This window comes from Simochromis diagramma, unplaced genomic scaffold (genome assembly GCF_900408965.1).
Source record: "Simochromis diagramma unplaced genomic scaffold, fSimDia1.1 OVJJ01000685.1, whole genome shotgun sequence".
Taxonomy (NCBI): domain Eukaryota; kingdom Metazoa; phylum Chordata; class Actinopteri; order Cichliformes; family Cichlidae; genus Simochromis; species Simochromis diagramma.
In genome coordinates this window covers 7,364,983-7,509,161 of record NW_024387477.1, presented here as the reverse complement: position 1 = coordinate 7,509,161, position 144,179 = coordinate 7,364,983, and the positions used below count along the sequence as shown (strand labels likewise).

Below are 144,179 nucleotides of genomic sequence, written 5' to 3'. Positions count from 1 at the left end.
GATGAAAAGAACTGCATAGTTCATCTCTGAATTAATAGGCATTACATTGTTGATCTCCCCAGTGATGCCAGAAGCTCAATATCACTGCAATACCTCTGCTATGACTAATCTTTCTTTTCCATTGTCAACAGCCTGAAGGTTTCAAACACATATTGGTAATTCATGGCAACACTACAGAAAAGAGCAAAAGTGCATAAATGTAGTGTAAGCTTGAGTGATGTGTTAGTAGCACAACCTTGTTTAGCCTATTCAATGAATGAAGAAAAAACAAAGCTTTCTTAAAATACAAATTGAGAAGAAGTTCAGGTAATATTCACTCATATTTACCATCCCACATGGGACACTGTGACACTAGGTATCACCACAGGGAGGTGCTGTTGTAAACCCATGCACATGCCAATAATCAAATCATATGTACATTTGGTGCTGAGAGCAAGCAACCGAATTAGCCTCTTGACCAAAAAAGCAGTTGAAGAATCAGTCGACTTCTGGAATATTTCTGAAAAGGATGGTGAGAAGACAACTTTTATAGAAAAATCTCAGATGTTATGCTCTAATGCTAGCTAACACTGCTACACACAGTAGGCTGAAGGAACCCGCTAACCACGGTAACCATTTTTTTCCCTCTTTTCTAAGCTAGGACGAGATGTGTCAAAAATGTATTGTGTGATAATTTTTTAAAGATAATACGGTTTACTCTGGTCCCCCTTATTTTGCGGGGAGAGACAGAGATACAAAAGTGGTTCATGCACTATGCTCCACCTATGTGCCGATGCTACAATGATCTGCTGGTATCCTCCAGTAGTCAAACAGTTAGCAGTTTGAGAAGGAATTGCAAGTGATGGGCAGTTTGTGGGTGTTATGGCTCAAGCTGCCAGTTCATAAAGGAGAGACCATTTCGAAAAACTTAACATGATTTGTGGAGATACAGAATTCAGTTAAACAGCTGGCAATTAGACCATGATGGCCCATTATAGCAGAGTGGAATTAGGACAGGACAACCTGCAGTCTAGACACTGGTGATGTTGTAGGTGTAGGCTTGGCAGGAGGTCCACTTGACTAGGGTAAAGTGGATATGGGAGGAGGTAGTGTTGCCTGAATGAAAGTCTGAAAGTCAGAATGACAAAACAGCACTAATATTGAAAGTAAAATGTTGGTTGATTGGCTCGGACAAGGCAAGCAAGAAGGTGATTGGAGTAGAGCAATGATGTCAGCATTGAGTTTGACAGCATGAGAAAATGGAAGTGATGTAAAGAATAGTATATCAGCCAAACACCCAGGAAAGCAGACAGATGAGTAATCACAGATCTTTCTTATTGAACTTACACAATAAGCTTTATTTGATGTGCTCAATTGTGTTATTTTGGTATTTATACTTTGGGCCATATCTTTTTGTAGTTTTGCCCCTGTACAACACCACAGGCAAAAAACAAGTTGTTTAAGTTATTGAAGCACAGACTTTCAGCTTTAATTCACTGGTGTTTATTGATGAGCAGCACGATGAGTTCTCAAGTGTACAGATCTATGCTCTTTGCTGAGATTCAGCCAAATGTTGCAAAACTGATCAGCCAGTGCGGAGGCATCATGAACTAAATGACCTAAAAAGCATACTGCTATAGCAACCGAAGAATTTCTTAAGGCAGACAAATGGGATATTCTTCAATGGCCGAGTCAGTCACCTGATCGCAGCCCAAGAGAGTATGCTTTTCACGTACTGAAGACAAAGCTGAATGCAGAAACACTCACAAGCAAACAGCAACTTAAAGCAGCTGCAGTAAATGCCCAGCAGAGCATCTCAGGGGAAGCAGTACAGCATTTGGGGATGTCCATAGGTTCGTGACTTAAGATTATAAGAGCTGGTTCAGTTATTTTTTGAACCACTGAAAATATGGGTATAAAAAAAAAGTCTGCACTTAAATCCCTCATTGACTATTTTGCTGTGATGGTATACAGAGGAAAAACTGCAAAAAATGATGTCTTATGTACAACAAAAAATATAGACCTAATTTAATCAATGAGCCAGTGAGATGACTTGTGTGTGTAACCAGTATGTAACAAACTATATAAACAATGGGCAAATCAGAAGACTTCAGGAACGACAGGAGCCCAGAGGATGGGTAACCACAATGAAAACACAACTGCAAATGATGAAGCAATGGTTCAACTGTATTTGAAATTTGTGCACTGTATTGCATTTACAATAATAACCAAAACTGTGTGTGCGCGCACAGATACCCAAAATAAAAAAATAAGAATGTTAGACCCGGGTCTTTTAAAGTGTCAATAGGATCCAGATCAGGCCTGTTTGGTGATCTAGTGAGTTATTGGTGTGAGTTCAGTCCACGATCGATGTATGGTTTGCACTGTTTTGTCCTACCACACAGTTCAGGCAACCAGACTTCAAGATTCAATTCCAAATGGGCTGTGGCTTGCCATCCATTACAATGGAAAATTATTCCTCTTCTGCGGATTTCCACAAAGTCTGTAATCCAAAGTTCTCCGGGGAGTCTCGGCTCCTTTCTCCAACTCAAAAAACCTGACCTAAGAGTGAGGTCAGAATTACTTCAAATGAACATTGTTCACACTTAACTAACAACACTTCTGTTTAAAGTATAAAGCATGAACAAAATGTGTTTCAATTTCTAATGTTGTACAACTAATCAAATTCTAAACATTTTCATTACATGGCAATGTAGCTATCACCAATCATTAAAGCAATTCACACTGCTCATTAAAAGCAGCAAACTCAATATACTCTGCTCACTGTCAAGTAACGACAGTGAGGAATAAAAGTAACACAATAAAACATTTCAATACAACAGATAGAAATACTGTTTTTTCCTTAACCTAACAACAGCTAATAAGTTCTCAACTAACACTTAACAACGGGAGTGTGCGTTTAGCTAATACCCGCTAGCTACTTGCATAGTACAGTCACCATTAGCGTTTGTTTTTTGAAGCGAACAACGTTAACATTTCAGGATGCCGATCAGTGGCTATAACAGTTTGGTTACTCACCAGTGCAAAGCAATTCGTACTCATAAAACTAGCTTCGGCTATTCAAATCTGGCGGCTAATCAAGCAGACACCAACAGCTTCGCTGTTTCAACAGCTACCACGTTTTCCCCACAGGTACAGCTAGGGTTGCCAACTCCCTGAAAAACAAATAAGGGACACCTCGTGGCCAGGGCCGGGCATCCCAGTTCACCCTTCCCAGTGTGGTGAATTTTGTAGCTCTTTTTTTTGTGTGTGAAATGATTTTTTAACCATTTGACTTGAATTTGATTTAAGCAGATGCATATTCTTTGTGATATGACCATATGGGAAACAAATGATCATTTAGCCATTTATTTTTAGCGCAAAATGACAACATTAACACAGTAAAACAGGTCTCTTTCTTAAACAGAAGCCTGTCATGCTTAACTTTTGAGAATATAAGTAAATCTTTCTTTAAAAGAACTCTGTCCTGCTTAACTTAAAATTATATAAATTAATAGAAAACAATAGAACAAAAACATTCTTGTAACAGTGCACATATAGTGCATTTAGTACAATTGGCTTCAGTTGAGGTATTATTTCAGCTTTTCTAATGCTAATCAGCTGCTCCTGTTTGTAAACCCACTTGTTCCCATGATTACGCATCATAACTCATCATCATTATTAATCTATGTATTACTTTTATGTATTAGTGATCTATTTGTTGTAATCATCTATCCTTGCAGTTGTTTATTACACAAAATAAATTATATTATCACACTTCTGGCCACATAGCGCTGATATTCACTGCACATGCCCATATTAACCTTAACCAGAGGGTTTAAAAAAACAAACCAGTGTTTACATACCATATCTGCTTCTGCCGTGGCCTGGTGGACAAAATATTGGTTAAGGGTTCCCCGAGCTTTCACGCCCCTCATGTTCTTCATGTGCCCACCACTAGAAGCATGCCTATGGAAAAAGTGCGCCGGCACACAGTGCAGTGCGCTTTAAAGGTGTTATCGTGCATTTTCCCAGCCAGGTGTTTTCCTTTTCCCATTCCTCCCTGTAGTTTTGCAGCCTTTTTTTTTTTCTTTCTCTGAGGGGAACAAACATTGCTGCTCTAATGCTGGGCTTACACTGTGCGATTTTTGACCCATTTTTGAGACGATTTTTGAGTCGTGCGACCGATTTGGTGATCGGTCCGATTTTGGCCTTCATCGTGCATCGTGTAGTATACGTGGGGTAACGAGACACGATTAACACCTGACGACCAGCTCCCGATCATCAATCGCTCGTGAGGATGTCACCACAGCCGCTCACACTGCTCACACGCAAACGTCGGTGAAAAAGACGGCTGTGCAGCGTGTGATCTGGACACAAGCGATGGAGGCACAACTTGTAGAACTTGGGAAAGCTCATCCGAGCCTTTTTGATGTGGCATCTCAAAATTATCACGACCACAACAACCGTGAAAATAGTTGCATTTACATTGCTGCTCAATCACAGCTGCCTGATCAATGTTTTTCATTAGCAATTTAGCAAAGTTGATGGTGGTGGTGTGCGTGTCTGTGTGAGTGAAAGACAGAGAGAGGGAGAGAGAGCGACAGATTTTCTGTTATAACCTTCATTTTATGGAGGCACAGTGTGAGCACTCAGGTCGCATCAGAGCATCGGGCGGTATAGTGTGAGACCCTGCATCGTGACCTACCAACTTCTAACCCCTGCGAGTCCACCGTGCAGTTTGAGCAGGAGCTGAATAACGTGACTGAAAAAAATCGCACAGTGTCGCTGGGCAGACACTGTCGCACAAGGTGTACTGTCGTCCGAGACTTGCACCGCAGTGTCGGCATTTGTTTCCCTGTTGGCCATGCTTGTTGTTGTGGTCATCTGTTGTCTTCGGGTATTTTCTACGTAAGCGACCTTTCCTCAACCAATGAGATGAGCGGTAATCTGAATTGTCATACTCGAATTGTCATAAGTGTGCTGTCAGCTCATTGGTCACAAAGCAGGAGAGGGGCTGGGAATTATGTTTTCAAACAAAGTGTTAATTCCATAAACATTTATAGACTACTTTTGATTCTCACTGTATTACGGGACAAAGTGCGTCCTTTATTAGCTCAATACGGGACGTGTACTTTTGTTTCTAAATACGGGACAATTCCGTTTTTTAAGGGACGGTTGGCAACCCTAGGTACAGCTATGGCGCGTGTGGTCTAAGCAGCCTTAGCAGCGCAACCACACATGAAAACACAAGGCGGGACAAACAATCCCATTGATTGGACTGCATTTGTATCCAGGTCAAAAAAATAACCTTTGAGAAACAAAAATAAATAAATAACACAAATAATGCAATTCCATACAAAATAATTTGGATTTTTTCTTTAGAGTCTCTCTCCAATCATGAGTGTTTTTAACTGAACAGAATAAAACACCTTTAATAATAATTACAATAAACAGTCTCTAATTGCATCTGTTTGCCACTGGGCTACATGTGCTTGAGGCATAATCTCATAACTTTGATATTAGGTTTATTCATTTAAATTTGCATTAATGAAGAGCAATATTTGAGAAGTGAAAATTTGCTTATCTGTATAGCAGTGTGTATTACTGTTAAACTGCATACATTTTAAGTACTCTGCAGTGACATGAGAATAGGGCGCAGTATCAGGGCTCTGTATATGTGTTCTTCTAGGTTTTCTCCCACAGTCCAAAGACAACGCTTGTTAGATAACTGATTCTAAATTGGCCACGCGATAGTTGCCTGTCCCTGTGTGCGAGCCCACAATAAACTGGCAACCTATTGGTGGTGAGTGTACCACATCTCTTGGACCATAACAGCAGGGATAGGCTCCAGCCCTCTCGCAAAACTTCATTGGAAAAGCAGCTAAGTGGATAGATGGATGGATGTTAATGTCTCAGTACACTGGAGTAGCAGTTGCCAAAGATTTGGTCCTCTCTGGCACATTCTGATGCCACTGTTCCAATCAACAACAGTAAAACCGTCAGCGTGAACATCTTGTTACGATGCAGCGCTCATGGAAAATTTAGCTGCTGGTAGGAAACAGACCTCTCTCTGGCAAACCAAACAGATTTCTCAGAAACAGCTTCAGGAACTCTCAAAAAGGCCAAACCCATTGGCCTAGCCTCAAACATCCCCATATCTCAGTCCGGTCAATGATTCATAAGATATACAAGCCGAATCCACACAGGTCGTATCCTACAAACAAATAACCCAATCAGAAGGAGTAAACTTGGAAAATCACATTGTGGTGACTTGTGGAAGAAAATGTACTGAAGAAAGGGCCAGTTGGTCAATAGTAGGCATTCCTGGTTGAGTAGATAACACTCTTGTATATTCCCCAATATGTCAGTCAAAAGTGTTTTATGATTCTGTTATTTATTTACTTCAGTGTTGAGATTAGTTTTACATGTATCTACCCTCTTTGTATTCCTAACAGAACTTTCGTATTATCATAACTACAAGCCAGAATTTTTTTAATTTTCTGTTTGTTTTCGGGAGCCTGGGCTACCTTCTGTGATTTCATGGCATCATGGGACATTTTTAAATGACATAGATTTAAGGATTTATCCTGTTAAATTTGTAGTAGACGGTAAACTCAGAGAAGTCCACTGCAGTTATGAAGAGAATCAGAATCTACATATTAAGTGTTCTTCTTACGTATCATCCAAATTTCTGTGTGTAAAAAAGCAAAATTCTTTTAACATTACTTCCGCAGCACTGAATGAAATTAATTTCTTTATATTGTAGTGTTTGGGCATCTAGTTATCCTTCATATGGTTTAGTTTTATTTTAAAGATATGATACACATTTGTAGACTTAACCACATACCTTGCTGAAAAGCTGTATTATGTGCTCTATAAAGTGTATTGATTGTGCTCAGTGTGACTCAGGATTATGCTTCATTTAGTCTTTTTTTTCCATTGCTGCTGTCTGTAGGTGTCAGTTGGCAGTCCATCCACCCATCTATTTTATACTGTTTATCCATGACTGGGTCACAGGGCAGCAGGCTAAACAGAGAAGCCCAGACTGCCCTCTCCCCTGCCACCTCCTCCAGCTTGTCTGGGGGAACACCAAGGCATTACCAGGCCAGCCAAGAGATGTAATCTCTCCAGCATGTCCTGGGTCTGCCACTACTCCTCCCAGAGGGACATGCCCGGAACTCCTCACCCAGGAGGAGTAGCGGCTCTACTCCGATCCCTTCCCAGATGGCCGGATTCCTCACCCTATTTCTAAAGGAGAGGCCGGGCACTCTTCGGCGAAAGCTCATTTCCGCCACTTGTGTCCGCGATCTCGTTCTTTCGGTCACTACCCAAATCTTGTGACCATAGGTGAAATCGAGTGCTTCGCTTTTACACTCAGTTTCCTCTTCACCAAGACGGATTGGTACAGCATCCGCATCCCTGAAGCCACAGCACCAATCCGTCAGCTGATCTCCCGCTCCCCTCACTCGTGAAAAAGACCCAGAGATACCTAAACTCCCCCACTTGGGGCAGTAACTCATCCCTGACCCAGAGTGGGCACTCCGCCCTTTTCCTACTGAGAACCATGGCCTCAGACTTGGAGGTGCTGATGCTCATTCCCATAGCTTCACACTCAACTGTAAACCGCTCCAGTGCGAGCTGGAGGTCGTCACCTGATGATGTCATCAGAACCACATCATCTGCAAAAAGCATAGACGAGATTCTGAGTCAGTGTCAATTTCACCTTTATTAAAACAAACTTACAGGTCACGGCTGAAGACTATTACACTGTAGGAACATAATGTTAGACTCTGACTAGATGGACATTTGAGGCAGTAAAGTCTGAATTCTGAAGTACTGAAACTGATCAATAAATTGACAAACAAAAAGTGAAGCAAAATAAAGTCACCTGCCTTGGTTAAGTTGTGCTTCGATGAGGCAGGCATCTTATGCTATGTCTACTTTCTGCAGTTGTAATTATAGTGGAAGACACTGATGTGTGCCAGTTGAGATGCTTTGTTTGCTGATCTGGCCCCTCATTTCTAATTACAAAATGCCAAACTTTATTCTGTTTCTCACAGGTCGACAGCTAGGCTGTTCATGCTTCATAGCACTTCTCTCTCTCAGGCTATTTCCCCCATACCCTAACCTAATATTGACTGGAATAAGAAATCCAAAGCTGCTGTAAACATTCAAGTGTCTGACAAGCCTACTTCCAATTTCACAGATACAGGCCTTCGAGTTATTATGGCAAAAATAAACCACAGGCTCGCTGTGCGTTAAAGAGAAAAAGACAATATAGTTTTCTGTGCAAGGTCTTCTAATTTTGAACACAAAAGTGTCAAGATTGTGCAGGGAAAGCTACATTGAAATATAGTTGATTGTTGTCAATAGCACACAATTTTACAGGTTAATGTGCTGCATCTACAGGGAGTTTGTTTTAAATGATGTTAATAATTGGCACTGAAGGAGCCAGTGTTTACCTTTAAAGCTAATCCCAGCTAGGGTCAAGCCTGTGCCTTGCTAGAATTTGAGTGATTCTACTCCTTCTGTACTTTCAGGGCTTGAAGGGGTCAGAAAACCATGTCAATGTGTCTCTCAGTTTAATTCTATTAAGCGCAGGTTCAAGCTCCAAATTAAAATGCAAATTACCTCAGTAATAAAAGCGAGCAAGAGTACAGGCAGAGATAAGGTACATCCTTCCCTTTCAATGCCAGCGCTTATGAAGTACAAACCTCCTTTTAATGTAAAACTTAATTTAATTCTAAAGAACAAAGTGTCTCAAAACTCATGGTCTCTCAACAGGTTCTGTCCAACTTCTGTCATGTTTAAAACAAAAACGAGTGATAGCTTCAAAGCATGCACTGTGTCTTTTTCTCATTTTATGACTGGAGATAGTTTCTGTGTTACGTTTACAGCTTTTGTGCAGTTCCTTTTGGTAGCTCTAGGTCCAGCTGCATTGAATTCAAATAACTGTATATCTGTCAACATGATTTATGTATTGGGTAAATATGATTCTTTTTAATCTCATTCTGTCTAAATTGCCTTAAAACTCTAGAGTACCTTGGGTGCCCTGAAGCACCTGAGTTGAGGCCAGCTTTGCTCATATTGACCATGGTCTTGTTAAGCCAGTTTTTCTGCTTTCTTACACCCAAGCCAAAGCTAATAAATATAGTGGCAGCAAGGGTATTATAAAATGGCTAAATTAAAAACATAAATATCTGGAAATGTCTGTTTCAGTAGTTGGATGCGATTCCTCAATTTGTCTTCAATTGTCAATGTGAGCAGTCTTGTTTTGCTGTATTCTGCCTCCTTGGTTTCCCGCAGCTTTCTCAGTGAGAGCTCTGTACCTTTTGGGCACATGTTACCAAGTATATGAGGTGAGTGTCAGCATCAAGGAGATAACAGCTTGACGTCTCGCTGGTCTGTTATCACTGTGCAATGCTCCAAAGCAGCACAGCTGCAGGAACAGAAGTCTTATCAATCCCCGAGCTAAGGTGAGAGAGCAGCAGGAGGATGAGTCTTGAAACCTGACTAGAATTAGCCTTTCAGGCTACCCCCAACAACACCTTTTTACTTCATACATGAAGAAAGTCCAACTAATATTTTGAAAGGCTGACCTTTGCTTGCCTATAAAAAAAAGGAACGAATCAGCGGTCTAATCTGAGCTCTTTAGTCACTCAAGGACAATTAGCATAGTGCCCTACGCCACAGCAGGTGACTCAGACAGCTGATGGCTCAGTGCATAACAATTAGGGCTGCAAAAAAAAAATAAAAAAAATCAGATACTGTGGTAAGCAGTTTGTCTAGCACATAGCAGGCAAACCGTTCACCTCAAATATTAAGTCACTTCTAGGCATAAGATAAAATAATAAAAATAGAAAAACATGCCCAGCACAAGAGAGCACAATTTCAGAAACAGATTTGTAGATGGTGAAACAGACATGCACCGTTTCAGTATATCCCTTCTAAGCCAAATGTATTATATTTGATACATGAGACTTCTACTTGATCAATGTGATCTTTTTCCTTCTTCAAAAATAAATAAGTTGTACAGTACATTGTTAAGTAATAAATTACAACAAATCTGAATGTAACAAATATGATGATATCAATATATGCAAATTGCTATTTGATTGGTTTTGTAACATTCCATCTGAAGGTTAAATAGACACTAAATTTAAAAAAAAAAATATATATATATATATATATATAGTTTTTTTGCAATTACTTCATGGTTCAGGCTTGAGATATGGGATATGAGATTGTTTGTTTGGTTATCGCAAAGATAATTTTCACCTCCTCAGTTATCTTGCACCTAAAATACAAGAAAGAATCTTTCATAAGCACAGTGAATAATTAAAAAGTTCAGCAGGACTGTGCTGAAAGGAGTAGAGCATTTGAAGTGAATATATTTTGTTTTATAAATGAACATCTGGTAAATGCCCGCTAGCTGTTCTTCACCTTTCTTGTGGATGTGGGCTGAGATGTAAACAATACATTATAGATAACTCTTGTACTCTGAAGTGTTTTGGTCTGTATCAAGGCCATGTGCAGTAGCAGTTGTTGCTTGTCATAAACTATGTAGGATGACAGGAACCTACGGTAATGTGCAAAAATCTCGAGCCATCTTTCATTTCTTCACATTTTGCTCCCAAAGAGCCAGATTTTAATTTATTTATTACTTTTAACAATTCAAATGGACTTCAGACGATCCGTTAACTGTTTACTGTAGCCTCATCAGAAATGGCCTCAGAACAAGATCCAAATAAAGCAATATAAATGTATAAAGTACCATAATTAAAAAAACCATCATAAACATTCTAAAATTTACATGCGTGCATGGGGGTGTGGGGTGTCCAGCATTGTTGCACATGAGAAATACTGACAGTTGTAAGCAACAGTACCAGTGACCAATTAAATAATAGTGTTACAGTAAAGTGGCAGTGTAGGTCTGAGACAATATTTCTAGACTGGAGAGTCTAGTTGAGGAGTCTAATGGCTTGATAATAAAAGCTGTTCTTCAATCTAGTAGTCCATGCAGCCATAATCCTGTATCGTTAGCCTGATGGCAACAAGGAGGATAGCTGGTGTGCTGGATAGCTATTGTCTTCAATAATGCTGCGGCCCTTAGATTTACTTAATGAAGGCTCTTGCCAGTGATGTTCTCTGCTTTCTCCACCACTTTTTGTAGCGATCTCTGGCTGTTGGCAGAGGAATATCCATATTAAAATGTCATACAGCCCATCTGCAAGCTCTAGTCTTTGCTTCTGTAGAAGTTTCAGGAGATGTTGGCATTCAACCTAAGTTTCCTTAGGAAGTATAGGCACAATGTCTGTGAGAAGGGTCCAAGATAGCTCTTTAGTAATGTTCACACCTAGAAACTTGAAGCAGCTAACTTTTTTAACCTTAACACCACTGATAGCCCAGTGTTCTCCTCTTTGTTGTTTCCTTTACTCCACTAGCATTTCTTTTGTAGTGCTGATGTTGAGATAGAGTTTGTTTTCCTGGCAACAGTTATTTAGTGCCTTCACTTCCTCTTTTTTATCATTGCGTGTGATTAGGCCCATGATGGTTGCCTGAAAATGTTGGAGCTTAGCAGCAGAATTGTGAGTGAACAAAGAGTACAAAAGGGGACTAAGCACACAGCCCTACAGTGTTCCTGCATTTGTGATGAGTGAGGAGGAAGTGTGATTACCAACTCTCACTACTTGGGTCCTGTTTGTGAGGAAGTCTAAATCATTCCAAGCCCAAAGTCATTGAGTTTGGTGACCAAATCATCAAAGAGATGATGGTGTTGAAGGTTGTGTTTCCTTTTTCTATATGGGTGAGGACAGTGTTTCTTGCTAAGGTGATGATGTTGTCCATGGTTCTGTTCCTTCTGTAAGCAAATTGAAGAGGGTCCTGCACGTCAGTAAGGAGCACATGTGTCTTTTGGCCCACCACTCAAGGCAATTTATGATGACAGATGTTAGGGTGACATCATTTAGACATGAGACCACACAAGACCACTTGTTTCTTGGTGGCAGGAATGGTGGTGGATGCCTTGAAGGATGGTTACAACAGTAATTGTCTACAGCCATCTGTAAAACATGGTGGCGGCTTGGTCATGGTTTTGAGCTGGATTTTAGCCAGCGGTGTTGGAGAGCTTGTCGGAATTGATGCAGAAAAATACAGTTAGAATTTTATCCACCATGCAATTTCATCTGGAAAGCACCTGATTGTCGACAACTTCCTTTTTCAGCATGGTCATGACGCCAAATGCACTGCCAGTGCGGTAAAAGCGTATCTAGATAGAAAACACAGTCATGGACTGTTATCAATCAGTCACTGCAAATATTTCTGATTATTCCAGCATATAAAAATATTTTAAAAATCAAGGCAACTCGAGATTTTTTCACATTGCTGTAGGCAAGCAAATAATTGTTGATGAAGCTGTAATGATTTTTTTTTAAAGTAGTTTGTAATGTATATCAGGGTGCATATTTTTCCAAAATAAAGATGAAATGGCATATGCGAGCACTCGTGAGTGAAGCACAAGGGAGCTCTGGTGGAGATTCCTCAAAATCTTTTCTTTCCTCAATCACACATTAAATGCTGCTTGGATGGGCATGTTAGCAATTTCATCTAACAAAACCCAAGGCTATTCAAGGAAGAGCAGGCAGGGTGCGCAAGGAATTATAAGATTATGGCCCTTAACGACCAAATGAGGCGAGTAGCAGTCTCATTAAAAAGAGCTTGATTGCTGCGATTGTCTCAAAGCATGTTGCTCTTTATTACTAGGTTGAGTCCAAATATTTTAGCTCATGCCAATTCTTTTAACTCTTATATTAATATCAATTTAAATAAATATGGTATATCTAGATAGGTGGGGATAGGTTAATTGGATAATCCAAATTGCCACTAGGTGTGAATGTGTGAGTGAAAGTGAGTGCGAATAGTTGTCTGTCTCTGTGTGTTGGCCCTGCGACAGACTGGCGACCTGTCCAGGGTGTACCCCGCCTCTCGCCCTATGACAGCTGGGATAGGCTCCAGCGCCCCCCGCGACCCTGAAAAGGATAAGCGGAAGCGAATGGATGGATGGATGGTATATCTAGAGTCAAAAGCAAATATTCTTTTCAATAAAATTGGGAACAGACAATTTTAGAGATTTTTTTTCACCATTTCTTTTTAAGACAGGGTACAAGTACGCTGGGCCACAGATACATCTACATATTGAACAGTTAAATTCTGATTTACTGATTTAGTCAGTGTTGTAATCTTTTTTTTTTTTGTCATGCTAATTTAATAATGTTTCTGACAGTATATAGTATATTCCAATATAAGTAGAACAAAACCATGAAATTGAACAAAATTACTTTTTCTCTAAATGAAACCAAGCTCTCTGCTGTGGAGTTAACCTTAGCACCACATGACCTTCTGTTCATATTCTAGCTTCCATAATGAAAGGCGTGGGGAAGTACTTGCTCATAGGGTTCTGGTATTACATAAGTGACTGTGGAGACATTGAGGGCGAGCCAAAAATTAATCGGTGCGATTAATTACAAGAGCCATATGGTCAGCAGCGTCTCAGTGCCATTTCCAGTTAGACTGCTTGGGAGGTGCTTGGAGGCCTGCTGACATTTACACAAAGTCCCTGAATCCAATATTACAGGCTACAGTCTCTCTCTCTCTCTCACACACACACACACACACACACACACACACACACACACACACACACACACACACACACACTCACTCTGTCACAAAAGCATTAAAGAAAACAAGCTTACATTTTATCTAGTAATTAAAAAATATAATTATAATAAAAGACCTCATGATTACAAGTTCAGATCTCACAATTATAGGAAAAGTTATGGTATTGTAACTTGTAATGATCTGGTTAATTAAAACGGACTACATCTTTCCTTTTTTAATGGAAGTGAAAACCCACCACAGACAGTATGAAACGAGGACGTAGCTACAATGATGGCACCCAATTCGCAAACCAATGACATCTCCAAGTTTTGAAACCTGCAATGTTAAGGAAGATTTGACTGGCTTGTCAATCACAAGTCACCAGCCACCCTGTATATTCCTCCTTTCTGACACTTAGAATGACCTTTTTTTTTTTTTTAGGTTTTATTTAGTAAGACCCAAAAAGATTAACTGAGATGATAAACACTGCAGGAAAGTGTTTACAGAAGCCCACATCATCCTTCACTCCTGGATGTACTCTGTGTTATAGGTTTAAATGGGCTGACTATGAAACAGGAAACCATTTGGTCAGTTGTCATTGATGTCAATAGTAGAAGTAATATATGTAGAAGTATTGCTGTTACATGTTGGACTGCATTTAAAAGACACTTTCAGTGAGATGTATTATCGCTGTTACTTTAAATTTAACATTAACTGCATACTTGAAAAACACCATAATAACAAAATGACGAGACAAGCATTGACAGCAGTATCTGAAACACCACCACGTCAGCTGGGTGCATTTCAAATGCAGGACTTTATATCAACGAAGCATTAGTTAAGCAGTTTACGCGGGAAGAGAGTGACGTCCAGCTGGTCAGACTAGAGCATAATGACTCGAGATGGTTCTGTGATAGACTCACGACCTGTTCAGGGTGTATCCTGCCTCTCGCCCACTCACCCCTCATGGCCCTGAGTTAAACAACTGGAAGAAAATTCATGGATGGATGTGAACATACTAGTATTAATGACACCCACATTACGTTACATCACTGTTTCTCAGTGCCTCATACATGGGTATGGAGATTGAATGAGATAATCCCATGATTACCTACAGTCTTTGTCTATTTCAGTTTAAGCTCTCGATTTTATTTATTTCCTTTCTTGCCAAAATTACCCCTTTTCCTGTGTCTCCTATGTTTCCTTGTCTGTGTCTTCCTGTGGTTGAGTATGTACGCTTCTCATCTTTCAGCATTTACAAAAGAACAATACAGTGATTAAAAAACACCCCACCACCAGTTAACAGTTGGTAAAATGCAAATAAACCGCTCAATGTTTGATTGCCTGTTTTTCTCCAGTCGTCCCTCAGTTTACTGAATTTACTTTGTCCTAAGGGGGAAACTTGGGTTTTTCACTCCTAAGTTGTTTTCCCTACCATGGTTTCTTGTATCTGAATACAAATTTGTTGGTTGAATGGCTGAATTAGGCTTGTAGTAAGTAAGGACACTGAGTGCTCAAACTGAGTAGAAAAGCACTATATACAGTAAATGCAGTCCATTTATCTATAGGTAACAACAGTTGATAATTAGAGGCTTAACTTTTCATAATTATGAGATGGAGTGGTTTGAGTGATCAATAAGACTAGGAAAGTGCTACGTAAATGCATTCAGTTAATTACTGACTGATGAGTAATCAGGCAATAGGAATTCATAATGCTGCTATTTGTGTGTGCGTGCGTGTGTGTGCGTGTGTGCGTGCGTGCGTGTGTGTGTATGCTTCCTTAACCATACTCCACTGTTACCAATTTCCATAAATATTTACTTCCACCAGTCATTTATTATTATTAAACCATAAAACTTTTGTTGGCGTTGAATATTTAAAACATTGGTGACTCCCCCCTGAAAGGAACACGTCATTAGTGACTAGACTTCAGCACAGGTCACAGATTTTTTTCACTTCTTTCTAGCGACTATATGTAAGTATGAATGGGAAATTGAAGTTAATAACAGCAGAGAAGATTCAAGAGCTTACTTAATCAAAATGACAGGTGACCGTACAGCGTTAAAAATGACAAAGCAGAGGATAGCACTAACACTCCTCAGAAATTAGATGGATACTGTCCCACCTGCCAAAGGCTGTATGAGTCATGGTAGACACTAGTTACATGGTGAGTGTGCTGTATACACAGCAGTCGTATTAATCATGCATACATTCCCGTAGGGAGTGTAAGGATTTTTCAGCTCCAACTCCACATCTCCCTGCTGATAAACACTTTTCTTGGCCAGAAATGCAACATGTAGGGAACTCTGAATAATTGTGTAAGCAGTGCAGTTAGTATCAAGAATGCTTTTAAATACCTGCAATGTGTTGTAGTGTTGCATTGCACTGATGATGAACAACACCTAAGAATCACTGTAAATATAATGTAAATATAATGAGTATTTCTGTGAGTTTATGTTATACACTGATTGACCATTTTTTAGGTACACCTGTTCAACTACTCACTGATGCAAAAATCCAATCAGCCAATCACAAGGCAGCAACTTAGTGCATTTAGTTATGCAGAAATGGTCAACGTGGTCTGCTTTAAATGAATCTGAGTATTAGAATATGGAAGAAAAGTGATTTACACTAAGTGACTTTGACTGTAGCTGGGTTGCTGGGTTTGAGAATTTCAGACACCACAGCTCTACTGTGATTTTCCCACACAGCCAGCTCTGGGAGGAGAATAGTCTGAGAAAGAGAAAATATCCAGTGCGCAGCAGAGCTCTGGAATAAATGCCTTGTTGGAAGGCAACAATAACTTAAATAACTACTTGTTATAATCAAGGGATGCAACATGTCTGGAAACACAACACGTTGAACACTGAAGCAGCAAAAGAGTATGGGAAATATATTTCCAGGTCTGATGAGTCACAGTTTCTAAAGCTAGATTTGGGTGGGTGGCTGGGTCAGATATGGTGTAAACAGCATAAAAGCATGCATTCATCCAGCCTTGTATAAACAGTTCAGATTACAGAGGTTGAAGGGTGTGGCACACTTTTCTGGGCACACTTGGCACCAACTGAGCATTGTTGGTATTGTTGCTGACGACCTCCATCTCTTAATGACTGGAGTCTACCCATTTCTGATGTTTCCAGGAGAATAATGCCGCCATGTCATCTAGCTCAAATCATGTCAAACGTTTTTCTTGAGCATGCCACTAAAAGTCCACTGCACCCCAGTGGCCTCCACAGTTACCAGATCTCAAGTCAATAAAGCACCGTGCTGGGTGGAATGGCAGATTCACATCATGGATGTGCAGCCTATAAAGTTGCCGCAACTTTGTGATGCTATCATGTTAATATGGACTAAAATCTCTGAGGAACATTTCCAGCACCTTGTTGAATCTATGTCACATCGGATTAAGGCAGGTCTGAAGGTAACGGCAGTAAAACCTTGTATTGATATTGTTCAGTGAGCCTCCAGGAACAAATACATGTTTCTCTTTTGATTAGACATAATAATCACAGACCAGGGTTCAAATCAGCGAGTGCTGACAATGTGCGTTTGTGTTGGCTATGCTCAGTGCTGCTTTTCATGAATGTGAAGCATATTGGTGTTTAAATACACAGCCAGTGTGTTCTTGATGTACATTAAGATTTAGTGAGATTTCCATTCATTAGATAATTTAAATATTTATGCTAGTGTTTAGTACATTTGTTTCATGACACTGAAAGACAATATCAAGGATCTCATAGTGATCAACATTTCTAAAGATGAACTGTCTGAGTTTCAGTAAAGTCTATACAGATTTTTCTTCATATTAAGATTTACACAGTGACAGCCTCCAGAGATGTAGCAGCAGGCAAAGGGTAGCTGTAAAGAAAAGGCTGATTTAAAATCCTCCAACCAATATAAGACAGAATCTGCCTTCCTTTCTCTAATTATTTGTTTATCCTTGTGGGTCAGACCAGCCTAAAGTTTAAAGTAGGTAGCAGTAAAAACTAAGGATGCTTTGTGTAACAGAAATCAAAGGGAAAAAATGTAATATTGCAGAACAGTTCAATAAAAAATGAGTCCAATACACAGTAATTCTGGAAAGCCAGACTGAGCCACAAGTAATGATCATTTCTGACCAATTGTAAAGCTCAATCTTTGGCGGCTCCGTTGAGCCTCATGACTCTAGAGGTTAAAGAGAATCTGAACAAAATTGCTAACTAAATTATCTCTCAGAGGAACCAGTCGTTTGTTATCAAGTCAATTAACCAATGGCACACACCCACAAAACTCACACATGCCTATCAAATTATTTCATCCTCAAATGCATAAAAAAGGAAGAAAAATCCTGCAAATGATTCCACACATTATCTTTAATTGCACTGGTGTACACTGATGTACTCATTGAGTAACTACCAGCCTTCTATCTAGTATGTTATTATAGCTGTGCCTGTAGTTAGACCTGATGAGGACTTGTCAGAGAAGATCCAAATGTACTTGATTTTCCGTGCAGTGATTGACAACAGCTCCGACTGCCCTAGGATATTCTGTCCTCCTACCATTCCAGGATGATAGGATTGAATGACGGCTTTTCTCTCTCTTCAACAGCATTTTACTTATTAATCACATTGAGCGTATGAACCGTGAAATGAAAGCCAACCCGCTAAACTACTCTGGCCTTGACTAAATAAATGATCCTCCAAGGGAAATAACTTTCCACGGGATTGGCTCCAAGACTATGCAAAATACCCAAAATATGTTGTAAATCAAACACTGACATCAACCCCGAGAAGGATCAAACGAGCCTCTTTGGAAACTTTAGATTGCGGGAGATTGTTATAAAAAATACGAAAATTGCAGAAGTCCTTTGTGCACGCTTGTTAATACCAAGTGTACTTTCATCATTATTATTATTTTTATTTATTTATTTTATTTTTACACTCCTTCAGTCCAGGAAATCTTGGCATGCATGTTGTTTTTGGATTTCGAGGCAAAATCTAGCTAGTGTTACTGCTAATTTAAGAGGAATGCGTTCCAGATAGGATTTAATAAGACACATGTATTTCGCCTAAGAGCAGACTTTAAAAACAGGAGACTTGAACATAGTGTAGTATGCCAAGCCAACTCCCAGGGAAACCACAATTTTCTTAACAACATAAATACAGTAGGGCCTAATGCTGCACAGCTTTGCCACATTATATGAAAATGAGTCAGTTGCATCTTTTGATTCATTTAAATGAGCTCAATGAACTGTGAAAAATGTTAATTTACTTCATGGGGGCCTTTTGTGTTCCACATCCCTAAGGAAATGGCAAGAATACATTTGGAAAGTTGGACCAGCTCAAACTTGGTTTCCATTCAAAAATGATGTCACTCTTTGGGCATGGTGAAGGATTTTATTTTAGGTGAGCTTTGCTTCACTGATACGTGATGCTTTTGGTCTAATAAAAACATGAGGAAGAGCTCTTAAGCCCATATTTAAAAAATAATTACGAAATAAAAACTTGCAAGGTGTGACTCCATTTAGAAAATAAGACACTCTGAGTTACAGGACACGGTAGCGTGCATACATGCATTTACATCCTAGTTGCTCTGTATATATCTTAGTTCAGTTCAAGCTTCATATACGAGGCTCTAACTACTGATTTGCATGTTATGTGAATTTAGTTTGATCTTTATGGTAGGCCTTTTTTTCTTCATTTTTTTTGCATCAATTTAGAAAAAGATCAAAGAGTGACACTGATACAAAGCGTATATGCCCCCTGGAATCTGTGGACATTACAATTCAAAATGTTTAATCTGCGATTATAAACTATGGATGTTCATAATCAACCTCAACATTTTATCTGATGGCTCCGTTTGTAAGAGGCTTTAAAGCTATGTAAAGCTTGAATGATAATGACACCGCCTCTCACTTTCTAGACTTTTTTCCTCTCTATTCAGTGCTCAAACTATTGTGCTGTTACAAACTAATAAAATCTACCTCACCAAGCTCAGTCCTGCGCCGAGACATATCAACACAGGCATTTATTTTAACAATAACAAGCATGTGGGATTCATACTGATCATTTAACTGGTGGGGGGGGTCATGTTGGTCTGTGGGAGAAATGCATAGCCTGTGAGTCATGTAGCACTGTTACATTGAACCTTGGCTTATGGAGCTGACGCTTACTTCCTGAAGCAAAGGTGCAGGGTGACCACAATCCCTCCTTTCACTCCTACCAACTCTGCACATAATAGATGTAGAACGGCAGTTCCCAGCTATACAAATAATCCTCAGGGCAAACCTGATCTTGAGCTTGGCTTCAGACGGGGAATGTGTCAAACATATTTTCCATAAATCAAAAACACAGTTATGACTATTGAATAGCACTGAAAATATGATATTTTTCATTTAAATTGAATTCAATTTCATTTATTTAGTACCGCTTCACAACATGAGTCATCTCAGGGCACTTGATGTAGTTAAGGTCTTGACAGCATTATAGACAGGATACCAACAGTTCCTTTTTGGGGGGTTTGTAGTTGACATCATGGGATAGCTCTGTGTTAACAAAAAGAAACCTCCAGCAAACCAAGGCTCAGGAAGGCCAGCTGTCTGCCCCGACTAGTGGGGGTGAGGAGAAAACTGAAGGCAAAGAAAAAAAGTCAACTAAAAAACTAAAACCCAGAAGGTTGTGAGGCTAGCAATGCAGATCAGGACCATGCAGCTGAGACACACAGGAAGAAACAAGGACAGAGAGGACAGATGACAGACAGGACACGGCAAGAAAGAGAAGACACAAAGTTAATGGCATGTAATAGCGGCATATAAATGCATAGGGAGTAGCATGTAAGCATTAAATGTCTGAGGGGCATTTTCCTTGGCAGTGGAATGGGGCATTTGAGGGCAATTGTTGGTAGAAGGCTGTCTGTGAACTGTCATTGTGTGCTACTGTGAGGTTTTTATAGAGTGCGATGCAAAAGTCTTGAGTCACCCCCTCATTTCTTTATAGTTTATCTCCAAGGACCAAAAACCTTCTTGTCATTTGTAAAGTGATCTTGAACAATAGGTCTCCAGACTTTCTGAAGTTTGGACTCATCACTCCATAAGAGCTGTTGACACTGTTTTTAGTGCAGTTCTTGTACAATTTGGCATACCTAAGTCTTTTCTCTCCTTTTCCCTGCCTTAAGACTTAAGACTTCTTGACAACCAGCCCTCCACTGTGAGCATTTCTTTTTCATTTATAGGCCTGTCACTACTTTTTTGTCCTTCACTTGTCCAGTTTCCTCAAACATTTTCAAGGACACACAGCACACCATGCTGAGATCTGCCAAATCTTCAACTAGCTCTTTGTGAAAAATCATGTGTTTTTGCAAAAGGTTGCAGTAACAATGTGTCAAGCTATAATATGTAAAACTGGGTTCGTTTTTTGTTATGTATGGATACAACACTTGGTCATCCCTTGAGCCAGGTTTTTTTTATGCCTGAATAAGTCAGAGGTGTTAATGTTAATGATTTATATGAAAAGAAAACGTAGAAAAACTGGACAACAAAAACGAGTGAAAAAGCATTAAGTGTCCAAACAAAAACATAGAAAGAGCTTCAGAAAACCTGAAGAATTATTGCTCAAGACCGCTTTAAAAAATGAAAAGAAAGTCTGGCTACTTAAAAAATAAAGGGCAGATTAAGACTTTTGCACAGTACTCTAAATATTACATTTTTCATGTGTAGTTACAGAAAATAATGCTTTAAATATTTGCAATCGCAACATACACACCATGTTTAAAAAGGATTGAATTAGGGCTACATCACAACTGTCTCACGCAACTCTGAAGGCAAAAATCCAAACTGTATTCCCACCAAAACCTTTACAAATAAAGCAGCACTATGCATCAGGCCTTTTATTACACCAAAATAGCTTGGAATAATTGTTAGTCTTTTTTTAGGGCAGTTTCTTTTATTAGAAAAAAAAAAAAAGACAAATGACCTTCTTTGTCTATGCGAATGGAGATTAATGGAGATTTATACCTTTAGGTGAATTTGAGTGCAGCAGTCTTGATGACTGTTCATCAGAAGGAAATTCAGGACGCCGCTATAAAGGTCTCAGGTTTGTGCTCTTTCAGGCTTCGGTTGCTGAAGATGAGAGTGGTTTCATGTGGTGCAGCCTGTGACAAGACAAGGCATTGATGAAGGAAACAGCAGGGGCCACACACTGTACGTCCCATCTCCATGGTGCAACATATTAAATTCTCATTTACTGACAAAAGACATTCAGCCCTGCTGTTAGTCACACTAGTTCTACAACAAGTAGTGTCAGAATGAGAGATGGCCTCTCTTTGTCTTAATCACCGTTCAACATATTTGCTCTCTAAGCCTTTTTCAGTAGCTCCAAACATGAAATTTTAAATGCAGTAAAGGACAAAACTTATCACAAAATTCATACTGAAGCACTTGCAGTAACATGTAGGAAGATAGACACTGCTGAGTACTTTGATTGGTTTTTTTTTTCATGTTTCACATCCAGGAAATGTAAATTTTCTCAACACATTTTGGTTCCTATGTTGACAGACTCACTATTTTCCATATCAAACGGGAATTGGAAAGAAAATCCTTTTACCAGAGGCATCAAAATTCCTACAGTACAGTAAGTGGTTTAAAAGCTGTGGACAAGGATAAAAAAACCACGACTGTCTGTTTAATGGTTGGATTTTGACATAGAAATACCCTAATCTGCTGTTTCTTCTGTTGTAAACAGAAGTACTCAAGAGAGCTTTGTCAAAGGCAGCGCCATCATTTTACTCTGCTGTTTCCCTAACTAACCCAAATGCTTTTTGGTAATTTCATTTCTCACTGTGCAGTTGGCTGTGTATTTTAGCAAATTTAAGCCTACGTGTTGAGTTACACAGTTATTAACAGTGAAGGTACACACATGCCTCTAACCATTTTTATTTAATTTCATTTAGAAAAACAACCCCTAGCTGCCTGGCTCGCACCCTTCAATTTTGAATACAGCTTAAACCAACAATGCAAGAATTAGTACAAAGGGCCTCAAACCACCCTTAAGTTTTAAGGAACACAATTATTTACTTTGGCCTTTTTCAAAGCCAGAATTGTTATAAGAGCATCAGTATTATTTCATTGATTTTTGAGTGTTCATAATGTTTTGGCTCGCTGAGTGGTAATAATTAGAGTATTAATGTGTACTAATATAAACTTAGGAGGGATACACACATTTTTTTTCTTGTAGTTCTGTGACTTTGTATCGTACACCCAGCAGCCAATTTGTTAATACAGGCATCCAATCAGATAATCACATGGCAGAATTTACGTGTCGTTAGGAATGAACACATGCTCAAGACCTCCTGGAGGTCACACTGAACATGAGGATGAGGAAGAAAGTAGATTTAAGTGACTTTAAATGTGACATGATTGGTGGTTCTACATGTGCTGGTCTGAGTATTTCAGAAACTGCTGATCTACTGAGATTTTCCCACTCAACCATCACTTTACAGAGAATAGTTTGAAGAAGAGAAACTACCCATTTAGCAGCAGTTCTCTGGGGGAGAATGGCAGAGTTCAGAGAAGAATGGCCTATCTACATTAAGGTAATAAGAAAGAAACAGTAACTCAAATAATCACTCATTACAGCCAAGATATGTGAACATGCAACACATCAAACATTCAGGGAGATGAGCAACAGCAGTACAAAACAACCCTGGGTTTCACTCCTGTCAGCTAAGAACAGGAAACTGAAGCTACAATTTGCACTTGCTCCTCAAAATTAGACAACAGAAGATTGGAAAACAGCGCCCGGTCTGATGAGTCTTGTTTTCGACTGGAACATTCAGAGGTTAGAGTCCAAATTTGGCGCAAACAACATGAAGGCATGGATCCATCCTGCCTCGTATAAACAGTTCAGGCTGATGCTGCTGGTGGTTTAAGGGTGCGGGGGATATTTTCTTGGCACGCTTTAAATGTCATTATTGTTGCTGATCATGTCCATTCCTTTATGATCACACTGTAACTGCTGTATCTTCTGATGGATGCAGGATTAAGCTCCATGTCATGATGGCTTCTTCACCGTGACAACGAGTTTGGTGTACTTAAATGACCTCAATGGTCTCAATCTAATAGAGCACCTTTGGGATGTGGTTGAATGGGAGATTGATATGGATGTTCAGCCAACAAATCTGCAGTGCCCGTGTGATGCTATTACATCTATATGGAACAAAAATCTCAGAGGCAACTTTCCAGCACCTCAGTGAATCTATTTCAAAAAGTAGTAAGGTAGTTCTGAAAGCAGAAAAGGATCTAACCCAGTACTAGCAAGGTGTACTGAAAAGCCTGGGGAATGTATGTCTAATATATTTTATTTCAGTTATTTCAATGGGTGATTGCAAAATCAGCACGGTGGTGCACTGGTTAGCGCTCTCCAGGTATTCCTGCTTCCTCTCACAGTCCAAAGACATGTTGTTGGTGGGGCTGGGTTAATTAGTTATTCTAAATTTCCCAAATGGTGTGAATTGGAGTGCAAATGGTCCTCTGTCTCTCTGCGTCAGGCTGGCAACCTGTCAATGGTGTACCCCGCCTCTCGCTCTATGGTGGTTGGGCTAGGCTCAACACCCCCCACCCCCCAGTGAGGATAAGCAAAAGAGAATGGATGGATGATTGCAAGATTCATTTTCTTGTTTGTTTATTTTTTCTTTAATTATAGCCACATATTTTTTTAATTAATGGAATATAAAACAGGAGTCATCACATTCCCATGATCTCCCATATGTAACCTAATACTGATTTGTTTGCATGATGGAGAAAAAAAAGGTTCTGCTTTAATCAAGACTACTATTGTGGTGCCATTCTGAATAAACTTCATGATTAATGTCTTTCTTACCCCTTAGTGTCTTTTTTGGTTATGTATATACATAATAACAGGTTGTAGCGATCAAGAAAGTTTGGTTGTGTTGACTTTCAGGTTATATTTGAAGCATAAACTTTTCAAAAAATATCCTAAGCAACAAATCAAACAAAACAGCAATAACAAACCACAAAATGCATCTGACAAAGTCTGAATCATTTATGTGAAACCAGTGGAGACTTTGGTCATTCAGAAGTTTATCTTATCGCTCTGCATGCAGGCTTAAGTCTGCAAGGTCTTTAATTCTGCAGACTGGTGCAACACCCGTATGTTAAGAATGCCTTGATTCAACTGAGTGCAATGTTTCTTACAACATGACCAGAAATTTGCATAAAAAAAAATAAATAAAAAAAACCCTTTTCAGAAACATTTGTTTCTGTAAGATAAACAGGAACAATAGAGAAGTTCAGCAATAACTGGCAGTGGTTTCCTCAGTGTGCAAAATGACTGTTTATGCTTAATCAGGAACTTTTAGGACTTATAATGGGAACAGAACAAATAAATAGCAAAAACCCAGACACAGAATGAAGAATCTCCCTAAAAGAGAAAGACATTTAAACACACATTTCTCAGCTGATGGTAATATGAAGGTTTACCCTCACACCTACATAAGATCTGCTGGAAACACTGTATTTACAAAGTGAAGCCTTTTATAATAGAAACCTAATTGGAATAATGACTGCATTCTGTATCGCAAAATATTAAAATATGATTGTTAACATTTCCTTGACACACTGCCCAGTGTACTCTGCATTCACGGCCGGAGTAGGTCTGTGATATTGCCTCGCCTTTACTCATTCACCTTGTTCACAGCAGCTTTGGGTGACAAACCCAAACAGAGCATAACACGCTGAGGAGTGTTGCAGGGAGAGGTATTGGTCCCCAGAGAATGAAAGCTGTTTGCGTTCGACACGCTTATGTCAATGAACTGTGATCTCCTAAAGACACTACAACCCCACTGGACACAGTTTCAACTGTGTGAAGCCTCAGGGGCATGCCAGGCCTGATGATGAGTGTGCTACGCAGCCATTCTCCATTTGAAGGCTCGTGTAAAATTCATGTACCTGAATCTTTTTTCAGGATGATGCATGCATGCATGCATGCAGAGAGAAAAGAAAACACCACAAACTTTTATCCACCTGTTTGCCAAATTGATGATTAGTTAACAGCGAGGGCCAATAAATACAGTTAGTATTGGGTCCAAGCTTATATTGGCTATTTCTTAACAAATTATTATCCCTTCACAATAAAATAGAAAAGAAACAACAGTGTTGCCACTGCATAGTTAGTTTAATGCTAATTAAACTATTTTTAATTGAACTATACTACTACTCCTTATATGCTTTGTGTAAGTGAAGAGTCTTTTGATACGTGTTTCTAGGGCTTCATCATGTACAGAGATTAAAAACACTCTTCTGAATAGAGATGGTTTACTTTTAGGAATAAAGAGGTTTTAGTTTAATTTGTTGCACTTTCCTGTTAACAACAAACAGTGTATCTCTAAGCTTCAAATGAACATTTCTTTCTTTTAAATAAAGACAAAGCTCTACGGAGAGGGGTTATTAATAAGACAACATTCTATCCTACTCCTTTTTTTTAACAAAAAAAAAAAAAAAAGAGGTAACTTGGCACCTACTAATTTAATTGCCTTTAAATCTGGTCATTTAGAATAATTTACTCTTTCGGTTCAGCGCTGTGGGTGGCTTGTTTCATATATTATTCTGTGGAATAACAAAGATGTTAAAATTGGGGCCATTGTAGAAATAAATCATTTCATAGAGCAGTACATCAGTGTTTTGACTCTGTCTTTAGAGCTGAGTGAAAATCCCATTACCAATTATCGCAGCTGCCTGTTACCACATGAGGGTAAAGCCGTTATTATAATGCAGGTTCTCTTTTCTTTTTTTTTTAAGACAAAACATTCAGTAGCAACAACCAGAGGTAAAAGCGACTGTTTGCACAAATCATTTTTCTTCATTACTTGCTCTGCAAAAGCAAGAACCATGTAAATGACAGCTACATTCAAACAGCCAATTTAAATATATTTGTGAGTATTTTTGTCTCCTGGATTTTCTGGGAGTCGTCCTCTAAAACTGAAGCAATCGAAAACATGTTTCCTGTCTCCCCTCTACTGCTGATAGCTGTCATGTGACTCTTCCTCATATTCATCTGTATAGCTCTTTAAAATTTAGTACCATAAAAAAGTAAAAAAAAAATTGACTTCAAAACAAATCACAAGTGGCAGATTATTTTACAGGCCAACGTCAAATATGTTGGAGGCTGTGGACCTGCTCTGCCTCATCGTTTGCTAATTGGAAGGTCGGCGGTTCTATCTCTGGCTCCTCAAGTCTGTATGCCAAAGTGTCCCTGGGCAAGACACTGACCTGAACCAAATTGCCCCCTGATGCATCATCAGTGTGTCAGTGTGTGCGTGATAGGTAAAAGCACTTAAAGTGCACAGAGTGAGGCACAGTGTTAATTAGTGAAAGCGGCTTGTTGTGTAAAAGCTCTGTGTGAGAGAAAGGGGCTATTTAAATAGCAGCTATTTTATCCAAAGCCCTGAAGGTCATTTTGGTACTTAAAATAAGGTTTCTAGATTCAGCGTGCTACAAGTATTTGATTTGAAATGGATCTAAAGACTTGTGTGACAGGAAATAACAATGTGATGTAAATCACTGTGACACTTTATAAACATTGTGCATTTTCATGGACTTTTGAATGTAACATTCATCGCAAATTTGCAGAGCTAACAGTGTAAATTCATATAAAAATGCGAGTTCATTGGTTGAAATATGCCATCATGTCCTAACAGCATTTATATTCCTATTGAATCAGTGACCTGTAGTGTGCTGATCGGAGTCTACAAAAGACCCATCTGAAATATTCTTGCAACAATCATGAGATAATCTTGAAACGCAAAGATAAATTTAATAAAATTCTTCAACACTCATTTCTTCTAACATTAAATGGGCCACATTGACCGAATGGGGAAAATGGCATACAGGATAAGTACAATCTTTAAATAGTGCTCATAGAGCTCATGCATTGCACTAGCGCAAGCTAGTGCTAGCACTATCAGTATTTACAAAGAGAGCACAGTGAAAAGATTGTATGAGATTAGGTTTTGTAAATCACCTGTAAAACTAACCACAGCTACGAGCGCTACCTGGGGTTTGCACTCAAACACTGCTTTGCCCCATTTAGTAAATCTGGCCCCTATGTGTGGGTAGCTTTACTCATGATTTATAAAAGTTTCACTGTTTTCTAGATGATGAGGTCTTTTGTTGTTAAATATCAGTGGAATTGCATGTGTGATGATCCACCCTATGTTATGCCCCTTGAGAAAGGAACTGCCTAAAACACATATGGAACAGGGTCATCAGCAAAAATCTCTTTACCTACACTGCCACCTTCAATGCAATCGTGTCACTGTGCTTTCTTTGTAAATAATGCTTTTTTTATGCTAAAACCCAGTTTGCACTGGTGCAACACGTTAATAAATCTGGCCCTATGTATGTTAAAAGGCTTACCGAATCATTTACAATCTTAAAACATGTAAACATTAGTATCGCAAAATACAGAATGAGATCTTTACTGGATACATATTCTAATGCCTACAAGTGTCTCGACAACATCAAAAGACTGAGCTGAGCGAAAGCTCTCCTCTTTCAGTTTCTGGGTATTTTCTGCAGGCAGGTGCCCACTGTGTAGTTGTAACAGCAGCCTGGATGGTGCTCTGGGCCACTGCAGGGGCAGATTATATAACATCTTAATATTGTACTGCAAAAGAGATGAAGTCTCTCAGTGATAGTGTGTGTTTACCCCCTGATGTAGATATAGGATTATACCTAATAAAGCTAGAACAAACAAGACAACTAAGATTTCCAGAGAAGCAAGATGCCTGCAGTGCATGGAGCAATATTAGATTAAACGCAGGGTTTTTTTCCCGCATGGAGGAATTTTTAGCACTCTACGCCCAAAGAGGCTTTTTGTGAGCCCCAGAAGGACATCCTCCCCCTCCCTTCCAGTGTTACAGTAAAATTATTTTTAAATCAAATTTGTTAACTGGGGTTTAATTTGCTCATGCAAGATGGAACGTTTTGTTTAGCACACAGTCAAAAATTACATTAAAATGCATAGATTTGTGTGATTTCTGTTAAATGAAGTAATAGAGTCATTGCATTTATTCTACACAGAGCTCATGCTTACTGCCAGACAGAATGATTGCCCATAGAGCCATTCTCAGTGTGGTATAAATCCTAAATTGTAGGTATTTTTTGTCTTTTGAATTCATGACCTTTGCATTTTATATCCAGTGTGTATGAAAAAGAATCATCTGATTTCAAAGAGCTTTAGGTCCGCAGCGGTTCACTGGTAACAAATAAAACAGGTACTGCTAAAGCGAGGGGATTTATGAGTTTCACGTGGCAAGCTCCCAGCCCATTACTTTCAGTCAAGATGGCGATCGTGCAGCAGAAAGACTTCTGGGGCCCAACTTTTGGTCACTGGCCACCAATATCTCGCTGTTTGTGATTCTTTGTTGTGGGGGGTTGGAAAAGACTTCCCCTTCCATCAACTGTGGATGAAATGCAAAATCGCAGAACAACAGTATTGGCTGCATTGACTCCAGACATGCTTGCAAAAGCTGGCTATCGTATGGACGTATGCCGCGAGTGGGAGAATTTTCTAAGAGAACATTATAAGTTTTGTATGTAAAACCTTTAACATTTACAGCAAGCTTCTGTGTCCATTGCTTTAAAAACTACCTGGAAACACACACAAGCAAGCATACATCCACCCCTGTGCTCCAAACAGTTAACCAGCAGAAGTCTGCAAGATGATAAATGAATACTGTCACTCAGCTAAACACCCACTTGCACTTTTATTACAGTCGTGTTCTCTAGTAAAGTCTTTTGTTTTGTTGTAATTTTTTTTCATGTGTGCAGTGCTCCAATAGCAGAGCGATGTTTTTCTTCTAAAATTAAAGCACTCGCACGTACCCCAAAAAATCAGGATAAACATCAGAGCTTGTCCCTAACTACACAAAAGAGTAGTTTTATTTTGAATGGACTCTTGTATCTCTGGTAAAGTGCACACTTCAATAATAGAGCAAATTTGACTACACAGAGAAGTGGCTGAAAAAACCCGTAACCCCGTGACCTTCACGCCACCCACTTTTGCACGTCCATCCGTGGGCCATTAGGGGAGTCGCTGAGAGAGTGAGTGTCACTTTGCGTTAGTCCAGCAGTCTTGTCCATTCATTCCATCCTGTCTGATAGAATACAGTCATTAAACATCGCCCGCTGTATCAAACCTGAGTACTATTTTATGCAAAGACTTTGATAATGTCTGGGTGAAATTATTGAGGTGATCTTCATACAGGAGGATTCTGGTAATCCGTACTACTGCAGCTGGCTGCTGTGGCCTACTTCCAAAAAAAGCGTTTAAAAAAAAAAAAAGAAGTGGTGATAAAACATCAATATATTAAAAATGAAAAGCACTTAATTATTCTGCATGTGTGAGTGCAGAAGGTGACGTTTAAACTAATCAGGGGACTTTAATGTGTGTATGTGCAGAGTGCAAAAGGACGTATTTATTTCATGCGATGTGACTTCTTTCAATTTTACCAGTTATGAGCATTATTTAAGGTCTTACAGTTTCTCGAGAGGTTCTTGGATGATCTGCATGGATGATACATCCTGCCCTACGTTGTCAATCATAATAACACATAACTAATTTATAATAGTTACACAGGGATTTACAAATTTATTAAAAAATAAAAACCTTAACAAACAAAATATGCTTACTACTGATTTAGTTGGCAAAATACATACATACATACATACATACATACATACATACATACATACATACATACATACATACATACATACATACACACACACACACACACACACACACACACACACACATACATACATGCTTGATAGCATATGTAATATCGAGGCGCTGCATTTTTATATCAATTCAGAATCCAGTTGGAAGATAAAGAAAGAGTATTTTTCTTATAATGCATAGCAGAACAAGATAATCCGTGAGCTTTTGGTGTGTGTTTATGCTGATAAAAAAAAATGCATGCATTGGCTTAAATAAATAGAACAGGGGTTAGGTTTGTATTTTACTGCCTGTGTTTCTGTAGCTTGTATTCACTTGTACTGTTACAAAGAAAGAGGGCAATAGGATGACAAATAACCAATTTATCTTACCAATACTATCTTGGATAAGAGCTATGGCTGGAGTTCCTGCTTCAGTGAAAAATTTGCTGAATCTGATCGAGATTCGCAACTATTAACTTTGCAATATAATGCTCTGATAAACCTGCATGCAGGAGCCCCTTCCAAAAAAACATTGCAGTATGAAATTCATTGGAAGTTATGTGCATCTTAAAAATGTCCTGATAAATTCTAGATTTAATCTCTGTAGAGGAAACTAACTAAATTCTCATGGATACAGCAGAAGCACCAGCTTCGTATCCCTGGTTGTGGCACACAGGAAAAAAAGAGATTATTTACAATAATAATTTTCAAGTGTAAATCCAGACCAAATGTAACATTTTGAAATAATATTTGAGTCTGAAATTGCAAATGTTTCAGATATATAAATATATATATATATAAATTTAAGCAGCTCTTTTTGAAAAATGTACAAGGGACAACACTATAAACTTGTAGCTCATCCAGACAAAGGGCTAATGATGTCATTCTGTGCTGGGGCATTTGTCCATTATCCTGCCCACAACTCACAAGAATCTCTCATGGTTCTGCTGAATTTAATCAAACTAATGCTACAGTCACACTAGGGAAAACAGTGGTTGGAGACCGTGGCGTGATCAAAATTGAAAGTATTGCACACTCAACTTCTGGACAATTACTTGCAATTGGTCTCAAATGGAAAATAAATACATAAATAAAAAAATCCACTGCAGTCACTGGAAAACCATCAGTTTTTCCTCGTCGCAAGGAGATTGCAGTCCTGCTTTAGTGTGACTGAGTCATTACAAACTATCATCACCTGAAGGGTCTTCACCCAAATTGTTCTCAGCTGTGCTTTAACATCTTCAAGAGCTGAACTACTTATGCCTAAAACCCTGTCTGAAAAACAAGAGAGAATGACTTATTAAATCACTGTCATAATAATTAAAAGCAGAGGTGGCAAACGTACAGACAAGTACAGATATTTGTGTTAACGAGTACTATTTCTGGGCAAAGGAAACCGAATCTGATGTCATATTAATATAATAATGAAATAATATTAATGCAAGGAAAGCCATACTTCAATCTAAATTCTACTTCTAGTGGAAACACTAAAAAATGTTTGTTTTTTGTTTTTTAAAAAAAAATGGGGTAAATTATTAAAAAAAAAAAAAAAAAAGCTCCATATGTTGTTGCCTTCATTGTAGATCATAGCTTTTCCTCCACACCTAAACAGGAAATGAGTATAGACAGGGGTTAATGTTATGTGGGCTTCAACAGATGTGGGAACACTAAGACCAGCCGTAGTGATGCAGTGTGCAGAAGACTAATAATAATTTCTATTGACAGCTCCTGTAGGTTTTCTTTGTGCGCAGGCTGCGGTCAGCTGACATGTTGCTGCTGCTGGTCTGAGCATTACTCCTTGCTGTGGAGTTATGCAATGCAATTCATCAAGATAAAAGCAGATGTTGCACAAGTTCTCATGGCTGATTTCCCACCATTAGACGGCATGAAGCTAGTATGAAGGAAGAATTCAATGAGTGAATCTCATCAGCATCATCAGCTTAAATTCAATGTGATCTCTGCCAACCTTGATGTAACGAAACAGCTGCTCTGCACCAGTTAAACATTTTATGACTGCAACGCAAACTAACCAGCGTAGCATCCACCAAGCTCTCTGTTATTTTCATGCAACCCTAGTAAGTTCACTTCAATTTGTTTTGCACAATTTTTCATAAAACGAAAAAACAACATGATGTACAGCTCCAGTATCCCATTAAAAACTTGAACTGTCTGAGGACATTACATGTAAGTTATAAGTTTCCAGTTTACCACATGTCACCAAGCAGTCCTTAGATTTACAAATAATCCGTCTTCCGCCCGTTTCTCTCCCTGGGAGATACAGCAACTGGACCTTTAGCTTAACTGCACAATATTTGTTGAGCTGTTAGAAATGTTGCATTTAAAATGTACCCTTTAAGACTTATTGGAGCAGCGCGTTATTAACCATTTTTAAATCCCGGCAGAACTGCAACCATATAAGCTAGCGCAATAAATATTTTTGCATAGCAACCCTGAGGAGTTGTACTTACATGTTATGCATTCAGCTTGTCCTAGGTCACGGTTTCCTTCCACATATTGTTTTGCAAAACTTGCATAAAAAGCATTTGCAGCAACAAAAATATAATATTCCAGAAAAAGCTTTACCGATCTGATCAGCTGTTCATAGCACTTCCTACAGAATAGACGTCAGCATGAACTATCGCATGTCCCCCATTACCTGCCCAAACCGGAAGTACCGTCACATTTTGTGGTAAACGTGTTTTTTTTCCCCTCCACGGCCTTTTTAAACATATACTGGTGTTATTCAAATTGCACAGTTTATTTTGATGTATTTTATTTATTTATTTATTTTTCAAATTTGCATTATAATATTTATTTTCATTTTTCCTGCAGTATATAAAAATTGGTGTATCTCAAAAATAAAACTATGAAGACACCCAAAATAAAATTCCTGTGGTTGGAAACTATTTTGTGCAACTTTTTGGCTTTTACAGTTTTGAGGGAAATACATTTGAAATTTCTCTAACTATAAATATGTGTAAAAAATGTATATTTTTCTAGTTTATTGCACTTTTTTGCAATTTATGTAGTTACTATTGACTTAATGCATACATATGATTAAAATTCGGAATATAACAGATGTATTGATGTATAGAAACTTGAAATGCCCCCCAAAATGGCACTACAGCATGTAAACATATAAAGATAAGCTCTGGCGGACTAGGTTCTATGGTAGGTCTTAAAGGGTTAAAAAACACTACCCCCTTTATGCTAGCTCCTCTTTTTGTTTCACTATAGATAGATGCTGAAGCACCCCAACCAAAACTGACAGACACCTGCACAAAAAAAAACCCAACAACAATGTTTCAGATTGTTATGGACCTCTTCAACCCCGGAGCGCTATAAATGATGCATAAATAATGTTTGTTATGTATACCGGAATAGGAGTGTCTCTCAATCGTTACTGGTCCCTTGATTTAGATTAAAATTGGTTTGATGTTTGAAGCCGTGTAATGACGGGAAATAATACCTTCCCACAAAAAAGTGTTAAACTTAACGTAACAAACCTGCTTTGAAAATGTAAGGAGTGTGTTGGTATTTCACAAGAAGATCCATCGGTAAGTAAAATCACTGACAGCGCTCGTCTTCTTCCATTTCAAAGAGACTCAGATATAACCTCGTACATGCTTTTCAGCCAAATAGCTCTAACCATACTAGGCTCCATTTAAAATGGAGTCAGAATCGTACTACTGTATTTCCATAAATATTATGATGTATATGGGCTCAGAAAGTGAATTACCCTTTAGTAAACTTTTTAAGTAAATGGGCCAAACTGCTGTGCATAAACCACATGTTCTTCCACAATCTGAAGAAGGCCACAAGGCTGAAACGCTGGTACATTTTTGCTTTGAAATTTGCACGTTTAATAACTGTGCAGTTTTCTAAAAACGCTTAACTATGCACACAGCTGCTTTTGCAGCTTCATTTATGTTTCTTCAATGTTTGTCAAAATCTGAAGCCCAACAGGCCTCCTGTGCTTAGTTAACTCATAATTAGACAATTGCAGTTTGGGAGAAGGGCTTTGGCAAATTGTGTAGCTTTGAATTCTAGTCATTGTTGAATGGTGCAAACTGATTAACTTAGAGTCTGATGGAATTGAATTGCTTAATATGGCAGTCCCAAAAAAGTGTGCTCAATGTGACACGCTTGTGTGCTTCCTCTAAAGTGCTTCTAAATGATGATCTAATATTTCTGAGATACATCTCCACAGTGATTAGCTGATATTTTTCTCTTTGAGAAGAAATTGTTTAATTAGCTTGGCCTTTCCAGGGAGCTTAACCTTTAAAATGTCAGGTGAAGAGGTTTTAAAATAAGTGTGCCATATTCTCAGAAAATTTCTGTTTTAGTGCGCTCGTGATGACCTATAGAAACGTGGCAAGAACGAAGGTCTGACAGTGATGAATCTTACAGCCCAGGGCAATTTGTTATAGTTTTAGATAAGTTCCTGGAAATCCCTTTTAAAACAGAACTCCCACTCAGGTGCACTGACCCAACTGGGGACTTGCATAACAACCGCTGGTCCAGACTTTTGATGAACTCGGGGAATTTGTCATATTAGCTTTGTGCTCAGGTAGGTGCTTTTGTTTCAACATAACATTAACCAAAAATGTGGGTTTACTAGATAGGCAATAGACGATAAAGTATAGCCATTCCGCTCGCTGACAGGACCATTTGTTTGATCCGAGGCAGATCAATCCAACTCTATCTTCTTCGGGTTTCCTCTGCCTTTGTTGTCACCACTCTAACTGTCTTTAGTAATCATCAGCTTTCATGTCAAATAAATGGGCTGTCTTATTGCCGGTGTTGCCGAGGCTCCACCACCGTTCAAAATAAATGGAAATGAATAAGGGTTATTTCGCAAGGACATACGAACATGCAGAGTAAACGTGGCCGAGCTATAAAGGCTCCTGTCAGAGCGAATTGGATCACTCGGATGACACGACTGGTGCACTTTACCTTTAGAAGAAAGAAAGAAAATATGTGAAAATTTAATGACTCTAAGAGGAATATGATGTTCAGGAAATGCTATGTGATAAACTGCAGCATGCCCCCATACACACGCACATACAAAGGAGGTTAAAAATAAAAGTTACGGGTAAAAAAATAAAAAAGCATTTTTGCATGTTCAGTGTTTTTATATTGATTGTGTTATTTTGTTGAGTATAACAATGCGGTGTATACTCATACCTTTTTTTGGACATCTGTCAGTTCAAAAACAGACACTAGTCTCATGAATACTGCAATACCAAGTATTCTTACTTTGGATATTCAAGACATTTCCTATGCTGGTGTAGCTGCTGTACTTCTGTCCATCTGTTGCCTTCCTTAATGAATTATTCACACAGTGTATGCTGTGTCAGTCACACAAGAGATTTGACGCTACATAAAACCATCACCACAGTTTGCTACTGACTTTTTATTTGATCTTTAAAATACTTCATAGCAAGCTTGTTTTGTGCTTTGTCACTTATTACAGTCAGCCTTGCCCAGCACCTGTAATACCTGATCTTGATCTATCTTGATGTGTCTTTATATAAACTTTAATAGTGAACCACATTAATTTTTTATTTTCTGCTGTTGTTTGGCTTGTTTCTGTCTAGTTTCTTTTATTTGTTTTTTTCTGTTTTCCCCACGTTATTTCATCTTGTATGAATCACCACTCGCAGTAACCTTTCTGAGCTGGATCCAGCTCAGGCTCTGGCTATAGTATTTCACAGAGTCACATTATAGTGCAGAGATTGTTTTGGAGTCCTTGCATCCCTGCAGTTGAAATATATAGCCTGACGGTGGCCTTGCAGATGTTCTAATATAATTATAGCAGTAGTTGTTTGCCAAACTGTACTCTGGAGCCTCACCGTGCTCCAATACCACCCGCTGCTGCCCCTGACAGCACGCTATATTAGAATATAATACACCTCAGAAAAAAATGGGGAATTTACATTGCAGTTCATATTCCAGTGTGCTCTTTCTGGGATAATTTGTGAGTTCAAAAAAAAAAGAGAAGAAAAGAAAATGACTTCATTCTCACGTGCAGACAAGCTGCCCGGCTCTGGCCTCATCAAACACTTGTCGATATCGTGATTGGGAAATATTGCAAGTGAGTTTGGCCGTCTTCGCTCCGACAAAAAGGAGAAAAAGTGGTGTCATTTTATGCTTGCACTGCCACGCCGTTCTGCGAGAGCATTGCATTAGGCTGATTACAGTTTTATCTGTCAAATGAATGCACAGAAATAGCTGACATAACATTATGTTCCAAATCCAATTTCATATTGATTGACAGTGTGCGATTCACCAAGCCCATGCAATGGCTTTCTGCACTATTAGAGCATATTGTGATGTTATTTGCATTGGAAAGAAGGGGCATTTGCTGGGAGTAATTAGTTAAGCTCCCCTGACTTTGGAAATTTAATTGCAGGTACAGTAGAAGCAGCTAACAATGGGATAACTGAAGCATTACAGTCTGTGTGGGACTAACAAACAGCAGGAGTCTCCCTCCTGACAAACAGCAGACACACAAACATGCTAGCATGGACATACAGTGACACACGAACACTTAATAGAGTATATGTTTGCTTCCAGGCCTGTTTTTTTTTAGTATAGGCTGACTAGACAGTTGCCTAGGGCGCCACCAACTGGAAGAATGCCAAAGATGAGAAAGAAAGATATTATAATTGCCCCTGATCTTCTGAAACTGACATCCAGTACGCCCCATACTTGTTAAAACATTGGCATTGGCTCCTGACCGCTTCGTTCTTTGATCCAGTAATGACATGCAATATCAATTTTCCCAGCTACTGAATGTTTCATTCTAACTACAGAGACGCTGAGTGCATTTTTAACAAGTACGGCAGAGCCTCCAGAATGTTTATCACTCATCACGGTCTCGGGTCTTTAGCGTGTTTTCCCGTAAAACCCTCAACCTTTAATTTTTCCCCTTTACTCGCATGCTGGGAACGAGGGAGTACCACTGGTTTAATATCATGCGGTGAACGCGTCTGGGAATGTGTACGCACGCCTGTGATATAAAGATAAACACACTCACACACACACACCGCTTTTCTAACATGCCCGTGGTTGTCGTTATTCACGCACATTTTATGAACAAGTACATTTAGTGCTGCTCATCATATTTACTGCTCAGCCTACACAAAAACCTTATGTAACAGTGTTTGTCAACTCACCTTAAACTCTAGTATTTACTCATGGAGAAAATGTCATTCACACGATAATGTGCAAGACTGCCAACACCCCCCTTTTCCTTTACATTAACAAGTTTATATTAACAGGAGTAACAGCTGAAACATCAATCACCGGATGTGGCAATGTAACAAAACAGGCACTGTTAATCATTTAAAAGGATCACTGACTATTAATGGTATTTCGCCTCACCTTTCCCATTATCTGTAGCAACCAGTTTGTTTTCCTCTCAATTAGGCACGCAGGCACTGAACAACACCCATCTCCTATTACTGGGATATGGCAACTGAGGCCATGGGGGAAGGGAAAATAACAGGCTGCTGTTGTTACTGATGCTGCTGCTGCCACTGAGGGATTGTTTTGAGTATTTCTTGGCTGCATTTTTGTTTCTTTATTCTCTCCAACATAACTTGCTTGGCTCTCAAACCTCTGTCACTCCCTTTTGGAGGTCTTGAAATGACTGCGTCACAGACGTCTGACCCGAGAAATCAGAGTCAGAGACATGTGACGTCCTTTTTTGTCTTTTCATATATGTGCATACAGCTGTGCATAAAGCATATTTGCCAGTATACAGGAGTCCCTAAATGGGTTCTGTTCCACAAATCCAGTATCATTAAATTTTGAAAAAATATATATACTGTAATTTTATTTTGTTTTTTTCACCAGACACACATGTCAAACGGTGCCATCATTAATCGTAAACGCACAGCGATTTGCCCAGTGCACTCACACGTGTGTACATAACCATGTAGGTCCTGTACATATTTGTGTGTCAGTTAGGTGGGGGGAGTAGATACCGTTCTGTGTGCTGACAGCCTAGTCCATGTAGCTCAAGCCTCATGTGGTGAAGATGTCTTCCTGCCACAGTGAAGTGACTGCTGTGGTCGCATAGTTCTGACTGTGCAAAGCCCGAGGCGAGAGACTGAAGTGTGTCAGCCTGTGCAGCTGATAACACCGCCTCTGTCACAGTCAGGCCAAAGAGTGTTTGCTGGGAAGCCAAAGCTCGTGATGGGTTTGTGACGCAGCATACAGTGCCATTCAAACATAGTGGAATTGGGGTGGGCACTCTTTCTTCATGCGCTGAACTGTGTCACGTCATTTATTTTGCACCACTAGATGTGTTTTCATTTTCCTCATGGGGAGTTCACAACGATTATGCCTGAACATCTTTTCCATCAAAAGGTTCTGCCGCTTGACATACAGTGAGTTTTATCCCAGTGGAGATATTTTTACACTTTGTTAACCAAATGCGATTTCCACATCGTACCGTGTTTTTCACAAAATGTTTTTTGTTCAACTAGATTTGTTGCTTCTTTACATCTGTGTGACACTCTACCACAATGGCAAGAGCTTCTCTGTCTCCTTAGGCCATTGCCTTCCCACAATTTCTTTCATGGAAAGAGGTACTGACAGAATAAAGAAGCGCTCCTTGAGAGCAGACTCTCTTATCAGCTCCCAACATCTGGCCAAGACTGATAGGCTCTTGGAAAGGCTCTCCAAATATCTTTGAGTTCAAGCTGCATAATGCTTGTTTAACTGCATCCCTCCTACAATACTAACTCAGCCCCCTCTCATTATGTGTCTTTCACCAGAGGAACTTGCTTTTATGATTACTTAAATTAGTTCCTCAGCAGGGCAGGAGTGATGTGAAGAAGCACAGCAAAGGGTGGAAAAATGAAAGACTGAAAGGTGAGTAAAGCCATAAGTGATAAAAGTCAATGAAATTGGGTTTGAAAAGCCCCTTTCATACATTACAAGTCCTAAAAATGTAGAACTTGCAAACTGTTGAGAAGAAAAGTGGTGCACCTTTTTTTGATTGCAGAAAATTGCCAAATTGAAGCCATCATTGATGATTTAAAACAAATGGTCTCAGTGCCTCGTTATCCGTTAGATTAAAGCTCCAAGGTAATCTGCACCAGATTTAAGAATTTATCCAACCACCTGGTTCAGTAGCTGCGAGTCACGGGTGCCAAGCCTCTGATCGCAGCAAAGGAGGGTGTAGCAAAGCAGATGTGTCACACAGAGCCAGATTTGTTCTTGTCACAACAGTCTGACATGAGCAGGATGGACCAATTAATTATGTTGAGATTTGTTCTCTTCTGTTTGCTGAAGAGTTATCTCCTTGCACAACGAGATTTGTTTTCATGTGATCTTGAAATAATTAAAATGTAATCATCAAAGTGGTGTTCTTTTTGTGACAAAGAGCATTTTCTTTGGAACCCACCTGCGGTGTTTTGTTTTTATTTGGTGGCTTTCTTTTCGCCTTTTTCTCCCCATCTCCACCCCCCCGGCCCCCTTGTTTTTAAAGACCAAATCCCCGCGTATACCCAGACCTGCGGAGCTGACTCCCACTGTTCACCAGAGGAGGCTGTAGGCAGCGAGGCGCTGTCTCCAACACAAATGGAGTTACCAGCTGTTTTTTTTTGACCTGGCAGCGAGGAGCTTCACAGGAAACGCAGAGATTCAGAGAACCTCCTGCAGACCCACACATCTTGGCACAGATGCTCTTATCAACCAGTAGGAGTCACCGGCTCAGGTGAACTCAGCCAAATGAGTTTTGTAGAGTTGGAGAGACACTGTGGCCATGGATTACATCTTCATATGAACCTTTTACACAACCCAGATGTCATCCAATGATACATTTTAGGCTTAAGAATATGAATATAAAAAGATGGGCCATTTGATTCCCAAATGCTTGCAACACTGTAGTTTTTTGCTTAATTAGAGTGAGAGGAAAGCCTAAATTTGGAGCTGCAGAGCTGCGTGTTAAGCCGTACATAGAGAAAAAAAGCCATAAATCACTGCAGTGTTTGGACTTTTGAATTTAAAAAAGGAATTACGCAAATGTTTTGAGGTGCATTCAAATAAAAATAATGATTTATAAAGTATCCAAGTAATGATATACTCAGGAACAGATGGAGAAAGACTAAAATTGTTTCACATTTTGTTGCTTATGGTGATCTTGCATCCTGGGTACCCACCTTTAAACTGTGCATATTGTACATCTTCTGTGCTGCCAGGTTAATAAAAAGTTTGCTATTTGTAGCTTCTTTGCAGCAGCATCTGTATTTGAAGCATCGTCTTCTGTCATGGTTTCAATGTTGTCCTTTATCAGATTAAGATTTATTGTCAGCGCAAAGAAATTCGACTGTTTTTATTCCTCTCACACTAATACAGTAGACACACAAACAGCAAAGCTGAAAGGCAAGTCGAATGCAATGGATTTGCATATCCCTTCATCACATATCAAGAATTTGCCTCAAGGGGCTTCACGTTCTGTAGAGCAAACGACACCCTCTATCCTTAGACCGTCAAGATGGATGAGGAACAGCTCTCAGTAATGGGCAACGCGGAAACAAATATGTGAACTCAAGCTTGGCTGCTTGGCAGAGACACAGCTGCAAGATGGCAAGATCCTCTGCCAAGGCAGGAGCTAAGTTGGAGGTTATGATGCTTTCAGTTTGTCTTTTACAAGCTATAAAGAAAATAGCTAAAAGCTGAATTCTATGAACTCAGATGCAGATTAGAATATTTTCATTTGAAATTGGGGGTCAGGGAGGCTTTTGGCTTTGGTGGATGTTGAACAGGTTGCCTCTATACAACACCACAGTGTGTTTTAATTCAAGTAATCAATATGTGACGAAGGTGCAGCCTTTCAGCTGTAATTCAATGGGTATTACATAAAATTTTCATTAACTATTTAAGAATTAGAGATGTTTTTATACAGACTCTTCCCATTTTCAGAGGGCTCAAAAGTAATTTGGCATTTTGCTGACAAACAGCCTTGTGGCCAGGTAAGGTATGTTCCATTATTTTATGACAAATGAAGCACATTTAATGCCTCAAATTGATTCAAAGCACTTTTTATTGTAATTCTAAACACAAAGAGATGTCACTGCAGGTAAAGGAGTCCATCAGTAGGCTGAAGAAAAAAACAAACAAACAAAATAAATGAAGAGAGAGAGAGGCCGAAACTTTAGGAGTGGTTAAATTAACCATTTAGTACAATTGGAGATAAACCATCTGGATTTCAGGAGCGTTACCACACCTCCAAACATGCCACTTCCAGTTCTTATCTATATATGACACCCCCAGCTTCACAAGCCGTTTATTCTCGCTTTCTTGTCCCTCCCTCGCCTTTTTTCAATTCTTTCACTTCTCATGGGATTTGCCAGGCCTTCCCCAAAACGCATCTCAATTCATGTTTAAGCCATCTGCCTTTATCTACTAAAAATGCTGTCAAACCTAAAATGACGATGTGGGCTCAGATACTGAATCTTAAAAATGATGAATGTCTATGAAAGCTCAGAAACAACAAAAGGCCTGAAAACCCACAGAAGACAACTGGAGTGCATGATGGCAGATTTATTTCCATAGTTAAAAAACAAACAAACAAAAAAAAAACCTTCACTCAACAACTGAGACATGCCATCATTAATGGAAATACAGGTAATCTACAACAATATGGAAACCACTGGTTACACTCGGGAACTGGAAGACCAGATTGAACTTCGCCTAAAAACATCTCAAAGAAAAGAAACCCTTGGACAGATGTGAAGCCAAGGTGAACTTATATCAGAATGATGGGAAGAGAAAAAGTATGGAGGAGAGAAAAAGCTCATTAGCTGAAGCATACCACATCATCTGTCAAGCATGATGGAGGTATTGTTATGGTATAGGTGTGTATGGCTGCCTGTGGCCCCTAGTGTTTATGGATGCTGTGACTGAAGTGTGCAGGGCTGTATTCTCTGCTCAGATTCAGCCACATGCTACTGAACTTCACAGTGAAAATAGATAACGAGCCAAAGAGTTTTTCAAGGCAATGACAGAGATAGTCTTTAAATGACCAGGTCAGTCAGCTGATCTCAGTCCAAAATCAAGCCAGAGAGACCCACAAACAAGCAGCAACTGAATGCAGCAGAGTATGTCAAGTGAGAAAATGCGTCACTTGGTGATGTCCATGACTTCAGTCAAAGGATTTGCAATCAAGGAGTGAAAACCTTTATAACCATTAAAATAAATCCTTATTTTTAATACTACATTAGTTTGTCCAGTTCATGAGCCTCTGAAAATGGGCGACTCTGTATAAAAATGCCACTAATTTTAAAGCTATTCCTAGAAAACGTTTTGTTAAAGCCCTTGAATAAAAGCTAAAACTCTGCACCTCTATCACATCTTGATTGTTTGATTTAAATTCCACTGCGCTGGCGTACAAAACTACAAAAATCATGTCTTTGTCCTACAAAAATATGAGCCTAACTGCATTCAATATGTTCAACGTTTATGCAGCAACAGCAGAAACTTTCCAGCTGGCCAGGAGCCACAAGCTCAAAAAAGTTTGAGAACTACCGACATGAGGCAATCTGTGGCAATAAATAATAGAAACTCCTTCCACCTGCTGATTATAAATGATTACCACATTACACATGTTCGCATGTCGAGATTATTTTCTGATCCTGGAGAAAACATAAGCTTGTTATGTCGGGATGACAAAATAATTACCCAGCAATCACGAGCAAATCAACTCTAAAAATAGCTGCACTTATTGCCTCCAGACCTCCCACAGAGGCACGCTGTCATTTTTAATAAATATTAGAGTTTCTAACTTATTTGCTCACATATCCTCTAATGGGCAAAGACGAAGGTTCCATCCTGTTGTGTTAGGAGGAGGATGCAGGGAACAAATGAATAACTCTTGCTGGTAAGGCTTGCCTTGCTCTGAGCTATTGCCTGTGAATCATCGTCATCATCGTGAGATAAAAAGAAACATCTTTTCATCTGCTTTTTAGTCTCTTCATTACGCCTGCTCGAGTAACACTCCTCTCAAATCCCCCAAAAAGGCCGGATCATATAATTATTTGTTTTCACGTAGATTGTATCTTCACATTTCTACACTCTGTAATTCCTGCAGAGGATAATGCGCCATGGCCAAAATGTCCTAATTGCAAATAATGCAGCACAGTCATCGTCATTTAATATCAATTATACTGAGGTCTTATCTCAATTACTTGGGCTCCCCCTGTAGCGAATAATGCTTTTTCTTTGTAGGTTTTGTTTGAAATGATGCATGATTAGGTTGGTTTACACAGAGAATCAGCATCTACTGTAAATGATCTATTAAACAGCTCCTTTGGTATTCCTCCAAATAACTGTTTTGCATCGCTTGTAACCAAATCAGCAGGTGGCCTCTTATTCCCCCTCAAACCACAGCCCGTTTTACGCTTTGGGAGTGACAACATGTTGCAAACCACCGATGAGATTTTAAACCAGGCTATGGTGTGATGTGAATTTGTGGAAATAGCAGGCAAGAAAAATCTTCAGGTCATGGTTTAACATTGATCATCATGACTTCAGCCTTTAGGGTCAAGTAACCAACATCCTGAACTTTGGACACAGAAGCAATAAAGGGACCAGAGAATCGATGTGATGTCATCGCAGTTTTTCCCCAGAGAGCTGCCCAGTGGGGGAGGGGGGGGGGGGGGGGGGGACAGATGTCATCTGACCCCTGGTGAAAAGGAAGTGTCACTCTCTGATGACGAGGTCATGCAGCATCATTGCTGGGTTGACGCGGGTGACTAACACACACCTTCACGTGCATGATCCTAGTTCCATATTATTTATTTGCTAATGATGCTTGACCAGCTGCCCCATGCTTGATCTCACTGCTGGCTCTTATAAATGCCAATAAGAAATATGACTGCAAGAAATCAGGTTACATCGTGATGCTGCCTTTTAATGCAAAATAAAAAATAATGGTAGAAAGTTTAACACAGAATGCACAGTCTGCCCTGTGTTAAAAGGAACTCAGTACATTGCAATATCAATAGCGGAAGCCCCAGTCATTTGGAATGCAATTAAAAACTCAATTTTCAAGGCGCTTTGGTGAGGGTGATAAATGGGCCAGTAATCCCTTAATTGTTCTCTCTTGAGCAGAATCACAGGGGTGATAGATGTTTCAATAGAGGAGTACAACTTAAAGTAAATAACACGAGTTTGTTGATGGCTGTCTGATATTGGATTATCCCCAAGTCGTCAAAGAAAGCCGAATATGTATTTTGCATGTTTATATTTTCAGGTGAGGTCAATAGAAACACTGCAGTATGCATGTTTTTTGCTTTCTTTTAGACTTGTTTTTTAGACGTTTTCAGGACCACGGACAGTTCTGTTGGCTCTGCGTACCCAGGGCGCTCTGGGTGTCCTACAAGTATTTATCACACGTAGCCTTCAAAGTGTTGTTTTCTCGACAGTGGATCGATACAGTGATAGCGGAATTTCTTGCACACAAACTTTTTAGATATGCCACAAACGTGGAAACAGAAAAAACCCGCAGGTTGAATCATATGGTGCAAATCCAGCGTCTTCATCGAGCCTTGAAATGCAGCAACTACCACAGCTGGAAGCGGCCGGGCTGTACGGAATCATCGGCCACCTGAGATTGCAGTGTTTTTCTTTTTATTATTATTTTATTTTTTCTCCTTTAATTGATTCATCCCACAGCAGGCTAATATCGCAAGTGCTGCTCTCATAACTTGTCGTCGCTTGCTAATCTGACGGGCTGAGGTTTTTTTTCTTAAATTTAACATCAGATCAAGTTTGACCAACATTGGCGGATCCAATCGGAGTCCAGATCAGCTCCTTCTTTCCCCCACCACCCCCACCCCTCCTCTCTCTCTCTCCCTCTCTCTCCTTCTTGCTCACTCGGTTCCCCCTCTCTTTCTTTAGTTGCAAAAAAATGCTCTGCAGCTGGGCAGCACCTCAATGAATGAATTGGTGCACTGTGAGCGACCATCATCTATCCGCTGGATTTTCTTTTGCGCCCGGCTTTCAATCCAGAACATATGAATTTTCTTAGGCAGAGCCTTTTAAGGAGTTGAACAGACAGGTCGGAGAAAATGGCACAGCGCGTGGTTTTCTTTCTACTGTGGCTCTTTGATCGCTCATTCGCTGGATTTCCCAATCAGATCAATATCGGTAAGTGTTTTGTTGTTACACGGCTGAAGATTTGTGATTTTTGTTTTTAACGGACATTTGAACTGCAAGATTGCGTTTTAAAGAGGATACGGCGCGCGGAGCTCTGCGCAATGATAAGAGACCAACTTGATTTCTCATATGTTGCAGGCTGAAATCCACTGAATTTAAAAAATACATTAAAGCCACCACTGACTGTGTCACTGTCATCTTTAGGGTTTTTATCAAACATAAGATATACGTGACACTGGCGGTTCATCTGCGTTGTCCGAAGAGTTACAGAGAAGCGCGCGGGTTAAAAAAAAATAAACATAAAAATTCGTATTATTTTAAATAACAGCGGCGTGTTTTAAATCACTACACGGAGTTCTCCCTCACTCCTTAAAATGCCGGTCAGTGCTGGCGGTCGTGTGTGAGCGCTTTGTCTGATCTCGGGTTTTCATCTCTTCCAGGGGGACTGTTCATGCGTTCCACGGTGCAGGAGCACAGCGCGTTCAGGTTCGCTGTCCAACTCTACAACACCAACCAGAACACCACGGAAAAGCCTTTCCACCTCAACTACAATGTCGACAACCTCGAGTCGTCCAACAGCTTCTCGGTCACCCATGCCTGTAAGTCTGCTTTTTTTCTTTTTCTTTTTTTAATGTGTTTCTGTGCTCGAAAAGTGACCGCGATTATTCACGAGCTTATAGATGTTACAGCATCTGCAGGAGGAAACAAGACAAGTTCTTCTCACTTCACTGTGATTCTTAAAGTCACAGCGGGGAATAAAATTAGGACGTTTTCTCGCACAAATCTTTGTTCTAATAAAATCATGTTTTTTCTTTCTTTCAATATATCCTGAATTTTCTAGAAATTTCTCCAACATTTAAATGTGTCTTTCACATTTTTAACGACATCGGCTACAGTTAGGGAGCACGCAGTGTTAGTACATTTATGGCACTCCTGCATGAGTTTTACGTGAGCTGGTATGAATCCCACATTGTAAAAGAAGTTCCCTTGGCAACATGCAGTAAACATGCTGCCAGTTGCACAAACCAGGGGCTCAGCCCTGGAGGAGTTCACATCTGTAGTCCAATTTCATGGAGTTTATAGATTTTCAGCGTCTTTGTTATAGCAAGTAGTGTGAATGCCTTTAATTTCATCACACAAATGATGTTTTGTCTTATTATTTGGTTATCAGACTTCTCTTGTGCAACTGGTGTAACTTTGCTTAGTTGCTGATGTAGTAAATAACCTGTTTTTGTAATCCTTTTAGCTGCAGTTTCTTGAAATAAGCAGAAACACAGATTCAACACGAACAAAACTGGAAGAAACAGGCTCCGGAGAGCCATTTTGTTATGTCATTTCAGAGGAGGAGTTCAGTTTAGGCTGAATGGCTGACTTTGTGGGCACACAGCTCTGTCTGGATGGTGAGGTTGTGTCCCTGTAACCCCTCTGTGGCACGCTCATAATGGCCCCTCTGACTCTCCCTGTGCCAGAGCGCCTCCGCCTGCTCCGTCCTCTGACTCCCCCCTGTGTTACAGTGCATCTCCCCCAGCATTGCAGAGTCAGCTCATTAGCACTCAGCCCTCATAGCACCTCACCGTGCTGTCATTGGGTGAAAGGGGAAAAAAATCCATAGCTCCCCAACCAACGCCAGCAAATGAGTTGGGCTCAGACCTGCAGAGGAGGTGGGTCTGAGCAGTGAGGGAGATGAAGGAGAGCATCCTATCACAGGCAGCAGAGCTGCAAGTGCCTTAACAAAGGCATCCATAAGAAACAATAAGCAAATGAGAGTGAATAAATAATAGATAGTGCCATGCAATTTCACGCGTGTTGAAGAGGAAGGGAAGCATAAGAGAGGAAGGCTTGATATCAGAATCTAATTAAATTTGGGGGCAGACAGAGTTTTAGCAAAAGGAAGGGGATCCTGTGGGAGACGTGACCCCATTTCCTGCTGCCGTGTCTCTGCGTCTCCATCAAGAGCACTGTCTCAACACTGCCTTAAACTTCAGATGAGAAAACTCTAAACCTTTCATGATGCAAAGAAAAAGATGGGCAATCATCAATGTCACAGTGTGGTGCTTTAAAATGCATGTTTGATAACTCGTTCTCTGGCAGAGTGCTTACCTGCTACATCATATTTTAAAAAAAAAAAAGTTGCGTGCTTAACACACAAAAAGTCTTCTTAATTGCAAAATCAATGCACGATCTGATGCCTTTGTCGAGCGAGTGCCCTGAGTCTCTTGTCAAGCTGAGCTCGGAAACCGCAGACAGCTCATGCTGAGCTCACAACAGTCCACAAGCACCTCCGATTGTCTCTACCGATGTACTGAACAAAATAGAGATGACGGTTATTAAATATCACTTATCTGCTGACTTCTAGGCCTAAGAGATTTTGCCTCTAGTGATTGTGGAGCTCTTGTGCTCTGGGTTTTACTTTTGTCAGCACTGCTGTTTGTTCTGCAAGCTGTCACAATTATTTAGTGGACATTCAGATTCTCCTTTGTCATCAATAGCCCCATGTGAATGACTCAGACCTTTGTCAGCAGCAGCACACATTACTCTATGAACAGACGCGGTTTTACAAAAGTAGGGTTCAGGGAGTGTTTTGAAACAAGCTCCAGTGCTTTGATTAAGATGAGATCTGGCTTCTTTTTGTTTTTCTCTGCAGTTTCACATTTGATATTGCTTTAGTGAGCGTTCCCTCTTTGGTCTGGGACAGCCAGTGCCAAAGCTCTCCACTCTGACTCATCATAAAGATCACGCCCCCTCATTTGCTGCGCATCCTTTAACACATAATGCAATACTGGGAGAGCAACTAGAAGGCGTGCACAAATTCAAATTAAACTTCAGTTTAGCTGCTGAGCCTTTCAGAAACCAAGCACAGAAATCCAAGAAGCCCTGGTCTTGTTTCTTTCAAGCTGGTTTGAAGCTGTTAGCATTTGCTGTTAATTGAATTAGTGGCCATCAGAAAAGAAAAGAAAAAAACAATGCGTGGCTTCAATAATCCTCGAGGCTTTGCTTTGTACTTCAGCGACTCGGTGTGTGCTTTTGTGGCAAGACTGTTGTTGCTTTGAAGTGACATCAGAAATTGCGAAATGTGTAATTACCAGTGGAGGGATCCATAATAGCCATGGAAGCTAGGAGTCAGGAATACCCACAAAGAAGGCAGGAGTAGTTCAAAGCAAAGGGTACCAGTTTGAAGAAAGCACAGCAGACAGCATTAATGCTCCTGATGGTCACGGCTAGCCAACTTAATGGCACCACTATCCTTTTCTCTGCTGTTTACCCTTCTTCTTCTTCCTTTACCTGAGGCGGAGGGGGGAAAAAACATCAAGCCCTCTCTGCCTCTCCTTGCCACGCTACTTATTAGATTACTCGCCTTGATTCCTGTTAAAGGCAAATTTTGCACTGGTTGGCTTTTGAATCTCATCTCACTATTCCTCATTCCTCATTCTGTCATTAAGCTAATGGTGTGTGTCCCCTCTGCCAGCCTTTTTTACATGGTCCTACCCTTCTTTTATTGAATCCTGCAGCTCCTTAAACCTTGTAGCAGATGCTTTTCTGGCACCACCGTTCACCCACCTTCTCCCGCCATTGTCAGCCACAGATAAAACCGTTTCACTCCGAGAGTGTGGAAAAGAACACTGGTAAAATTGGACATTTTGACTGCATTTGTCTTTTTTTCTAGTTACAAGAATAGGAAGAAGGACAAGAGAGTACCTGCAAGGTGCACGGTGTCACTGTAAAGAGAAAGAAGGCGAGAGGAAAGGGATAGTTTGAGATTTCAGGAAAAGCACGTTTGCTATAAATATCTAACAAATATCTTCAACACAGCTCTGCATGTTGCACATTGTGTATGTGTTGCACTCTGACTTGGTGTTAGATTGGATGTAATGCAAGACGATCTCTGGCGATCATACGTGGGAATACTGTAAGCATCGGAACGTGCGAGAAGCCTATTAAGGCACATTTAATTTAATGGCCGCGAGGAAAAACTCCAGCAGATGCTTGTATTTACACCGAGGTGGGAATATCAGCATCACTGATGAGCACCATCATGAGTACTCCAGAAAGCAATGCCTAATATTTGTCTAGACACTTCCTTCGAAAAATCATCTTTACTAACCTTTACCTTTAACCTTTACACCTGCACATGTTGCTGAGAAACACCAACGGTCTCTTTACACCAGCGGCCTGCTCTGTGACCGAGCACATGTGGCAAATGACATATGTTGCGGAGCACACACTGAAAGAGCCCTTACTAAATCTTTTCATATACTTTAGCTTTTGGGGGTTTGTTGTGGAGGTGGTGTTGGTGGTGTGAATGGACGGTAAACAAAGCGACAGGGAGACGTGTTTTTTTGCAGTGCTTGGTCTGAGAGAGACAGGGTATGGCCGAGAGAAGCTCCTCAGGTGATTGTAGAGGTGCCACGGTTCTTGTTCTCGCAGGCTGTAACTCAGTTTGAAAGGTGTGACGAGGGAAACATGGCAGCTGAAAGAGGGAGAGGGAAGCTGAGGGGGGGAGGAGGGATAGAGACAAAAGACTGCAGTGAGAAAAAGCAAGAGGGAAAAAGAATATAAGTAAGGATGTTTTTTAAGGTTGCTAAGTGTGTTTGTGTGTGTGTGAGTGTATAACCAAGGCAGAGAGAGGGAGAGCTCTTTAGGCTATGGAGGGGGGAGGTTGTACCAGGACATGCCATCATAGTCCAGCTGTGTTGAAAGCACAGATGGGGGTTTGTTTGTGGATGTAGGAGCCATGTGCTTATACACGTTTGTGTATGCATATATGTAGAGACGTGCAAACACCCTTAAACACTACAAGTCTGGTCTGGACCTTAATATTTGTTTCTGGTTAAATTTCAGTGTTTTGTGCCGAATGCCTCTTGACACACTTCATCATTCATCAAAAATAAAGGTCAGGGTAAAAATATGGTGGGCTTGCTCCATGCTTTTGGTGCAAAAATAAGAGAATTTGAGAAAAGACATAGTTTTATTATATATGCAGACTACGACCTTTTGCAAAAATAAAAATAATCCCCCAAATTTAGCTAAAACATGTATTTCATAAGCACAGTGACTGTGCAAAATCCTCTGAGGCTAACATAAGCCACGCTACAGTGATGTGAATTTGAGGCCAGCAGGCCGGGGCTGTCTCAGAGGCCTGTTTGGATGGCTTGATATGGGCCTAAGTCAAATGAGTGCTACAGAAATGGCCACGGATGAGGTTACATGCTTGGAGAGCTGCAAAGCCTCTGGGAGGGGAGCAGGATGTCAGCAGAAGAGGGTGACTGACAGCCCTGTTTTCAAATAACACACTTAAAATGTAAATTTAAACAAAAAAAAAAAAAAAAACAGAGTTTAAAGATAGATGACAAGTTATCGAGTTAGGGATGCTCTGATCCGATAGTTATGTCAGCTATTTGTGTGAGACTGACTCAAACAACTGGACAACTGGAACATTGATGGCTGCAGTGTTCAGTTCAGTTCTGTGCTGCATCTTGAGTCAGCAGTGCACTGGGGCGCTCGCATAATTTAGCTACGAGCTCGTGATCTCGTTTAGATTGTGAACAGGGGTCAAGTGAGTGGATGAAAACAGAAAAACACCACTCATATGGCCATTAACATAACAAGCTCTCGTCAACTCGATTAGCAAAATACATTCGGTAACTAAGATGAAGTGATAGAGAAACCTGAAATTTGTTGTCTTGATGCCACTTTGAATCCCATACGGGGCTTAAATTATTTACCAATCCTGCGCTCCTTTATTGAAGATGATATCAACGCTGCCCTCTGATGAACAAGAGGAGCTGGCTGACCAATCCTTGTTGATGGCGACTGTGTCCAATTAGGTCACAATTTGTAACATTTTTTAATGTGTTATTATCATTATTGTCTTTTAGGAGCTACTTTGGAATCATAAGTAATTGTTAACACAAGTGCTACAGAAATAACTGCTAGTTTAGCAGCACACTGCATCTCATGCTTAATGTTACTGCTGATACAATTCTAATGAGTTATCCTGAATTTCTTGCCGTTTTCTTGAAATACTCCTGGCATGATTTCAGCCACTGCTACTGTTTGCCACAGTCATATGAGGCTTCCTGGTAAAGCCAACACAAAAAAAAGAGCTGGAAAAATTCCAAAGGCCAAATCTCCGAAGGGAACATTATTTTGACCTAATTTGCTGGTCATTAGATGCCCTTCGCTGTATTTTATTAAGTCGGGCGCATAGCTGAAACAGTAATGAGATTCAAAATACAAAAACACAGAACACACTCCAAGGCAGTTTCAACACAATGAATTTTTAATCAGAATTTCAAAAGATCTTCTTAAACCCAACCTGAGGAGAAGTGCTGCTGTCGGGGTGTTATTTGTCTTGGAATCAATGTAGCTGGCAGATGTTGTTTGTTAAAACAACAGATTTCCTCCCTTGCCACCGCGGTGGCTTCAAATCTCCATTTATCTTTCACAAACGCCGGGCATTTGGCCACTTTCAGCAGCTGTGAAGTACAAAAACTATAAGTCAGTGTAAGGAAAGAGTTTTTTGATTTTTGAAATCAGCATATCCCATGATTGCATCAAACATTTGTGTTGCTGCTTTTAAAGATTTCTCCAGCTTCTGACAGTCATCAGTCTTTATGGGGTTTTTTTTTTTTTTTCAAAGTACTCAGACCATCTGGCGAGTGTTGGTGTCTTTGAATTGTCTATTGATTTCCTTTATGTATCTGCTCAGTTTTCTTGGGCAAATATCATAAATTGTAAGTGATAAGGGGGAAATGGTTATAGATGAAATGTCATGGCACACTGAAGATATCATTGTCAGCAGATGGCATTTGCTAAGATAGCCAAACAGAATGATTAGAATTTCCATTGTTTTAATGTGATAACTGATGCTTTTATATTGTGAGTGAGTCAGTGATTGTGGGCTTTGAAAAAACCAGCAAGACAGGCCCATCTCTGCTTCACACATCAGTTCACCACAACTCAAATAATGGTGTAGTTTCTGAACTATAAGTCGACAACGACAGGCCAAGTCTGCATTCCTTTATTGAAGATGATATCTACGCTGCCCTCTGATGAACAAGAGGAGCTGGCTGACCACATAAAAGACAGCAATAAACACTGCAGGAACCACACAGGAGGAGACACGCAAAATCTTAGTGGTCCATTAAACAAATTCGCTGCTGTGAAGGAAACACTGTTTCCGACGAGGAATGGCGTCTAAATGCTGTGCATTTTAAGTCAAAACCAACAGGGAGAAAGCTACAGTTTTTTTGTTGTTGCTGTTGTTTTTTCTCTTTCTTTTCTTTTTTTTTTTTTTTTTTACAAACGGCTTATCTCAGGTGCATCGGGGATGTGTGTGCCAGCAGTCTAGCTCCGTGTGACGGCTGTTTTCCATTTTGTTAGCTCAGTGAGCAAAACTTCTCGAGGAGAGTGGGCAATGTTGTTTGTGGCAGAGATTATATTTCATTTCAAAATGTCATTTACCTGCATGGAGCAGATGTGAAAAGCCAAGGGAGGAGTAGATTAAAGAAAAGAAAAGGAGGCGCATTTTCAAACCTTGTCACTTGTAAAGATCAGTAACATTGTAGTCAGCATTTTTCTTTTTTTTAAACTTTTATTCTCCCTCTCTGTCTTTCTCATTTCTATCTCCACGTCTTAATATATATTTAATCTCTTCCACAAAGCCCATTACAGTTACGTTCTTGCAGCTATTGCAGTCGCACTCAGCTAGCTATTGGCTATTCACTAGACTGCCTGACAATACCCGTAATCACTGGATCAGTAATCCCCCTGCTTGAGCTGGAATAGCACATCCGCATCGTGCTTCATTGGAAGTTTCTGCATTGGTTTGGCTTCACCGAGTCTTAAGGGAAAAAAAAGAGAAATCTCTGGTCTTCTTCAGAAGGAGCTGCGGACTGCATTGTCCTAACCAAGGTCAGACAGCATTTGACTAAAATGCTTTTATGATCTTTCAAGAACCTCAAGAACCTCGTTCATTGACACCGTTGGTGCTGTCTAAACATACCAAAACACTTGGATTAAACCATCAGCTGTTTATTGTTTTGTTTATTTGTGTATGTGTGTGCTAAAGACAATCTAAAATGAGGAGGACGTCACTGTTGTGTTGAATTCAAAACACCAACAGGGAGTGTCACGATGTACTCTCCCAATGAGTAAATATTGGATCACAGTGCGATGGGGCTTCCAGCTCTCCGTCTGCCGACTGAGCAGATTGATCCGCACGTTTCTGGCCTGTTTCAAAAGAGGCAGTCGCTAGCAGAGCCCTGCCAAAGCGGCATGTCTGTGCAGAAACAAGGGCTCCATCATAACTGATTGCTTGTGACAGTTCACAGTCGCTGGGCCACTGAAGCATCATAACCTTGTGAAACTAGTGGATGAGCACTCATACATGCTGAAGGAGAGGAGGAGGAGGAGGAGGAAATAAAATTATTAGCATATTCCTTGCAGTGGTAGAAAAAAGAGAGAAAAAATGCGAGTAACACTCACTGTGCCGTGAATGTGGTTAATATTAAACACATCTTACACAGTCAACGACATAATGCAGACCAACACCTTTGCAGATTTACAGCCAATTACGGCAACAGTTGCAGAACAAAACCCCTAGCAGTGTCACAGAGAGAGGGGGGGGTCAGCTGGTGTGATGGAAGTGCTAATGACAATCAAACAAGAAGATCTTCTGGCAGGAGATAAGGAGCAAAATCTGCATGGCTGCGATCGCTTTAGTTGGAGCGAATGCTGCCACCATTACAAAAAAAGCACCGATTTATTTCAGAGTGTTTAAATCTACACAAGCGCTGTGAGGAGAAGAATGAATAACAAAACAAGCGTGGGTACGATTCTTTGAATCTGTCCTGGGTAACTATAAAGCAGAGATTGGTGCTGATGAAGGTGGCTGTCCATCATTTTCTCCATCTTGTGTTGGGAAGACACGCATCAGGCAAAAATGTTTAAAAGCAGCACGGCGGTGTGGTTGTGCTTTACATATTTCCTACTGGTATTCTCCCATCCTTAGAGCTCACTATCCCCATGAGTGAGAATTAACTGAACATGATGTGCTCTTTCAACCATGACCCTCCTCTCTTTCTCTCTCCAACAGTTAATTCGGAGAGTGCTGTTGTGTGGCTCTTGCCATTTCACACATGGATACGTAAAACCTGTGGGCGGTAGCTCCCAGGCCGCTGTCCATGTTAGTGTGTCCATGCATAACTGTGCTGTGAAATATTGAAGTGTTCTATCATTCTACAATCAACTATTCGGTAGCCGTCAGTGCCATTCCTTAATTGTTATTTTTCAACCCCACCCCCTCCCTCCATAAAAAAAAAAAATCTCGGTAGTGTGGCTTTATGTGGCGCAGTGTGGCCTGCAGATCAGGGAAGCAAACTTCATCTGGACCCATGACAGAGCTAATCCATCGCAGCTGCAGAATGAAAAGGCCGTTTGGAGTGAATCTATTCCAGAGGCCTGAATGGAAAGCTTCTCACAGAAGCCGGTGCCCTTTGCAGCCCTGACAGTGTTAGAATGTGATGAAGAAGGACATGAACGAGTTCAGTGGATTAGCCATGTTTGTGAAAGAAGGGAACAGTGGACGAGAGAGGCACAGTAGATGGAAAGATGAAGTGACCAGCAACGGTATAGCGCACGCTGGGTTGTGCACATGCAAGTGGTGTGAACTGGATTCTCAATCGCTGACACAGAAGCTCCCACTTGTACGTTGGAGTTGAGTGTTTGGAATATGCTGTCAGCTGATATGTGAGATTTTATACATCTCTGCGGATGAGCCGCACCCGCTTTCTAGCAGAACTGCGATGGCGGCGATTTGAAGAGGAGCCAAAAGTAGGACTTTTGAAATTAACTTTGTGTAAAGGAATGTACAATATGTTTAAAGGGTGGATGCCGAATAGCACCTTTCTATTTCTGCTGGAAATGGAGAGTAAGACTGAATAACATGTATTTCTCCAGTGTGTCAAAGGCGCGCATTTCTCATCAGGCTTGCTTTATGTGCTTTTGCTTTCTTCTCAGGACTTTGTTCATTCCATTTTCCTTCTGCCCATTGTAGTGCTGCTAGTGCTGCTACTGTACATGCACCATCACTAAGCTGTAAGGGGATAGACTTTGGGTCTTTTATGCGTAAAGAAGCTTAAGTTTGGAAATTGCTCTCATGTGGCCAAAGTTTGTGAAAAGTCAGTGAACATTTCACTCCCAATTTCTGCGGTTTGTCTCTGAGTAAAGCTTTTTAGCCCTAGGACACCATGTAACTGAATGAAATATTTAGGATTAATGAAGCCTCTTGTTGCACGAGGGGTTAACCAAATCCTGCAATGGGGACTCAAATTCTGAATTTAATAAAATGTTATTATGAAATTTAGGTCAGAAAATTGTGGTATCAATCATTGTGTATTTAAAAGAATGATAAAGAGTTTTTAGTTGTAGTTTCAAGCCACCTGTGACATTAGTTATACCTAGAGTAATTTTGTTGATGCTGATATCTTGGTGCTCAGCTGCATTACTAAAAGTTGGTCCACTGGGCCAGTCAGTCAAGTGCCAACAAAACTTCCGAGAAAGCAGAAATGAGCAACATGCAAAAACAGCTATCAAGGCTGTCCTTTGTTTGCAAAGCTGCTATTGCAAAAAAGTAAATGGGTTCTCAGCATCTCAGTAAAAAGGTGCAACCAGCTTTTTGGAGGTATGACCGAAAAGTGATCTGAGAAAAAAGCCTGACTTGAATTTGACTTGTATCCCTTCAAGGTAATCTCCTCAGGCAGTGCTTTCAGCATTCCTGCTAGTTTCACACTGTCCTCTGATTATCTTTCTTGAACTGCTTCCATTTGATTTCATGATGGCATCCAAACATGCATTGAGAGCAAGCATCATTTCTGCTTCAAACTGACCCAAACTTAATGCTGAGGAACATCACTGTTAGGCCGAGTTAGAGCTTTAGGTCTGACGCACAGTGTTGTTTGGCACTGCAGGTTTTTCCTTTTTTTAAATCTATGCAGGGAGTTCATTCACCAGCTTCAGACTGTTCATTCGGAGTATTACTGAACCATCCTAAGATCTCCGTGTGAGTAAAAACCAGCACAAACTGTGGCTCGTGGCATCCTGAGCGCTCTCACAGCAGATGGTTTATTGGTCCACCGGTTTGAGCACCGAAACAACTAAAACCTTTATGCAGGCACGTGTTTATAATTGCGTTGCATCACAACGCCATCGATCGACTGCTGTAGTTTTATCTTGCTTGATATATGATTTCAACCACTTAACTGCACAAGATCTGATTTGTTATGCTATTTGTTTCATGAAGCCTCAGATCTTGTCATTGGGTGACATGTCTGGACAGCTGGAAAGAAGAAATTCTCACTTTGTGGTATTTTCAATTAAATACAGGGTTTAGGTGATTAGCAAACCACTGGATGTTTATATATTTACCATTTCTGCAACATCCTTCTATTATTATTATAATTATTAAAATTTTATTTACAAAACAGGACGGCAATTGATATTGACATATCCAGGACATGGACAAGATACATATAAGAACAACACAAACTGGAAAACAATCTACTATCCACTATGTTCCAACAATCATTGGAATAAGGGGATAGTAGAGATATAAGAAGACGTGTAGTGTGTATAATGTGGAAAGAACTGCTGTATAACTATATTCAGCCAGTGATCAAATAAAAGCAGGGACAAAATAAGCTAACAGTAACAGTAATAACAACAGTCTTTCTACATTCTTGCTTGATATACGATTTCAAATGCTCGGCTGCTCGAGGCTGCGTTTGTTGTAATATTTGTTTTAATGATGTCCCAGATGTTTTCACTGGGTGACAGGCATGGACACCTGTTGTCATCCAATTTGAGAAGAACTCAAAATAACTAATTTGTGGTATTTTCAGTTAAATATAAGATTTAAGAGATTAGCAAACCATTGAGTGTTTATTTATTTTCTGGAGGTTGGCCTGTTTGCGGGGTTTGTACACAGCCCTATATAAGCCTTATCCATTTATCTATGTCTCAAAAAATATAGCGGATAGTATTTTGCTTTCTCCAGTCTCTTAGCCTCATAAAATGAATCTATTACAGAGTGTCTTTGTCGGGATAAAAAGAGATATTTTAATACCTGTGGCTTATTATGACTTGATTACATTGTAGCATGGCGACTATATCAGGCAATATATCAGACTGCTATTAAGTCTTTTAATTGGTATGTGTGCCCAGCACATCCAGACAATGACGAGTCCACTGAGAATAAAAAATAGGAGGTCTTTTCATCAAATGAGAAAAGAGAACCTTCTTGCCCGCTATACGAAGTGGATCTCAAGTGAAGCCACTTACCAAAAATCTTTATTTGTATTTGTGGGGAAATTGGTTTTTTAGAAAAGTGTGCATGCCGAGGCCCCAGAATATAAGGGGATTACAACTTATTCCCTTACATAGCTCTCCGTTTTCCATTTCAGCCTCTCCCCTACTTCCCCCTAGCATTATCATTCAGGGACGGAGCACCATCTCAGGAAGGGCACTAATAAGATGAAAAGTGGTGTTGGACTCTACATACTTAACTATGCTGGCACCAAGGCTGAAAAGGAGAGGGAAGTCTTTAAGTGATGCCTTCAAGGTTAAACAACTGGTCCCATCTCCTGTCCTCATTGACTTATTCTATTATTCTTCATTGAAAGACAAAAGGCTCGGGGAGAATGGGCTCAGAGAGGTGCTGTTTTAAAATTCTCTGTACTCTGTAATCAAGCTTCACAATGGAAATCCTTCATGGCTCGACTTGGATTGTTCCGCCGTCATAGGATATGGATTGCAATATGAAATTTGATTAGTGTCACCAGGGGCAAAGGCTTAGTTTACACGCACGGTAAGCAGACCTCGTGAGATTGGCAGATAGTCATCCCGTCTCAGTTTCCCTAGGCGGCACACTCTTGGCTTTGCAGGTGCATATAACTCTGACTGTACACGAAAAACAGGCATCCGAAATCCCCCTAAAGGATGGAAACAACCAGTCAGAAACATTAAAATCAGACGGTGTTCACTCTAACAGCAGCATGAGACTTTCAAGACTTCTTGCTGTTCAGTCTTGCAGATGAGGAAAAGAGAAAATGACAAACACACACTGGTTTGTGAGGCACAGATGGAACTGAGGTATACGTGAGGTCAGAGGGGGGAAAGGGAGCATTTTGACACTGCTGGAAAACTATGTGTGCCTGCCAGATATCCACGAAGTTTACTCTTATTTTTCTTTTGTTTTTTTAACAATCCATCCAAATGATAGCAGGAACAGGAGAGGTTTGCAGCTGCCAGGTATTTTTCCCGCTGTGGTGAATAGAATTCAAAACAAGTCAGTTGGGTGCAGCACTCTATACCTGAAATATCACCACAAATCTTTACTCAGGCAAGCCCAGCTCTCCTGTAGTCAAGTCGAATAATTTAGAGGCATCTTCTTATCCCATTCCTTTAATCTCTTTGATGGAGCTAAGAGGTTTTTCCTTATGTCTTCTTTTCTTAAAGGCAGTCCTTAGGTGAGCTGTTTCCTGCAATTCAGCAGAGCCAATCTGCCCATTTTATCAGAGACTGCTCTCCCACAAAGAATGACCCTATAGGTCGATTGTGTGAGAAGCTTATTACAACCAGTAGTGTCAAAATTAAGCAAATTCTAGCAGCCGCTAGTCTGGAAATATACATTTTCCAGCATGTTTACTGTTGTGGACGGGTTTATTTCACCGTGTAGCTACTTAAGTTTCTAAAAGGGTCCCACATGTAAATCAAACCCCAGCGTTCTTGTTGAAAGTCAAGTGCTGGCACACCTTTGGCGGCTCTCCATCCCTGTAGTGCAGTCCACACCAGTCTTCTTCTACGATCATCCACCATTCTCTTCCTCCATATTCATTTGCGAGGAAGGGCATGCTTTAGTCCCGCAGTGCTGATTGGGAGGATTAGTGGTATGCGAGGGACTTTGTCACCAGCTTTCTGGGAAATCCAATTACAGAATATCATAAGCCTTACATGTTTCACACTTGGCTGAATCCTCCTTAAAAATGCACACCGGCAGCCTCAAAAGGGTCAGCGTTTAGCAGCTGTCCTCGCTCTGTACAGCGGTGACATCCTTCTGAAGGTGAAAGGAACGATCATCTTTGAAAGGATAAGACAAGTCCTGTAGCACTCCTCTTGCCTCTGCATTGCAGCAAATGGTAGACTACACAAGCCTGAGAGAGAGGGGATTGTTATTTGTTCAATGTAATGGGCCAGTATCTCAGAGCATGGCTGTCAAGGTGAAGCGAGGGCCAAGGGTTTAGTTCTGTTATCTGCTTCCACAGATAGTCCTTAATTGCATGTGTCAAGGAAATGACATGCAGTGGACAGGGCCAGGCAAAGTGAGATTTCTGCATGTATCGCTTGAGTGCTATCAAACTGATTTTCCCAGAGATGCTCGGCAAATTGTCCAATCTTCCAGCTCCGCCACTACAATGTTATCTGAACTTTAGAAATGTCCAGTGCATTAAACATAAGAACAGCATTCTCGTGCAACCTCCTGCTCCCATACTCTGCATCACAATGAGCAGATGGCATCGCCACAATGATAAAGACATCACCGCATGCGCAGGCCAGGTCCTCTGTGTACGCAGTGTATGTCTGTTTGACCCGCACGGTGCTTCTCAGCCCAGTGTGTTGTTCTGTGTTCAAAGAAAAGCATGATGGTAGGACCAGAAAATATCTGTCAGAAGGAGATGGAGTTGAGAGTCATTGAGTCCCTTGAGGTTTGTTCACCGGCCATGCTCACAAGTACAGGACTATATCACCAAGATGGCAGGTGGAGAGGAGAGGGAGCTGATGGGTGAAAGGCTGCAGAGAAAAACGAGGAAATATAGCAATAGTTAATGAACCTTAGTGATGCTACGTGCGTGGACTCCGGATTTAACCTGAGTGACTCCGGTCCCCTGGTCAGTTTCACAGCTCACTGTTTCATTCTGAGTCGCAGCAGTTGAAGCTTTAATGTGTCAGGCGTTATTAACGATGGCACGAAGGCTTCGGATGCAGACCATAAACGGGACCTGAGCTCGACTTAGAAATGACGTTGGCTCAGTTCTTTTTAAAACATTATTTGACAGGGAGAAAACCCGATACCTGCTTTATCTGTGCCCAAATGATAAGCACCACTTTGAGTAAATAAGAATTAATCATTCATATTTTAAATGTATGAGTTTTTTTAGCATGGTTGTTGCAGTAACACCATATTAACATAATCTTGTTTCATATAGTCGTCACAGAGTCCTATTTTTTAATATTAGTACTAGTACATTATAGTACATTATTATTTTTTAGTATTAGTTTTCCTATTTGAAAATGCTTGAAATCAAAGCCATCACTTTTGTATTTAACTAATTACTTTTATTTAATTAGATAAATTAGCCAATATTTGAAACAGTCATGTAAATGAATCCTGTGTCTTCGATAACAACACCGAACAGCTGGCTGTGTCTTGTTTGGACCTACTGTTTTTTAGGTCAGATATCATCCTTCTGTGAGAACGCTGTAATACAATACGAATGTTTTTTGCTAAGAAGTTGCACAACCAAGATTGCAGGCAGCCAGTCAGACATCACTTTGATAGATATAAATGCTTATTTGAACATTAAGGTTACTGGACAGTTGCCTTTTTGTGTGTGGCTGTTATTAATGTCATACAAATAGGAAATCCACAGGGTTTTTACAGTTTACAGTGGTGTACACTTTATAGATACAATAAAACTCACACAGCCATTTTCTGTCAGTAATTTGCCTTACGACGCACTTCGGTGCAGCTTAACGTGACGAAAATGTGATATATGAATCTTTAAATGCCGTTTACAGAACAGTGCATGAACACACAGATTCAGATTAGGTTTGACAGTCAGTTTGTGACAGTGGCTTAAACGCTGTGTATAATTATACAGGAGACACAACACAAGAATGCGACAGGGAGCATCAGTTGGACAGTTTAATATGATTGCTTGAGAACAGCATTTTATTGTAATGTGAGCTCAATCTCAGTTCATTTCAATTCAATTTACAAAGCACAAGCACTTTGTCATGGTGGGAAGGAAAAAAACACTTTTAACAGGAAGGAACCTCTAGTGGAACCAGGCTCAGAGAGGAGCTGCCGTCTGCCGTTGTGTGGCAAGAAAAGAAGAAAGAAAGCTCAGGGAGACAGGACTAAAGTTATTGTCAGTAGTACTCCCTATCACTCTCAAATTAATTTATCATAATGCATCTTTGGCTGAACAACATTCGTTCAGATGAAGCCGTGGGATATGGTGATGACAGTGTTCAAAACAGTTTTCAAAACAATAATGGCAGCCTGTAGCATAAATGGCACTGTGAGATAAGTTACGTTGAGACTATTTTGTTAACTGAGAGCAGTACGATAAACATCTCTGTCAAAAGATGTATTCTAAAACACTTCTTCAGCTGAGAATCAGAGAGGAGAAACACACAGGTTCACTTGCTAGCAAGGGCAGCCACCAGAGCTCTCGTACGAGAGTGAGGGCTCAGGGACTCGCAGCTCTGAGACTGCCCTGGTCTTTATTTTATACATCAGTGGGTGTTTGTTCCTTACATTGGAATGTGGATGTTTATATGTATGTGTGTGTGTGTGCGTGGGTGTAGGTATGGAGTCAGTGTGTGACCCCATAACCGACTTCCCTAAACATGCTGGTCTGGAAGTCCAACAGTTCATCTAAGCACTTAGACTAAAACTTGACATAGCTACATTTATCCTACCATAAAACAATAAGACAAGGTACGACCTCTCCCATGCTCCCAGGATGTGGGTGTGAATGCCAGAGCACTCTGGAATGCACACAAAGCCTTTGCAGACTATTAAGAATCGCACATCCTATCACTACCATATGCAAACTTATATTATTAAAAGATTATACTGACTACTAAGTACAATTTTCTATTGACAATCTCTGAAGTTCTTTTAGCGAAAGGTATTTTTCCCAGTTATACCGACTAGCATGTTCACAGGTGGTAGACACCAAAAATCATTACTAGCAATAAACCAAATGTCACGAAAAAAGAACAAAAGATACAAACTAGAATTGCACCCAGAGAGGCCAGTACTGGGACCTTATACTCATTTATTCACACATAATAAAGAGCACCATGATGTAACACATGCTTACAATATGAAACAGCTAGTGTGCTTTTCAGAAGCCCTCTGTTGCACCACATGAGAGAAACTGTTCATTGGTGGTTTTGGAGTTATTTGTTCAAGTTTGTTATATATATTTATTATACTATAAATATCTATATTTACATTATTTATTATGTCTTTTACCAAGGTGAAGGAAAATACTTTCCATACTGATTTTCATGTATATGTGTGTGTGTTTGCTTGTCTTCAAGACAGATCTCTAGGTGGGTGGGCTCAAGGGTAAGGGTGAAAAAGTATCCGTAGGCTGGGATCTTCATCCCTGTATCATCCATCATGCACTCCACCAGACTAACACTCACATACATGCTTCAGGACACATGTATAGCTGCTTCCTTGCGCTTGTATTTTTTTTTTTCAGCCTACACAGCAGAGGAGGTATATTTAGCAAAGGGGATTCCCAGCGTTCCTCTTTACATTCAGCGTATCCTTGAGAATTAGCAAGCATGCTGACTTAATGTCAGCATGCTTGCTATCTTTTATAACGCCTCGAAGTCCTTTTTTTCCCCTCCCCTGCAAATTGCATATACATTTAAAAAATATGCAAATTACTACCACAGTTTTGTGCAAAAGGATCATACCTTTATGCATAGAATCACTTCTCAGCAGCCAGAAACTCCGTCGGTACTTTTACCGAAGTTATAAAGGCACGGTATCACTGAGGTAAACTGATTGATTCTGTATTCTCTGGTGTTTTCTGTGTTATTATCATGTTGTTGTTTTTTTACTGTTTTCCTGTAGTCGTATTGCCATTTTCTTTAGCTTGTGTTTTCACAGGACTCAGCTCTCGACCACACAGTACAGAGCCTTGTTAAACAGCAGCATGATTGTTTGACATCATTACGAGTCACATATCAGTAATGTAAAAAATATAGCCCTGTTCGAATACCCACTACAGCTGTATTGAAGCGTGTGAGTGTTTATACCGCATACTTTCTTTTTTTCAGTGTGTGCACTGGTGTCATTTAGCCCAGCAGATCATGTGAAGTCTAAATAGATTGGAGACGTTGATTCAGCAGGACTAGTAACAGCTTCCTTTTAACGTTTCGCAGCACCACTGCAGTTGAGTAGTTCTTGAATCCGGCTCTACCATTTGTGTTAACGGTTTGAGGCACTTCACATCTCTATATGACAAGACTCGATGCAATTCCCCAGGGCACTTACAAGCTATCTCCCTGTGACAGCATCCCTTTTTCAGAGCAGGACTGACTGGTCCTGATGTAGGCAGGCGACAGTGGGGGGTGCGAGTGGGGGGACCAGAGGCAGAAGGAGATCCAGACACAGGCAGGAAATGGAGGACAACTGGCTGAGAGAAGAAAGAACGAAGCCAAAGAGAGAAAGTGAGAATGTGGAAAAATGGAAACCAGCTAAAACGATACAATCAGCAATGACATTTACCCTTTGCTGCAACCCTCCGCACCGCACACCGTCCCAAAGCAGTGTAAGACCCTGGCTTGTGGGCCACAAAAGAGAAAAAAGGTTGTTTTTTTTTTCCTTTTTTCTTTTTATGAATTAGCCGTGCGTGCCTACAGGACACCACATATCCCTCTGAACGAGCATTCCAGGCCAGGCATCTCAAGTGATGCATCAGAAATGTAACATCCCTGTAGCACTAGCGACTGTCCTGATTATGGAAGGGAATGAGGCCGGCACACTGTGTGTGTTTGACCAGTGAACTGGAGATGGGATGCATGGTTCCCTGCAGCAGGAAGGGGGAGTGGGTGGGTGATGGGGTGGGGGGTGGAGGCACAGTTAGCTGCAGAGGAAGAAAAAAATGAAAAAAGAGGGACAAATGAGATTGGAGAATGAAGAAAAGAGAGGGAGCAGATGAGAGGGAGTTATCTATGTAGTCTTGTTTACCACACAGTCCTCATACAAGCTCCTATAATGACTCTACATGCACACAGCTGTCTGAGGACTCTTGAGTAAATTAGTATTATTGAAACTCAAGGTGACACAGAACCACTGAATCTTATTATCTGATGTGTTATTTCTTCAGAGTTGGAGACAGGCCGCTTATTTCCAAGCGGAGAAAAACATTTCTATCACGTTTATTTAATTACAGAGACATAAAGCTGAGGGCAGGACATTTCTCCACAGTAACCCTGTCCCCTGACTGTACCATGGTTTTTTTTTCCTTCCTTTCCCCAACACCAATCTTCGGTCCACTGATGGACTGGGGGCAATAATATGGGGAGGGAACAATTCGAGTGTGGAAAGAGGGAGGCGCTCAGGTGGAAAGAGATCCTGCCATGCTTGAAGAAGATGTGTGCTTTGGGGGATGACCAGATGGCTGGGGCGAAAGAAAAAACACAGGCAACAAAAGAAGAGGTCAAATAAGGTGGCGAGGACGGAGGAGAAGAGAGCGGAGTTAGAAAGTGAAGGACGTGGAGAGAAGTGCCGTATGGAGAGGTGTATGACACTACTCGGATTTGAGTTTGTCTCTTCAGAATCACACACGAGGGGCATCTTGATACTAGAAGGTTAAGAAATACTGATGCAACAAGTTCTTTGTGTTGAGACAGCAAGAGATTCCCACAAGTTTGTCCAAATGAATTTCCCTTTCACTGCAAAGAACCAGCCTCAGCTTGATCGGTGTTTCTACTGATTGCTCTCTGGCTGCTGCAAATAAAAATCCCAGTGTGCTGTACGTGCTCTGCTCAGCTGCTCCACTGTCTTGTTATTCACTCTTAAAATATTAGTATTATTAAAAAATGCATTCTAATTAAATTAATTAAAGTTATTGGCAAAGTAGCGATGTAGGAAATTGGTTCCGCTTTCAACAACGAAATGTAAAACAAAAAGAAAGTTACAATATCGCACAAAAGCCGGTGCCTTGATTTAAGAAAAAAAAAAACACTTATTCATCCCTTTTGTGAGTTCCCTGCTGTTGATGATAAGAGCAAACACGACTTTGTTTTTTCATCCTTCTGCACCGAGTTAAAAAGCAAGTTGCTCGTTGCTATTTTCTCACAGTAGTGATGGGATTTCCGGCTCTTTTTAGAGAACCGGCTCTTTCGGCTCGGCTCACTAAAAAGAGTCGGCTCTTTCGGCTCCGAACCGGCTCTTCAGGTTGTTTAGTTGCTTTAATTTATTTATTATTAACAATAATATAAAATTATTCACAAAAGGAATTACTAATGTAAAAAAAAAAGTGGTTTTATTTATATATGTTTATATATAAATATATGCGGTGGCCCCTAGAGACAAAACACGTACAAACTCCAAAACACATTTCTAGCATGAACTGAACTTCCAAAACAGAGCTACCCAGATCACTTAAATTACACAATAGAAAGCATGAAAGCATATGTGTATTGTTTGTGTATTTATACACAAGCATTCATATATAGTCAAATAATTAAAAAAAAAAAACAAAAACCTGTTCATTTACCTGTTATTACCACACACCAAATCCGGTTGTTGGTACTTGCTGGCTTGTGTAGCCACCAAGTAACAAAAGCTCAACACTGCCCCTAGCATCCTGGAGCACTTCTGTTGTCTTTTGTACGTGTTTTGAGTTTTTATGTGCTTCTGTGTTTTTACGTGTTTTGGAGTTTGTACGTGTTTTGAAGTTTGTGTGTGCTTTGTCTGTAGGGGCCACCGTAAATATACTTTTATTTATTCCCTCCACATAAAATGTAATAAATACAAAAATCAACTATTCACATTTCAACTTTTAACTATTTAAATTTTCAGCTTTTTCCTTTTACAAATTTAAAGTGAAACAACACAAAACACTGCAAACCACAACACAATTAAATATAAATTATAATATGAAAACAAAAAGAAGATGCATATTCTCTGTCATATGGACCTGCATGAATAAACTTTCTGAATCCTTTATCATCTACAACTGAAAATAGTTGTGGATGATTACTATACCTTTCTAATGTGATGTTGTTGTCCCTGGTTCTCTTTCTCTGTCTCTCCCTCCCGCTCTGTTCCTGTGCTACTGAGTGTAACTACCGCCCCTCCCCCCTCTTCCCAGCATAAAGCACAAGGCTCGAATGCTGAGTGAAGAGGAAAAAAGTGCGAGAGAGAGGCTGAGAGAAAGAAAAAAAAAAAACACCACGGCTCGCGATAAGGAGCTGACTCGCGTCGTTCACGTCAAAGACCCGGCTCTAAGAGCCATTTCGTTCGCGACCGACCCATCACTATCTCACAGCAGATTGTAAAAATTGGGGGAAAAAAGGGATAATTTTTTGATGAGATGTTTCTTTTCCAGAATCATCCTTTAAGGGGTTGCAGCTCATCTTCAGGCTATGCTACATGAACAATTCAATTTTATTTACACAGTGCTAAATCACAACAACAGTCACCTCAAGGCGCTTTATTGTAAGATAAAGACAGAGAAAATGCCCAACAATGACCCCTATGAGGATCCACTTGGTAAAAGTAGGACGGAAAAACTGTAGCGAGCAGCTGGTAGTGATGGGATGGAGAGAGGACACGCTGTGGACACCTCTAAGCCTTAAGGTGCCATCTTTAGTTGGCCCGTACTGTTTAAGAATGGCAACACAAGTACGATCTGGACAATATAGCCATCGCACAGCTTTGTGATTGGATAGGGCTGCCTTATGAAAGGCAGCCCTATCCAATCACATAGCCAATTTCACATGAAGACGCCTGGTGCATTCCTGAATAAGTTGGAAGTCAGAATTTCCAAGTTCCTAGTCTGAATTTGAATCCCCTCCCCCTCAACTTGAATTCCCTACTCGGAAAGTCGGAGCATTCCCTGAAACCCTGATTTAACAAACCAAGTTGGCTGCAGTGAACGTAAACAGTAGTAAAACTGTAAAACTTTTCATCTGTACTGCCACTGTTGTGTATTTGTAGCTCACTAAATAAACCATAAGCCGAGCACTGACCAGGATCTATCCATGAATGTGCTGCAGCTGTGTTTTTTTTTAACAAGTATTATTGTGTACTGTTAGTAATAATGGCTCCACCATGCTAAAGGCCAAAACAAATCCTGTTCCGACGTCAGACTTCTGAGGTATCTGGAACGCAACATGACTCCGGAGGTGGACAGTACAGAGAGACTGAGGAAAAGAGTGTGGAGCTCTTGAAGCAGAAGAGTTCACTGTGAATTATATCTAAGGGGTGGAGTTTGAGGATGCTGGCAGATCTGTTGCAGTGTGCGTAACTGGTGCATGTCTCCCCCCAAAAAAGCAGTATATCAGTTTTTAGCAGAACCTACCCTCATGGGATCAACGCAACACAGAGCTTTGCACTTCTGTGAGGGGACAAACCGTGGAAGAAGATGAGAGCAAAAAAGACCAGTGTGAGCAGAGCGAGAAGGGATTGCATGGACATACATGTTATTGAAACTTAGGCTTGCTCAAGCTCAACCTAATAAGAAGAGGACAGCTGAGCAGAGAGAAAGAGGCTGCCAGATCTGGTCCCGTAGGATAGGTTCTGTGTCAGTACCGGGCCAAATTAAGAGGGAGTGCAGAGAAAAGTGGGCCTCGACGAGAGCTGGAACTCCTACTGGCTCCCATTCATTGTGGGAGATTGCACCACTTACCCAGCATCACTTACCCACAATACTGCTGTCCATCTGTTGATTCACTTATCAAGGAGCTGCGTCGCGGCTGTGTGCGTATGTGCTTGCGCCTCTGCATCCGTGCGCGTGCCTGCCTGTGGTGTGTGTGAGACTGAGACTGCTTATACCTTGAACGAGGTGTCTGTACCAGGACAGATAGGGGAGGGAACAGAATTAAAGAGGATGAGGAAAATCCCAGCAGATCTCTTATTCACACAGCAATTGTGCTAAAGAGTCAAATACATAAGCGCTGTTGTGTTGTCCTCTGAGCATCAGAAAGGTTTGTGCATGCTGTAGCACAGTTCTTTACAAAGTCAGATGAGTCCTTGCGGGCACAAAAAAAGGAAAACAAGTTATTTTGTGTTTGTGATTGCATCTTCTCCTTGATTAAGATGGACACACAAAATGCCAACTGTCACTTTGGTGATGGATTTCTATTTTGTTTTCAGTTTAAAGAATACTACCAGAGAATATTTAAAGAAGTGAGCAAGAGCCAAAGCGATATCTGATGTTTCCCCATCATATGACTTATATTTTTTGTCCATTAGCCAATCAAAAATAAATTTTTAACATAGCCATTACATAAGATTGGCTAGAGCTTTCCTCCCCGTCCTTTTCCTCCCCGTCATCCTCTGGAATATTCAAAGTGTTTACGGATGTTAAGAATGCTTGATTACCCAGCGGGAACGCTTGAGAGTCAATCAGAATAAGTGAACAGTCATTCATGATAGGGTAGGAAAGCAAAACACACCTGTAGCTCTAAATATTAGTTTACACATTAATGGCTTCTGAGTGAATGGAAGTTGCCCCTGCCTAACAATTTACGCCAATCCCGCCAGAGTGCGCGATGAATACACAAACAAATCAAAACATCTCTCAAGAAATGTTGCTGATCAAAAATGCTACTGGTGCTACTGAGATGTTGGAGTGAAAATGATTGTGTAACTGTTTATTTTCTTTAAGTTCCACCTTTGGTCTCCTTAGATAGCAGTCTTATAAAACAGGGTCTTTTTTGTGCAGCTAGTTAAAGTGGTTGTTTTTTTTCCCTCAGAAGCTGACCTTCTGGGTCAGTCTATTGAAATGTGATCCTCATTTGCACGTCTTAAAACTGTTTTGTCTTTTTGTTTTGACTCTGTTCACATTAGATATGTAACTGAAGCACTGTGACACTAAGAGACAAAAGTACTGGGCCACATCACACCTACTGTACAGGAGTTGACTGGCCATTGAAACGCATACTACCAAGCTCTTGGCGTACGGTTTTTGTGCTGATGTTAATGCCAGAGGAGGTTTGGGACACTATGCACCTCAGCTCTGTAACATTATGTGGTCTCCTACTTTGTGACTGAGATATATCACTTGATCCACCCCATCCATGGCTCGAATTCGGTGACCTCTTTAAAACGACCCATTCTTTCACAAATATTTGTAAAGACAAACCGCATGGCTTGGCGTTCACTTTATACACTGTGGAAATGGGCCTGAAAACACCAAGAGGTGTGACCCAATACTTCTCATCATGCAGCGCACATTGGAGAATAGCAAACACTGTGTGGAGTTGTTGAAACACAAACATGTGTGTAAGGTCACTGAAAATGAAACTAGATTCACTTGGCACTCGAGGCACAAAGAGTTGTCTTTTTCAGCTCTTCCGTGGGAGGCAACAGAAGCGACGACAGGCAGCAGCGGTGCACACAGCTGCTGTGAATGCTGCAGTAAGTCGTTCACCGTGGAAGAGGGAGCAAAGCGATAACCGGTGGGAGCTCCTAGTGGGTGTGGGAGACCTTGAGTGAATGGCGTGATGTTTCTATCACTTGACTGCCACGCAGACACACAGAAATGCTGCAATTCCTGCATTTCTGAACCACTACCACTGGATCTGTTCCCCTTCAGATAGAATGCTGTCTCCATACTTAGTGAACGTCAACCTCTTAAGCCACAGGAAAACATGTAAAGGCTCAATACAGATCAACTGCAGCCTCCGTACATAAGTATTCACAGGAAGATTTTTTTAAGTCCCCTTTTTTGTATCACTACTTCAGGGTGAGACTTGAAATAGACAAATCAGCACTCAAATTAAAAATGCTTTTACCTATCACTGGAACAGGGGCAGTTTGAGGTTCAGCATCTTATCAAAGTATACTTTGACGTACTGACGGGAGAAACTGGAGCTACCAAATCTTTCTCCATCTGCCATTACTGATGGAACAAATATAAAGCACAACAAATGCTCCGTGTGCACACAGTCATAGGTTACTTTCTTAAAAATTGCTTTTAATAACTGTTGCAAGGACCTCAAGGGAGGAACTAGTGGTAAGACAGGGTTGCATACCAGGTTTACAAGAAATGTGAAAGCATTTTGGGGAGGCAACGATAGGAATTGTTTTATATTGATTCCTTTCTAGATTGTTTTCTAAATTAAGGGGTTAATCTAAAGCCGGAGGACTCGCAACAGCTTATAAAATAATGGGTAATAATTTTAGCCACAAAGGCTTTGAGGGTCTTTTATTGGCCGGCTTTTACTGTTCAGAAAATTCAAGTTCCTCAGTTTGTAACTCACAATAGGTACAGAATAGAAAAACTGTAGCGAGCAGCTGGTAGTGATGGGATGGAGAGAGGACACACTGTGGACACCTCTAAGCCTTAAGGTGCCATCTTTAGTTGGCCCGTACTGTTTAAGAATGGCAACACAAGTACGATCTGGACAATATAGCCATCGCACAGCTTTGTGATTGGATAGGGCTGCCTTATGAAAGGCAGCCCTATCCAATCACATAGCTAAATTTCACATGAAGACGCCTGGTGCATTCCTGAATAAGTTGGAAGTCAGAATTTCCAAGTTCCTAGTCTGAATTTGAATCCCCTCCCCCTCAACTTGAATTCCCTACTCGGAAAATCGGAGCATTCCCTGAAACCCTGATTTAACAAACCAAGATGGCTGCAGTGAACGTAAACAGTAGTAAAACTGTAAAACTTTTCATCTGTACTGCCACTGTTGTGTATTTGTAGCTCACTAAATAAACCATAAGCCGAGCACTGACCAGGATCTATCCATGAATGTGCTGCAGCTGTGTTTTTTTTTAACAAGTATTATTGTGTACTGTTAGTAATAATGGCTCCACCATGCTAAAGGCCAAAACAAATCCTGTTCCGACACCAGACTTCTGAGGTATCTGGAATGCAACATGACTCTGGAGGTGGACAGTACGGAGAGACTGAGGAAAAGAGTGTGGAGCTCTTGAAGCAGAAGAGTTCACTGTGAATTATATCTAAGGGGTGGAGTTTGAGGATGCTGGCAGATCTGTTGCAGTGTGCGTAACTGGTGCATGTCTCCCCCCAAAAAAGCAGTATATCAGTAGTTTTTGTATCACTACTTCAGGGTGAGACTTGAAATAGACAAATCAGCATTCAAATTAAAAATGCTTTTACCTATCACTGGAACAGGGGCAGTTTAGGGTTCAGTATCTTATCAAAGTATACTTTGACATACTGACTGGAGAAACTGGAGCTACCAAATCTTTCTCCATCTGCCATTATTGATGGAACAAATATAAAGCACAACAAACGCAGCACAATAGGTACACTATTGAGTTCTCTCCAAACCTACTCTGAATTAGCCGTGTCGATATATTTGATTGTTCATTCTATAAGATATGAGAACGTTGCAGACGTTGTATTGCTTATTTTTAAAATCTCAACAATGCTGGCACAAAAGACAAAGAAAGTTTGATTTAATTTTTTTTTTTAATTTGGGTTTAACGACGCTTAATAATGATTTGAAAGAAATTGAGAAATCAATGTATTTTTTGAAGCTACATCGTAAAAAAACCAAAGACAACAACATTATGATTCTGACTCTTAAGCTATTTATGTTGTTAACAATTTATCAAGTGCGCTGAGCTTCCTTTAGAGTCATATGAACCCTCGATTGGATATTATTGAGGGGTCAAGTATCCAAAATAAAGTGTTCTTGCGGAGAATGATCATGTTTTTTTTTTAACTCGTGTCCTTCATGTACTTTGCTGTCCCTGCAGTTTGCTCTCAGTTCTCCCGCGGGGTGTACGCCATCTTCGGATTCTACGACAAGAAGTCCATGAACACCTTGACCTCGTTCTGCGGCGCTTTGCACACCTCCTTTGTCACACCCAGTTACCCCACCGATAATGAGGTGCAGTTTGTCATCCAGATGCGACCTGCCCTCCGGGGTGCTGTCCTCAGCCTCCTCTCTCACTACAAATGGCAGAAGTTCGTCTACCTCTACGACACCGACCGAGGTAGGTGACAGCGCGAGCCTCGATTCGGGACTTAGAGCCGGAATTACATCACGGAAACATGTTGCAGTGACTCAGAATGGCAGACGAACAGCAGGGTTAGTAAGGGATAGATTTACCCTGTAATGCTTCATGAAAGCCCTGTAAATGCTTGAACTGTTAACACTGCACTATTTTATACAGTGGTTTGGCTGTTATGTAAATGTGAAATAAATTCACCAGCAGCTCATAACACTGGTAATAACTATTATGCTTTAAGAGACGGCATGCTCTATGAGCTATAACCTTTGGATTCTTCAAACAGTTGGCTGCTTGGTGTCAGTTAATCTCCTGTTTAATCTTGTTGTTGATATTGGCTCGTCTTTCATCTGAAATGAGGTATGTCACAGCTGCTACTAAAATGTTTTCTACAGAAATCAGAGTCTCTGCCTGCCTGTGGGGGCTGCTTATTGTTTGTGTCAATGAGGGTTCTCTGTAGTTCCCAGATTGCATTGCCTTGTTGACGCCGTGTATATGACAACCTGTCAACGTAGCCAAGTGTTCATTTCTGGGAATTTTTAATGTCAGGTGAGAAAATGAGCTCATTATCTCTCCGTAGAATAATGATCCCCTCCTCCTACAAAAACTTCAATTTATTCAAACACCACCTGGGCAGAGGGGGGAATGGATATGTTCGGGATATGACAGACAAAGCCAAATTATGTCTTCCTCTTTGTGAAGGTGTCAGTAATAGTCACTACATATTCCTCCTGCACTTTTCTTTTTATTTGTCTTGTTTATTTGCTCATTATAGAAAGGTCCTGACCCACAGATGTGCTTCAAGCCACCTGTCTTCCCTTCAGCAAGATTTCTGCTTTTCTTTGGTTCTATTTTTTCATGGTCCTGCCTCACGCCCCCACCTCTCTCTCTGTCTTGCTTTGAGGCAGAATATGAAGTGTGCTTTAGCAGAGAGTCTCTGTCTATGGGTCTCCAGGCCTGTAGGGTCTAGAGCTGAGGGCCTTAATCCTCCACACAGCCTGCAGATAATATGTGGTTAATTAGGGTCACTCTGACTAGGACACTCATTGGATCTTCCCTGCGGATGCTAGCAACCCACTCGTCCTTCAGCACAACCAATACTGCCCGTCCCCCATCCTTGTGCTTTTCCGCTTCTGTCTGGCAAGTTAGACCGTCTGGGGCAGAGTGGGATACAGAGCGGAGGTGGGCAAAATAGCCTGAGATAAAAAAGAGAAAATAAAAACAGAGGCGGTGTTATAGGACGAGAGTGATAACAAACAGACATATAGACTAAAGAGTGAAAAAGGGCGATAGAGGGCAAAGGAGCGAGGGAAAATAAGGAGGAGGAGGAAACAAAACACCAATTCCGTCCTGCAATTAAGGCAACAGCAGGCGCGTTTGATTTACAGCCTGTTACCTGTGTACAGACAATTCCCAGTGTACAGTACATCCCCGTGCTGAAGCCCCTGCCAAGTCACTTTTACCTCTCTCCTTTCTGCCAGTGGTGTAAGACGATCCCTTATTAGGGGGAGGACATTGGCCCCAGGAGGGGATTAAAGTCGTTTATTGATGCACTCCATCCAGCACTTTGGGGGGCTTTGACACTTGGCTCATCAAGCAGACAGATGTGTCAGAGAACCTCTACCTCTGCTTATCAGGTAGTGCAGCTCCCTTGGCAATATGGACACTGACTGCTGGCTAAACCAAGAGGAGTGACTGAGGAAATGGTCTTCAAGGGTGCATGATTTTTTTTACCTCTCTGGAGCAAAAGAGAGCTGACAGACAACTCTCTGCATTTTCAAAGCATGACGGAGCCTCCACCATGTTTTGCAGATTTCTGTAAACTCACAGTTGTAGCTCTCTCCTGACCTGCTCCATACATATTGATGAGGATTTTAACTGAAAACATCAGATTTGGATTCATCAGACCTCTTGCCATGGATGTTCAGTCCAGTTCTTGTGTAATTTGGCAAATGTCAGTCTTTTATCCCCGTTTCCTTCCCTTAGGAATGGTTTATTGACAACCACCCTCCACTGAGACCATTTTTAAGGCTTAGGTGAACATTAGATGGATCCAGTGACAACCTAGATGCATTTCTCAAGTCCTGTGTCAGGTCCTGGATTTCTTTCCTGTTTGTAAAGGATACGACTTGCAGATATTGTTTATCTGGTGTAGATAGTATTTATAGGTCTGGCAGTTCTTCTAAAGATACAAGTTTTCTTTTATGTTTGGACAAAACACAGGTTCATCCCTTGCGTTAGATGCCTCTTTTATGTTTGAAGGACTCATAGGTCACAGTTAAAAAAAATCTTTAAAACAAATCTCTGGAAATGGTCGGGTACAAGGCCTAGAGTATCCTGAGAAAACTCTGAAAGATCTTCAGAAAGTCTGAAGAACTATTGTACTATTGTTCAAGACCCCTTTAAAACAGTACAGGAAAGTCTGGCTCCTTGAAAGCACAATGTAAAGAAACATAGTGCTTTCACAATGTTTCTTTACATTGTGCTGTGCAAAAGTCTCAAGACTTTTGCACAGCACTTTAATTTCAAAGTTTTTTACTTAACTTTTCAAACTTGAATCTATCTCTCGGTTTCAGGAAACTATTTAAAGTTCTGCTCACGTACTAACCTTGTAGTTCTCATGCTCTGACTTACAGCTGACTCATGTGAGTGGGAGGTATGGTGAGAAGTTAGTCGCTTTTAGCCGGCGGCTTGCTGATTATATTGTGACACTATAGGTCAGCATCACATCAATTTATTATTTTTTTTATAATTACTTAGTATTATTATTATTATTATTATTATTATTATTATTATTATCATTATTATTATTATTATTAAATGAGCTTAAGATGTCCTCCTTCGGAGGATAGAAGTAGCATGTTCAACACCTTAATCTGTCACAGTGCTCTGGGTCTCTCCTTTTTAATTTTTGTCTGAGGATTGTAATTAATTATTAAAAAGTCTAAATTATGTCCCTGCATGCAGGTGGCTGTGACAGATTTCTAACTTTGCAGTACGCAAGCAGCGAAATGAACAAACAAGCAGAAATCACAGCTGACCCTCTGCTCTGCTTCAGGCTCATGTTTGCCACAAAGCACCTGCTTCGATGTATTAGTTTCTTGAGTGCCTTTTTTGCCTTTTAATTTGTGTTTTATAAAAGCATTGATCATTCATAATACTGGAAGCAACTTTGCAATTATTCTCCAAACTCTTCTATTAGGGATGGAAAACACACAGCGCTACAGAGGGGGAAAAAAAATCACATAGCTGAGTTCCACCAAGAGGTTTTATTCAGTCAATAGAAAAGATTAATTACAGCCACACTATTCATTTGGCTCTGTTATTGGACTGGCAAAAAATGCTTTTAGGCCTCAGTGCAGTGCTTTCAGCTGGAGAGTGATGGTCCATATGCTTCGGGCTCAGATGTATTGGAGGGAAATGGAGGGAAATTTGTACCCTAAATGCCAATATCAGACAGCTGTTTGAAAGCAGACGTTATGATGAAGGAACTGCACTGGAAGCAAATGGAGCCTCCGTAGGCAGTGTTATACCAGCCTAATGAGTGGCTACTCTCCTCTTATCTGAGGTAATATATTGACAGGATACATTATGCGTGTGCGTGTGTGTTAATATGTGTGTGGATGGAACGAGATGAAAGATCCAAACAGCTACTTTGATTCAAGCCACTACATTTCATACATGAAAAAAGACTATCCCAGCAACACTTCTTCTCAATATCAATAGCACTCCTGGAGTTTCTTTTTTTCTTCTTCTTTGCTTTCAGCTTGCGTCAGTACATGAATTTCCCCTTAAAAGCTGGAGCTCTATAGGGTGATAGGGTGAAGGTAGATGGATCTTGCCCTTTCTGTTCTGGCGGTCAGGTATGGGCAGATAATTGCCAGTTCTGTGCAGCAGAGACAGATGATTACAGGCTTTATTGTCTCTCCCAGGCACAATCAACCCTGATTCAGCAATCTCACCTCTACTTGATTTATGAGTCTCTGTCTTTCCTTCTTTCCTATTTCACTTCGTTCTATACCTCTTCCTTATATGTTTTTAGCTTTCTCTTATGTCCCTTCCTCTTGGAGCTCACCGTTGTTGTCTAGTAGACGCAACCTTTCCTTAAGCACAGCAAAGTAGTCAAGAAATGATGAATGGGAAGAACAAACTGTAAGCAGTCATAAGAAATGGTGCATGTTTGACAAAAGAAAACAAATTGGGATTTTCAGGTTCAGTTAGCTCAGTGTGGATGTCAGAGCTGCCGTGTTCGTAGCACTTTTGAAGTAACTGGCCCTTTGAAAACAAACACTTGATGACATTTTGCTGGCTGGAATGAAAATTTTACCTGTCGCTAATGCCTGACATTAGCTTCGTGAGTTGGTTGTTGCTGCTATTTTTGACTTTTTAATTTCAGGGAAACCTTTAGTATTACATGAAACAGCAACAACAGAAATATTTCAAATGTCAACATCTATAAAGACCAGTTGATCAGTCATGAAAAAGCAGCCTTTTGTTCTTTTGAAGTTATAGCCGGTCAACTACTATACATAAAATAAGCAGGTATAATTAGCTAAAATGCTATACTAGGGCTGTGCGATATGACCAAAATCTCATATCCCGATATAAGACATCTATCGTCCGGATAACGATATAAATCACAAAAATTTTACATTTTCTGAAAATTCCGTGAATCTCGGGCAGCTCGACTTGTGTAAAGTGTTTCCAGCTGGGCGTCATGTAGCTGGAGTCGAGTGTTTTAACCGATGCATGAAACTATACATTTTTAGACATAAGCTGTAAACGGCCTCTGTTTTCTTTGTGAGTATTTATTACACGGCGTGCTGCGGGGAAAAGCCTGTTCTAACGTTTGATTCTAAGGTTTATTTTTTAGCACCTGGCAGCTCTTTTTTGCTTCTCATCCGTAAACACTGCATACTCTTTCACGTGATTCAGTTTATTTTGAAAAGTGTAAACAGGATCTTGAGCTTTATTGTGAAAGGTTTATGTGGAAAATAAACAAGCGGACACGCGATGGTTTTACCGTCGTTGTTGCTAACGACAATGCATAAAAACAGTCGCTTGTCCGTCTGTAGTGTGGTTATATTCAATATAAGAGAATAAGAAATTAATATAGCCACTACAGTGACCATCAAAACGATGAAAAAAATATTGCCGTAAACAGTTTATTTTGTGACACCACGAAACAAACGATAGCGTAAAATGAAAGATAGACGTTTTTATATCGTCATCCGATATTTATCGTTATATCGAACAGCCCTATGCTATACTATGTAAAATTATTGAAACACACCTCATTTATATCATATTATGGAAATGTGCAAACAGCCAGCACGTTTTCACTCCCAAAGTGTAACATTTTACACTACTTGACAAATCGTCAGTATATTACACTTTCGGCCACCCAACGCGTCCCTATATTACGAGTTGGGAAAAATGAGGAAACATGAGAACCATTTGGAATGAATCTACACATGTACGTTTATTTTATTTAAATCGCGTTGGAAAAAACTATCTAACACGATTAAGGTGGTGGTTAACGTTAGGTATAAGGCTAGGGTTACGGCTGGAATACACGGCTGGAACGTGTGTTACTAGGAGCGTCACTCTATTCGATTTCATCCACAATCCGGCACGTAGCATAGGAATGCGGAAGGTCACCTTTCTCGTGTTCATAGTACGCCTCAGGATGTGACAAATCATCGGTATATTACATGTTGGGAGTGAGAACGGCCTGCAACAGCATATATACAGTACATAAAGAACAGTCAATACTTGGTATGACCAAATTTATTCTTCATATTTTGAAAGACCTTAAGAAGGCCTAGAGAATTAATGCTCAAGAAGATTTTAAAATATTACGAGACAGTCTGGCTCCATGGAACCAAAATAAAAACTTTTGGACAACCATTAATGCTACACAGTGTGGCGGTAATGTGATGTTTTTAACTTTTTGTGTCAAATATTGACCGAAGTGACATCTTGTGTGATTAGTTTGCCGATGGTTGCTGGAGCGTAACCTTCCCAGATCTAGTAAAATAATTGCTACTTAATAACCCCCGAACTCCGTTAGCATTCATTTGTATTCACTCCAGGCGTGTCAATACAATTCTGTGAAAATCATCAATGGGATTTTTTAAACGTAACCCCCAAGCCCACAAATAAGGGTCTGTTTAGGGTGGTGTTAGCTGTAACTCTTCTGCCTTTTACAGTGTCTTAGGCTAGTTATCCAGCCATGCTAACAACTGCAGCTTAATCAGGGCAGATAATCCTGTCCTAAAGCTCTGTCTGAAAAGACATGAACACACAAACAGTTAAGATGCACTGTATACCTATAAATCCAAAGCTTGACAGGCCCGTTGTGACCAGTTACTGTTGCAAAGCTGGAACTGATCAGTCTGTATGGGAGAGGAGCTCAGACATCAGGAGGACAGTTGCCTGTTCATTCTTCTTTCATCTCTGCTGTGTCACCCTGCTCTAACACTGTTTAATTCACTGAGCTACCTTTTTGCATTACTTTATTTTGTCAGTCTGGAGAGACAACAGGATAACAAGATAAATAAATAATAATAAAACATTTATGAAAGATGACGTAAATATGACCGAGTCTTCTGAAAGTGTGAAGGCACTTTTTATGTTTGATATGTGAAGAAAAATTCACACAAGATATTCACTTCCGGCTAGATTTTGTCACAAGAGCTGGAGCCGCCACCTCTTGAAATCTATCATGATGAGACAGAAGATTTTAGCATTTCGTGCAATATCTATCACCACACCAAGGCATTGATGACATGATGAAAAAAATCCCGCTGTCTCTTTCCATCATCTTCTCTACCAATCAATATTCTAAATGTGATACATTTAGATGGAAAATGATCCAACACAGCTGAAGCAGGGAGCGCAGAGCTATTTACTGTTATCATTTAACTGCTGACAGTTGAAACTATAGTGCTCAATGTCACAGCCCCACTACAGTACAAAGAAGTCAAATGTTCTCCGAGCAGAAATCTTCCAGGTGGAAGCTGTATCCCAGCTTTTAGTCTTAAAAATATCCCCAGAGCATGTTTTTGATTTACTCTGCCAATATTTTCAATGACCCCAACTACAGCTGAATCACTTCAGCAAACTAATCTGGACCAATAAGGTGCGTGCAGAGTATTGATTAGAGCTTGCCGCAGCCACAGTGGGACTGGATTGTTATGAAACATGCAAATGTCTACGAGCTTATTCTGATTGATTATATGGAGACTTTACAGTATTTGAAGCTGAACTGCACACAAGCTGTCCCCAAGACAAATATATTTACTTCCTAAACAAAAGTTACTTGCTCTTTCATTATCACCCAGGCAGCTGTCTCCCAGACAACAGTCTGAACCTAAACCTAAAACAAACAAGTCAGTCTGTGATTTCCATAATAGAAGCAATAATTTGTTTCTGTGGGTTTGGAAAACAAATAACTTGATTTTTTTTTAAATTGTCCTCTGTGGAAAAATGTAACATAATTATGCAAAGATGTAGTTATTTGTTTTATAGTTCACTGTGGTTAGCAGTTTTTGGTTTTCAGCTTGAAACACCAACTCAAAATGACCAAGTAACCAGCAAACTAAAATCCGAGGTACAAAACTGAAAAGGAGAAATCCTACATTTGTGATAATTAATGTTACATTTAAAAAAAACAACAACAACAAATCTCATAAATCTGTGTTCACTGTCAGCTAATTTTCAGGCTATGATTCCAAGCAAAAAGCCACTCACCCGTAGACTATAAAAGATGAAAACTTAAAATAAAGCTAACGTGGGAAATGGCTGCATTCTGTCTAATGGCCAGCAGGGGGGTGACTCCTATGGCTGCAAAAACCAGAAGACCAAAATAACCCAACAGCTCACATGATTTATGATCTCAATAAACATTATCCAGAAGAGTTTATGGCCTCCATCGGTCATTTCATGTCTTATTTAATTATGTTAATTTTGTAAATTATGCCCCCATTTAGAGGATAACAGAAGATAAAGCAGGGCATCCTTTACACTGTACTACAGTGTGGTTACCTTGCATTTGACAACTGGCTACTGTATAAACATGCAGTGTCCTGAATTTCTCAGTAAGAGTCATCTGTAGCTCATAATGTCAAAAAACTCTAATCTCAGGATTTAAGAAGCAGGCTGCAAACAGGTGGGCTAGGCCATGCTGACTATGTCCATTTTGTGTTTACAGGTTGGTTTTGTTTTAAAGAATGATAGTTCTTAGGAGCATGGTGGGTCTGTTATCTCCGTCAGAAGATGGTGACTACATGTGACAAAAAAGACCGACTGGAACAAGAGTGACACTGACAGAGGACACGCTCACAGTGCTGACATGCCACTTGTGTGACGTGCAGAACGTCAGTACAGCACATGTCACATTTTAGCTTTTTAGCTAAGTCACAGGTTCGGTTGTTATTTTTATGCATAAAAGGTTTGGTGCAGTTTAATTTTGCTGAACTGTGTGTAAAGAATATTTGCAAGCACACTAAAATGAGATTAAAAAAATTATCTGTCAGATTCTATTAATCTGCAGGCATCGATCGAAGACCACTTGGCTTTGTATTAAACCTCTATGTCTCCCCACAGACACAGTGAAACAGGCAGAGAAGATAACTCCTGGCCTGGCACAACTGGCTGAGGAATGTGCCAACAAGGCCAGGAGGCTTTTGAATGGGAGGATGACCGCACATAGTTAGCTTCATCTCTACTTCCTGCCAAGCTACAGAACACAGACAGACAGAAAGACAGATATGTGGATGGGGTGAGCAATCATGCACAGCCGGTTGTACTGTAACCAAAGCGAACCTTGCTCCCTATTCTTCAGCGATCCCTCTAATTGGCTATCCAGAGACAGTTGCCTTTGTTCTCTGAAAGAGTCAAACGATAAATGCCTCCCGCTGCTCTCATGCAATGTCTTCGATGGCAAACCAAATCAAGCCTGGCCTTTAATTTGATTGAAGTGGTTTGGCATTGTTCTCACTGGTGTAAACAGCATAACAAATTAAGAGATGTGACACGTTACCAGAAGAGCAAAAGTGTAGTCCAAACTACAGTGATTCAACACAAAAAAAACATGAAATATTATTGCTTATTATTCTGAATATTAAGCAGCAATGATCTGGAAAAAGATTTTTAAAAAAGACAAAGAAAAAGAAAACATTCCTTAAGATTAAAAATACTTTTTGCAGCCATCATCTATAGCCCGAATGCAGTGGCTCACTCAGTTTGACAACCGCAGCTCCACACATATAAACACATGTTATATGTATGATTTTTTAGCAATAGTTTGAACTATAGTTCAAAGGTTATCATAAAAACAACCCAAAGGAACAAAACCTCTCTGAAAGACCTGTGATTGGCTAACATCTTCCATCACAAGTCAACCTGAAAAGGAATCCAAGAGATGCCGACGTCTACTTTTCTTTTAGACCACTTAAATTAAACCACGCTGAAAGGTTATTAGGAAATTTTTACCCAGTAACAAAGACTTAGAGCCTCTCTTAGCTTCAAGAAGCTGCTGTTTTACGTGCAGCTTTTCAGCTTTTCATATGTGCGGAGAAGCCTAAGCGATATTTTTCATGCAGGATTACACACCATTAGTCGTTTCTCTCCCTTTTCAATTTGTTAAGCAAATTTCACACAAATAACATCTAGTCAAGTGCAATATTGTCACCCACAACTGTTGATTTATACTCGCCGCTCGCAATGTGAGATAATAAGTGTGAATGCCAGTTCTCTACTGAAACCATGTCTATGTCATGGACCACACTTTACTTCCACAGCTTTGTGGTCTCATCTCAGCCATTATAATAGGACATCAGTTGCACCCAGCTGAGACTTTATGCAGACACACACACATGCACATACACCTCTTGTGCTTTAGTGGCCCTCTCCTTCACGGCGGCTTCATAAAAACTAAATTATGCATGCATCAGAAGAATAAATCAGCTTGGACACACTGACAAGGAAGGGCACATCAGAGAAGCCATAAAATGCACAAGAAAAATAATATTAAAGAAATATGGAGGAAGCTATACAACGCTGGCATTCTTTCTCGCGTTTTTATTTTGCGCACATGAAGTGACATCTCAATATACAGATAATCCAACCTGCAGCAGGAACCTGCGTGATTCAGCAACCTCTCGATATACTACAAGTCAAGCACCTGTAAAAAATAAAAAGCATCATATGAGAGCCATCGTCTGTCACAATAAGCACACAATAAACCCCGTGCTCTCTCTGTGTCCTCTTAACTGAACCTGGAATAAAGCCATTTTACCACCTACCCGTTGCTAGCTTCAGCAGCCATGAAATTACTGCTGGGAGCTTCTTTTTTCATTATAACAAAATGTCCTGGCCTTTGCTTCAAGCAGTCATAGAAGAGGTAGATTGCCTTGATGGTCGGTCTATGTCACACGGCCAATTTGTTTGTTCGAAATGACAAATAAAATGTCATCCTCGAGAGTAAACACAAAAAGTAGAATAATATTTGGACTTCTTTTGTAAAAGGCTCTGTCTTCACTCTTTCTGTTTCTGCAGATTAGAAAAAAGCTGCTGGGAGACTTTCGTGATCAGTCTATTGTCATCGTTATTGATCACCCCCTCTGAGACGTGCACACACAGCTCTACATGTGTGCAAGGATGTCCCGCCCCCCTCTTCGTGTTATAGTACGTGCTAATAATATGTCACAGTATGTGTGAGGGATAGACAAGAAAGACTGACGGAAGGGGGAGGGAGATGGAGACGTTCTGAAAAATCTGTGGGAGGATTTTCAGAGTGGTGAAGCAGCTCTTCTCCCTCCTGCATATATGCACTTCTAAAGATACAGACAGCATGCTGCTTCTGTTTGATTTGACATGCGCTGTCTTTCTGATTAGGACAACACTTGGCAGTAAAACTGTTGTGGTTATAGGCCTACTGTAAATACCACATCAAAGCCTTGGCTACACACTTTTGGGCTACTTTGCTTCACGGTGAATGCTACGTCTCTAAAGCGTTCTTCTCCTGTGGGCAGGAAGAAGCTGAGGAGCTCTAACACAGCGCGACCTGATTTCACATCACATCACATGTTTCTTTTTTTTTTTAAAAAAAAACACAAGTTGATCTGTTTCAAAGCCTAGTTTTTTCTGTTAATTGGCAGTTTTTCTTCTTTTTTTTCAGCTGTTTGCTTTAGAAGTCAATAATACACAACCCTTTTAAACCGCAGCCTATTGTATACAAGTTGTGTGGCTATACCAGATAAGACTAATAGTAGGCCAGATAAAGCCTTCCTCCTAAGCCCAAGATTTTGATCTCCACTGCACAAACACTAGAGCAGGGGTCAGCAACCTTTAAGACCCAAAGAGCCATTTGGACCTGGTTTCCATGCAAAAGAAAACACTGGGAGCCGCAAATACTTTTTGACATCTAAAATGAAGATAACACTGTATATATTGTTTTTTAGGTGTGTTGCTTATGAAATCCATGAAGTGCTACAGAGAAAATTACATTTTATTTATGTATTTAACACATTTTGAACTCTTAAAGAAATATAACAAAAGGAAAGACACCCAGCTGAACTAAAATGATCCATGTAGCAAACAAAAACTGTTGTGCTGCCACCCTTATATCGCCTTTGTGCTTTTGGAGCCTTGACCTGACTTTTAAAAAATAACTGGGAAAAAAGCACTATGCTGCTAAAAAATGAAAAATAGATATTTGCAAAATTCTGCCTAAATATGTATTTTAGCTGGTTAATGTGTGTGGCGGGACGTCGTCTGCAACGCCGCTGCAGAGGAGGCGGACGCACCTGAGCGGCACCCGCAATCACGCCCCGCCTTAACGTCTGTGCCATCTATGCTGTTGATATGCTATCGTCGGGTCTGCTGTGGTATGTTTACAATGGGACTTCTGCTCCTGAACCTCTGCGCACAGCGTCTGCAAAGCGGGGCTGTACGAAGTCACTTTTATCTTTACGCAGGACTGTAAGCTGTCATCTGTGAGGCGTGAGCGGTGTTTGTTTTTAACAAAGTTCACGGAGGAGAATAGCTGCTGACATAATGTGGATCCGAAGATCCATAATTGGCCTACCTGGGGTTGAAAGTCTTGATAAATGCACGGCGTTTCGCGGCTTCCGCGAGTGTGACGCTTATTTTGAGCAATGAAAAAATAATAAAATATAATTTTATTTTTATATGTCAATATCACAATAATCTTCCAATTTAGAACTAAGTTAAAAAAAACTAAGTTAAAAAAAAGAACTAACATAAATAAAGTACACTTCAGCTAAATACTTATAATTTATTTTCCCAAACCACGCAGAGCCGCACTATAAGGACTAAAGAGCCGCAGGTTGCCGACCCCTGAACTAGAGGGATCCTCAGAGCCCCGTGAGCATACTTAGCCCAGAGGCAAAGACTCGCCAGACCTTAAATATTTTAACTGTTTATTCTGGTTTCCTCAAAAGACAATAGAGAGGGGGGGGGGACCACACATGGTAATGTCTATATAATAAAATATAAATGCAGGAACAGTTAATGAAGAGTGAGATTTTGACAGCTTGAGAATTTTAAACAGATTGTTGCTCTGCTGTTTCACAGCTTTTCAACTTCAACCAAGGCGTCTCATTAATGGCACTCGATGTAGCTGTGCACCCATAAAGAAGTGATACCAAATATAAAAACTGTCCAAAGAAAGTTGTCCTGAAATATATAAGGCTAGTCATGAAAAACAATTGTGTGGCTGTTATGACTTAATTGTAGTTAAATGTATACAGCTAGCTCCATAACACGTTGGACAAAGGCACTATTTGTTCGTTCAGTTCTTCCTCTGTACACCACCACTTTGGATTTTAAGAGAAATATTATCAAGACTTGATTAAAGTGCAGACACTGAGCTTTATTTTGACACATTTTACAAAAGAGTTTGCATGAATTGTTTAGGAATTGCAGCCATTTTAAGACATATACATAGCATAAATATAAGGATTGTTTCTTTTATTCCTAGATAAAAATCCATTTCAGGCAGCACCTGCCTGAAGCAACATGCATCATATGACTAACTGGCTGTCAATTGTCCATTTACTTATGAGCCTTTCATACATGGACCATGTATGAAAATGTGTGTAATTCTCAGAGGTGTCACTGTTCACCAGTGTTGGGGAGTAATGGAATACATGTACCACCGTTATGTATTTAAAATACAAAACATGAGCAACTGTATTCCGTTACAGTTACCGTTTAAAAGGGTGGTATTTAGAATACAGTTACTTTGTTGAAAAGAAGGGATTACACAGAAGTCTTTTCCTGTTTCATATGTTAGGCTATGCCCTCTCTATTTTTGGTAATTCCAGAAACGGGAGCTGGAAGCATGTAAATATAATAATAACCACTGGAGCCAAAAAGAGTGCCTGACGAGCCCAATTGTAAGTAAGCTATTAAGACTCGACTGTACACCGTGTTCGTGTTTTCCTCCGAAACAATAAGTTCAGTTGGAGCAGCCTTTTAACGCCTCTCTCTGTCTCTCACTAGCAAAGTGGACCTAGACAACAAAGTAAAGCTAGTTTTCGGCTACGAGCCCGACACGGAACCGGACGTATTAGCCAGAGGTCCCTTTACTACGGTTCGGAGCTGCGGACCTGTTTTATATACGCGCAGAATAGTTTTCTATACAAGATCGCTGCAAAAAGTGCAGCCTTACCTAATGTCCACCCTACTGTTACTCATTTTATATTAAGATTTAAAAATCTAGTTGCTATTGGTATGGCTAGTAGCCTTCAGTAATAGTAATAAATCACACAGCAATAGAACATTCATAAGTTGTAAAAAGCACGATAATAAATTAAGTAATCCAAAGTATTCAGAATACATTACTCTCATTGAGTAACGTAACGGAATACGTTACAAAATACATTTTGGGGCATGTATTCTGTAATCTGTAGTGGAATACATTTTAAAAGTAACCTTCCCAACACTGCTGTTCACATATTTATGGATTATGATTAAAATGTGGAACTGCTTGCCCCCCAAACACTTTCCTCTAGTGTTAGAAATGCAGAACATTTGACACACCTATTTTGTCATTTCTGCCACAATATTGTGCAACTAAATAAAAAAAATTTTAAACCTTCAAGGCGCTTAATCTAGAAATCTTAATCTTCTGGAAAAAAGAAAAAATTCACCTGCATGACTTTACCAGCAGAGGTAAATGGTTTAAGCATATTTTTAAAAATGACCTCTGAAAATTCAGTTTTCCCTTGAACTACACACTTATGTAATTATCTAAAACGCATAAAGATGACATCCCAACTGTCTCAAAAGATGTTCAGCGCAACTCAAGTATCAAGCCTACAATTAAGAATCAAAGGCATTATCTTCACCGTTTCCATTCAGTTGTTTAAGATGCCCTTTTAGACCATGAACAGTGCTCAGCAGGGCGTTTCAGCTCCCCAGAGACTCTCATTTACAAGAGGATTGACAAGCTAGAGGGAAAAGCAGCCACATTTACTGCCTGCTCAGTGGACAACACCTCTTTTTCACATGTGCTCTTTAGATTTATCCTTCAGAAATTGGTTCAGATTGAACTGGTTTTACCCTCCATCTCTCCTTCTTTGCCATTAAGTGGTAGCTTTAGTTGTTTGTGGCCGCTGTTATTTATTGTGTACCACAGTGTGCTTAACGTCGACTCATCTGCTTACATTTCATTATTTGATAAGATCAGTAGAGTTTGACGCAGTATGGATTATTATAATACCAGTGATAATACAGTGTAATGATATGAGGTAATGTGAGCGAGTGCTATACTGCAGTTGTGCCTCTGAAGCTCACAGTCAGTCGTGGCTAATGCGGAGGTGTATGGCTTGAGGAATTTGCAATATTTCTCTGAATTGCCTAGTTAGGCTGGATCGGCTGTGAGATATGAGAGACGGCTGTGAGTAATAGAGGGGGAGAGAGAGAGATGGAGGCCTGTGACACTCTGCATCGAACCCTAATGAGAGGCAGGGAACCAAAGGAGCTGGGCAATGAGATTAGATGCAACTCAATTCAATTACTGCTGAGCCGCCACGGGTGACGCTTCAAAACTCATCCTGTTAAGATCCGGTTCACAGACGAAGAAGAGGACTGCAGCTCTCACTCAGCCACTGTACGCTACACTGCCACAACATCTCATTCGCAACAGTTCTGATTTATAAGCACACGGGCCGTCTTTAGGCTCCTTCTGGATTTGATAGCAGAGAAATGCAGAAATAATTGAGTTTTCACCCATCGCAGCGGTTCCTGCACTGCATGCTCCACAAACTATACAGTTGTTTCAAGTGTGTGTTTTAGATTTAAAGAGCAACATAACTCCGCTTTTTTATATGCGGGGGGGGGGGGGGGGACTTTATTCAAAAGCTAAAGTCAGACCAGGACGCTAGTCTTCTGCCCTCGAGTTACCCCTCTCCTCTGTCTCTCCAGTACTCATTATACTTCCTTCATCTTAACTCTGATTCCTGTTCACTGTTCGCTGAAATAACTCTTTTGAAGATACACATTGTGACTGACCACACAGAAAGCTGTTATGAGTCACCATAGGTCGCAAAGGCTCCAAAGGGAAAAAACACACACACACACACACACACACACACACACACACACACACACACACACACATATATATAAATGTTATAATCAGTTCTATACAAATATGAAACATCTCTGAATGACCTCACCTGTATATGGCGCTCAGGGATGTTTCAACACTGACAAATTCAGCCGTGTGTTTTCTCTTTTGCTGCAGTATTCATTTGTCAGAGTTAACATTTATTTTGGCCCGTATCCTGGCAACATATAGTAGAAACACTCGTGCACTTTATCAGTGGAAAAAAAACCACTGCAGCATTACTGGTGGCTAACGTCACCGCCTCGTTCTTTAGGGCGAGGACGCAGAATTGTTGTTCATCAGCCCCAAAGCACAGAGGTTCATTTCCCACATACATACAGAACAAAATATCAGATAACTATATATAAAGAATGAGTTTGCATAAGGGTAGCGATAAAATTTTAAAGACATTTACGGTGAAATAAAGTGTTTTATAATCTATCATTTGAGCGCTGATGAAATGGTGGGTTGTGCAGTTCTATAGTATTTAAAAGTTATATAAAATGTTTATGTGCACCAATGTTTTTGTGACCAGGTTGTATCTTGAATGTGTAGTTAGAGTCACCACGCTTATAGATGTTGTCCACATTTTATTACGCTGTACGCCGTGTTTGAGTCGCAAGCGGTGCGTGAAAAGTCTCCCTGTCTCGATGGCGTGATTAGCCCCGAGGAGCATGTGCAGCAGAAGCCGCTCCATGCTGCTGGATTTGTACTGCAGGGATTTATAGGTGGTGATAAGGAAGCCTTGTTGTTGTCGTCCATAATTTATGTAGTTGACTGTATTACATTTTCAGATGCAACACAGATGTGGGGCTCCTGTTGGTGGAAAAAAAAAGGAAGGTGTATAGAATTTATGGATTTTCTCCACGTTGGAAATAAATATTAGTAACAAAAGCATTTATGAGGGTCTCCAGTGCTCTTTAGGAAGATTAATTTACTGATTGGCTGAATCTGGAGATGGACTCTGGTCCAAGAAAGGTAAGTGGCTGATGTAATCTTGGAAGAGCTGCATGAAGTACCAAAGACATTTATTATATTTACTTGCTGGTGGAGATGAAGAAGGAACTATCAGTCTTCTCAGGGCTGTCAGATTAAGTTGCGCTCAAAGGATACTGTTCGGTTTTTTGATAGTCCCAATCAGAATGCATGCAAACTTTTATGCTGACTTTTGAGAAAACAGCAGCAAAAAGCAGGCCTAATCCTTTTCTGGACAGACTATTTACCACCACTAGATTCCATCTCTTAATTTCCATACAAATGTAAAACTAGGCAGGCATGGAATCTTCTGTGAATCTTAAATGAATCCAATTGTTCCCACACAGTCCAGGGTTTGCCAGAGGCAGAGGGGGAGACAAAATGCTGCACAAATCAGCAATTTCAAAATAAAAGAACTATTTGATTGTAATCTGATTGACAGAACAGTATATCCCTCCTCCACATAAAAGCATAATTCATGTTTTTCACTTCCCACTTCATCTCGAAAGTGAAAATAGGATTTTTTTTGTTTGTTTCATTTTCTGGACAGCACACTGTAGATCCTTGCATATGTAAAGCCCAAATTTCCAAATCATTTCCGCTGCGAGAATTTAGTTTTTCTATCATTTAAAATTATTCTGAGACATACTATTGTGCCTTTCAAGGAGCACGGGAATCACAGATTACACTACCCTAAACAAATACATACACGCAGCCCTGAAACAATGAGCACCCTATCATTTTAACCCACATGCATGGCATGTCGTACACCCAATGTGATTAGCGTGTGGTAAATGATACACTGGCATTTTTACCTTTACCAGCCTTCTCAACAGTTCCCAAACCAACAGAGACCATTTTGACCCAGTTAATCTGCGTGACATCTCTTAATGTGAGAAGCTTTTTATTGCCGGGAAGACTGCCATGCTATCCAGCTGGCTTGTGGTTGGTGAGGTTGTGAGCATATGCCTCAGGAAAATGAATAATGCATCCATGTTATTCAAACCTTCACTCTGTAACTTGTGCTTTAGGTAAAGGAGATCTGAGGAAGTTTAGCACATGAGTGCTCTGCTCCACTCATGTAAAAATGATGATAGTTTAGAAAATGTTTTTCACTTCAATTTTCTTTTCTTTTTTTATGTAACCAGTTGCGATTGATAAAAGTAATAATTCTGACAAATTATATCTATATCCATATTGTTTTAAACTCACTACAGTGTAAAGTTTTTGACCTTTAATTCTGGTAAGACCTGTTAGCTAGACTCACTCTTTACATACAGTAGTATGGAAACTCTGTTTTGCTACAGGTTACATTCATAAGCTATGAGCTGAATCCTTAGAGCCCTTTCACCTGATAACCAGGTTGCCACATAACCTTGAGATCTGGCAGCTTAATGTCTCTAGGCAGTATGCCACCGCTCCTCTGGACAGATGACACAGTGTGTGTCAGTCTCCACTACTTGCTGTACTGCTTGCCAAAAGGTCGTCTGGTGGAGATGTGGCTGTGTGCTAAAGCAATGTTGGCACACCAGGAGCACAGACACACATGGTACAGTAGTCTCAAAGTATGTGGAAATCCAAAAAATAACAACAACAAAAAAAAAGAGAGCTACTTGACCAAATGAAAAAGAAAAGACATGCAGAAGACAAATGCAGTGAGTCACAAAGAGGCTTCCTTGTTAGAGCTGCTGTTGTTGCTTCTTTGGTCTCTGTGCAGGCTTTGTTGGCTGTCTGCAGCCGGTTCACGGAGATAAAGTTGTACAGAAAAATAGCTCAAAATAAATAACAAAGGTAAAGTAAAAAAATAAATAAATAAAAGTAAAATGTTTACTTTGCCCACTTATTTCATATTATGTCCGACAATTTCCATAACAGCCTCCACAGACAGGTTTTAATGGTTACAAAGTCTGCTCGTTTTTTTAAAGGAGAAAACCGCTCTGGTAGTCGGTCACCAGATTGAAGTTAAACATTGTTATTGACTTCTTAATAATGTTGTCTGTAATTTCTTCCAGACTTCATATTAAAATGCCATATCAAAATTGAATCTGTTTGTTTGCCTTTCATTTCCATATTGATGTAAAATTATGTTTAGCAGGCAAAAGTATCAGGTGTCTGAATGAAGTGGCCCATGCACTAAACCTGCCAAAGTTTGGCTAAAAGAAGCTAACTATAAAAAAATATATTGTTGGCATGCTCTTGGTTTGAATTTAGCAAGCTTTGAATGTTTTTAGTTGGATGTTGAGTGTGTCTGTCATTTCCTTATTTAACAATATCGTAGCATGGGTTTAGTGTTAATGTTTGTTGCTAATTTAGTAAATGTGAAGGTTAGCAGGTTAGAATGCTTCTCGACTTGCCACAACTGCTGTAAGCATATTGTACCAAACATAAGGTACTGTAGGTATTTAATTCGAATCAATCCAATAAGGTTTAAATGTTTACAGTGCCAAATGCAAAACTTAAGCCAAAAAATAAACACTAAACCTAATTATAAAGAGAAGCTAAATGGACTGTTAGCTAGCTGTGAGACAGTCAGCTAAATCTGGGATTGTTATTGATGATGCAAAAAGCCTCGGTAATTCTGACCATAAATTATATCAATGACCTTATTCTTTGTAATGGTGGGAATGCTTATGCCCATACAGTTATGTTGTTTGTCTTTGTGTGCAGAAGCTAATGTGAAAGTTAGCAGGTTAGCATACTTCTCGACCTGCTATAACTGCTGTAAGCATGCTGTACCAGACATAAGGTACTGTAGGCATTGAGTTCAAATCAATTCAATAATGTTTTAATGTTTATAGCACCACAAACAAAACTTAAGCCAACAAAATAAACACTAACTAATTATAAAAAGAAGCAACATGGGCTGTTAGCTAGCTGTGATAGTCAGTTAAATCTGGGATTGTTATTGATGATACAAGAAGCCTCGGTAATTCTGACCATAAATTATATTAATGAACTTATTCTTTGTAATGTGAGAATGCTGATGTGCATACAGTTATGTTGTTTGTCTTCGTGTACAAAAGCTAAAGTTTGGGATATGTCCAAAGGATTAACCATATTGAGAATAAGGGTCCAAGCACTGTAAAGAACCTTGCTGGCTTTAGGACCGACAGGAATTCATTTAGTGGTCTGGGTTCATATTCTTCTTCTGTTCTTAGCATAGGCACATGATTCCCTTGGATTATTTAACATTTCCCATCCATCTTTTTTTTCATCCTTGTCTCTGCTTTGGAGCCTGGCTCCGCTGCCTTGAAGAGTTACTTTTTGCCCCCAACATCGCTGTGATGATGTTGCACAGAAACAAAATCTATATTTGTCTACATGTTTGCCAGGGCATGCTGTTGCTGAAAGATTATTTTTTCTCCTTGTTTCCCTTTCTGTATCAGCTACGCACATGACAGATCATGTGAATATTATAAAAAAAATTGAAAAATAAGCTTATTGCACATGTTATGACTGCATTCTGCTTGGCCTAATGATGTTTGATTTTCACAATCTTCATCACGTTCATGCCCATTTGTTATACACTGGAGACGATTTAAGCCATTTTTATTTCAGCTTGTCCTACATGCAATCTATCCCTCCAGAAATATGGTTACATTATTCATTGTGTGGTATGTGATTTGACCATAGTGTTTCTGAGCACTCTGTTAAATGAAAATATTTCATGTGTGAATTAATCATTAGAAGGGCTCATTTTCCATTCTTCTAGTATTATAATGATCACTTGCTACCACTGGCTTGGATAAATCTTTCATTGTCTTTATCTTAAAATGAGTTGGCAGGATCCTCCAAGGAGACACAGGCTGCAATGTGTTTCACCGCACTGTCAAAGTTAACATGTGGCTGAGCTAAATGCCATAATTTAATTGATGCCAAGTGCAATAACATCACCCACTGATCTTTTAATAATATGGAGATACGATTCCTGTCCTTTCACTTCATTATGATACTGCCTTGTCAATATGCAAATGTGAATTAAACACACATACACACAGGCACACAAAGTCTAGACTCTAGAAAATATTTTAGTGGGCTTGCAGACTTTGTAATGCTATTTTAGATTGTAATGAGATGGCCTTTAACCTCTGGATTCAAGCAAAAACCTCTCCAGAATAAATTAGAAGCCTCTCGGCTCTGCATAACTCTTGATGTGTGCTGGTCGATTTTTTTGTTTAATCCTCTGAGTTACACGCTCTCACTCTCTCTCTCCCTGTAGGTTTCTCCATACTGCAGGCCATCATGGAGGCAGCAGTCGCTAACAACTGGCAGGTGACCGCTCGCTCTGTTAGCAGCACAACGGACGCAGCCGAGTTCAAGCGCATCATTGAGGAGATGGACAGGAGGCAGGAGAAGCGCTATGTGATTGACTGCGAGGTGGATAGGATCAACACTATATTAGAGCAGGTGAGCCTCTGAGCCTCAGTGTATAGGCATGCTCATTATATCACCGCCTACACTTACACTCTACCTCAAGTCCGTTTTTTTCGCTTGCAGTAGTAGCAGACTAAAACAGCAGATATTAAAAGGACTTATTTTATTATATACCAAAGTTTATTTAGCAGTCTTCTTGAACACTAGTTGCATCTAAATACATGCTTTGAGTTATCTTTGGCTGAGAGGCAAGATCATTATGTGTAATAAAAATTGTGCACTTGTCAGGCTAGGTTAACAGAACATCTAGCATTATGGGAAATGTAGTCTCTGTAGTTTGTTTATAATACTTACAGTCAGGATATTTTTGTGTCTTTGTGCTGCCAACGTTTCAGTGTCGAATGACTGATGTGTAGCGTAAAAAGCGTTAACCTCCAGAACTCTGCAGGTCCTCTTAGCTCTTTTTTATCAGGTTTAAATTAATGTGTTCCTTTTTTACACATTTATTTTTCAGTTGCAGAAGGCAACGCTTTGTGGAGAAAAAGCTCCACTTTATCAGTGAAGTGATAAAATCAAGAAACATTTAATCCGTCTATAATTTATTATCTAAGACTTTCAGGTTTTTGCTAATACTGGTGTTTTTTATGTATGCGTTTGACTCACCATAGCTAATTTTGGAACCAAACCTTCTTTCTTTTTTCTTTCTTTTTTCCTATACTCACTCAGTTTGGGATCACCTAAGGCCTATGAGACATAGCAGCAACCCTGCCTATTTGAAGAGCCCTATTTGGCATTGTTTGGTTGCAACGTCTGATGCTGTCTCGTTTGAAAATCTTTGTGTATTGAAGCTGCCCGAGAGCCCAAGGTAGCGAGAGGTCTGAGTGTGAGCAGCCATTTGAAGAGACCACTGATGATGCAGCCCTTTTAATCCTCTCCTAACAACCCAAAACCCCTCCGTTCCTCTATCACGTCCATTGCCTGAGGAGAAAATGAAAGGTCCACCAGTCCTTGTAGTAGGGGAAACACAATTACCATGAATAGATGAGTGGCTATTATGCCATGCATCTCCTCTGCTCGCTTGCTCCTCTCCAGCCTGCACCCCTGCCTGCTGCCGCCTGCTTATAAGGCAATCAGTTCCTGAATTGGATTCTGCTCGTTAACATTCATTTAGATATTGGCTTCTCTTTGCCTCACAATATCCCCTCAATGACTGTTAGTTTCACTTGTTTTTTATGAATCTAATTTGATCCCAGAGTCATAGTTTAAAACAGAATAGCTTTTAGTAATAATTTGCTGTGTCTAATTTAATTCTTGAACCGCAAATTTCCTCCCTTTACAATTCTGGGACTATATCGAAATACGTTTCCGTTCAAAGTGTTGGAATATGCTTCAGCTTTTAAGAAAAGCTTAGAACACACATTACACATCACGTGTGAGGCATATTAATGGTTGCGTTTTTAATTGCTTTCTCCCTGTAAACAATAATAAGGATGCGGGGCAGTAATCTGTTTGATGTTATTCTGTTCCTGTCTTTGTTCCCGTTAATGATTGTTCTTTCTTTTTTATGTTGAGCTCTTTCCTCCTCAACATGCGACGATAATCATCATCATTCATTTTTCTGCCTTGGCTTTTTTTTTCTACAAAGAGGGGGAAAATGTAGCTTTTGCAGAAGCTAACCTTCAAAGCAGCAGCGTGCTCAGTTTTGCCCCTTGTTTCAGTGACAATCTTAGCGTGGGATTGTTTTTTGTTAGAGCTAATTGAAATAATCCAGCTAGCTCTGCCAATATAGATGAGTCATGAGGCATTCAGGGAAGCTGCTGGACTTCACTCTGCAGCTGCCTCCTATCGGGCCATTATACATTGAAAGAGGAATGGACCGTCTCCCACGGGGGCAATCATGCCAAAAATGGCACCCACTGTCTGCTATGTGGTAAAACCCGCTGCTTCTACCTGCTGTAGTAGTTCTATTAACCAATGATTGTCGACAGATAGAGTTTAATCTGTGGCAGACTGGTGGCTGAGTTCGAACAGAACCGGTGTGCAGGCGCTGGTGTCTGCGTGTCATAATGTTGCTCCAATCCATCAAGGTCAGTGCCTGTTGAGAGAGGATCATGACGCAGAGCAGATCCAGCTAGCTGATTGCTGGGGGAAATGGGAATCAGCTCGGTGGCTTAGTTTTATGATTTCAGTCTGAGTAATCCCACTGCTGAATGGATTTTTTTTTTTCTTCCTTTAAGCAGACAATGATGTTCGTGGAGTGTCGTTATCGCAATGGGAAAGTGACGAGCTTGCACAATTGTTGCACAGAAAGAGAAACCTCTGTGCTGCTCTTCATTAACACCGCTTTTGATACAGTGCCTGTGAACGCTCTGCTGGTTCGATCTAGTATAGTTATTCAACTTCCAAATGTCAGTATGGTACAGATATTTTATGCATCCCTAAACTTAACACTTTTTTCAAGGTATTTTTTTTTAACTTTGTACTTTTAAATAAAATTAGATATAATAGATATTCGGGTGTTTTTATAGTTATTGTTACTTCTTTTCTGTATTTTAGAATTTTTCATTTAATATAAATGAACAGCGAAATAAACTATCAAGTAATTAGACTGCTGCTCAAATGCTAATGCATCACAATTACAATTGCACAGTCATAACAAAGTTTTTAAAAATCTGTCATTATGCATACTTGATACTTCAGGTACAGTATATTGTGCCATTCACAACTAGATACCGTAGTGAAATATACTACAGTTCAGGGCTAGCTTGCATAACTCATCGGTGTGGTAAGAACATATTGTCTGCAGAAAAGCAGCCATGGGAAGCAGTTATAATGTGAAAGTCAAAGATCTCTGTGTGCACAGTTCCATTCAGGTATCAGCTTTGCAAATAGTATTACCACTAGCTGTACAGAAGCACAGTAAACACGCAGGTTAGCTGTTTACCTTTAAAAGAAAATAATTTGTAATTTAGAGGAGACTGTAGACCACTACTCTTTGTGCGATGAATAACCATCTAGTAAAACGTTCTTATGTTATTCTTCTGAATAGCTAACTATATAAAAAGCCAAGGCAAGCGTGGGTTCTGTATATAGCATTTTTCAACAGCGAGGTCATCCTGAGTGCTTTTTACAAGACTTAAGAAGCCTTGCAATAAAACTGAACATATGCTGAGAAGGTAGAAGGCTTTCTCTTCTCTCTTGATCAAATTACTATGATTAAATTGTTATTTAAGTGGTCGTGCTTCCCTTCTAGAATCATAATCAATTAATTGGCTTGCTTTAGTTCACCTACCATGTTCTTAAATGGAGGTTTCTACAGACAAACACAAAACAGAATGTGCCTCTTCTGTGGTTGGCGCCCACCCACCCACCTGAACATTTCTTTTATTCCCTTCGTTTTTCATTTGACATGATGTAAAAGCTTCATAAGAGAAGTATTTGCATACTGCTGCATCAGGCCAAGTTTTGTTTACTCGTACGAGAGCTGACTGAGCGTCCCTACAAATTTGTTTTGAGATGCTGAGGAGAATGCTACGCCCGGGCCATTATCATTTTATGCTGTAACAACCACTCAGGATTTATCGCCTATAAGACTTCTCCATCAATACTGCACTGCAGATAAATTAACCCTATGGCAAATCTTTCCTTATGACTAGAATATCAGACCCTCTGCCAGCTCTGCTCTCCTAAACATATCCAATCAATGTGTTTCATCGAACCATCTAGGTTTATGATAGCATACATGAACCAAAATATTTATACCGTTAAAGGAGCCCTGTAAACAAACAGCGATCATCTCTGTATTGCTAGCACTGGTGGTTTTTAATAGTGAGTGCATGTATTGCAGCCTCTGAATGTATGCTTGTTTACTTGACTGTATGTGTTGTCATGCCTAATCTGATTCATCAGTGAGATTGCTCGTATATGTATCAGTTTCTGTGCTCCTTGCTGGCTGCCTCTTCTCCTGGGATTTCTGCACTGGAGTCTGTTTAGAGGCAACAACCTGCTCATCACTAGTGTAAAGAGAGACAGGCGGGCAAGCAGACAGGAAAGAAAAAAACAAAATAATAAAATAAAATAAAAAACACAACACACACACACACACAGACAGACAATGGCATCTTGGACAGGCCCAGGGCAAGCAAGCTGTTCAAAGACAGGCTGGCAGTGAGCACCCTGCCAGCCACAAAGCTGCATTTTCATACAGGAAATAAAAACAATAAAAAGCAAAAAGGATTCACTGAAAGAGCATGAAAAAAAGTAGGTGCATTTGGGGATTTGTTAGAACAACATTTTGCTGCCTGTAGAGGAATTAAGGGTGGCCATATTGCCTCCCCATGGAGAACTGGAGATCGTCCATCCGTTTCTCCCCTCTCCAATAGAGAGTTCTGAGAAAACCGGCAGTTCCATGTATTATAGAATCTCAAGTCTTTGCATGATATCGAATTTAAGAAAAGGGTAGGACGTTTTACCATGGGAGATAAGAAGTAGTGGGAGAGGGAGAGAATGGATGACAGATCGCCAGCAGCATATAAAAGAAGGCTGTCAGCAATAAACAGAAGAGTCTCAATTAGAGCTGGGCGATATGAGATTTTTTCATATCACGATATGTTTTTTTCATTTCAGGCGATAACGATATATATCACGATATAAGCCAAATAACTATATTTGTAAGATTTAAATGTGCCGTTGCTCACAAGTAAAATGTGAAATAATCAGCAGCTTGTTTTGATTTAAATATTTATTTCCCATAATAAGTTCAACAGGGTAGATGTACTTAAGGAACATGAGACTTTTTCAGATAAATAAAGGCAAATATTGCAAACTACACAAAAGGCAGCCGCTAAAGCGTTTAAGTTTCAAAATAGAACAAACGAAACAGACTACTAAATTGTCAATTCCACTTAGAAACAAAATATTAATTCTAAAAATAAATCTTAGTTTGTTTTACAGAAGAACAGACAAAACTGACTAACTTTTGTCAATATCAAATAAACTGAGAACTAAAAGGAAATTCTCAATCTCTCCTTGTTGTATAGCTTAGCTTTTCAAACAGTTTTAACAGTTACTTTAGTCTGACAAAAGCCGAATGACGAATTAGCGCTTCCAGTCAGAGACTGAGGCTACGTTCACACGTACACGGGTATTTTTGAAAACGGAGATTTTCCGTTTTCGTTTTAAAAAATAATCCCGTCCACACATCAAGGCAGAAATGAAGGAAAACGCTGCTATGAACATGCCAAAGCAGCAGGTGGCGCTAGATTCCTAACCATGCAGAAATGTTGGCCAATCAGAAGTCTAGAAGCCTCGGTGGGAAAAAGTAAACAAAGCTGGGGCATAGAAGCAGAACCGAGTCGTATGTGTGGACGGACAGTAACTGTGTGTATATGTAAGCATTTAAACACTGCAGAGAGTAGAATTAACAGTAACAGTATTGTAGAAATTCATTTCACCGAAACAATAACGTGGCGCAGTGTGACGCATGCACCAGTTTATTGTATTTCCAGACTTGCTTTCGGCACAATTTACAGTGCACGCTACTCTGTTTTTTTGTCAGACTTGAAATAGCCGAAATACCTTCACACTACGGAACTTCTATGGCTCTTCCGTTCGACAATCTCTCCGGCGTTGGAACCATCATCTGTTTTCTCTTCGGTCACGCTCGGTTGATTTTTCTAGTCGGCACACTCATTTCCTCCATTACGCGCTGGCTGCTTCCCAAACAAACACACGTGCGGCTTGGCACTTGTGCTGTACGTAACAAGTCACGCGACGTGACGCTGCGGCTGTGATTGGTTCGGCTCTGCGCTACTTAATTTGGATTGGCTGACCTTTTTTTTTTTTTTGTTTGTTTGTTTTTTTTTAAGAGGACAAGAGCGGCGAAGTCTATCGCGATAGTTTAATTTCTCTATCGAGTAAAAGTTATATCGCGATACATATCGTTATCGTTTTATCGCCCAGCTCTAGTCTCAATCAATGTTGCAGATGACTCAGTGAAAACCCAGGAATGACATATTGTGACATGCTGGCAAACATGGATGTGAGTGAAGGTATTAAAGAATGGGAGGAAAAAACAAATCTGAATAAATGCACTCTGGCAAGCTCCGAGTTACAAGTAAAACACCACGTTAATCCCTCTCTTGCAGTCATCGCCCTTTGATTACACATCGTTGAGAAAACTGCTAAGAAAGCAAGCTAATCTCTCCACTGATATAAAAGACGCTTCTGATCTCAACATCAGCTCGTTGCCCCCATGTTGCTTGATGTAAAGCTAGGTGCTGCTTTCAAATCCCTGACACCAACCTTAGGTGTTGAGGGCCATTTATTAACTGTGATTATAGAATTAAATGGGATTAAAGTGTTATCATTAAAAAGAATGTGACCTGCTGACTCAACCAATGAATGAGAGGCTGAGACCCGGGCGCTGTGACTGTGAGATTTGAACATGTTGCCATAACTGTGTGAGAATACAGTGTATAATATTGCAATATATAAACCAGAGGAGCCCCTTTCACCTTATCAGTCATGTGAAATTGCCTCGTTCATTTTCAATAAAAACTGAGTAAGCCATCTTTCTCCTTTAAAGTTTTGGCACACAAGCATGCGGCTGTCTCTGCTACGTTTCCGATGATTTCTTCCTCCCAAGGTATCAACTCTAAGTAGTTCTTGTATCTCAGCGCAATGATAGACATAATCATTTGAATATGAGTCAGGTGTTTCTAAAACGTTCCGCATTTGGGGGAAGGCCAACACTTCAGGGGCATATATCACGGCTGCCAAGAAAAGCGTCTCAGCCACAGCCGCTATTTGCTGTTAATTAGAGAGTGCTCCACTAAAAGCACTTCTATAAGCGCCTTGAAGTAAAAAATGGGAGTTCGAAAAAGGCGAAAGTCCTTTTACATCAAAGCATATAAAACTAAAATTCAGCCTTCTGCCCCATCCTAATTGAAGTGGGACACTTAGGAATCTCTACAGTCGCAAGATTATACAATGAAGTCCAGAAATGTACAACGGACAGTGCCACACTTTTCATAATGTTGGCCATGTACACCACCACAATAGATTTGAAATTAAGCAATTAAGATGCTATTGAAGCTCAGACTTTCAGCTTTAATTGATTGGGCTCAATAGGAATTACAGGGATTTTCATACACAGTTCTAAACTATAGTCAAACTATGCCAAGAAAGTTTGTTAAAATTTGCATTGGAAACAGTTGTATGTTCAATTAGCCAAAGACGGTTTGCTACTTTGAATTGTTGTGATATTTAAAAAACACTAATGATTGATATTTCTGTGCACTAGAATTTCAAACCAGTACCCAGGAAAATAATGTTTGCTGCCTAGCTCCCATGTTAACATTTTGTGAATTAGCCAAAGTTGCTAGCTGCTCCTATATTGATAACTTATAAAATGCAGGTTAATGCATAAGAGGACACTTGGCCCAGTCATGAAGAACTTTAATAATACTGTTTGCTTAAAGAAAATTTTAACATATGTAAATGATGCCTTCTCTGTGCGGTTAATGAATGGTGAAACAAAAAATGTCATATAGGCTTTTACAAGTCAACAAGGGCAAATAAATAACTTAAAAACCTCTGGAATTAAATAATGGTACCGGGACGGTACGAGGGAAATTTCTTTTGCAGTTCGTCTGAAAATCTGCAGTTGCGCTTTGGCATCTTTCAAACATCACCAGGCGCTCCTGTGCGCTGTCTGTCCCGTCTGTGAGCGCTGAACAACAACTCACAAAGTAGCAGCTCGGGGATGACGTCACACATATGGGTTCTCTATAGCCCTATAGGAAAACCCGGACTTGGTCACCCTATGATAACAGTTAAGTAATTTAATTTTAATTTGAAGAACTTTACTGACTACTTTTATACTTTTATAACTTATAAAATGTTAATGTGGTTTATTGCTAATAGGTAAACATCTAACGTTTGGCTGGCCAGGTTAACATATATGATAAGTTAAAAAAATTGAATGTTATTTAGAAGAGCTTTACTGACCTTATGAAACTCTTCATGAAGCCCAGGGTGTCCCTCTTGATTCACCAAGCTGCTATGCTACTGTTCTTGCAATTAGCTGCTATCAATACTTTTGCTAATGGGTATTTAATGTAATAATAGATTTCAGTACCAATTAGTGTCCAAGAATCCATTCTTTTGAGAACTCTGCTCAGTACCAGTGTTAGGGTCGTTAATCAACAAATATAATTATTACACCCACAGTTTTCTTAAAAGTAACACTGATTACATTACTTTCTTATCACTCCATAAAATGTCGTAAAGGGCGCTGTCTCATAATTACCAGTTAACAGTATAATCTTTAGTCCTACACACCAACACAAATCCCTGACCTAATGAGACCGCACATGGGGTCCTTCTTTTAGTATTTATGTTTGAACAGAGCCAACAAATGAAAACCAGTCGAAAAGAGACTTCAAAGCAATCGCCACAGTAATTCTACTTTAGAAACATGAACAGGTAAAAATGGAGGCTACAAACCTGACTGCTCATCACTGCCTGTGTTACCTGTTGAAGATCAGACTTTGACTGCTGGGCTGGGGTCGGCAAAAACTCAACTTTAACATCACTCTGGGTTCTTGGCTAGCTTTGCGTTAGCATGCTGTCCGTGCAGATGCTTGCAAAGAGCCAAACTAATGTTAGCAGTATGAAGCTTGAAAAAACAAACAAATATTGTTTCTTTTTTTTTTTTTTAATTTTGCTTTAAAAAATGTCTTAAGCGTCGATTCTGGTGACAACAGACTAACAAAAAACCAAGCAACAAAGATCTGACATTAGCGTAGAGTAAAACACCTTTAGGCATATCACATCAGCATCTTGAGCACCATGAGCTGCAGCCTTTCAGTCTATGAATTTTAAATGTTAGCTAATGTCAGCTCAGCAGCCAAAGGGGAGACTGAAAACACACATCTTAGCTTTCACTGTATGAGACTTACTAGGACTGACATTTAGTATTATAAGTCATAGCACAGCGATGGAGCCATTATCACTCAAAGTGAGTTGCAGTGAAAGTATTAATATTCATAGACTTTTGTTTCTTTAAACATACCTGTTTCTGACCTTGGCTTTAGAGTAAAAATATAGATTACTTCAAAATATATGTAAGCACAAATCACACATGACACAACTCACAAATAACACCAATGATTTCATATCATTGGTGTTAAATGTCCTTTTGATGGAGCATTGACCCTTGCAAGAAAGCTGTGCCGACTGAACCTCTTCCTGGACATTCCTTACTAAAACACTGATCTGTAACAATTACAGCAAATGGATTAGTAGACTGATGGAAAATTATCTTCCGTTCTAATAGTGATTGATTGTTAAATCAAATAAAATTGTTTGTCTTTGTATTCTTTCTAGTGGAATATCTTTGAGGTAAAACAAGAAACAGTAGGTAGAACAAAACAAGATATTCAATTACTTTTTTTTCACTAATCTTAAAAATTAAAATTTAAAGAATAATCAGCCAACTGTTAAACTGTGAAGACTCAGTAAAGATTAATTTTATGAAGCCCTATGAGTTTAATGGTGCTTTGGATTCTGGGTTTCCATAGTTCAGAGAGAGGCTAAAAACTATTGCATCATTATTTGCTTGTCTTTCATATGCCTCGCAGTGAATGGTATGATATTTACAAACTCTGGGGAGCCTATCATTTTCCTCCTGCCTCTTCGTGTGTTGTGTGGCAAACTCTGCACTGGAAAGGTCAAATTTGGAGGAAGATGTTTATTAGAAACGTGTAGGTGTAGTTTTGCATTTAGGGCTCTCTGTCTGGGAGGTCTGAAGCAGGCAGAGACTGGATGAGGGTAAAGTCAAGGTCACCCTAGTTGTCAGGCTTTAAAGAAAACTGCAGTCTGCAAAATGCAGGCTTTCTTTCAGCTGCAGAACAAATGGCTGTGGGACCAGCTAGTGGATCGATGTGGAAGGGGTAAAGTGTACTAAAAAGAGGAATTACTGAAGGGGGAGACACACCAAGCACACTTCTCTTCAGTGTCACTGGGACAGTACATCCTCTAAAGATAATAATCAAAAACCCAAAGAATATTATAAACCCCACAGTTTTAAAATATCTCAAGGTGTCTATTAAAGATAAAGTTAATAAAACCGTTCATAAAATTATAGCAGTTTAACCATAGCAGCTAAAAATAATGGTAAACAACAGTTGAAAATATTTTGAGGAGTCAAATGTGACAATAAATATCACCATATTATTTTCAGCACAGATCTACATAAAAAGTGTAGGCAGGTGAAAGAGCTAGCCCTGATTAAAGTTGAGCAGCAAATCATCTACCAACACCTCTAAAACTCACTAATTAATACACTGTAACCTATTTGTTAAAACTATCTGCACACTTTGGTGGACTTAGTTAAATAAGTTGTTTTTCTTTTTTACATTTATACATTTCAATCAATTGTTTTAGATTTTTTTGGCATTTATTCCTGATGGGAAGGAAAAAATATTTGTTCTTGAGCCACTTCTTATTTCCTTATATGTTGCTTCCAATTACACTTTTTAAGAAGGGAAATACAAAAAAATGAGAGGTGACTCAGGACTTGTTTACCACACTGTACAAATATATCTGTAGTACTTCAGTATTGGCCTTACTAATTGATACCTAGATATCAGTGCTGTGTCAGTGGCTAGAGTCAGTATATCAGCTGCATCCCAGTAATTTTGTGCTTACAGATGTTTAATGAATTGTGTCATGATGAGCTACAGTTCACTTCTCTTTATAATTATAACATGTATTGCTTCCCCTCAGGAATCAATGCCAAAGACAAAACAAAACAATTGATTTAAATATATACATGTAAAAAAGAATTAATTTAACTAAATCCACCTACCAAATTCTGCAGATAGTTTTAACAAATAGGTTACAGTGTATTAATTAGTGCGTTTTAGAGGTGTTGGTAGATGATTTGCTGTTCGACTTTAATCAGGGCTAGCTCTTTCACCTGCCTACACTTTTTATGTAAATCTGTACTGAAAACGATAAAGTGATATTTAGTTTCACGTTTGGCTCCTCAAAATAATTTTTACCATTATGTTTATCTTAGATGCTATAATTTTATGAACCATTTTATTTATCTTTAATAGAAACCTTTGAATATTCTGAAATGGTATTTGGCTTTTTATTGATCTTTACATGACATACTATCCATAGATACACAATGTTTTAGGAGAGGAAGCAAATTTTTAGGAGAGGACAGAACAGGGAGAAAAGTTTGACTTGGACCAAAAATCAGTGGCAACAAGTCTTACAGAGTGAAACATCTACATTCAATTTTTTTTTGTTTCAAAAAATATGTACACTAATAAGTTCACCAATATATATAGAGGATCTCTGGAGATAAACAGTGAGTTTCTACAGCCATACGTAAACACAGTGGAGGTACTGTCATGGTTTGGGGGTTTATTTCAGCCAATGATGTTAGAGATCTTGTTAAATTGATAAAAAGTATTTAACCTGAAAAGGATTTTGGAATACCATCTGGAAAGCATCAAATTTTCTTCAATTTTCAGCAGGACAATGATTCCAAACACAGCGCTAACTTAGTAAAAGCATACATGGATTGAATACTGAAGGCTACTTAAAGAAATTACAAGAAAGGTTTCTTAGGAGTGAGCTGGCTGAAAAATAAAGGTGGTTGTAGACTAACAAATATAATGAACTATTGCTCTATCAACAAATTAGAAACCACTGCTGTCTCTTTAGATTTAGAGAAAGCATTTAACCAGTGTGGTGTGGGGTTGGTCTGTGCCCCTTTGGCAGCCTCGCTGTGTAAAATGGGTTGGCCCACACTGGGAAGTCTGGTCTGTGCCTTGGCGGCTCATGGGTGCCCGCAGGCCCATAGGGTGGGGTGGGGTGCCCAGGTGAGGGAGCAACTGTAGTTGTAATTGAATAGAGTGGCTGCAACTGTTATTGTGGCTCAGCGTGCAGATCAGCCCCAAGACTTTGGACTGATATCCACACTCCAACCTGACCTCTGTGGTGGGGAAGGTGGATGCTCCCTCGGTGCCCTGGATTATTGTCATTGTGGACAGTCATACAAATAAGGTTCTTGATGGAGGGTGTAATGATAACAGCAAATCCATATTTGCCTAGTATCATGTTTTTATGTTGTTAATACTCCTAGACTATAGGGGGAGCTAGAGAGCTAGAGGGAGTTACCTCTGAGCAGACTGTGATGGCGAAGCTTTGTTTACATGTGAAGTACAGTTCGATAAAAAGCCTTCTCTTCAAGTAAGGGTGTCATTATTGAGAACCCATAACAACATAAAGAAATAAGACAGAGGGTTGTGGGTCACGTAGGTCTCAGTGGGTAGACCCCATCATGTGCCTCTGCTGGCTGGTGACCTGCTCCTTCTTTTTAATGCCACTGTAGTCATCAAGGGAGGTGTTCACCCTCTCCACCACTCTCCACTGGATGCTGCTACCCCCAGAGCGTGTGGTTGGATAGGCTGGCATGGTCATTAACCCACTCCCTTGGTGGTTTGGGGTGGCTTGGATCTCTTCCATGTCAGGGGAAGCAGGGGGTGGTCTCTGCCAGGTACTGAGCGGTTCTGGGAGGCCTGAGAGTGTGGCCTTACATCTTCAGTACTCTTGGGGGCTGCGAATGGCCTGATTGAGGCTTCCCACCCTCATTTTCAAGTATATTTCGTAACAAAGACACATTCTCGCTTTCTTTCTCTCTCTGTCACACACACACACACACACACACACACACACACACCAAAAGAAGATTGCTGATGTATGTACCTGTGCATTTTCACACACAGTGGCAGTTGGCGAAACATTGTGCATTTCTATTTGTACTCTAACCCCCTATTACGTCCCCCCCACCACCTCCCTTTTTTTTCCCTCCAGCCTTTCCTGCCTTCGACATTGTTATACTGTATACCACATATAATGTAATAACTGAAATAACATGAATAGAAATAAAGAAATAAACAGATAAACCCTAAACAAGAAGAGCCTATAGAGAATTTATAGAGCTGATTTTGGAAAAGCAAAATGTGTTCAGCACAGCAGTGCTATCATAATTCTGTTTGTAAAAGCTCCCAGATAGCACAGGATTTAAAAAAAAAAAGAAGACGAAGAGTAAAGGTGGTCATAATAAAATTAACTTTCAGAACATCCTCTTTCACTGAGCTGAAGTATTGTGTGTATAAATTCTGCAATATCAAAAGGACTTTTAAAAAGAACGTTTAATTTAACAACGAAATCTGTCCGTGTCACCTGGAGCAGCTGAGGGTGTTGCTGTCTGCCTAATTAAAGAGGTTGAGGGAAAAGGTTTGTGTACTCTGGCTGGAGGTTCTGTGTGTCTCTGTCATCAATGTCTCGCTGTGCTCCATCCCAAGGTTGCCTCTTGTAGCCGTTGCCAGACTGGCTGCGAGCTCTAGGTTGCAGGCAGGTGGTGAGGTCTTTCTTTGCCCAGTTCCTGAGCAGGTGTGATGAGGCTTATGGCCAGAGTCAAGGTTAGCACACAGTGAAGGAAAGTGGAGCCACTTGGTTTGTCCAGCGAAAATGCAGCAGTGCAAAGAGTCCAAATTGGCTCGTGAAGAATTATCCTGATCTGTCTCGCTGTGATTTCACTGCAGTAAAAGTGTTGCAGAGAGCTATTTTCATGAAGCTTTGTGTCACTTAATCATTAGAAGGAGATTGATGGATTCTAACAGTCGTCTCTGGCTATTTCTGCATCATAATCAGCTCACTTCCCCTTTGTTTCTATTTCACTTTTTTTTGGTTTGTTCTTGTCTGTCTGACATTCAGCAGTGGTGGAAGTTTAAAGCATTAATGATGGGGAGGCTGTCAGACCCACCCAAGCAGCTTGATGGCATGAGTGAAAGGCTTTGTGAGTTTGTGAAAAACACTAAAGATGTCTCTTCCCTTCGTGGGCAACCTTCAAATGTCCACAAGGAGACGAGTGGTCTGTTTGATTTTTGAGTATGCTCAGTCCAAGCGAGGGAGGTTGTTCAATCATTTCTTACTGCTACCGCTACATAGGTCATGCTACATAGGTCAGTTAAAATGATGCTATAATTGTACTTGAAGCAGGAGAAACTGTTTCCCTTTTTTTTTTTCCCAAAGACATTTTTTTGTGCCAAAATGCGTAGATGCAAGAGTGCTTTGCATCACTCTCTCCTGCTCTGTGGGAATGTCATAAACGACCCACTGTAACAAATATCCAACGTCCCCAGCCGAACACGCATGCACAAACAGATGATAAACTGACAGTTTGCTTTTGCAACGGAGCCAGAACATGTGCAAACATGCTGATTTTGCTGTAAACTTGTGTTGCTCTGTTTGTAGAGCGCAGATGAAAACGGAGACATGGTTGACAGGTTTTCTGCATGGCAGCCACTCAGAAGTCCATCCGCATAAGACTGCAAACTCATAAATAACAGACCTCACGAGGTCCGACTGAAAAAACCTGTCCAGCATGTAATGCACAGACAAGCCAGAGCTGTTTAGAGTTTCAGTATTGGATTTATCTGCAGGGCCAGAGCAAAAAAGAAAAAAAAGATGAAGAAAATCTAGAATAAAAGACAGCATATGGTTAGTACCACAGTGATGGAATGGCTTAGAACACCACTTACTATTTTCAGACAAACTGTGTGGGTTGAAACATGCTGTTATGCTCCAAAGGTGTGATATTTTCAAAGCAGGGAGAGATCTACATCTTACTCTCTCGCTACAAATTCTTTTGAAACATCTTTCTACCTTCTGTCCAGCAGCTACCGAGGACTCACGTCCCAGCGCCATGAATGACTTAAAAGAGATCAAGGATGTTCCACGTTGCTGCTGTTTCTCTCTCATTATCAATTCCTCTTTAATGAACCCCCCCCCCCCCCCAGCAGTGCCCCTTCCGTGTTATTCTTTAGAAGATATGCTTTGTTTAAACGTCTGTGGCGGCATCCTGCGTGCTCGCGGGATGCCGCCGCGTTTACTGTGATTGCTGTAGTCACTTACATTAGCCCTGGCTCTTAACTCTCATCTCATGGGTGGTTTACTGTATCGATGTTTTTCTCCCATAGGTTGTAACCCTGGGGAAGAACAGCCGTGGTTACCACTACATTCTGGCCAATCTTGTGAGTAATAACTATGCTGCTCCCCTGGGGCGGGGGGTGTGGGGAGGGGGACACCAGCTTTTTTTCTGCATGGAGTCTAAGTCTCAGCCTTGGGCGCAAATGTGCATGGACAATAAGTGGATTAAAGGCTTTTATATAGGACTGTATATAGTTGTTTCTCTCTCTCTCTCTCTATATCTCTATATATATATATAAGGCTTTCAATGTTTGTGCCTCATGCTTTATAAATCACAGTCCAGCAGTCACACTACATTGCAATTTTGCTTCAGTATACAGTCATATTTGAATATCAGTGAGCATCCTTAGCAATAAATAAACAGGATTTAACCTTTTTAACGATCCTTGGAGGGCAGCCATATTTTTTCCCTTCACTCTCGGGAATGTAATGTTCATTTAGCCTTGGTATTAGCATGAGCGTTTTTAAGTGAAAGGCCAGCCCCGCTCTCACTCGCTGATCTCCTGCTGCCATTTCTCCGACTTTAGAAGATGTGATTATGCAGCAGTCAGACTCATGTCCTTGCACAACATGACACAATTCTGCACTTAAAAAACAGTGATTTGACCATAAAAAGAAATAACTGTCATAGCTCCAGGGTCAAGAAGGAAATTTAAAGGCAGCTGGTGCAGCGTACGTTTTTAAAATGCATTAAAAAGTGTTAGGGGGGCTTTTTTTGTTGTTGTTTTTTAACATGGTAAGGCTTTCTGAATGAAACTAGGCCAGCTGGTTCAAGTAAAAAATTTAGACTCTACATGGTATGACACAAACTCTAAAGTATCTTCTGGCTGCTTGTGTATGTGAAAATGAATTCAGGTTCCACCGCAAAGTGTGAAGAGAAACATTTGCTTCAGTGTAATTGCAAACACATGCTGCTCTCTCCGACAGCACAGGATCCTTAATAAAATGCACCTTGCGCGCTGCCAGAATGGCTGCTAATATTTTGTGGAGCTTTGCCCCAGGTTATATTAAAAAACCTCAAAGAAAAACAAGTTACATGAGTCTCATCCTCCCCCGTTTCTCTTTTGTCTCATCTCAGGGATTTTCTAATGTGAGCCTGGACAAAGTCTTCGCCGGTGGAGCCAACATTTCAGGGTTTCAGATAGTCAACCCTGAGAACCCGATTGTGCAGCAGTTTATTCAGCGCTGGGAGCGGCTAGATGAAAGAGAATTCCCAGAGGCCCGAAACGCCCCTCTGAAGGTGCTATGCTTGCAAGGCCTTTCATTGTGCATGCGGAGTGCAACGATCATCCTTTCTAAAGTGCTGTCTATTGGTTCTTCTCCTCTCATCCTCTGTTTGCCTTTGTCATTCTCTTGTCTTTCCCACCCTTTGCTTCCTCTGTCTTAGCGTTGCATCCCTCAGAGCAATCGATATATTGATAGGCAGCGCAAGCCAAGGTTATATTGCTGCTTCAATTTACATCTAATTAAACAATGATCAAGAAAGAAATGGATTTTGAATGGCATTTAATTAGATTTTGTCACGGTGCGCTGGTCAACAAACAAGTGGCTCTAGCCTCCGTGGTGAAAAGGTCAGGCGAAGTTGGAAGGGAAGTGCGTGGGAGATAAAATCATGCATTAATTCTCTATTTAATTCTCCCCGCTAAAAAGTTTTCAAAGAGGTCCTGACCCTTAGAGAAGTCCTGGCTTTTCTAATCCAATCTATCTAATCTAGCTATTTTTAGCATGAGCAAGCTGTCAGAGGTTTCGCCAGCGCCGCCCAGACTGACCCGCCTGGCAAGTGCTGAAATGCAAGTCATGAGAGCAACATATAGGCTGAACAAATTACACCAGGATTTTCTCATTTTAACAGCTTTATTAAAAAAGCAGCCGTCTTTTTTATTGATTTGTTTTTACGTCACACCAATTCAGCGTGTCTTTAGCTGTTTTGTTGTTTGACTTGCATGTGTGTCTGTGTGCAGTACACTTCAGCTTTGACCCACGATGCAATCCTGGTGATAGCAGAGGCCTTCAGGTACCTGCGGCGCCAACGTGTGGATGTCTCTCGTCGAGGCAGCGCCGGAGACTGCCTAGCCAATCCCGCTGTACCTTGGAGCCAAGGCATAGACATCGAGAGAGCTCTCAAAACGGTAGGGTGGGGGCGGGGAAAATGGAGAGCGAGTGGCAAGCTAAAAACTAAAGAAAAGGCTGGAGGAAGCGAAGCACAAATAGCAAGTGAGAGAGTGATAAAGATGGAAAGTGACAGAGAGAAGGGAAGAGAGTGTAGAGCTATTCTCCTCCCTCTGCCTGCAGATATCTCTGCACAGAGCTCACTCAAAAATCCAGGCCCTCATTACCATAAAACTACATCTTTTATTAAAGCGTATCCAGTTCATCATTTGATTAACAGACAGCATGCACTTCAGTAGCTCCGTGGACTCCAAGTACCTTAATGCCAGCCACAGTATGCAACCTGGGTTATAACTACTGCACATTCCACTGTGTCTTTCTGTCTGCCCATTAGGTCCAAGTACAGGGGATGACTGGGAACATCCAGTTTGACAACTATGGCCGCAGGACCAATTACACCATAGATGTTTACGAAATGAAAACAGGTGGGCCGAGGAAGGTAAGAGAGGCCGGTGGCTGTAATCTATCAAATGTGACGTACAGACCTGATCAAAAAAACAAAAACAAAAAACATTTCATCTCTCTCTTTAAAAAATCTAACAGCTGGCACACATCAAAATCATGGAATCTGGCCAAAGTGTAATTTATAAATGATTTATTTCTCGGCTCTAAAAGAACAAAACTCAGTGACTGTTGGTCACATGTTGCCTCGAGCCATTTAGAGACTAATGCATGATTGTGCAGAAGTGGAAAACATTTTCAAGCAAGCCTGTACTGCCATTTATTAAAGTACTGAGGGCCAGGTGGGACCAGCAGGGCTGAGAGGACAGCAGAGAGTAATGCTGATTGCCTTTCTCCACCTCTGTTAGATAGCAGCACTGATGAGCTATGCCGAGTATTACAAGCCCCACAAATCAGTCGTAGCCTGCAATCTGATAGCTAAAGCTGTCCTATCAAAAGAATGATAGAGAACTATTTCGTTGCTGTAGGATAGCACAGATTTGATATTTGGTCCTCTTCTGACAGTAATTACCATTCAAATAACCAATTACTGTAAAGGAGGATCCAAGAATTCCTCTGGCTCCTCTTCAAAATGCTAATTCCCAGTGGTACATTCACATTATAACCAGCACCATATGATGACCTCTGGTTTTATTTCATAACCTCTCTGAGTTCCAAGAGACAGCTGTGAATTTCTCGTTAGCTGGATAAGTGTGGGCTCAGTGTGATGTGATGTGTGATTATGCCGCCTGCCTCCCAGGCCTCTAAAGCCCACACTTCAATTAGCATTGCAAAGCCCTCACAGCTATCCCTACACTGTCAAACAGAGGAGGAGAGAGCGGGGAGAGGGGCCGGGAGAAAGGAGGTCAGCGGGAGAGAGTGAGGGAGCGAGGGAGCGAGGGAAGACGAGACAAGTCGGGCAGGCTGGGCGGCACTTTGTCATGGACCTGGAGCCCCAGTCACCCCAGTGACAGTTTCGAGGATGAAGGTTCTTAGCTGTGACTGTCACGATTGATGCATGGGCTGATATCTGTCCCAGCTGCTAGGGGGTGAGATCAGGACAGTGCCACTGGAGCAACACTCCGTGACACAGGTCCCAGCAGCCGTGTCCCTCGAGCAAAGTGTCTCAAATATCACTCAAGGACTAGAGAGCCTGGAATAAGCATTTAATAACGTCCAGCACCGCCCCGCCCGCCACCCCAAATCACCCAGTCTGCCAAGTGCACTTAATACAGCCACAGCTGTAACGATCGGGAGCTCAATTCTGAGGCGTCTGCTGCTTTCTAGCGCCCCCACTTGGTGCTCAGTCTCTGCTGTACACCTGTTTGTCCCAAACATGAAAGATCTCATGCAAAAGAGAAAAAAAAGAAAAGGAAAAGAAAAAATGCAGACCAGATGTGAAGGAAAGAAAAATCCAAGCCAGCAACAGTTAGACTTTTGGCAATAACATATGCAACACGTTTCATCACGAGCCAGAGCAGCCATTATTTCAGACGGGCAAACAAACACTTGACATTGGTTTGACTTAAGCATCTGTAGAGCAGAATGCAGAGTAACTACAGCGGCAGGACAGAGTAAAACTGAGGAGCCACTGCAATATTATGCTAGATTATTAAACGTGTATGCGGTTCACAGGTTTGAATATCAATTATTTACCATAAAAAGGTGGAAGGGATTGAAGTTCCCATATGCTCACGGATTGCAAAGGAGCAATTGGGTATCTGAATTTCGGGTGGATCGTAAAAGGCAAAAGTCCCTCTGTAATCACGTCCGTTATCTGCACGTTGAATGCAGAAATGTAAACGCAGCATTCTATGCCCAGAAAACTGTACCTGTTTATCTGGTCTGTTTTAGTACTCTGCTCATGTGGTTGAACATCAGGGCAGAGGCAGCAAGTCTCTGGGGAAAGCTCCGTTGTTTCAATGAGCTCTGCAGCGCTGCATTTCCCTGTAATATTTGTTCATTTCCCTTCTGTATGCTCACTTATATCTGGACCGTGGGCCGGAGTGCATCACTAACCGCTGTTTTCTCTTTGCAGATCGGATACTGGAATGAGTACTCGCGGTTTGTAAATATTATGGATCTGCAGGTCTCCAACGACTCCTCAGTGGAAAACCGAACGATTGTGGTCACTACTATTATGGTACACTTTCCACGCAATTTTAAATGTTTCACGTATTCTGCCACTCAAGGTCATGGTGTTGATTCCAATGAGTGATACATTCTGTCCTGGGCGGGTAGAACCACATCTTTCTTGTGTTGCTTTCCATCCACTCACTACACGTTGAAACAGTCGATCCGGCTTGGAAGAGTGTTTCAACTGTATCCGTGTGGGTGTCAAAGCATTTTGATTTTCCATACTTCAGTGGCCTGTCGTAGCAGTGACATCACAATAATGGTATAAATGATTATGGTTGACTCCATCAGTTACAAAAAAAAAAAAAAAAGCATACAAATGCATACGTAAGTAGACCTGTCTGTCCTCATCAAGTAAATGTTCAATGACACTTGGGATAGACTGGCCGCAGAATGACTACAGAATGATACTGCAATGGTTTCCCAGGTGGGGCAAAGCAAAATAAACAGTATTGGATGGGGATGATGAGAAGGTGCTGTATTTCTTTTCCCTTGTTATCTCCCCTTCAATCTATTTTGTATTGCTCCTGCTATGTGTTCTGTGTTGAAGTATGCACAGCTTGTTAGCCTTTTAAACGGAGGATCATGTTCGAGGCACTTTCACAAAGGAACATATAATTACCAAATATATTTTCGATTTCTTTTCTTTTAACTGGATTTAGTAGATAAATGTCTCGGGCTTATTGGACGGCTCCCATATTTACTGACTGTTTAATGGCATTCTAATTACCTGTTCTCCGCAAACAAACGCTTCAAAATGGCGAAGAAAAACGTTTGGAAAAGTGATAAGTGTCCATGGGATTTATGCAAAGCTAGATCTTCATCTGTATTCCGAGCCGTAAGCCGGCGTCACTCAATAGCGAGAGGAAACATTTAACATCTCCAGGTGAAAAATACAGTCAGGAGGCAAACACGTGTTAACAAGCAGAAAATACTCAATGGATCCAAGGTTAGGGGATACGTTCAGCACAGAACAAACAAACCATTGCTCTCCTACTTGCACTCTAATTGTGTGTGGCTGTAATGACAATGCCTGCTCTCCTGAGCAGTCCTATTGTTTGATAATGATGATGATGTGCTCAGTAAGAGAAAAGACGAGCTGCACCGGCATTTTGAAAAGGAGAGGAACACTAGCACGCTCCTGCTCTCCTGATCTAGTTATTTTATTTTACAGAGTACTCGTTTGCTCTTTTTTTTTCCTAGATAGCAAACAACAGCTTTTTATAATCATTTTATTTTATATTATGTTTTTTTTTTTGGTTTGGTTTTTTTGGAATGAAACAGCCTTTAACTGCGCATTGATGCAATGTGCTTGAATATGTCGAGATACTATGGGCACTCTCTGATCCCTCTCCTGTCACTGGCATTTACTTATGAAACCCATTCCCATCCCCACCCACCTCTGAGCTGACCCACACCTTGCCTACCAATGACTCCCAGCCCAGCTTACTCTGTGAAAGTGAAAAACTTTTCTTTTTTCTAAATTATTTCCCATTGAAACGATTATCCTCTTTTTCATTGACCCCCTTTATTACAGCCTTGGGCTCAAAAATGGGTTTGATACATTGGCCTTGGTGTCTGCTGGCTGCCACCGCTTGATGAAAGCAGTGTGAACACTCAGTCACGCTGCTGTTATCAGTGCGTATTTGTGCATTCGCAGGGCATCATCTGTGTATGCACGACAGCATGGATGTGGTTATAGCAGCTTCTCATATTCTGTGTGTGTGCGGGAGTGCGTGCGTGCACGGAGTTATGTGAGAGCGTGCATGCATACATCTGTATAATGGAATCTGTGCGATGGCATGGGAGTGAATAAACCAGCGTGTGTTTGAATCAACAGGAAGCTCCTTATGTGATGTACAAGAAAAATTATATGCATCTGGAGGGGAATGACAGATATGAAGGCTACTGCGTCGATTTAGCATCTGAGATTGCCAAACATGTTGGAATTAAGTACAAACTGTCTATAGTAATGGATGGAAAGTACGGAGCCCGAGACCCTGAGACCAAGACGTGGAACGGGATGGTGGGTGAACTGGTCTATGGGGTGAGTACTGGGAGTCTCACTGATTACATGACAGTTTGCAAGGAACTTCAACATGAGAGGAGATCTCATTTTTCTGTCTTAAGGTTATCACCAACCCATAGTGAACTCATCAGCTCTCGCCCAGTGCAAAAGCCTAATGCTGGCCCAGGAAGCTCAGCTGTGAGTGAATTTGTCAAATGCAGCCTGAAGCATTGGGGAGTTGGTGATCATCTTGAGATGGAGAAAATGAAATCATTTCTCAGTGCTGTTCATTGCAATTAATGCTCTTTGCTTTAGCCTGAAAATCCTAACTCTCTTGCAGGCGATACCGAGGTAGGTGGAAGGCAAAAGAAGGAGTCCATATGGCAAACACACTGTAATCACTTTGATGAATGAAAGAGTGTATGCCTTTGAAGTGATTGTGTAATTACGCTCAATGTTTCATGTGTATGATGAATACGCCGCATTGTAAATTCACAGCTGAGAAAATCTGCTTTAGAATCAACAGCTAAATTGTGGCTTGCGGTTTGGAACAACAAGATCCATATGTGGCGCGCTCCATAAACGTTGAACCTCTCACATTAGCGAAGGGTCACACCGTGTTTTACATCTGACGGCGCCCGGGCCCGTGCGACACCTTAAGCAATCCAAAATTGCCTCCCCTCCCGCCGCCCCATCCAACCCCACCGACCCGCTCACCCCTCTCCAAAGCCACAGCGGTTGAGCGGGGGCCAAATGCAAAATGCATGAGGGTTTGGCTTCCTCATCTGTTCAATTTCCTAACTATCAGCTTGAGAGATTGCCTGGTTTGATGTGCTATCGCCACCAAATTATCTTTCAAATGGGAAAAGACCACTCCTTGCAGATGGAAGGGGAGGAGGCGGGGAGAAAAAAAAAATCTTCCAATCACATCTCTGTCAAGTCTTTCCAGGCCTGTAATTTTACAGCAGGTGGGCCGGGACTAATGGTTTTGTACATTTTGACCTTTTGACCAGTAAATTAATTTGATTTTAGTTGTCTTTTAAAGGTTAGGCCCGAGGCTGCTCTTTATTGCTTTGTTTCCCTCACCATTGATTGAGTGCTGCTTACGCCCGCACCCCGGATTAAATGGTTATAGCTGCTCGCAACGTTGTGTTGACAGGGCAAAGAAAACAGTCGTGTTTATCGGCTCTATTTGTGTTGCTCCTCAGCTGACCTTGTAAGAAACATTTTCTGCCTCCTGCTGATTCAGTCCAATGTTTTCTCGGTTTCGCCGCGAAAAAAAGAGAAAAAAAACAACAGCCCAGGCCGATATGAAGAATCGTCTTCTGCGTATTGTCTCCTTTGAAGAGGAGCAGTTATTTAATTAATCACATACACAAGCTGCAGTAACACTGTTGAACATGATTAATTATTTTCTTCTGCCTTTACAGAGAAACCCATTGTGATTTCTAAAAAGGCAGCACCACCTCTGTGGATGTGTTTTGATAATATAATGTGATTGAAGCAGCAGAGCAAAGGAGGGGGATAAAGAGAAACAGCTTGGGAAAAAAAAAAAGAAAAAAAAAAGCTAATGCCAGAATAAACAGTTTGGGAAACCCGGCGTGCTGAATGCCATGTGATGAAGTGTACACAGGGAGGGCTCGCAGATTTCTCTATGCAGCAACCTGTTTACATTTCGCAAATTAAAAGTTAACAGTTCTAATTAGCGTGCGCACTTAACACTTAATTTTGCCTTGTGTTTGATTGCAAACAGTTTGTTTTGATTCATTTAGCGCTCCAAGTGTTGGCTAATATCCCAGGTCACGACAAAACACACGGCGCAAATGTGACCGTGCTTTCTCTCTTTGTGTGCGTGACTGTGCATGTGTGTGTGTTTGTGTGTTTGTGTGTTTTTCAGCCTGTCTTCCAATGTGGTGGCTCATTTATGAAAATGATATGTATAAAATGTATAATAAAATATTGTTGTTTTATATCCCCCTCAGCTCCAGCCATTCAAACATAAAGAAAAGAAATAAATAAATAACCTCTTTCTTTATGCAGGTCATAACTAACACTTGCTGTGCATGTCCCTGTTTCCAGAGAGCAGATATAGCCATTGCACCTCTCACCATTACACTGGTGCGAGAAGAGGTGATAGACTTTTCCAAGCCATTTATGAGCTTGGGCATCTCCATTATGATAAAGAAGCCGCAAAAGTCCAAGCCCGGTGTTTTTTCCTTCCTGGACCCTCTGGCCTATGAAATCTGGATGTGTATAGTGTTTGCCTATATCGGGGTGAGCGTGGTCCTGTTCCTGGTCAGTCGGTTTAGTCCTTATGAGTGGAACCTCGAGGAACAGGATGAGACCAAAGACCCTCAGACTCCCCCCGATCCTCCCAATGACTTTGGCATCTTCAATTCTCTCTGGTTCTCGCTGGGCGCCTTCATGCAGCAGGGCTGTGACATCTCCCCCAGGTGGGTCAGCTCCAGTAGACACAAGGAGTGGACAGTAGATGAAAATAGAAAAACAAATCTGATGACTACATGAAATCTTAATTTTCTGTTCTTCTCCTTTTAGGTGTTCATTGCTTGTGCTAATTTTGCATTCGTTGCAGCTATCATATGTGCAATGTCAGTGTCAGTGAGCGTACGATGAAATATTTATCACCATAGTAGACAGATCAATACGTTCCACAGGCTGTGAAATGACTTTTGAACCCTGATTGTTTCACAAGCAAATAAAGACTTGGATTGGAGTACATTTAAACAACTTGCCTTTACTTGTTCCGTGGAAATGTGCTGTTTCAGAGTGCTGATGCAGCACCAGGTTGCCGTTAATGATTTACATGGAAATTCTGATGACTGATGCAATTAGGTACATTAAACACAACTGGCAGATCTTAGCTGGTTGATGGCCACCACATGCCACCGTGTAATTACATCCCGTGTTTCCCTGTCGTCAACCCCTCTCTCGCAGGTCTCTGTCAGGCCGAATTGTTGGCGGTGTGTGGTGGTTCTTCACCCTCATCATCATCTCCTCCTACACAGCCAACCTGGCTGCCTTCTTGACAGTTGAAAGAATGGTCTCTCCTATAGAAAGTGCCGAAGATCTGGCAAAGCAGACAGAGATAGCATATGGCACTTTGGACTCAGGCTCCACTAAAGAGTTCTTTAGGGTGAGTAGTGTCAAGAAACTGCTTTATGCACGCATACACACACACAGCACAACACTAATCAGCCAGCGGCTCCTTTTTCTTTCAGCTCAAATGGCAAATAATGCATTTGGTTTAAATATTTTGCACTCAGGCGTTCTGAATCATAAAAAACTGCTCTGTGCAATGTCCTTGATCAACTCCTCCTTGCAACTTTTCCATTTTGTACCTTTAGCGCGGCACTCTTGACCTGCACAAGATTGCTCCAAATGAGGCGTGTTGACACAGAAGCAGTTCTTGAACTCTTATGACACAAACGTGAAATTTATGCAGTACTACTGCAGTGTGCAACCTTGAGGCACGGGGCCTGTCAGCAGAAAGCGTGGTAACAACACGGAAGACTCAGAGGTGATAAAAACAGGAGGCTAATCAAAGTACCCACATCAGACTCAAACTCAGAAGGGTCAGTTCATGAAGTGTAATTAGCTAGCTGGCCATGGCAGGCAAATTGGACCTGATGAAGAAGAGCCCTGTAGGTCAAACAGAGCAGTCTGAAAGACATTTTAGAGGGAATAAGCAATATGTCCGTCGGTGTGAGAGACTAAGCAGGCAATTAGGTTATAAATGAACTAAAATCTGAAGCAAAAGTGTATTAGTCTGCGAAAGGCTACACAGCAGTTAGACAGTGCTCATATCTGAGACAATCAGGGCTTCTGATGTGAAACGCAGAGATGGCTAAAGCTCATGGCCGTGGCTACACTAGCAGTCCAGTGTTGAAAAAGCATTAACGAAACAGCACTCAGCCTGTGATGACGAAAAGGCAATATGACAGTCTTTTATCTTACGCTCCCTCATTACTCATCAGCAGGAGAGAAACAATTCATATGTTTCACAGCTGCAGCCTGTTGGCAGAAAGAGCACTTCATTTGTATTACCCCTGGGTTGCGTTGCTCACGACAACAAAATGCAAAGTCAAATCTGTGCTTTTTTTTGGGGGGGGTTAAAACAAAGAAGGGAAAGATAGTGTCTGCACAGCTTAATGTTTAAAATCCTTTTCTTTTTAAGTCTGCAAACTCTGGGGCTGTTTAAAAAAAGGGGGCTGCACTCGACGGTAACGTCGCACATTCTAGGAAACATGGCGCATGACCGCATCTTTTTTTAATTCTCTATACACCACCTCATAAATCTGTCATCACTTTCCCTTTCGCCAGAGATGCCGCGCAGGTGTGTAAACAGTGTACTATACGCCTTTGTGTCACACACATGACGGATGCCAGTTACAAATTAGCTTTAGAGTCTGACGACGGAGCCACCGAAGGTCTGCTGGTAGGAACTGTCTGAGAAGTGGTCGGGAAGTCTGGAGTTTTCTTGTGTTCTGTATAATGAGCGTCCTAGATACATCCCCGAGTCTTCAAATAGGAAATGACATGTGTGAGCTGCTCTTCCAAGGGACTTTTAATTAAAGCTGTAGAAAGCTGACAAGGAAAAAAACACACTGATTAATCGGAGTTCAAGTTCTATTTCAGATCTGTTTTCAGGAAATACATTCAGGCTTAATTAGACCCATACGGCATCAACCAGCTGGAAATTTTAAATCAAGTCCAAATTTTCAAACAAGACATATGTCATCATCTCTGACACTGCTGGCCTTGAATTTTTCATGATTTCACCTGGTTTATTTTCCAGAGCTCCCCGACAAAGAAGAACAGTGCTGCAAAACACATTTATTACCTTTTTAGTACAAAGAAATACATAAAAAAAGAATATTGCTTGTGGTAATAAGCTACCACGCTCTCTAACTCCTGTGTGGATTTTAATGTATTAATGTTAGTTGAATTATCCCATTATCTACTGGAGTTCCGACATTCCTCCAAGGCTGTTTTCCTCTCTGCCTGATAAATTGACACAGCTGACAGTGTGGCAATATTGCCATCGCTGTGTACACCTATGACTGAAATTTTAGAAAAGCTGCAGAGGAATTTTCAAAGAGTCAGAGTCTGCTGATTCTGCTGCCCACAACAAGCTAGGACAGCTGGCCTGGGAGTCCGCTGACGTGCCCAGCGGAAGCCTGACTGGCTCCAGGCGCTTGGCACCGCCTCTGCCCGTTCTTGGCTCGTCTTCCCAAGACTACCCTGCTTGTTTGGGCACCCTTCTCTCCTCGGTCCTCTGTCTTCAGCCCGTCTGCTGCATTACCTTGAGACAGTGGCGGGATAGCTTCAAGCTTTGTAATGCTCTTCCTCAACACAGCAGCTGTCATGCTCTACTGCACTGCTGTGGTTTGTTTCATCATTTGAATTCCTGTCATGGATCTTTTCATGCAGCCAGTTGAATATTTGGGTTTTGGATGATTAGAAAATGATGAGTTGTACCAGCGAGGCCATGTTTATCCTCTTGATGAGGTTTTATTCCATCAGAAAGGCTTGGCTCGGTTACATTTCCAAATGTACATGGAGGCAGAAGCTGGATCATAATAACGGCCGGGATGATAAAATGAGCTGATGTGGCTGTTTAATTATGTGTAAAGACTGGGGTGAGACCATCAAAGACAACCACACTGCTGTCCCTTCATGCACCTCATTTAACAGTGTAATAATGAAAGAATGATAATTGCACAGAGAAATGAGAGTGCAGCATTGTTTTCTATTGTCCTCATAAGACTGCACATTACCCGCAAGCCTCAAGAGCGAACATCATGCATCTTACTGATCTGCAGGTGTGTTGGAGATGAGAGCAGCAGCTTGAGTGCAGTCACCAATGCATTTTACTAAGCATGAAAATCAATTTCACGTCTCAGCTACTGTGGTACAGACACGGTGGCTTCAGCAGGGTCCAACGCAATGTTTAATAAGCAGCTTTTCTTTTTTTATGCAGAGTAGACCTGCATTAGGGCACGGTAGCACGAAGAAGAGCAGTCAAGGAGATTTATGCAAGAAATTCTTAGGTTGCCCTGCAGTCATATGCAGCGCATTGTAACACAACTCCCCGAGCTCTTGTCACTTTGTGTTTCAGTACAGTGCCGGGTAAAGGGGTGGCTCCTATAAAGATTAGAGGCTGTTTGCATAAAAGGGAAAGCTGACAAAAGTGTCTAGCGCAAGATAGGCATAACCTCTGAGGAAAAACACCATACTCTGAGGTCCCAGGCGAACTTTAGATCAGCGGCAACAGCGGGCGCGAGAGCGGTTATTGGAGTCCAGCAACGAGCATCAAAGACGAGCAATTGGTATTCAGGGTGTAGCATGTGGCACTTCAATGACAAAGTACACCCCCAGAGCCTCAACTTTCATCTCTGCATACTTGAGATACAGGTAGTCCTGGCACACAGGATATTGGAGGAAAGTGGTGATGTCTACAAACAAAATGGAAGTGAAGTAAAGTCGAATGAAATGTAGTGGCGGTGTGTTTGGAGATGGCCTTTAAGATACACAAGCAGTGGAGCGTATGTAGGGGAGGCTATAATGAAAGCAGCCGGCCACGCCGAAGGAAGAATAAAAAACAGGTTGCGGTTCGAAGGGCAGTGGACAGCATCCTGGAAACGCTGCGTAATTCCAAATCAATACAGATTAAGCGGTTATTTAGAACAGAGAGGTCAGTTTCTTTGACTTTGAACTTCAAACACGTGTTTCTCCTTGAACAATTTAATGACATTATTAGCAATATTGCAATAACAGAATCTTCAACTGATTTCAAGGAGAAGTAATCTTCAAGAAATGCAAACCTTCTTCACCTTTGTTTTCTCTTCCTCTGCATCACAGAAGACTTTAAAGACTGTTTTCAGGCCAATGAGCATTCTCTAGATTGCAAAGAGTTACTTACAGGGTAACCTGATTAGTCTCAGAGGAAAATCTTTTGTATCTAAAGTAGTTTAAGGTGAATAGTGGGTAATGGCAGAAAAAAAATCTTCCTTTAAAGTTTTAACAGAACTTTTCTGCAACTTCTTTTGTACTCGAAAATCCAAGACTTGTGTAAATCCAAATAAGACCACGTTTCACTAACTTCTGCAACTCGACTCAACTGCAATTTCAGTGAAACGTGTTTCTTTTTAAGCAGCCATTGTTTGAAAAAAAAAAACAACCATATTCTTGGGGATTTTGTATTCTACAATCAATGACCACTCTCTTCACTCACCTCCTTTCACTCTCTGTGTGTTTATACACCACTCTGCATTTAATCATTAGTTATTATTAATCTCTGGCTCTCTTCCACAGCGTGTCTTTCGTCCTGTCTTCCTCCCCTTCACCACCAACCAGTCACAGCAGAAGGCCAGTCATCCGTGAGCTGATTGTGCCGGATGTTTCTTCCTGTTAAAAGGGAGTTTTTCCTTCCCACTGACGCCAAAAGCTTGTTGATAGGGGGTTGTCTGATTGTTGGGGTTTTCATGAATCTATTATTGTAGGGTCTTTACCTTACAATATAAAGCAACCTGATGAATGTAAAAACAAAGAATTAATTTTTTTACCTGATTTTTGTTTCTCAGAGAAATGAGATCCACATATAAGGACATTTGTTTTAAATGTCGATAGAACAGCGGCAGTATAATGTCCTCGTATCTGGATATCAGGCCCTTGTAGAGCAAAATGTACTATTTTGGTCTGGACATCCCAAAATGTGATGTCCACATACGTGGACGCCAGGTCCTAGGAGGTTAAAAACACAAAACAAAAAAACTACAATAAAACTCACTTTTATCCCAATTTATATTTGAAATCTGGTTCTTATGTCAGTTTCCATTAAGGCAACGACAGCGATACTTCCATTCAAGCATTAATGATGCCGACCAACATTTACTGGCTGGATACCCTTTTAATTAAATATCTTCTCTTATATTGCGACACAATATCTTTGCATATGAGTCATTTACTAGCAACTATAGTGTTTTAATGTTAACATCCTACTGGGAAAATGCAATCCATAAACTGTGAACCCACTGCAGTTATTGGAGACTCACAAACAGAGCCAAATGAACCAACGTTTTTCCCCTGACTGTGTTTTACTCGAGGAAAGTCCTGCTCTTTTTATTCCTCCTCTTAGGTCGGGAGGCTTAAATAACAGACCGGAGCCTGTCTTTATGCAGGAAACTCGCAGTTTCAGACAGACTTGCAGGAAAACCACCTACACAGATGATGTAACAATGTCGCCTAGGTAGGCAGATAGGTAAGTAGGAAGGAGAGTAGGCTGAGACTCACTATTTAGGTACTTTGTTATAAAGATAGCAACACTGTGCTTGATCTTAGTAATTTAAAAGACATCTAGAGAAGGAGGGTTGTGACATTTGCATGATAGCGAACACAGAGCCATGCAACACAGGCATCACAGCCATTCCCTGTCAAATCGTGGGAATCTCATTTAGGACACAGCAGTATATTCTAACAGGGCCATTATATAGTGTAAAGGAGTGGCAAGTGTATAAATCTGTATTTATGGCCGTATTTAACTGCTCAACAAATTGTCTGTTCATTGATTATGGACTTTTACAGTCATTATTCCCTAATTGAATTTTAAATGACCACCATAGATGGGATTGTGAATGATTACATTGTAAGGGAGTAGGCTCTTAGTGGCGTGTTCTTGTGGGTGTACTGTACGTGCCATTGTGCACCAGCATTCAATAATCAAACGTCCCTCCTTCCCTGCTGGGCTCTCTCACTGAGTCTTATTTTCTCTCTCTCTATCTTGTCTAAGCGTCTCAGTGGTGACTTTAGCAGAAGCAGTGAAACCAGCCTATTTAGGTTTCGGCCGCACTTGGTCCCTACTCCCCGTCCTGCTATTGATGAATTGACTTCATAAAGCACTGAGGCAGCACACTCTGTCGTCAGTAATCAATGCCCAGATCCATTCTTTTCTCTTCATTCTAGGAGGCGTCTGGTGCTTTCCCACCACTGAACAGATGAGCCCCGTGTCTTTGGGGAAATGTCCTCCAAAAACTAGCGTCCTTTTCACGCTGTCTGACACATGCAAACTGAAGACATTGAATGTGGCTGTTGTCAAATATAGCACATCTAACTCTCCTTAGCCTCATCTGTTGTATTTGAATTAAAGCAGATCAGCTATCGTTACAGCTTGAATTCCTTTTCATCTGAGCTCTGAACATTTATCATGCAGGCTTTTTAATTTGTGTTATGCTGCTGTCTCATTTCATTCTCACCCTTCGCCCGGTTAGACTGTGACAGATGCCAGCAAACAAATTGTATATGATTACATAAAGCAAGTAAAAGCACTTTTGTTGGTCAAGGTTAATGCTTTTGTTTATTAACAGAAATGCATCAGAGATGGATTTGCTCTAGTTACAGGGGGCTTTTTACCAATTCATGTGCCTGTGCTCTGGTCAGTATGTTTGGGCGCATAAAGCCACAGGTGTCAGCACGTTAACTTAACTGTATGACAATTGTGCCCATTGTTTTTTTTTTAATTAAGCATGCTAAATATATAAAATATCAAAGGTAAAACACTTTTTGTACAGCAAACTGTCATGTTCCTGTGAGGATCATGAGAGGATTGTTTTCACAGACAGGCACCAGGTTATATCAGGGTATATCATTGTCCCTGGCAGGTCCCTGAGGTCCTGTAACTAGGGCCTGCTGTTGGTGCCCTAGACTAAGCTGAAAAAAAGGAGACAGAGTTTTCTGTTCAGTGGCCACCAGACTGTGGAACTGTCTTCTTTATGATTTTAAATCAGTGGTCTCTTTTAAAAGCCAGTTAAAAACACATCTTTTAAAATCTGATTTCTATTAATTTCTCTTGATTTGTTTTTTTTATCAGTTGTTGGCAGTTTTGAAGCTGTCCTGGGTCTCTGACCCAGCGTTTTCAGTTTATGTTTTGAGTTTCTAATAGTGCTGTCTGCGTTAATCTCATTAAAATAACGCTAACGCCATAACCGCATTAACGCGGCAAATCTCCCTTAGCAAGTTAGCGCGGATCGCCCTGTGCGTGGGGCTGCACGGCTGCGTTAAGGCGGTTAGCTCGTTAGTGCGGTTAGCTCGCTAACGCGTTTGCGCAGCCCCACGCACAAGGCAATCCACGCTAACTCACTAAGGAAGATTTGCCACGTTAAGGCGGTTATGGCGTTAGCGTCATTTTAATGAGATTAACGCTGACGGCACTAGTTCTTAAGTTATCCCTTTAAATATGTTGAGTAATGGGATTATCATTTGGTTACCTTAAGTTTAGTTTAGTTAGGTTTCACTTTGGTCTTCTCTGTTAGTCTGTCATGTTTCTTGTCCTCTTGTCCATGTTGTCAAGTTCGTGTTGTCATGTTGTCGTGGTTCCATCTTCCATCTTCCAGGTATATTTGTATCCACGTGTCCAGGTCAAGTTTCATGTTTAAGATTTTTCCCCAATTAGGTTGTTTATTGTTTATTCTCATCTTTGTTTGCCTTAGTATTTTTCCATCAGCCATATTAAACGGCTCGCCTTTTGTCCTCCTCACATTCATACAGTCTGCTTCGGCATACTGTGACAGAAGCACTCTATGATTTTATATTTTGAAAGGTGCTTTATAAATAAAGTTTGACTTACTTACTTACAAGCTTTAATAATAGCAATGCTAATGATGCTAATAGTGCAGGGGAATAACAAAGTCTAAAAACCAGGAAACACTTGGAATATCTAGCTCGGGGCAGAGAAAGGATACACAGCTAGAGGGGATATCTCAAAAAATGGGCAAGGGAGTACTGGAACAATATATACAAAAGGTAATCACTCCCTCTATACCCACACCCAGTCTTGTTATCTTAATTTACTAACATTATGAATTATTCATTCTTGTTACACTAATGATTTGTGGTATGAAGAAAAAAAAGGCCACAGCAAAGTACGCTATGTTGCCAAAAGTAAATATTCCACTGTCAGCTGTTAGTGGTATTATAACAAAGCAGAAGTGGCTGAATTGCTCCGTCACAGAGCAGATGCTGAGGCGCATAGTGCATCCAAACTTCATGTGGCCAAAAAAATTAGCTCAAGGACACTGTGTAGAGAGCTTCATGGAAACTACAGCTCGACACATCCAAGCCTTACAGTGCAAAGCACATTGCCACTGGACTCTAGAGCAGTCGAGACTTGCTCCCTGGAGTGACGAATCATGCTTCTCCATCTGGCAATCTGATGGACGAGTCTGGGTTTGGCAGTATCCAGGAGAACAGTACGACTTTTTGGACAATTTCATGTTCCCAACTTTATGGGAACAGTTTGGGGATGCCCCTTTCTGTTCCCTCATCGTGCACCAGTAGACAAAACAAGGTCCATAAAGACATGGATGAGCAAGTTTGGTGTGGAAGTACTTGACTGCCCTGCAAAGAGTTCTGCCCTCAACCTGAAAGAACACCTTTTGGGGTGAATTAGTGCAGAGACTTTGAGCCAGGCCTTCTCGTCCAACATCAGTGTCTGACCCAACTAATGCATTTCTGGACGAATAATAAAAAATTCTGATAAACACACTCTAAAACCTTTCAAGAAACTGTTACAGCTGCAAATATTTGGCCGACATCATTTTAAACCCTGTAGATTAAAAATAAGATGCTTCTCCAGTCCATGTGTGTTTGAAAGCAGATGAGCAAACACTTTTGGCAATATAGTGTATCTCTGGCAGATTTTGGCATATCAAATGCTACGGTCATTTTCTACGTGCAAATTTATGATTTTTTATTTTTTACTTTTTGCTCTTCCTTTTTCTGGCCTTTGCTTAAAAGAAAGTGTGTTGGCTTTTTTTGTTTGTTTGTTTGTTTTTTAATGTGGGATCCAATCTTCAGCACTTGGAAAGTATGGCTCATCACTGCTTGGACAAGGATCACACCGGGATGTGTGAAATGCCTATGCCAAAATAAATCCAGCGGCATTGAATAATTTAATTGATGCTTATTATAGATAGTGCCCGACTCCTCCAGATTTTACAGGCTCACTAAGCCTGTCTGCGGGCGCCGGGAAAATGCTCATCCTTGTCACTTTGTGATGGGTTGCCTTGTTGTTCGCTTCTCTCGCTTCGTCTACAGTGCAGAGTCACAGTTGAGATATTTCATTAGCAGTGTTGTTGAAATAAATGAATGTAATAAGTTCTACAAGTTAAATTAGGACCATAAACTCAGGCTCAGCCCACTGAGGCTGAACTTTCAGGAAACAAATCCGAGGCCTGTGCAAATTTTTCAGATAGAATGATCATTACCTGCAATTTACACCCTTTCAATTGTTAAAGATCTTTTTTTGCATAACTGATTTTTCCATTCAGTGAATTTCAAGTGACGTACTTAAAGGGTACATTTTCAGAATGCTGATAAAAGGAATGGATTTTGTAAATTCTTGTACTTCATGATCTCATAAAGGTCTGTCAGCTCTATTCCCTGGAAGTATTTAAAGATATCACACATTTTCATTCCAAGATGTCTATAAATACTTCACGATGCCATTTTTTTAAATCGTACGATCACGAAGCACAAAAATATGACGAAATCCATTGCACATGTGTGATTTTTCAGATTTCTAAGCTACTCCTTTTCTCCCTCTCTTCTCTGCGCAGCGATCCAAAATAGCAGTTTACGAGAAGATGTGGTCGTACATGAAATCCGCTGAGCCCTCTGTGTTTGTTAAGACCACACCCGATGGCGTAGCCCGGGTACGAAAGTCGAAGGGCAAGTTCGCCTTTCTCCTCGAGTCCACCATGAACGAGTACATCGAGCAGCGGAAGCCGTGCGACACCATGAAAGTCGGCGGGAACCTCGACTCGAAAGGCTACGGTGTGGCGACGCCCAAAGGCTCAGCATTAAGGTGGGTGGAATAATATAACAATATCCCCTATGTTGTTATAGTATTCCACCTACCCTGATGTTCCCCTGTTGTCATTCTCTTCTCTTCCTCTCCTTACTTTTTTTTTCTTGTTAATGGACACAGAGGTAACGGTTGTATGCCTTTCATTGCACTTGGATACAAAAGTTAATTAACGATATTTAATGTTGTATTTCTAAAGAGTTGCCGTTTTATAGCAGAGCAGTCAAATCCAGATAATGAGGCTAAAGCTAACAATAATTTCATATTTATGTCTCTCTCACTGCTTTTCTCTCTCCTTCGATCTCTCCTTCTGTCCCGTGTGCTGTCCTACCTGACTGTTGTGTTGTCACTTTTAATTTAACAGTTCAATGGTTTTTCAATTTAGCCCTTAAAAGCTGCGCTGTCACTTGTGACGAATGTTAATTGCATGATGTTTGTTGTTGTTACTTTTCTTCTCAATGACAAGTGTCCCCATCCCGCACACTTCAGTTCTAAACTACGTAACCCTTTATGCCACCTTTTTCCAAGATTTAACACTGTCTCTACCTCATACGAGCCTTTCTTATCTCTCTATATTCCTGAAATTCTTAAACAATTTGTCCTTCCCTAGACCATTCTGATTTTAACCGATAGTTTTCTGTGCATAAGCCCCCTGCTTTGACAGTGGTAGCCTCTCTACCATTAACTACTCTCATGATGCTTAGTACGATTATTACCTTGCATTAGATTTCTCACGGACCTGTGCATTTTCTTACAAGTTATGTTTTATCGTTTCAAGAAATGCTGTTAACCTGGCAGTTTTAAAACTGAATGAGCAAGGCCTCTTGGACAAATTGAAAAACAAATGGTGGTACGACAAGGGAGAGTGCGGCAGCGGGGGAGGTGACTCCAAGGTCAGCCTCGATGTCACCACAATCGGGTACCATAGTGCAGAGTAATCGGCAAGGCTGTTGGAACAAACCGACCAGAACCAAACCAACTGTCTGCCCCCAACCAACCTGCTGCTGCCCCAAAGGCAGATTACCAAATTTACCGACAGTCTGACCAGACGGCTTAACGGCTCAGATCAAACTGAGGAGCTCTTGCTTAACCAACAGAAAAATATTTATGGATGCCAAAGGTAAACTTCTACAAGACGAAGAAGAGTACAGAAGAGAGTTAGGACACATGTTTCTGTTTGACAAAGTAGTGTTTACAGGAAAGGACAAATGTGAATGTGTCTGCCCTGCCGCTGTGAAAGGTTGAGCCTTGTTTATTCACCCTTACTCACGTGTGGGACAGATCACCCAGCCTCAAATATTAGGGCTTTATTTAGGCAGCTTTGATGAGTATAGCCAGTTGGTCTAATTCAAGAACAGACTTTGCCAGCGACACTGAACTGAAAAGGCTTTCATTTTAGGTGAGATGAGGTGAGGTGAGGTGAGATTTGCTAATCCTTTAAAATATGGCTTCGCAGTACTTCACCACTGCTGCTTCACTTCTATGACAGTGGACGACAACTTAAAAGCCAGTTCACCTTAATAGCAAACAAATAAAAAACAGATCAACCGCTAAACGGCCGCTCAACAGAGGCCGACAAGAAAGCAAGGGGAACAGCGGCGTCTTGAGGGGACTAAGCATTGCAGGCAAACGTGAGAAGTCTAATTAAAGAAAAAGACTTTTTAATGGGAGCTCTGGTAAACCACCTGTGGTTTGGTTCCACTGCATGCAGTTTTAATTGAACACATTAATAACCCAGCTGTGACCCTTTTGACCATCAGATCTCTCCATCTTTAACATGTGGTTAAATGATGAATGACTGTCCCGTGACAGCTTAGCGTAATGCCACTTAGACCTAAGTACCATTAAGCATTGTGCTTCTCTCTTCAGATTACATATACCATAAGGCACGAGTATGATATCTTTTAAAATGCATTTTTATGACAAACGATGCTGTCGACACACATAGGATGATATACGTGGGCGACATGGCGACATTACAGTCAAGCTGCAAGATCCCATGAAATGCAGATTGTGTCTTTACGCTCTGTCATTTCTGTCATGATTGGCTTGGACTCCAATGAGCAGGTAAGGAGCTGCGATGCATTTCTGTACTCACCGCAAGAGGCTTCATGAGGCACACGTGAAATAAAGCTAAACAAGGGCTTTCATTACTGAAAAGCATTGTTCAAAAGTCACATTCTTTTTCAGTGTTTTGCTAACATCGTTGTGTTCTGTAGTCAATGAGCTCAGGACGCCTCCCTGTGCTGTTCAGAGCTTTTGAAAGCATCTGTCTCTTGCGCTGCCATCGATCTATTATCATGCACAGGTATGTACCGTCTGTCTGTTTCCTGGCTTGTTTTGACTCTCCGGGACTCAGTGGAAAGGTCTGATTAGGTGGAAATAAAGCGGCCTGAAGCGCTGTGTTCCAAACAGTGAATCGCCTGGCCCCTGTCCTGCTCACAACTACATGCTCCAGCCGACATCTGGAGATGCACATAAGCGTGCACGCGTGCTGCATGCGCACGCACTTAACACTGCTCTTTCTTGCCCTTAGGCGAAACACGGCGCTGCCTAGATTGAGTTTCAGACACAGAGCATGTTACAGGGTAATTGCATTGTTAATCAATGTCTCTCCAAGCCAAGACAATGGTATGGTCTTCGCAGTCTGTTTCTCCAGATTGGTGATGAGGGATATATAGTGGTGTAATCTTCTCTCAGTGCATTATGCATTGCAAGAGATCCCCTCGGGGGACATTGTTCCCAGGGAGTAGTCACTAATTTATCGATCCACTACATTTTCTTTGCTTCCAGTTTGCTTTTCCTTCTCACAGAGAGATTTACCTAAACCAATATAGTCATAATACAACTACAAAATGTGATCTTTATTGAGCTATGCAAAGAAATTTTTTTTACCTCCTCTGAAGTAATTTACCCCAATAGACTATTATGCAAATGTGTGTTGACATGCAATACTACAATGTCATGATATACCTTCTGGAGTTATCAAGCAGCAGGAAACAGCTGTGTCAAACGTCAGATTGTGCAGCTGCAGGCAAATACGAGATGAGTTAAATTCCACCGAATCTTTTTGAGCTTAGTCCTGCAGCTGCCTGCAGTTTAGTTGGGACACACTCATCTGACACTAATCTGGTGTAATTGGAAGATAAGGTTTTCTTAGCGATATGTCAGGATAGAACATGCGAGAATTAATTAGGCTTTCACTTTTGGGCACAGTTGCTTGAATGGGAAATTGGTTGTAATACCTCCAGAATTGACTGTTGTCACTGCAGTGACAGTTAGCATTAGCCGACGCAGGATTACACTGACATTGCATATGCAAAGGTTTCTTTCACTGCTTAGATTTTTCTGTTTGTTAAGACAACTGCTCATGTTGGAATGAACTTGTTAAATGCTGCACTGAAAGCCTCTGCGACTACTACACCCCCCACACACAAAGAACCAGCGTGCACCAAGGCGCTTTTTGATGTTTATAGACTTGCAGATTGTACTTTGCGTACCTGCTTGTCGCCCCATGAACAGCGTCTGCCGATTACTCAAAGCGATATGGGTAGGTCCTGGCTTTAGAGTAGGGGTTTAAAGGTAATAGGTAGAATGCCTGCTCTTTGTGATGTTGAATAGCCAGGTGCCCTGCTTTATCGCTTTGTAAAGTATGTAGTAGTTTAAAAGTTGAATAACATAAAATAACATAATATAATGTTATTTATGTTATTTCCCACGTGAAGAACTCCTGTAAACCTTGCAGTATTGAAACTCAGTGAACAAGGCATCTTAGACAAGCTGAAAAACAAATGGTGGTACGATAAGGGTGAATGTGGAACCAAGGACTCTGGAAGTAAGGTCAGTCGCTGCAGGTCTTTTGTACTGATTCCAAATTGCATTTTGACGTACTGTTCATATGCAAGACAAAGACTTCTCTGACATCTATAGTATGCATTCTGTTTATTTGCTACACATAGTTTTTTTCTTTTCTTCAGTTTTTCTGCCACGAGCTGTTAACACAGCTCACCGGTGGCTTTAATCTAAGGCACTGTTTCCCCAGATTCACCGTTTTTGTTTTTTTTTTTCTTTTTATGCTGTAGAAATGACTTTTTGACAACATAAAGACTCATTTTTGTGTGTGAAAACTGTAATGGTAATGCTGCGGGGACGTTTCTAAAGTGCCTTTAAGACACACTCTTTTGATTGAATCACAGCAGTTAATAGTTGTTGATAAATGCTATTTTTTGCTCATTTTCATTCTTGACATTCATGATACTTTGACCATTATGCTGCTGCTTCTATTTACCACACTGTTAATGAAAATTTGATTTATTTGTGTTGTTACTAGTTTGCATCAAGATGTGTCTATTAGATTCTTTGGCCTCCTGTGGTGTGATGAACAAGCAAAGCCTCTTATTGTGATGATTTACACAAATTCAACTTCTCGAAGCGGAGAGAGCACCGTAGGGTGTCCTCTAAAATCATCTGGCTGCTTTCGGATGAGGTTAGAGGTTTTGTTTGCACATTACAAGAAGTTGAGGAATGTAATACACCCACTATTTAACCCTCTGAGATACAGTTAAAGCTTCAGGTTACAGGTTAGAGTTGCTAGATAGCATCATGGTAACGCCATGCTCATAGGGTTAAACTGCAAATAGTAAAACTCCAATGAACAAATTTTATTGAATATGTTTGGTAAGTGAACAGCAGCAAAATGGTTTGATATATATTTTTATATAGTGTTTTTTAATTGAGCTATCATTCATCTACTATGAATTTGACTGTATTGTATGACAGTGTTGCCATTAGAGAATTGAAAGGGCAGGGATGTTCACAGCTGTCGACCTATGCGATACTGACCAGCTTCCTTATATGGTCAAGAGCAGAAGCCATTTTACATGTATGAAGCATAGCGCCAGGTTAGCTCTACATTCACCAGCAAGAGTTGGCTTCTTTCTCCTAAGTGGAGAATGGTTTGACTATATCTGAATCTCAAGTTCCTCATAAATTTGTAACATAGCAATATAATTTCAGTTGAAATTGCTTAGCAGCTCGTTACATGTTTCATTTCTGTTGCTTGTAGCTGTTAGTAACCATAAACAACCTTTGGTAGCATCAGTAATATAGAGCATGATAATCTAGAGTATGATCATTTACCACTTAAGTCAGTTTTACTGTTGAGTCGAGGCTCAGTTTGAAGGATGCAGGCTGCATTTTGTTCTTTTGCCCTAGCTCCACTGCAAAACTCTTAACGATGTTATTCACTTCCCCCCAGGACAAGACAAGTGCTCTCAGCCTAAGCAATGTGGCTGGTGTCTTCTATATTCTGGTCGGAGGGCTGGGGCTGGCCATGATGGTGGCACTGATAGAGTTCTGTTATAAATCACGACAAGAAACCAAACGGCTGAAAATGGCCAAGAATGCCCAGAATTTTAAGCCGGCTCCCCCGACCAACACCCAGAACTTTGCCACATACAGAGAAGGCTACAACGTATACGGAACCGAGAGCGTTAAGATCTAGAGGTACGTCGCCTCGCCTTACTGTTCCCATCGTGCACTCCTGCCATATCAGTCAGAATTAAGTCTTCCACTGTCTGTTTGGTATGTAGCTACTGTTTGTGAAATTGTTTGATGAAAAAGCACACTGTTGTGTAGCATATAGCTTTGTGTGTAGCATGTCAAGCAACACGCCCGATCGTATCAACCTGTATCAACCATATCAATCATATCAAGCTGTTCTTTGTTTTGTTCTGTGACACAATTAAAAAAAATGACCCTGAGAGGTTAAACACACTGCCACCTAAGAAAACACGCACAAACAGAAAAACGCTACAAAAGGACACAAAACACAAAGAAAGGTGAATAAAAGACAATGAAAGAAGAAAAAACACAACAAAAGTAATAAACTGGTTCTTATACGACACTTTTTTACTCTCCTTGAGCATAAAAACCACTTTATACAACCTGCCTCATTCACACAAGCACTTTCTTCTACTGCTAAGTGCTTTCTATTTAACATTCAGGCACATTCACACTTTGATGGATGCATCGGAAAGCAACTTCATCTTGCAAAAGAGTACTTTGGCATGCGGACTGGCTCGAATCACCAACCTTCCAATTAGTAGATGACCTGCTCTACCTCCTGAACTACAGCCACCAAAAAACTGTGTTTTGGGGGAGACAATAACGTGGCATAAACACTGCACTGAGACATGTTTAAAAGAAGTGGGTGAATCATATGTGTTGTGAGAGGGAAAAAGATGCAGGATAATGTGTGTTTTAATCGCATGATTCATATACATGTTTACCATTAGCCACTTGTAATTTCCGCAGCTGTTCCATCACATTATTGTTTCTACAAAAACACTTTAGTTCTGTTCTGTGATGTTATTTTGGAAACTCTTGGTCCTTTTTTAAATTTTCCGTTGGGTTTTGTATGCTTTTGCAGCATTTTTCTATTTCCTTGTGTTTTCTTAAGTTACAGCGCATTTGACGTCTCAGGGCCACTGTACTCACCTCAAAAATGAGGTAAAAACAGCATTAGATAAAGAACAACAACTATCAAACCATGTCATCATTTAACAAAAAGTTAGCTAAAATGAAAAAGCATTGTGTGAAAAGCTAAGTACGCCCATACTGCGTGCTCAGCAATTAAGATTAGCAACCAAATACTGTTAATCAAATGTACTGGATTAACTGATCAACAGCAAGTGTGAGTGTGTCTATAAAGGCAGCGGTTCTGGCAGAATTCGGGTGTGTGTTAACACAATGCCAAAGAGAGAAGACATCAGCAATAATCTTAGAGAAGCAATTGTTCCTGCCCATCATTCTGGGAAGTCTATTTCCAAACAATTTGAAGTCCATCATTCTACAGTGAAAAAGATTATTCACAAGTGGAAAACATTCAAGACAGCTGCCAATCCTCCCAGGACTGTGCCTCCCAGCAAACTCACCCCGAGGTCAGACCATGCAATGCTCAGAGAAACTGAAGGAAATTCAAGTTTTTGTTTAGAATTCCTTTAGTTCTACTAATTTTTTTTTTTTTTTTTAATCTTTAAATCTTTAAATCTCACTTACTTTTGTGGCTCAGTCACTCAAGAGTACAAAATCAGATTGCAGCACAGGTCGCCTGCTGGGGTCGACATATCATAAAAGATATGTAATTAAAAAAAAAAGGCTGACAGATTGGCAACATGTTGCAATCAGTTGCAGTCACTCTGCACCGATGAGCGCAAGTGGTCTGCGGAACGTTTCTTTGCAACATGGTTGCCAAATCATTTTATTCTGATGTACAACAGATTTGTGATTTTTGCTGATTTAATACATTTATTGGTGTATTATGTCAGACAGTAGCATTGAACACAGTAGCTGACTGTATATGACTGTAGCATTACTTTGTTTCTGTTAAACTTGTTGCTTAGCTTTTTACTTTTGGGCTCCATGTAAGCACTAAATTCTCCTCTGTTTTCACTACCTAATCATTTGTCCTGTACAGGAAGGTAAGATATAGTGCAAGCTTTTCGGGAAACTTTATTTACCAAAAAAAAAAAAAGCTGCATACTCCATCTAGAAGTATTACATGTAAGAGTGCATTAAATTTCCGAAACATGCTGTGTTTTGTGAAACCTCTTGGCTAAAAAAGAATTAAAATAGATGTAGGTTCAGGTTCTGGTAACACACTTACGCTTGTTTAAATTTCAGACCTCAATGAAATTGTTCCTTATTACGGGTCTTTCAAATTTCAGCTTATTTAATACAGTATTATCTTCATTTATGACTTCATGGCCCCATTTAGAGAAAAACAGACAATAAAGCTGGATATGTATGCAGCACCCACAGTTTTCAGGCAGATGCCTCTTGCTTGTCTTCAAAAAACAAACTAAAAAAAGCAGCAATGTGCAAAGTGGCCAAAATGTGCAAAAAAGGCATTTCCAAACTAGTTTCTGAAGCGACAGCAGGCATCTCTATACTCATTCTAAAGTAAAACCACATGAAACGGGCCAAAAGGTGTTAAACTACATAGTGATAAAAGAATATGGGATGTGTGATAATTCTCCGAGTGTTTATCACTACAAGCAACCTCCACCACACTGCACAGAGCCATTGCTAATATAAATAGTGTTTTGAAGCTTTAAGAACATCTACCTTATCCTTACCAGGAATATAGACCACATCATCCTGAATGATCCACAGAGTGCACTGACCTGTTTTCATGGGTTTGTTTACTACGCATAATTCTACTGGGAAAAAAAACCTCCACAGAAAATGTCAGAGACCAGTGAGAAGTTGCAGACTACCTCTGCAGCAGTTCTACAGAAATTCACTGAATAAAGATAAGCATGCACTGATAGGGACATAATTAAAAATTCATCTTGGATTTGATCAGATTGTTTGCACGTGTGCTCTCATCAGACACAAAGTGTGACTTGTCAACAGATTTTCATTGAGAACACATTTTTTCAATCAGTTCTTTATTCTGAGCGAAGGAATCCACCGGCGCTCATTTCTTTTCTTTCGTTTCGACTGTTTACACAAGAGGCTTCTGTAGTGTGTTTCTGTGTTCTTCTGACTGGTTTGAAGTGGGCAGGACTTGGTTGGAAAGAGGTGATGTCATGTGCGTCAGACAGTCAAAGTCTGATCACAGTCGAGGGAGTTGTTTGCCTTTCCTTCCCACAAACCGTGTCAGCACAGTCATGATGAAATAGGTTAGGATGGAGGCAGAAAGATGTATTTTTCCCTCATGTTGTTAATTTGGTTAAAGATATTTGATGTTGACGAGTGAATTGTAGAGCCTTTCAAACAAAGCTTTATATAATAAAAGATACTGCATTTCAGCCAATAAGGAAATCCCCACATTTTATTTTGTAATAAAAAGTCATGTGTTCAACATGAGTTGTCCAGAACAAAAGTTAACTTTTTCCATTGTTTGCTTTTGTTTTTTTGTGCTGTCACAGGTTTAGGAGACATTTCCATTTTCCCTTACAACTGTGACTATATCTAAGAAAGGCACAGGATCACGAGGATTGCCAGATCCTCCTGGGCGGACACGGCACGATAATCTGCAATGACGACACGACTGGACTGGTCATGGGACGAGCCTGCGTGGTTCCCTCCTATCAGTGCCTTATGGAACTCCAAGTCCAATCAATGCAACTCATTGATAATATTGCTTTTTGCTTGAAACGCATACAAAACAGAGGACTGGTGCAGTAATATATCTATATATATATATTTATATATATAGATATATATGACGTGACATGAATGAGAGAACAAAAGCCATCATTTGCAACCCTAAGCACATTTTGAAGTGCCAGAAAGACGACAAATCTCACATGACAAGTGTATAATTGGTTTCTTGTATTTAATGCGATCAGATTACTCTTCATTCTTCTGCTGCCAGATTTTCACTGGTTCTGTGTGTTCAGATTATTTTATTAGATCCACACAGTGCACTGTTACACACTGGTTACAATGACATAGCTTTTATACTGCTCTAAGTCACTTCTAGTGACCATGTACTAGTTTTAAAAGATTTATCTTATTAGAGTGAAATGCTATTTCAGTCCAAAACAATGACGTGTGTCGTTTGTACTCTTAACTCTGGTGCTGCTGCCACTGTCTTCTGAAAGTTTGACGGGACCCACGGAGATGAGAAGATGACCTGGTTCGGCTTTCACGCGCTACGGGACCAGGTCATAATTCACACTTCCGATACTGCCAAGAGTGTGTTTTGTATGACGAGTGTGTAAAGCAAAGTATTTATGCCTGGGGAAAGAGAAATCTGTTTGTGATTTACAGTTTGTAAAATATCAAAGGGGCACTGACTCACTAAGGTTTGTCGCTCCGAACAGTGTTTTTTCCTGAGTCATTCAAGTCTTCTGTACATCAAAGTAATACCAAACAAAAAAGGGTAATTCAATTGTAGATTAACTGCAGTCCAATTAAAGGATAACAGTAATGGCTTTTAAACTGTAGTATTTTGGATTACCTTACCATTTTCGTTAACAACTGCACATTTTACAATGAGCTGTGGTTCGCTTTTTGATTTGATTTCCTTTAATGAGCATTACAGTGTTTAGTGACTTCACTTAGTAAATGAAAATTACAACAAAAAAAAAAATTATGAATAAAATGGAAAATAGATTTCTACAAGGTTAAACCAGGGAGAGTCCTGGAGCTTAGCACATTTACATATTGCTGTAAGAATTTCTTTTCTTTCAAAAAGACTGTGATTCCATAGGATTTAGGGAGACACTTATCAAATCACCTGAAACTATGGGCAGATAGTTTTATATATATAAATATATATAAATATTTAAAAAACTGACAATGTGAAAAAAAAGAGCAAACAGAGAAAGATGTGTACATTTAGATAAACGAGAACTATTTATATGACACAATTGAATATTGATTTCCCCTTTTTTCCTCCTTGTTTGTTGTTTTTTTGTTTTATTTTATAAGAAATTGCATGTGAAATCAATGATGCTTGACGAGCTCTGCTACTCACAAAGCCACCTTAGGTTTAATGCTAGAAAGCCAGCCCTAGTAATTCTTTTAGTAGAATCACTTTCACCGTTTTTGTTTTCTATTTTTTCTCTTTTCTTTTTTTTTGTACGTCTCACCTTCTGCAAAAAGAAAACATAATATCGCCAGGCGTAGTAGTGGGTACAAAAGAGCAAAAGATGCATGCATAATTTGCTGAACCTCATTAGTGAGGCGCTGTATAGAGAATTTTAATACATTTTGTAAATAAAAATGTACAGAAAGGGTTCCTGTGTCCTTGTGCGTGTGCTTTCACAACATTGTTTAAACCCGTCTGCGTTGAACAAAACACTGGGGCTGATTCAGTGGCCTGAAGGGATTATAGGAAAACATCTCAGCAGAGGTTAAACACACTGCATACTTTAACTCGAGCATGATACTGCTGGAGTATGAGCATCCCGGGCAGCCCGCTCGCTCCCTCTCCTTGCAGACAGCAACACAGAGAGCAGAGTTTTTCCCTATACCAGTTCAACATTGATCTGTGGAAGTATGTGTGCATGTTTCGGATCAATAGTTAGCACCATCTGGTTCTCTCTCTGTGTCTGCATTGCATCTACTGATTGAGGGCTCCATTGACAGCTTCATCTGGCATGTGATCTTTTTTTCGCCTTCTCTCTCCATCAGATGCTTTGCCACACAATCAATAATGTATTATTACGGCCGCAAACTGCCCGCACACAATACTGCGCACGCACACGTGTCGCATCAGTCATAATTTCATCGCGCGTTTTCAACTTTTTAAAACTATTTTTCAGGGAGGACGCGTTCATGTGGATTTACTAAAACAAATCCAGCCAAGGGAAAGGAGAGTGGGGGGTGTTAATCACGTTAACTGTCAGCTTCTTATTCCCACAGTGTAAATTCTCACATACACTGCAGAGTAAACCAGGCACAAAGCGCAGTAGATTGCCCAGTCTGTGTTATTTTACTAGTCTCTGGGTCTGTATTGTGTGGTAAAAATGAAATTCCTCCTTCCAGAGATGCAGCCTGCCACAGCTCAAATAACAAATCCAACATGGCAAAACACCAGCTTTTTTTTTTTTTTTTGATTCGTTTCTGGATGCAGACTCTATGATTCAGGATTTATTCACTGCACCAGTCCTGTGGAACAGACTTGGGCTGCATGAAATGCCACTCCACGATCCAAACAACCCATTTCTGACAAAGCATGAAAGGATATTGCTTTTTTTTTCCGTTCTTCCTTTGCTTCACTGCCTTGCCTTTTGTCATTTTTTTTTCCCTTCCCGTTTTTGTCTTTTATTCTTTGTTATGCCTGAACTGCTTCCAAATAGGAATAAGACAACGTGGGGGAGTGGTGTGCAAAGATGGCACTGCACTGCAGTAAACGATGCTCATGAGACTGTTCGCTGGAATTAGTTTATTCACCTATCAAAGGTGGGTGGGGAGGAGGCGACATAGTGGCAGCACTTGTGCTGCGAGACCAGGAGAAAAAAAAAAACAAAGGGGCAACAAGCAATTAGGACGAGTCCTTTCATTCAGAAAGTGACACGGGGAAAGGAAGTGTTAATCTAATCAAAGGACCAGGAGAGGACATTTCCTCCCACAGAGGACAACTCATCATCCCCCACTGTGGGGTAGCACACTTTCTCGAATGTGCTGAACTGTGCGACTAGAGGCTGGCTTCTCGTGATCACTGCCTCTTTGGGCCTGTGGCTGTGAGACTTAATCTGATATAACATAGGCTCTGTCACTATGTGTATGTGTGTCTGTGTGTGTGTGAGAGAGAGAATAAGAGAAAGACAGAGGGAAAACTGAAAAGGCAGAGGGAGGACGTGTCATGGGGAGGATACTTTGATTACTGTAGAATAAAAGAACTTTCTGGTTCAATAGCTCTCTCACTTTGCAGCTTACTGCAGTCTTTCGCCCTATCTCCCTCTCCCTTCAAGGACACAATGAATAAATCAGATTCCAACTCAGTTGTTCTACTTCTCCCTTTCCTCCACTTTAGCTCTTCAGCTGTCTTCAATTGCACCTGAAGAGACCTGCACTTGAAGTTCAGTTGACATTGATCAGCTTCCAAAACATGTGCCCTTATATTTAAACACGCACAAAAGAGTAACTCAAAGTCTTTGCTGCGCGCAGAGCACTTTTATCCACTGATTTTTGGCATAAGCACTTTTATCCCAAGTGCAGCTACACTCTAAGCTCTGTTCTTCGTTGTTATGCGATGTTTTAGCATTACCACATTCTCATTTGCTTTCATTAAGCTTTTTGAAGTCCATTTTAATGAATGCAGTGACAATAAAGACGCGGAGAGGTAACATGGAGATCATATATGGAGCCTCTGGGGCACTTCGGGAAAGAGATATGAAATGAATATTAGCACAGAAACATCATTTGTATTCTGCGCTTGAATAATTTACACTAACCGTGGCTCACAAGTCATTCTTTAACATCAACCGTTACATAAAGGATTTACATTTGCTTTGTTTTTGGTAGATGTGTCTCCCATTTATGCAAAATGCCCTTCCTCCAGACGGTGAATAATGCAGGTGTGACTCACAGAAACCATACAGACAGCAAGAGGAGATCCTGTTCCTGTTTGATCAAACCTGAATGGGCAAGACTCGTGATACGACTTTGAACACAGTGTAATCGCTGGCGATAGACGCGCCAGTACATGGATGTGCAGAGACAGCTGTTCTCATGGGAGTGTTGTGCATCAGGGTCCACAGTTAATAGAGAATGAATGGCGCAATATACAAGACACATACACTCGACTACCATCTTGACAGCAAAACACTTCAAAGTGAAAGGTCAGACGAGGATGGAAAAGAGACGCTCAAGCCCTCAGGAAGAGGCTTCTAATATAAAAAGGCACCTACTCCAGCAAAAGCCTTCTCTCAACTGCTGCTGCATACAAACAGCTAAAGAAAACATTTTAACTTATGTTGGCTGGATTCTCATGTGATCGGTGGCTAAGAAGAAAAAATGGAACACTTGCTTCAGGTGTCTCAATTTGACAGACAGTTGCATATCACAGAACTCTCCCGACTCTGTGGTCATAATCAAAAACTCTACCCCCCCTAACATAAAGTCTCAGATGCTTTTCTTTTTCTTTAACCTGCCATGCTGATACCCTAGGTCATAATTTTCTACATTTCTCATTTCCATCCAAAGATTTAAAAAAGGGACTTGGGGAGGATTCAGATGGTGTTGAACTCCTTGTCCAGAGCGGCTGCGTTACGTTATTGATCACTAAAGCTCCAAGGAGAGCTTGGCAGTTCTTCTACAACAAGGAACTTCACCCTAATATTAGGACTCTCTGGGTGTCTAACAAAGCCTTTGCACTTTGATTCTGAGGGACATCTGTACTTCATCTGCAGTCATATTTATTAACATATAAGTGTAAATCATGCACATGTGCGCCTACAGCTGCTGATATGAGAAACGCTGGCATATTCTTCAATTACAAAGCAAACGAGTCATTTTTACATGTTGATTTTTGCAAATAAACAAGTTAGAGCATGCTACTTGGGACATTTTTGCAGTGCTGCTATTACTATGACTTGTAACCATGGTGTAGATCTATAATAGCTGTTTCCATATGTTGGCTGTCTGGCTGCTATGCAGCCATATAGCCTGTATAACAAAGACTTAGAACATGTATCAACAGGTGATCCCTGTTTAAATTCACTTGTATGATTCTAAACAAGTAAACAGAGATGAGATCGAACAGGATCTTCACAACACAGATGAAAACCTGCAGGTGCTACAGGACAGCTGCAAGACAGCATGGGCCCATACCCCTGCAGCGTGTTTCTTAGCTTCGAGCTGAATCTGTGTTTTGATGAACTGGAGGGGAAAGCAAGTCCAGTGCAGTGTGCGTGAGCTATTGAGTGTGTTGAACTGATTTATGCCAGCTTTGATTGTTCATGTATGTAGGTTTGTACTTTCACTGAACATGTGGAGGACAGAGAAAAAGCACTGAAGGGATTTGCTGTGTTGTGATCACAAAGATCAGAAAAAAAGAAGAAGGAGGGGCCGAGGGCCTTCAGAGCTTTATTTAAAGCTCCATTAGAACTGACAAGGAGCTCAGTGTGACATCACATCTGGACATTGCACTTGTTCATTATAGCTACAGGCTGCAGGCTTTTATACAGAAATAGATTTGGCATACAGTTGAATGCAAAATCATACTTTTTCAAATATGTTGGCCTAGATGTAGTGCACACTTCAGTGTACATTTATGAAATGAAATGATCATTATTCATCAGCTGCCACAAGCTGTCTTATTTCTCGCAAACAACAAATTGCCTTTGTGTCTAGTCTTCTGAGTTGTGCTGGTCACTGGTCTTCAGCACTGGCTTCTGCAGTCTAATCTGTAATCCAAACATCATAATAGCTTTTTCTGTGATGCTATGATTAGTTCCCACACTAACAAAAGGGAATATGAGTCAGCTGTGGTCCTGCCCCCCTAGAAACCACAGAGTGGCTGATGCTGAAATTTCAGCTGCATGTTGTTGCTCAACTGCAACATTTCCTAAATCACATTATGGATTTTTACTAAACTGTGAGGAATTATAAGTCTCACGTATTCATAAATAAACAGATGATCCCATCGAAAGGTCACCACGAAATTTCTTCACTCGTACATGAGTCATATGCAGTGATATCAGACACTGATCTGGGCCATGCTTCCCAAAGGCTTCTTGAAGCTTAAATGATTGTAGCACATGGAATTACAATCACATTAAGATTATCTTAGCCTTAAAGGAACAGTTTGACATTTTGGCAGATTTTGCTTATTGGATTTTCTTGCTAAAAGTTAAAGCCCTTTTACAGAGAGAGTATTTCACAATATTTAAACAGGCGGGTGACAAATTAAAGTTTTATGTGTGTGTGTGTGTGTGTGTGTGTGTGTGTGTGTGTGTGTGTGTGTGTGTGTGTGTGTGTGTGTGTGTGTGTGTGTGCCAAGTCAAACATGCAGATCATCAAAAATGAGATATCCATATGAGATCACTAGAGGCTGAAGTTAAAGACCGCCACCAGTGCTGTTGACCAGCAGGGGGCTGGTGGAAACTACCCTACTATTGGCTGAAGACAAAGGAGAAGGAGAAAGGGAAAGCATGCTCGGACATAGTGAGAAAGAAGGAAAAGCAGGATATGTGTGAAAAAGAATATGTAGATATATATACATATATTTAAAATCTCCCTTTTCACTGAAGCTTAAGTCCTCTACCAGAGGCTTGGGAGTTTGAGGGTTTTGCATAGTATCTTTATGTTTATGTCTATTAAGACCCCCATTAGCAGCAGCAATGCAGCAGCTATTTTTCATAGGGTCGCAATTCTTACCTGTTTCTAGGACTGCACTCTTCTGGAAATAGATCTTGGATGTTGTGCCTAGAATCTGCTGGA

At 40.5% G+C, this 144,179-nt stretch overlaps 1 protein-coding gene and 2 long non-coding RNA genes across 6 annotated transcripts; 2 read left to right on the top strand and 1 right to left on the bottom strand.

Moving 5' to 3' along the window:
* Positions 1 to 2,417: 2,417 nt before the first annotated feature.
* On the bottom strand, positions 2,418 to 3,211 carry LOC120724271. The gene is made up of 2 exons (XR_005693876.1): positions 3,019 to 3,211; positions 2,418 to 2,541 (listed from the first exon to the last, which is right to left on the bottom strand). It is a non-coding gene; the product is annotated as an uncharacterized LOC120724271 (long non-coding RNA).
* LOC120724272 lies at positions 2,535 to 5,227 on the top strand. Its single transcript, XR_005693877.1, has 2 exons — positions 2,535 to 3,132; positions 5,171 to 5,227. It is a non-coding gene; the product is annotated as an uncharacterized LOC120724272 (long non-coding RNA).
* Positions 5,228 to 45,243: 40,016 nt separating this feature from the next.
* Positions 45,244 to 137,444, top strand: LOC120723733 (glutamate receptor 3-like). 4 transcript variants are annotated; one of them, XR_005693817.1, is made up of 16 exons: positions 45,244 to 45,523; positions 45,973 to 46,131; positions 72,315 to 72,554; positions 93,407 to 93,594; positions 108,630 to 108,683; positions 109,718 to 109,879; positions 110,601 to 110,768; positions 111,143 to 111,247; positions 113,288 to 113,392; positions 115,226 to 115,432; positions 117,473 to 117,846; positions 118,349 to 118,547; positions 128,026 to 128,273; positions 129,052 to 129,166; positions 131,999 to 132,113; positions 133,531 to 133,643. XR_005693817.1 is itself a non-coding variant. In XM_040015401.1 (16 exons), the coding sequence occupies exons 1-15, from the start codon at positions 45,445 to 45,447 to the stop codon at positions 133,774 to 133,776; spliced, it is 2,649 nt and encodes an 882-aa protein (XP_039871335.1). In that variant the 5' UTR covers positions 45,244 to 45,444; the 3' UTR covers positions 133,777 to 133,778; positions 137,210 to 137,444. The 4 variants fall into 4 exon arrangements, 3 of the variants coding, with proteins under 3 accessions (XP_039871335.1, XP_039871337.1, XP_039871334.1); XM_040015401.1 differs by lacking the exon at positions 131,999 to 132,113 and adding an exon at positions 137,210 to 137,444 and having other exon boundaries at positions 133,531 to 133,778; XM_040015400.1 differs by lacking the exon at positions 129,052 to 129,166 and adding an exon at positions 137,210 to 137,444 and having other exon boundaries at positions 45,245 to 45,523; positions 133,531 to 133,778.
* The last annotated feature ends 6,735 nt before the right edge of the window (positions 137,445 to 144,179 follow it).

Coding starts and splice junctions, on each gene's coding strand:
- LOC120723733 (XM_040015401.1), top strand. CDS start 45,445: ATGGCACAGCGCGTGGTTTTCTTTCTACTGTGGCTCTTTGATCGCTCA. Junction 118,548..128,025: donor CCACTAAAGAGTTCTTTAGG/GTGAGTAGTGTC, acceptor TTCTCTGCGCAG/CGATCCAAAATAGCAGTTTA. Junction 128,274..129,051: donor CCCAAAGGCTCAGCATTAAG/GTGGGTGGAATA, acceptor TATCGTTTCAAG/AAATGCTGTTAACCTGGCAG.